The 144,179-nt window shown below is 42.7% G+C and overlaps 2 long non-coding RNA genes across 13 annotated transcripts; both read left to right on the top strand.

Moving 5' to 3' along the window:
- The first annotated feature begins 50,825 nt into the window (after nucleotides 1-50,825).
- LOC104695366 lies at nucleotides 50,826-88,780 on the top strand. The gene is made up of 7 exons (XR_005602471.1): nucleotides 50,826-52,092; nucleotides 54,710-55,051; nucleotides 56,443-56,621; nucleotides 61,917-62,299; nucleotides 67,002-67,275; nucleotides 70,263-70,461; nucleotides 80,435-88,780. It is a non-coding gene; the product is annotated as an uncharacterized LOC104695366 (long non-coding RNA).
- Nucleotides 88,781-93,704: 4,924 nt separating this feature from the next.
- On the top strand, nucleotides 93,705-139,178 carry LOC104695365. 12 transcript variants are annotated; one of them, XR_005602475.1, is made up of 6 exons: nucleotides 93,705-94,752; nucleotides 97,313-97,427; nucleotides 97,562-106,170; nucleotides 106,761-106,825; nucleotides 123,675-136,332; nucleotides 136,935-139,178. It is a non-coding gene; the product is annotated as an uncharacterized LOC104695365 (long non-coding RNA). The 12 variants fall into 12 exon arrangements; XR_005602477.1 differs by having other exon boundaries at nucleotides 93,717-94,752; nucleotides 97,562-97,875; XR_005602473.1 differs by having other exon boundaries at nucleotides 93,728-94,752; nucleotides 118,796-136,332.
- The last annotated feature ends 5,001 nt before the right edge of the window (nucleotides 139,179-144,179 follow it).

The following is a 144,179-nucleotide window of genomic DNA, read 5'->3' as shown; positions in this document are numbered from 1 at the left end:
TTAATGCAACTCAAAAGAAATTGAATCAGGTTCTGAAATTGAGACAACAAAATTTTTCAGCTTGACCAGCCTTGGCTTGCAAAGGTATTGAGTATCTTGAATCCCATGTTCAAATATTTTGCAAGCTGAAATGCTTTTTTATTGAAAGAAATTTGTGAGTAATTTAAAGCCAGGGATTATTTGGGGTGTTTTCTGAGTGATTTTTAGATAATTTAAAAACAAGAAACAAAGGATGAATAAATTATTTTGTTCCATATTGCTTCTTCATCTCTAATTTGAATAGTGAGAGAATCTGGCCCCAGTGCCTGGAAGTCATACTCAAGGATTGGATTTCCTGTGTAAAAGCTATGCAGTGTGATAACACAGTTGTACTGCATATTCAGTTTTGATATGTAACCTTTTAAATAAATTGGAATACTCTTTGTGCCTATACTGGCACACACGGAGAGATCATAAACAATAATTTTGTAAAGGTCACTTCCTCAATAAGCGCTTGAGCTCATGGCAAGAGCAGCATAGGGCTATTAAAGGACCTTTATGCTTCTATTTTTTGGTGTCTGTTAATATTTTTGCAGCTTTGAAGCTCTGTGTAATATAAAGGCTGTGTAGTGTCCCATGCCATGGGTCTGTCTGTGCAGCCCTGTGCTGTGAGACCCTGGGCTGCCTCCCTGTGCATTATAATAGGAAGTGCCTGCTGGCCATAGGATCTGGGGTTACTTGGCAGCATGGAGCAGCCTGCCCAAGGCTGGCAGCATCCTTCCTACTGTGAATGAGGGGCAGCACAGCAAGATCCAAATGGTGGAGGCTTTTGTGTCAGTAGCATCTCAAGGCAACCAGGTATCAGGAACCTGGGCAATACATGAGTGCCAGTAGTGGCAGAGGGATCTGTGCAAGGTGAGAGGTACCAGGTGCTTGCCAAGCTCAGTTCAGCTGCATAGCACATTCCTCAGATTTTCCTTGCTCCTGCCTTTCTAAGGTGCTAATGAAGTTGTTGGTTAAATAATTTTTTTTTTTGGTCCAGTGGAGAGCTTGTTCTCTTGGTCTTGCTTGTCTCCAGCAAAATAACTTTGTCTCAGAGGGAATGCTTGGAAGTTCATAGTGCATCCAACAAACATTAAAACCATGTATATCTGCTGGTCTTCAGAAAAAAAAGCACATTTTGTTACAAATTCCCTTTATGTTATACCTGTTGGACTGTTCTTTCTTGTGATTGAAAAGATGGCCTAAGTCAATATCCTTTTATTTTCAGATCTCTATTATTTTGAAGAAATCCACATCTGTCTTGGTGACAGTGTAGGGGGAAGTTATTCACCACTGTATTGGCATCAGAGGATACCCTCAGCAGGGTAAGTGGAGTCTATCTGGTGTCATTAAAATAGTCCCTAGTCTAGGTGTGTGTGGTGTTTGCAGGGGGGCAGTTGAGCAGGAGGCTGAGACGGTGTGTTTTAACTCTGAGAAGATGTTTTCTCTCCACTGCAGCTTGCTGGTGTAAAGCCACCATGGCTCACAGAAGGAACGGGATGTTTGTAGGATATTGCCCATACACAGAGGTGTTGCAACTAGAAAACACCACAGTGTGCCTGGAGAAAGGATGCTTGATAGTGCAGGCATTGCCTCTCTAGTGGGTAGAGGGTGGTGCTGCCTGCCACAGGAGGTGGCTCATCTGCCTGTGGGGACACTCCCATGCCTGCTCTGCCACAGCAGGAATTGCCCCGATCCCAGACACAGCACTATGCAAAGCCAGGGCCAGAGCTGGGGAACAGCCCAGGTACAGCCCAGCTTCTGCTGCCACCATCCATGCTGCTGTGGTGTTTATTCAATACCTAGAATTTTGTTTAAAATTATTTCACTTGTCTCTCAGTGAGAAGCCCTTGAATGTATGAGTCAAAGCTTTGATTTTCTCTTCTGTGGAAGACCTGTGCCTAGCACCTGTCTGTGATCTCAGGGAGGTTACATGCACTCGACAACAGAGATACGTCAGCCTGAAAGTTTAAATTACTCAGGTGTCTCTTATCCTGGAAAATCTCTTCACTCTTTCTGAGGGCAAGCTGATAAAAATCCATATTTCCCAGATTTAAAGTATCTATGCGAGTTTGTTGCTAGCTCCTTCTGCATTAATACATTGTCTATTTTATGGGATTCTTAATAACTCACCTGCATTTTAACACATTTGCAGGACAGAATTTTAAGGAAGGTCATAACATTATAAAAATATGTATTTGTACTTGTTCTACGTCACTCCGCAAACTGTAACTGTTTTTTGATCAAGCTGATAATTGTAGCTAGTAATTTTACTCCCTTGGCAGCATTTGTCTGACCTTCCCTACTTGCCCCTGTTCCCTGAAACAAAAAGAATTTTTGGTAAGGTACTACACAGTCTTACCAAAAAAGGGATATAACTTCAATCTCATAATAAGGAATAAAATATGTAATTTCCCTTGTGATTGATAAGCATAATTTGTAAATGAACCTGCTTTATGGAATGGCCAAAAATGGTTGGAGCAGTTAAAAAATGAATTGAATATGGAGAAAATAGATTCCCCATAAGAAAGAATATAAATTTGTAAATGCAGAATACAAAATTATTTATAGATGTTAAATGAACAAATTACTTTGGCTGACATTACCTTCAATTTACATAGAAACAGTCTTTCACATTTTCCGTGTAGACCATTTTCTATGTTCTGCTGTGACTGAGGGAAAAACAAAGCACATGAGTCCTTTAAGGCAAGAGGAAAATATCCCAAAAGTCATTTTAACTGATTCCAAGAGTTGTGCAGTGGGCAGAGATTCAGGGAATGACAGAGGCACATGCAGAGAGGGAGACAGTGATGCCAGGGAAACAGCTGGTGTCTGAAAAGCCCAGTTTGCTGTTCCTGTTATTGCTCTGCATGGAGGCTGGGGTGGAGCTGTTTGCTGATCAGGCCAGGCTCTAGTAAGGATACTGCTGGGGAGATGCTGGTCTGAAACTCATGGCTTGGGAGGCCCCAACCAGCTGGGATCAAGTACGGCAAAACCAGGTCCTAACTCGGCACTGCCATGGAGAGCTGTAAAACCAGCTTCTTGTTTGACCACATGGACTCAGTGGGAATGAGTCCATGTGGTCTCTTTCCACCCAAGGAAAGGTCTCTGGGGTGGGCTTGTTTCCATTCTCCTCGCACGGTGGACATTGCACCTAGACTACATGGACACACATGGGCCTGTCTGGGTACTTCTGGTTCTTCCATCACAAGACTCTGAAGCAAATTTTTAATCTGCGGGCCTTTATTTCTCTAATTCTTTCTGAGCACCCCAAAGCTGAACAGCTGGTGAGGGCCAAAGGTATGTGTTCGAGGCACCAGTGCTGCAAACAAACCACAGCATGGTTATGTTGTTATGTCACAACAGCATCCAGCACATTTCGTGTGCAGGAGGACCTAAGTGAACATCTCAGTAGATGCAGCTAAATTGCACAAGCAGAGTCCAGCTCCTGAGCCCTACTGAATGTCTGAGAACAGCCACAGGCTGGTTTAGAGGCCAGGGATGGTGACTAACTCCTCCTCTTCCCTTTGCATCCTTCCCCATTTTCTTGGTGAGGAGTGTAAGAAACACCCATTTATTCTTCCTAGATCAAACTGCAGCTAATCCATAACGAGACATGCTGGTATCTTTTCTTGCTACTCAGGCACATAAAACACTCAGCAGGTTTTTCCAGGCTTAAAAACTCATTGAGTTGAGCCTTGCATGGTGACACTATGTGACCAAAAGCAAAGTGCAAAAATGCCTAAAATTCAGGACCTCAATTTAACTCACAATTGTTGGGACATTTCAGAGAGAGGATAGAGATGGACGCATGAATCCAAAAGACAAATTTTGTATAAAAACTCTAATAAATGTTCCAGATTTCTTCCACAAGCATGTTTTAAAAAAAAAAAATTAACACTCTGTTGTCCTGCTCTGTTTCAACATTGAAACTCAGTAGCAAACTGTTTGAAATCAGCCATTCACATTAACTATGGCCAGGGGAAGGAAATGATGGTGTCAAGGTATTAGGAAGAGAGGAAGCAAAAAAATAGGTTGCCCATTCTCCTTTCTTTCATCTCTTGCACAGTTTGGCAGAGAGTTCGAGGAGGGGCTTTTCGCCTCTTCAGGGAGAGACATAAACTTGGACCACACATTCTCAAACACTGCCAGCTTGTCATTCAGCTCATGCATTCAAGATGTTGCATATTAATAGCACTCCCTGATGACTGGTGGATAGGGGTCTCTCCACCTATACAAAATAAGCCTCTTGGCACAACAAAGTACAGAAGAGGCCCATACAGGGAAAAAAATGCACTTGAGAACTGGTTTGGAGAAACTCTGCACAGATGCTCATGTGCAGATGCATATTTCAGATGTTTTTTTCCTGATTAGCATGCAGCAAACTCACCTGTTTTGCTGCCTAGAGGAGTCACGGCAGACATGGAGAAACACCTGCGTGAGTTCATTTCTGTCTCCCTGTGAATTACCTTATTCCATTGCTGTTCTGTGTAGCCACTGAGACCCTTTTCAATCCCCCTCTTGGACATGCCTCAGCCAGCAAATACAGAGAAGTACTTTGGGATGGAGACAAAGCATGAATAGTGCAGGGTGCTGCTGCATGTTGAGAAGGGAAGAAGGGAATGTGTGGGTGGATTGGTCACACAGGTGTGTTGGGGGTGCACGGGGGATGCTCAGGCCGGATGGATTCTGGCATGGCTGAGACAGGAGGATGAGCTCCCAGGACCTGTGCAAGAGCCTCGTGTTTGTCAGCTGCAAATGATTTGACACTCAGCACATACATAGCTTTACCTGAGGTGTGGTCATGGGATTCAAGAAAATGAACCAGGCTGTTTCCCTTCTCCCCTGCAGTGTGCCGGTTACACATGTCTGCTGTTAATTCTCACACTGAGCTCTGCAGGCAGATCCTACACGTGCATGGGGAATAAACTTCCTTTCTGCTTTACTCCATTGTAGTTTATTCCAATGGCAGAAAGCACAGCTTAGTTCTAACCATGTGTATTGTAAAAATGAGCCTCAGGAAGAGAAAGTGGGGAGAGAGTTGCTTATACATGTGTCGGTATCTGATGCAATCCTCAGTGTGAGCCACGTTTTTCTGGATATTTCAGCATACACTGAGAATGACACATGAGTAGTCCAAGCTATTTTCAGAACTGACGGTTTTCCTTTTCACTCCAACAATTGCTTCTTCAATACACTAGAGTATGCAAAGTGCTTCAAAAAACTTTCAATTGGGAGTAGGAATAACAGTGTAACAAAGGGAAAATTAGACAAAATGAGAGCTGACCTCAGCTCATACCTGTTTTGCCAGTTTGTTGTTAACTTTTTGAAAGAAGCTGGGCATCTTGGCATTTGTTGGTTTCTGGCAAGGCTTTTCAGAAGTCCTTTTCTGGTGTCCTATGAAAGATTGGTTTTAGGATGTTCTTGACCCAGGAAAGACCCAGCAAAAATCTGCTCTGATGGGAGCCATGGGCTAAAGCTGTCTGGATATATTTTTATCTAAGCTTTTAGGTATTTCTCTAAAATAAAATATTCAAAATGTTTGAGATTTTCAAAAAATCTTCTCAGATCCTTACAACAGAGAACAGATTACAAGCAAAACTCTCCAGATAAATGTGAGATGGATTTTGCTATAGTGGCTCTTCTATACTCTTTGCCTGAAGTTTACTGACTGACACCAAGAATGCAAATATGCCAGGGAAGGGGTCTCTATGTTTTCTTAAGATGTCCAAATCAATTAGAGATCAGAGGCGTGGTGCTGTATTTCCTAGGAACTTAATTTCTTTCTATTACCCTCCTGACAGAAGTAACCAATCTCTTTGGAGCTTGCAAAGTAAGGTGCATCCCACAGAGCTAATGCTGTGTGCACTACTTGTAGAAAGGTATGTTTAACAAAAGCTGCATTCTGGATGCACTCCAAATATCATTACTATTGTTTAATTTCAGCTGTGGTTCGGCATCTGTTTAAGATAGTTTCAAAGACAATAATCTCACCAGACAGATACAAAATACAAAACTGAAATTACACTGCTCAATTATTTTGTTTACTAGTGCTGTTAAACTACTGTTTTTGTCTGAATCATGCAGAAGAGCTGTGATTTTTTACCTTTAAGCTCCTCTGAAAATACAGCCATTTAGCATCAGTACATATTTCTTTCCAGATTACGTTATATGAATGAGTTTGATAGGAGTCACCATGGTGAGGAAAGGATAATGGAATTTCAGGTAAGAGTTCTCCATAATGAATTCATTCCTTACAGCATGTTAACACCCACCCATGGAATTAGGGACCTTTGTAACACAATGCAACAATTTACTAGACATCACAAAACACCAATTATAGAATTGGACTGGAATGAGCTGCCAAATCCTCTGTCCCTGATAAAAGAAGGATAGGTATAGTCATGCCAGCACATTTTAACTCCTTCCTAAAAATTCACTTGGGTCCATTGTGAATGTCCTCAGTGATACAGTAGATTGACTGCAGTGCTATGTGTATGACATGAAAGTAAAATAAAATAAAAATGAATAGGTCATGAACAGCAGTGAATATGAACTCATTTTGAATCATATTTATTTAAATAATTACAGCAGATTGTTAACTTTGAGACTCTCGTGATTTATGCAAGGGAAAATGAAAGAGAGTTGGCTTCTATATTGTATATTTAGCTTGATAAAAGGAAGCCAGTCTGCATGGAAGAAGTGTGCAATTGAAGTTCCTCAGCTGATATTTTATAAAAGCACAATTAAATGTCAGTACTTTACAAAGAACTCTTAAATCCTAAGACTGAATCTTGTCTGTTTTTACTGGTAGCAGAGTACCAAACTGTAAGCAGAATGGAGCAGGATCTGACTTTCCATCACAGACAGTTAATAATTAAATCAAACATTATATTCAACAATAGAACATATGCATCAGCTTCTTTCAAATTGCATTTCCTTCCTGTTAGATCCATTAGTGTAAACCAGACTGCCTTTAGAAAACCCCTTATTGCTGCTGTCTTTCAGCACAGTTCCTGAAATGGATAATGTGGTGCATATTATGGGCAATTACACAGAACTCCCTAGTGACAGGGTTTTAGAGTTTCAGAATAAAACAGCTGGAAATACAGGGCTGTAAACTAATCGGAAAAAAGAGACAATAGTAACACATTTAATGCACATTGTTAGAACATGGACAAAGACTAGATGTGAAATACTACATATCACTATACCTACTGTATTGCACAGCATCTTCACTGCAAAATCTTGTTTAACTCTTGAAAGACAAGGCAGTCAAAAGCCAAAGATTTTGTCATGAACAAATGCATGCACAGCTCTGTAACCTGAGCTAATTGGAAACATTAAGGAAAGAAGCCTTGATCCAGAGCCCTGGTTTTCTCTTAATGTCAGTGTAGTTTGAATCAAATCCAGAACTCTATTCATTTATTAGTGAATGCATAATGAATATATACCTACATACGCTAAAAACTATGTCTCCATCCCTCTTTTACTGTTTCAATACACTGAGAATTTAGCATTTGGGTGGCAAAAATTGCATTTGCTCTTGGATATATGTTGGATACTGCCACAATGCATAATGTTTGATCCTCCATCAGTTTAAATTGATGGCAAAGCTCCCATTAATTTTAGTAATACAGCAGTGAATTTTTAGAATAGCATATGCATCATTTAAAAGCACAATGACCGTGATTACATGTGTAATCACAGTAATTGTGCACACAATTACTGGTTGGGTATCTAACTGCCTTTCAAAAATCAGTTGCTCTACTTGCATGTATACTCACAGCAGTCACTTGTGCAAATGCAGTGCAGCCCAGAGCATCCCCACCTCCGTGCTTGCCCCTGAAATACTACTGGGGAGGGCTTGTCTGCTGTAATAGGGATGTAGGATAGAGAAGTATATGTTTACACTGCAATGGTTTGAACAATAAATAAGAAAGGAAGAGAAATGGTTGCAGTGTCTCTTTGGGAAAGTAAAAATGTGAAATTACTTCAACTAATTTTTCAAAAGGACAGAGACTGATTTGCACCAGCTCCTGTCTTGTGAGCCTCCTTATCAGCAGTGTCCAGCAGGCATGGGCACGTTAATGTTTTGTAATGGTGTGGCAAAATGATCAAATAATATATCAAATAACAGCACCATACTAGAATAAAACAAACAAAAAAAATTAAAACCAAACAAAACAACATTGAGTAAAATATTGCAGCTTAAAAAATTCAGAAAACAAAGTTTCAGCATAGGGCAGTGAGTTTCTTAGAATGCAGAACCCTAGAACCAACTGCTGTGGCTCACTCTAGTTTAAAAGGTGACTCCTTTTGCTCAGAAGGTTGATTTCTATAGTTGCAGAGGTGTAGAAAAGCACATCCTCCCTAGACAGGGATAAGACTTCTGGATCCATCCTTTTTCTCAGTAAAATGGTAGCTGGAGAAAATTTTACACAAACCATTTTCTTCAGTTGTCCCCCACAGTCCTGGCTTCCCTCGTCCCCTGGGGCATGGTGAGTGTGCTTTGCTTTCCCAGTAACAGCTTTATGACCCCACAGTCAAGGGGAGGGATGGAGGAGCTGGGCAGGCTGGGCCTGGCAGCCTGGCCTGTGCTTCTCCCAAGGGAAGGCTGGGCCATGAGTCCACATGAGGGAAAGCAGATGTCAGTTAACAGCCAGATAACACCCTCCTCCTGGGGAGAAATGGGCCCTATTCCAGGGGATGGGAGCGCTGGAGCTGTGTTAGAATGAGAAGTAGCACAGCCTCTCCAGGAGCCACCCTTGCTGTGCAGTGACAGCCAACAGTGCTCACTCCAAGGGACTGGGGCAGGACAGGATCCCACGGCTCGTGAGAACAGGCTCCCCAGCAGCCTTGACCCTATGGGAAATGCAGCTGTCTTTTCATATGGAAAAATCAGAAATTGGCAATGAATGAAAAATGAACTTTTTCCAAGGCTGCCTGTGGCTGGAGGAGGGTGGCTGGACTGGGAGGCCTTCAGCAGACTACATGTTTTATGTTTACCAAGGAGAAAACCTTTTAAAATGTGCTGGGGCAGATGTAATGGTTACAAATCACACATGCTGTCTAAATAAGGTCTGAATATCAAATGTTGTAATGTTTGACAATATCTGGGTCTCAACTTCCCTTGGTTTAGAGGTGGAAATTTTGATTTTCCCATATGCAGGATTTTAGTCCCATCAGGGAAGTTTGGTCCTGGGCTCTGGTGTGCTGGGAAGACAACAGTTGTACCATCTCTGTCAGGCAGAAGAGGGAACAGTGTTAGATGCTTAAAAAATGTTTGTTCCGCTACTGGAAAACTTCAGCACCTTTCCCTTCAACAGCACTAGCTTGTGGCTGAGCTCAGGGCCGGGCAGCACCGCACTGCATGCATGGCTATGCTCCCTGTTTTCTCAGAGCCCATGGCCACGGTGACTTGACATGTTTTCAAAATAGCTTTATGTAAGTTAATCCAGGTGTCATGTCCTGTTGCCTCTGTACAAAAATACTTTTTTAAAACTTTATTGTAGCACATGATTCCCTTCTTGATTCTCTACAGCCATCCTGCTGATCATTGTAGCAGATTCTGTTCTTAATTTCATTACAGTAAATGTGAAGTAACCTCATCGACATCCAATCAGAGGCAATTTCAGCTCTCTACATTGCCTTGGGTCTGCAATCTTGCACACAGGAACTGTTCATGTAGACTAAATTCAGTACAGAGCATTAAATGCTGTCACTTTTGTAATTAACATCAGAGAGCTGTATGAAGCCTTGAAGCTATGAAATCCCATAAGTCCTGTAGAAAATGTTTCTTTATACAGATCTGAAAGTGGTATTTGAAGGAATTCACCCTAAAAGATGGAGAATTGCTGAGACATGAAGAACATAAAGCTCTAAGACTGTATATTGGAGAAAAGTTCCCTCAGAAGTGTGCATTCAGTCACCTTTGGTGACACATGCTGCCTTGCCTGCCACCTCTGCAAGCGTGGCCTCACTTTCACTGTTATTGCAACATGTGTCAAACGAAATGAAAACAGAGATTTGGGAAAGGATATAATTAACCTACTTGTAAACATTAACCTTAAATATCTTGCTAATTATCTCACTAATTTAATCACTGCAAATCTCAAACTTGTTTGTTAAATATTTAATTCTGCAAATTGTTTTTGATACAGAGGTGTGGGGAGCTTTCTGTGAATGGAAGTTACTCTGTAAAACTCCATAAAACCATTGTTATGTTCACACTGCATTGAACAAACTCTGCTGTCAACAAGACTTTTAATGGAAATCACAAGAAACCGTGCCCTGAGGCTAAGAGATATAGTGGGCTATTATTTTAAAATCTAATGAACACATAGTGTAGAGTGTAGACCAGGGTAAATTTCTTCCTGCACATCTTCAGGTTTGATTCCATGGGAGTCTAGACTGGAAAGCTCTGGATTTCCTTGTTTCTTTGGTTGCAGTGAGGCAGTACAGTTATTTCTTAGCTATTCACCTCTTTGTTACTTGAGTAACTCAGCAAAATTATGTCCTTGATTTTCAACCCTTTTTATCAAGTCACTACCTTGTGCTACAAGGAACCTTAACGGTGTTTAGGTGCTCCAGTTACAATGCCACCCAAAGTGCCACTAATTATTCCTGAGAGGAAGCTCTTGAATAGTGTTTGTTGAGAAGTTGGAAGCTGTTTGTTCCTTTCTCCCTGCCATGCTCGTGCTACCTCCTGCAAACACCCACGGCATAGCCAAGCACTGCAAGGCAGGGCCATGAGGACACTTCCCACCCTGAGGCTGGGAGAGGAAACAGGCAGGTTGTGGGTGCTGGGGAACATCCTGGATGGAGCAGATGGCTCAGCCAGGACAAGCTCTGGAGGCTGGAGGCACCTGAACCCTCTGTTCCAGGAGAAGGTGAGGCCCTCAGCTGTGCAGTGCCTCTCCTCAGACAGGAGCTTCAGCCAGCCCCATGTTTCAGGCTGTGCCCCCATGGCAGTTCTTTGTTGGTGCTATTTTTTCCGTTTTTGTTATATTTGTCTTCTTACTTGAGGAAGAAGGTGAAAGATCAGGACTTTGAGTTTCTGCACCGTAATTCTTGCTTTCAGAGGAAGGTGCAAAGGTATGCTAAATCCAGGTGATGGCTCACAGCAGACCTGTGACAAGAGCTATTTGATTAGTTAGGTGTCCATATAAATACCTGTTTGGGACTATATTACTACCTTATCATATATTATTTAGAATTTCATCCTGATTGTCTGTGGTTATTTATTACACACTTACATACTGGTTAGTTCAATAAAAAACAAATTTCTGTGAATTTAGCCGAATAAAGCTCTGTTTGTTCTTGTTAGTTACATGAAGTCTCATTCTTTCTATGCATTATCTCAATTTCTGGGCATTTTTCCCCTTCATTTACTCCAAAAATTACTTCAATACTAATGAATACTGAAAGACAGCCAAGACAGGATGAACTTTTGGACAATTTATGCAAACACGACAGATGATAATAGATTTACTATAAACATGTCAGGCACAAAAGACTTGACTGCTTTTCAAATACAGTGATACTGGAAGAGATTTATGGATATTTTCAACTGTTCATTAAAGAGAAAAATATTTTGAAACTATAGGCACTATCCTTTTATCCATTTTTGCCTTCCAGGCTGAGTTGTAAACCTTTGATGTTTTCTTCACCAAAAAATAAAAGTAGTTAGGAATTTATTTCTTCCAAGTACTTTCATTTTTGTGTCAATTTACAGTTTTTGTTACATTCTTGGCAGTCCAAATTATGGTGTTTGGAGAGCACCTAGAGTCCACAGCTCTGAGTTTTCTGAAAATAAGGACTAAGTTCACTTAATGATGCTTTCTAGCTACTGTCTTTTCTTCTCCTTTAGTAATAAAAGGTTAATAAAATCTCTGAATACTTTAACTGCCTGTTAGACCAACCAACCAATTAAAGGTTGTTCTATTCTAAATGACTGGAAGCCACTTGAATTGATAAAAGTTAACAGGAAATAGCTACTACCTGTTGGATCGGGTTAATAAAAAGCAAAGTCTTAGACATGAAAATCATGTGTAAATATGGTTCCTGTAGTTGACCCAGGCATCAATTCTTACAGCCAGACAGGCATATTCTTAAGTGTTTGTTCTCAGTCTGCTTCTGTGCCCTTACAAATCAATAGGAAGCCTTGCTTTCAACTTCAGTGCAACTGATGTTGTTGGCAGTCAATGATTCTGCAATATCAGTTCAAGATACTGGAATAGTTTCATGGAATTATTGGATTCTTTCTTTCTAAAATAGTGTTAAACTCATAAGTAGGAATTTAAGGAATTTAAACGTGAAAATGTATGCTCAGTGTATCTTGCCAAATCTATCAAGTCAAAGCAGTGCACCAAAATGATAGCAGGAGGGATTGTGCAGTGCTTGAACATCTAATCCTGCATACTCACAGTGCTGTGCATGCCCTCATTTTTTGAAAAGATGGAGAAAGATGGAGAAAGAGCAGATTTGGGTGGAAAATAACAGTTTTCATTGCAATGTTAGAGGGATATTGGCAATTTTGTAACATAATGATTTGAGCATTCTGAGACCCTTCAAAATAAGGCAGGAAGCTTAATAAAGGCTTCATTTTGGAAAAACAGATAGCTGAAAGTAGCATTTTTCTAATTTTTATTGGAGTTCCTTTTCCAGCTTTTGAAAATTAATTTAAGTGCCACAAACCAACACACATTTATGAATAACATAATGCTGTTGGAGATAATGCAAATGCCTAATGCCTCTTTTTTTTTCCCTATATGAACAGGTCTGTGCTGGTCTGCATTAATTAAATGTAGGTAGGTTTGTAAGGCCAGATCATCATTACTTCTGTGTCCCTGATTTAAATCTGCAGTAAAACATTTCTCCATTTAGTTTGGTGCTTTTGTGTCATATTTCATACACTAGTTGTCTCAATTAAATCCATGATGGCCCACCAACACAGACTATTAAAATAACTATACTTTGCACTTGACATATTTATGAGACAGATTCATAAGAGTATAGACTGATACTTGAACTACTCACTGAGAAATGCTAATAAGATTATGATGAAGGTAAGATTAGAACATTCGTCTCCTTTTCGCTTCTCTCTTCTTCATAGAAATTTATTTTTATAACTGCAATTCACTATTTCTATTCCAGGCTCTTTGATGTTGTTGTATATACCAACAGTTCTTTCTGTGTAGATTTATTGTGGCAATGAAGAGTGGGAAACTGCTAATTTATATCACACCAGCAAAGTGCATAACTGTTGTGTTCCTTGAAGTATGAATGTTTGCAGTCTGTAAACCTTCGCATGGGATTGACATGTTCAAGATAATACCTTTGGAATTGGGTGATGAAAAATATGGATGATGGTGAAGTGCCACATTGTTTTACCTTTATTGCCTTACTCTTTCAGCCCTCCTGTTGGTGTAGAGCCGGCTGACTCTGCGCCTGGAGGAGGGAGGAGACAGTGGCGTTGTGCCTGTGACCCCACAGTGCATGTTTCTGTGCCTGTGACCCTGCAGTGCATGTTTCTGTGCCAGGCAGGCCATGGCCTTGCCCATCCCGCAGCTGTGGCACAGCACAGTGGAGTGTCCTGGGCTGTGCAGCTGCCCTGGGCAGTTTGACTGTCACTGCAGTGCTGAAAATGGCCTCAGCGGCTAAGGAAAACAGAAAAGCAAACAAATCCACAAGTCGTATTACTTGAAAGATTGTTAGACATACATGCTAAGGTTTGATCATTCACCTGTATGGGTATCTTGGAACTGCCTTCTTAGCATTATTTACTGAGAGAGTTGCTGATATAATTTGTTAGTTAATTTTCTTAGTAATTTGGATGTGGAAAGTTCAAGGAACTCCATGTTTGAGAAAAACGTTGCTAGAAGTGAAAGAGCTGCTCAATTAAAGTTATCAAGGATTTCTATCATTTTTCAGGACCACTATGTTCACAATTTAGGGACCTTTCCTCTCTCTCGGTTTTTTCCTCATTCACATTCTTTCGTGGAAGAGCTTCCATTGATCATTGTGTTGGGGTCCAGGTGTGGGTACAAATGGAAAGGGCTCTAAATACATGCAGCTTGAAAGGAATTTATTTTACAAGTGGATTCTATAGAAAGCCACATCTACATGATCAGATTTTCTGGAGGATAATACATTGCTGTGCTTCATCCTGGTATTCTCTGTGAACGCAACAAAAGCATCAAATGCTGGGATTTCATTTAGAAATAAATACAATATCAGAAAGTAAGAATAATAAAGATATATTAAATATTTCATTCTCTACAGAAATAAACCAGCTACAGTTCAGGGAGCTTCACTAAACACATTAAGTCTAATAAAATCGCCTACACGTACTCCTGACACTAGTAGTAATTAAAGTAACTTGTTTCAAAAAACTGGTCCTATACATGAATACTTATTGGCAATTATTTCTAAGTTCTTCAAACCAAAGATAAAGTAATTTGATTCACACACAATGTTCTTGTAAACGTGGTTCATACTGAGTTTTATATGCAGCTTAGGACTGTTAATTGCCATTTTGAGCCTCACAGTAAAATACAGTTCAATATGTCGCATTTTCTGAAGTATTGAGAAATGTTTGAGAAATGCTTGTCTTAGTCTAATCAACTGTGAATAATTTTTTCTGAGTCCTACTTTTCAGTATAAATGGATCTGACTTTTCTCAGAGCTTCTCAAGTCTAATAAACTTGTTACATTCATTTAATTAAGGAAATCTGTAACGAACGGTGAAGTGTATGTACCAACAGGCTTCTTTGTTGTGCAAAATTGGCGTATTTTCATTGTGAATGCAATTGTGATTGTTTATACTGACAGGTAGCCTCTACTAAAAAAATCAATTTTTTTTCTACACATACAGGTCAATATGAGTAGCATAGAAACTGTTTTCTGAACCTCCTCTCTCCTGGTGGACCCACCACTCAGCTTCCCAAATTCACACAGCTGTAGCTTTCAGGCAATTCTCATTTCTGGGAGGGTTATGAATGCAGAAGTGTTCTTCTATGCCTCAAAGGGGAGGAAGATATAGAGGTATAACATACAAGAGTGGGGATAAGAGACTGACATTTTAGTCACAGTTAGCCTGAAAAAGATCATCACAGGAGATTAAAACACTGGCATAAGCTTATGGTCAGGATCTGCATGCCACAGAGTTATCCAGAAAGGGGTGAGCTAAGGTGCTGATTCAAAGTCCTGTCTGTGTTTCCCAACCTTACATAATATGTTCTCATTTCTCTAAGAAATCAGCCTCCTAGGAAGGAAGTAGCTGGTACAATAAAGGGTTTTTACATCATATACGCATTTGTTTTAAAAAAGGCCCTATGTTTATTTGTTAAATGTTCAGAAGTCCATCATTCCTCTCATATTTATGTGATATGAGGAATATTTTTTATTAGTAATATAGAGACATGCTGTGGAGATTGACATATTATTTTTTTTCTCCTTATCCTCAGACAAACTCTTCAGACTCAGAGAAAAAGTCCTCAACCCTGGTCTAAAATACTGTCCAGTGCTTATGGGTTATAATATGAAAATCATCAAAACTGTCCTTGACAGGATGTTTCTTTCCATTAGTTGATTAAAATGGTTTATTGTTGCCTACAGCATCATTACTTTAAATGTGTTTTTTTACAAAGAGCAGATGTGGCCATGTCTTGCACTGTTTCTCTTTGTGTGGTTTCTGATACAGAAGTGAATCACTACCTTGGCAGATCCTCCTGTGGAGAGGGAGGGGGAAAGGTGAGGGGCTCAGCGATGGGCTGGGGTATCATCTGAGGGAGTGGGGGGGTGTGGGTTGTGCAACAGCACTGCAGAGAGTCAGAGGCAAAACATGCAAACCTGCAAGCAGCAAGCGTTCAGAGCAGAAAAAAACTACCAAAATCTGGAATTATCTGCTTGCCAGTGCTGTATGTTTGCTCTGACAAAGCAAGAAGTGGGTTTTGGCATTTTTTCAGACTGACAAGTCTGACGTTTCAGACAGAGCATGGAAGTGGAGAGTAGCTGATCCTAAAACATAAACAAGGTTGCACCCCCATGAAATCTCATTTATCCACTGCTGTTACAAAGAGAACTGAAAAAGTCCAAGTCTTTGAGATGTATGTTAAATTTCTTTGTTTCTTGTCCCATCTGTGTTTGATGGGGGAGCTGAAATCTCAATAGAAATCCTATTTCCAAATCTAGGGGTCATTTCAAGCAATGCTTATAAGAACAAGTACCCTTCCATTCCCTAGCACAATTTTTCTAAGGCATGTTGTCATCTAATGGTAATAGGGTCTTTCATTAGCAAATCTCAAATTATTGGCCATGTGATCTTATGTTCAATAAATATTTATTTCAGAATCATAGGTTAATTAATTTCCATTGTTTCTGTTTTAATTCTATACATGCTTATACCATACAATTAGAGAAAAACACAGACAGCCACAAGTAAATGTTGCTCATACAAAATGTTTCTATTACCCTTTACTTTTAAAACCATTAATAGATTATTAGGAGATATAAACATTGGAGACCATGGATCATATTTGCATGTTAATGAAATCCATGAATTATACATTATTTGCTATGGAGAGTACTAGAAACAATATTCCTCCTTTCTAATAGCTATAAAAGCTGGAGGTTTCCTGGAGCACACATCACATATCCTCTGCAATACCTTCTAACAGAAAGAAAGAAATCCAGCTTTTCAAAGCAATCTCTCACTAAATGAAATAGATTTGTTTGTGTTGCTTTGCAACACACAAGTGTGACAGTTCATTTTAAACAAAATAGTTTTAATAATGTCATTACTAATATCTATTTGGTCATCTCTCTGAAAAATGGTGTTTTAATAGGAATGTTTCATTTTAATAAATGGCAGAAGAGGCAAGCTGCCCTGAGTCAGCAGGAAGTGGATATACACCAGAGAACAGGCTGATTGTGTTAGATTCATCCAGAACATTGAACAGCACACAGACAGTCCAAGAAAAAGCAACTGGCTGTATTCAAATGATTAGTCTTACTGCTATGCTGTAGCACAGATTCACACATTCTTCTATTATTCCTTGACCTTCTGCCAAAAACTCCCACTTCAAGTAATAATTAGAATTAGTGTTTCCAGTGCATGCTTCCATCTTCCTAACAAACAGTAATGAAATGTGGCTTTTACAAAATATGCAGTTAATTAAACTTTTTTTTTGAACATTGTTTGATTAATACAGTTCCCCTGTGCTAGCCCCTCATTGTGCCTGACTATCTCTACCTGGGATTGGTGAATCGGAAGAAAAGCACTATCAATAGGATGAGTTAAATTTCAGAATTTTGCATTTTAAAATTGCTTGTGGTTTTTTTTCTTTTCTTTCTTTTTTTTTTTTTTTGTTTCTGTCTTGCAATAAACTGAAAAGACAGCCTTTATTTGTAATCCTGTTTTTTTAAGGCGAGGACAGTATGTGTATTATATAACAACTCTACAAATACCCTCAGCGTGAATTTGAAGAACACATCTATCAAGTGCTACAAGATAATAAGTGGATTTCTAGGCAAGCTTTTTGAAAAGGTGTCTCAGCACTGTATTTCTTAATAACACTGTGAAAATAGATATTCTGATTTCATTTTTTTAAATATTATTTCATGCTTTTTTACTGTCTGTCTTAATTATCCAAATGCTGAACAAGTATAGTCTTTTGATTGATGAGAGTTCCACCCCTTTACCCACACCCCTGCAGATATGAGTCTCCACAGTTTAGTACCATAAATCACTGTGATTGTATAACTTAACTACTGTATGATCAGAGATCACATGCAGTGGTAGCCTGGATATGCATTCATCCTTCGTTATGAATGTTTTAGGGCTAAATTTATTCTGGATATTTGGAGAAATATCAGTTTCTTCAGTTAAGAAAGCAATACATTTTAAATAAGCAGTTCTTTCAACAACTGGAAATAATCACGAAAGTCTTCTATTTGCAATCTTCATTAATGTGAGTTATTTCCTCACTTTAGGAGAAATCTTTTCAGAGGAAAACAACAATTAAACCCCTCCCCCCAGGCTCTGACAGCTAAGGATCTATGGATCAGCCATTTTAGTAATTAACCACAATTCCTCTGATTTGTGAATTTCCAGATGATGAGGCAGGAAGCAAGTTACATCTTGGAGAAATTGCCCTCAGGAGAGAGGAAAAACTATTGCAAGGTTGACAGCACAACCTTGTACCGGCACAGTTTCCCTTCCCCAGTGGTTCAAGGAGTTCCAAGCACCCTCCTGTAAATCATCAGCTCACATCTATTTATTATCTTCCAGCCCAGTGCACAACACTATCTGTTACACACGGATACCAGCAATATTGCAAGGTGGACTCAAGGGATAAAAGACAGCAAACCCTGCACACCTCCTATGCCTGAGTCACACCCACTATAAAGTCAGGCTCTGTTCATAAAGCGCGTGCTGTTGTCAGAAATGAAACAATATGAACTGTTGTGGTTCAGAGTTGGGTTTTTTTAGTGTTTCTCCAATATGCTTGATCTTATCATCTTGATATCTTCATGTTATTATACAGAGACAGAATTTATCTGCATAGTAATGGACAAAATGTCTATGAAAATATTGCTATTCATTCAATGATTGTTATATTTGGAGTAGGTGCCAGCCTCACTCTGTGATGCTTGTCCTGGAATATCAATAAATAAATCATAAAAGCCAATGCTTCAAATATTGAAAAATTCACACTTCAAACTGTGTTTTGAACTATACTGAGAGCAATGCCTCAGATTGTCCTTTTGCTTTATATGAACAGAGGAAATTCAAAGTAGGAGGAAGTCTCTCCCGGGATTTGGCATAGGGGAGTGCCACAAACCATCAGCCTTCCTGTCTCTGCTGTGCCAGCGAAGCCTCTCCTGGGATGTACCACGAGAAACAGACAGTGTGTCTGGGGAGTTAATGTGGCTTCAGATGAAATTATCTCCTGCAGAATCCATCTTGCCTGTTGTTTGTGTGCATGCAAAGGATCCAGGCAGTGGTGAGGAGCCACACCACAGGGCAGGTGAAGGTTCAGAGAAAAGTAGAAGCATCTTCCTATGACTCTGTTAAGTGAAGTTCCTTGCACCACAGACTTACGATGCTGTGAAAATGGGACATCACGCTTCTTTTTCTCCTTCTGTCTGGAGCCCAAATTTGGTAAGAACCACTCTCTGAAGTCCCCACCACTCTGTTGCCCATTTCACTCCTCACTAGTAACAGTATCTAAATTATATGGTGTGATTGACAGCATTAAAAGGAGAAATGAGGGCAAATGTCCTTCTGAAAAGTACACTCTAGATCAAGCACAAGTGTTTGGGCTGATGCCCAAGCTGCAGAATGACTTTCCATGGTTTGCATTGTATGGGGGACCACTAGGCAATTCTAATGGTTCTTTTGCTTTAAAAGCACAGAAGTTAGCTGAAAGCTAAAAGTAGGAATGGTGTTTTGTAGTAATTGAAAATGCAAAGCTAGACGAGCACTGGAAGTCACTCAGGTACATCCATTCAAAGGCCAGAAGAAAAAGCACTGCAGGTATTCAGTGCTTTATCTGATTAGAAAACAGCCTGGCACAGATGTGATTTCTGCTCCATATATCAAGCTATGGCAGGCTTTAGCTGCTTCATTATGAAAGCATCTGAAGTAAAATAGGTTTTGGAACATAAAAAATGACAAATTTGGAAAAATATCTATATGCCAGATGGGTGTAGGAAGAATCCTTGTGACAAATATATTATTAAGGGAATATGCATAACGAAAGAAACTGTGCCCAGTTCTTCCAGGGATGGACAGGCAGGAAGGTAGCGTCTCACTGTGTCTAATGTATTCTCATCTAATCTAAATCTAATTAATTATGTTGCATCGCTGACATAAAATCTGAGCGTTGCACACAACAATGGAAGGCTGCACCGGGGCTTCGGGAGGGCTGGCGATTGCTTCTCGCTCCCTGCTTTTGTTCGCTGTCCTCGGGGGCTGCAGGTCAGGGTGACGCCATCCCCGCCGAGGGAAGGCGAGCGCGGCCAGCCCGGGCAGGGTGAGCTCATCGCCGGCCCTGCGCTGCCCCTGCGCTGGCCTGCCCGAGGCTGCTCTCGGAGGGGTTAACGCAGACCGTGAGCGCGCCAGCACAGCTTCTCCTTGTGTTTCGTGAGCGTTTTCACAGTGGCTGTCTTGCTCCGCTCATGCTTCTGGAGCCGAGGTCCGTGTCTCCGAGCTGGGTCCTGCAGCGCCCGGGAAGGCGGCTCAGTGCACGGCTCCCGGCTCCCAGTGTAGGAAGGGTTGCTGTTATCTGGAGCTCGCCCACCTGAGCTCCCTGGCTCAGAACACATGGCACTGTGTGGGACAGCTCAGCACTGCAAGGGCTGGGGATACACGCTGCAGAGAAAAGAGCTGAGCTCTGGTGCCAGGAGGCTGCTGGACAGGCAGCAGCTCTGGGGCCATGCAACAACCCAGACACAGGGCAGGACTGATGATGGGGGAAACTGCAGCTTTGAAATGTGGGGCTAGTAGGATCCTTCAGCCCAGACTGGTGGGGCCAGGCACCATCCTGTAGACCCCTGAGGAAACATCACTGCCTCTTTCTCAGAAGTGGGCAAGTCAGTGTTTCAGCTTTAGTGTAAATAACCCAAAAGGACATGCACACTCGGCCATCTGGATGGCTGACCAGATCTGATGAGGTCTTAATAGCAGCCAGAGGAGCTGCAAGGAGATATTACACACACCTGAAATGGGTCTCAGCCTTTGGTTATTACCAAAGATGGGATAGCATACCTTGTTTGGGTTCAAGGTGCAAATGGTCTAGCCATGATTAATGTGTTCAGAACTGAAACAGAAATGAAGGTAGGGAGGGTAGTACGGCAATCGTATCATTTGGCTTCTCATAATTTGATTTTACTGATGCCTCATCCACTATCTGATTACTCTTTTCCTATTTAAACCCAGCCAAACCAGGAGGCTTTTGCTCACGGGCTTTTAGTACTATTTTATTTGGCAGTTATGGAATAAAAGAATTTTAGTATTGCCTTAGAATTTCTCCTGACATCTATCACAACCAATCCAGCTCATATGTGGGTGAACTGTGTTTTGATCCAATTATAAAATTCTATTGGAGTCTTGTTACATTCTTATCCCATGTGCATGTTGAAAAATTCAAGAGCAAAAGAAAATTCTACAAAATGTTTCTCATTTACTGTAGGCTTGGAGACACAAAACTGCATCACACAGTCATTTGTGGAAGCTAATAGCAAACTAGAAAAACAACATATTCTTCAGGAAAAAACCCACCCTGTTAATCAGCAGCAAGACTTAGAGGGAGAATAGTACAATCTGTGTATAGATATTACTGATGATCGTCTTTTGGAGACACAGCCTTACTTTTGTTAAATGTAGCAACGAGAACTTTGTTGATGTTCATCCCAGAAGTTACGATTGAAAAGGATCTGCCAGTCTGAAGACATTTTGGAGAGTGCATAAAAATGACAAATTTGAAAGAATCCAGACACAAAATGCCAAGGTAACACATAGCTAATGTCCCAATGGATTGCAATGACTATAATACTTAAAAATGAAGATACTTTACACACTCTTAGCATCTCTATATAGCAAAAATGCGTTATTAAATCAATAATCCATGGACTATTTGACTACCATGATGGAGAAGTTGATCTAGGATATTTCTGTCTCAACACTTCCACTGTCTTCAGGCTACAAAATATAATAAAAGGAATTAGGTGTTTTCCTTGCTCATCAGCTATAGAAAGCCATGCAGAGGCGTAGCTGCACAGACAGAGTGCTGCTCCCAGGAGAGGAAATACACTTGCTCCAAAGCTTTCTGGCTTCATCCTGGTGGAGTCTCTCATGCACCTACAATCAGAATACCCATCCTAGAGCTGTCTAACAAGGGAGGTTCCAGGATTAAGCCAGCAGCCAAGCAACAGTGGCAGGGCCAGGGCCAAGTCTGGAGCTCAGACTTCAGCTGGGAGCTGTTCAGCCACATGGGAAAGCCAACAGCTCTTTGACTTTCCCAAATACTGCTTACGATTCATCCCTTTCAGGTCTGTAGGGAGCCTGTGGCTGCCCCCAAGCACAGATTCTGGGTGGCACTGCTGGGGTGGACCTCTGTGCCTTGTCCAGCCGAGCTGTGCCCTCCGTGTGAACCCGAGGCCACTGAGCTCCAAGGCAGCAGCACGGCCGTGCTGGGGGTGGGCAGGACACCGGCAGCCCCACAGGGTGCTGGCCACAGGCACCCTGCACTTCTGGGCTGGCTCAGCCTGCCCATGGTGGTGCTGTGAAATGTGCGGGGAGAGAATGGGAGGGGAACACCCAGCAGTGGTCACCAAAGCTGAGCAACCCCACTACATGCAAGAATGAGAAGTGCATGTGTGCTCACAAACCATATTAGGTAGTTCCCAAGGCTGTCTGCTCTTGGTTACATCAGTTTTGCCTCTCTGTGATTCCAGTAGCTTGATAGTTAGTCCCGTTTTCCTTATTTCTAGGGTACAGACAGGTTGTTGGTCCCCAGTTCTGGAATGTTGTCTGTGTTTCCATGCCCCATGGGAGGCTGATAAACGTGGCACCTCTCCCCGTGGCTTCCCCTGGTCACTCTGAGCCCCATCATTAAGCTCTGACACAAAAATCTGTTTAGTCACAGAAGCAGATTGCTTCCATGAAGCGCAGAAATGTAATTTGCCAGTACTTAAGCTACAATATTAAATACTAACATGAAGCTCCTTCCCCTTTTCAGTTCTTTATAGCAAAAAATACTTGGTGTGAAATCTTGTTTCTGCAAGGGTCAATGATAAAATCTGCATCAGTGACAGAGCAGCTTCTGCCCTTCCTATGGTGAGTGGTTTTATTGGTTTTGCATTTAAAGCTGTTCCAATGCATCAGTGCTTTCATTGCCAGTCCAGAGCACTCCTACACTTGCAAAGCTGGTGAGGAGGTCATCTCCATGTTCCTCTTGCCACGGTCATGTCCCCCCCAGCAGGACAGCCCTGCTGGGGTTCATTCTCCGGTGGTAATGGCCAGTGTTTCAGCTCGGAGGCAGAGCACACTCCAAGAGCAGCCGTAAGCCAACACGCCTCACCCCAGGCTCCAGCCCACTGTAGTTAATCATTAAATAATTCTCCTGGTGATGTTATCCAGTGCTGATAAATTACAGATTTCATTGTTTTGCCTGGAGCAGGTTTAAATTGTGTTAATTTCATTGAAGATTGACATTGGCTTTTATTTCCTTTTGCTACTGTTTTGTCCTGTAAAGTGACACACACTACAGACTTAAGATTGCTCATATAATTGGTACAATAGATTTTTTTCTCATACTTGGAGAAAATTTAAATCAGAGCCTTTGAAATACCAAGAACTTTGAGATCAATAAAATACTAATGATAGCGTATTTGAAGAGGAATATTACCACAAATCAAATAGCTTTTAAAACAACCTTATTGTTGACCATGTTTGTTTTACATGTGATCTCAGAATGATTTCTAATTTTATACAGCAGTGAATTTATTCCACCTACAATACACGTTTCTGACACAGGGTTTTCTCAAAAACTGAAGATAAAATACATTATACATCTTCCTGATGAGCCAAACTCTCATCGGTCTTATTCTCTCCTTTGGCAAAGGAAAAAAATATCCCCAGGTAGTCCTACTCTCTTCAGGCAGGAGAAAAAGGCTGTTTTAAGTTAGTGGGATCTTGATTATGACAAATTCCACCTATTCTGGAACAATTAACAGGACAGTTCAATGTGTATTGAATAAAACATATGGAAAATTTTGGAGCTGTAATTTACAACTAAAAAAATGATATCAAATAATTTCTGTACCAGCAACAATGTGACACAATACAGTAGATTGTTGTGGTAAATAAGAGAAGGTTTTGATTGTGCGCTATTGTAGCTCCCCAAGCAGAATGTTGAGTTCAGCTAGGAAATATTGAATAAAACTTCATATCCCCTCTGAAGCTGCATATCACAGCTGGTATTTTTAATAGAGGTCTCTCTCAATATTTTCACTAGGGTAACTGGGGCTTGCTTTGGTGGGGTTTTGTTTTCTGTTTTTTTTTTTTTTTTTTTAAAGCACATGGTATAATGCAGTCTAAACCCCCACTTTGCTGTAAATGTGCACAGAAATTAATTGAACAATAAATGAGGTGTCAGGTGCCCTGAGGCAATGATAGGTATTAATGACCCTGACCAGCCTCACCTGGGGCATCCCACCCCCTCCAGGGACTCAGGATTTAAGCTTAGCCCTTTGCCCTTGTCTCTCTCTCAACAGTGCTGTAGGGCTGCTGGTCTCCAGCTCCTGCTCTGTGCACCCTGCTGATGTGCACTCTGGCCTGTGTGTGGGCCTCCAAGCTTGGTGTCAGAGCTGTCCTGTCAATATGGACCTGGCTGGCAGTCTGTAGATTGTATCTGGTTTTGACCCTGACCTTCAGCTTCTCCCCTAAGCTTGGCCCCAGGCCTGTGCCTTTGCTATGAATGTGCCTGATGTTGGGACTTGTGGCTGAAGCAGCCCTGCTCTCCCCACCAGCTGTTCTGTGACTGGTCCTGATCCTGCCTGCCTGTCCCGCTGGAGGAAGACATGGCTTAGTCAAGGTAAGTAAATACTTTACCAGAGTTTATTTAACCTGGAGGAACCTGCCCTGCCCCATGTTTCTGTAACCTCTTTCTTAGTAGAAAGGCAAGCTTTCTTAGAAGAATAAAAACATAGCTAGATTTAATATCTTGGAGCAATTGTTCTGCAATAATGTTGCAGATCTAGTGTTCCAGACTTTCCCTCAGGAACATGGGGATGGATAGGGGCTGCAGCTCCTCCAGGAATGTAGCTGGTGGCAGCTGAGCTCACACAGCTGCAGCTGAGGTTGTGCTCACCTGCCTGCTCTTGTGTCTGCCTATTCTGTGCATACCCAAGCTATTGGTCAAGAATTTCATAAATCAAAACACAAGCCTCCTGGCATCCATGTGTTTTGTGCAGGCCATGGTAAAAGATTTGGGGTGGTGACAGTTGGGAGCTGAGAAGAAGCTGGAGGGTTTGTCTCTGGTTTGCTTTTCTTGGCACAGAGTGTTAGACAATGAGTCGGTCCAATTTGCATGGATTGTTTCAAGAGAAGAACTACAATAATTTGTAGCAGAATGGATCAAATTAAAATTTTCCAAAATACCTCCTCAATAAACATCCAGCTCTTAAGAAAGCTGTGGCACAGTTTCATACATTTAGCAGAACAATTTACATGTATAGGCCATTTAAAGAAATGGGATAAATAAAGCACCTTATGTTGCATTTCTCCACCATTTAGAAAAAAATATGAAAAACAGTGTTACTTTAATGGTTTGCCTTTATTTTTGCCCAACTCCATACAAGGCTTGATCTAGCCTCCAGGAAGACAGAGGAAAACTACCTACTGGTTTCAAGGCTTACACTCAGTTAAGCTACTGCTGGGGCAGGTTTCCCAGTTTTCCTCAAAAATATGAAAAATCTCTATTTATTTTGCCAGATTCTGATAGGGCAAGTTTGAAGGTGAAGCAAGAGTCTGCTTGTCTGGGATAGGTGCAGGGTTCTCCTTCAGGATATCTACAAGTGTGTTTGGATGTGTGTCTGTTTAAGTGTAGTATTAGTGTGAAGGTAATAGAAGAATATGGGCTTCATCCCACAAAGTTGTAGACTGGAGCACCTGCCAAATTAGATCCTTTACATGTGGGGTTTGATTGGCCATAATCTCTGAATGTTTTTTGTTTCCAAGTGCTCTACATAGATTAGCCTAGAAGATTAAAAAAACCTGTGGGTCCCTCCAAGTACTTGGGATAATATATTCTCATTTTAAAAGTACAGTTGAATATACTGAGTAAGGGAAAGAAAGACATGAAATCAAGACTTTAGAAGCAAGGCAAAAAGTCACAATGTTTGTTTCATGATACATCTGGGATCTTACCGCCTGGATAGGTTTGAGAAGCAGACCTTCCAAATAAAAATAGCAGAATAATAAAACAATAATAGTAAAAAGCAGTGGTGAGATACTTCAAAAATCTACATTTTACAGAAGTGTAATCATGATTTAAAAATACAAAAACACTGTGACTCAAAAGAGGGAGAGCGTGGGTGTTTGCTGGGGATGAGTCAAAAGAGAAGAAATTTCAACTCCAGAAAGCAAATGCAAAAGATGAGGCTCTGTAAGTAGAGCCTGCAAAAAGGCAGACCAAATTTATGCATTTGTTCTGCATCCAGGGTTCACCTCCATGCTATGCAGAAGTCATTGATTAACTGACATTAGATTGAAATGGGGCAATTAGACAGAGTAAAATGTCTACAGCATAAATTATACAAGAAAAGTGTCTGAAGAGAGCCTCCCCTTTGTCTTTAAGACTTGCCAGCTGTTCCTTTTCTGCCTTGTGATTTTTACCTTTCCAGATAAGCATATTCCTTTCTCTAAATCAATCTGACGGAACAGAGCTAACTGTATATCACAGGCTACAGCTGTATGTCCAGATACATTTTTAATAGGTCAGCCAGTCCAGTGGCAAGATAGCACTGATTCATGTTAGCAGATGAGGAGGAAAATGATGCTGTGGAAGCACCTACAGCAGATACCACTGCACACTTCCTTGGCTCTGATTACTTGAAACAGTTTGTCACATGCTGAAACTGAAACATGTGCTTTGGTCGCCTTTGTAGTCAGTGAATCAGGTGCTCAGTCTTCTACAGTATTGAAAATTAATTACAGGAGTTGGAAATCCTGCTGTTTTCCAGTATAAATAAGGGAAGTAAATCACTGATTCATTGAAGAAAGAAAGCTGAGGCAGTTCTGTGGCTATGCTGGCTCAGTGCTCTTTGCTTGTAACAGTGCGAAGTGTGTTTAAATGCTTTTTTTGTAACAGGAACAATGAAAACTGGGTGGGGTTTTTTAGAAACAGATTACTTTAAGACTCCTCTTATGGTCGTGGCTAAGGTATTGTGATCCAAAAACACCTTAGTACTGAACTCAGCTTGTTTGTAAAGGAAACCTGCTCTTTGCCATGGTCCTGGGGTTGTGTGAGTCTCCATGCCTCTAGCATGCTTTTGCTCTTCCTCTCATCCCACTGCCTAAAGAGGTGTAGGCTGTTAATGGGGCTACCTAAGCAAACTCTTCTACAGAAGCACAGAGCAGTTTGAGATGTATCCAAGCTGCCATTTTCAGCTGCAGTTTTTACAGCCTGTATCCATTTACCGAGTCCAGACCTGACTGAATAGGAATGGTCACAGCTATGGCAGCAGAGCCACACTTGTAGCCTTTTCATATCAGCACTGAATGGGGTTTAGGAGTGGGAGATTTGCACTGGCCTATCTTGTTGAGGACGTTTGATTTGTTCTCAGGGTTGTATTTTGCCTCTTGTAAGGCTGCTCTGAGCCCCGACAGGAGCGGGAAAGGCAGCCTGCCCTGACACACGGGGGACTGAGCTGGGCATCCTTACAGTGCAGTGTGCACTGAAAGCCTCTGAAGGGCTACAGCAGGTTTGGCTTTTGTCTAGTAGAAGGACAGCAAGTCTTAGCACCCACCTGTTTGAGTAACACAAGGAAAGATCACATGGCTGGGCTATGCATTGACATGCCGTGGGCTGTTGTAAGCAAACTGGGCATTAGGCATTTCCTGATCCTCCCTTTACTCAGGATAAAAAGATTAATGCATGAGCTTTTCCACTGTAGAATAATGGGCTATTCGTAGTGTGGCCAGGTGAGATGAAGACTTGATCTTTTGTAAAGCCCAGGTTACTGTTTACAAAATGGGGAAGGGGGAAATGAGTGTTTAAAATTGCTGTTGGCCTGTGCAAAGCAAGTAGTCAGTCCTGTGCTGTATGCAAGATTTGACAGTGAATTGCCCTGAACTGGTGGTATCTGCTGGATGACCTCTTCAGCTTTGCATTTAACATTCAACATATTGTCCATGTAATTCAAGTGGTATTTTCATCCATTCCTTTTCAGGCCTTTGTACAGAAAGGCAGACTTGCTATTTCTGTGTGGTTCTAGAATGGCACTGGTTCAGAGCCACAAAAATCTGATGGTATCTCCCCGCTTACCTGCAGCAGTCAATACATGATTCCAACTTTGTCAGGACTGCCTCAAGCACAGGAATTCCACAAAAATCAGATGTTTATCCTATTTATTCAAGTTTAATGTGCCCAGCCAAGCAAAAAGGAAATCAGGTGAACATTTGGCTAAATGGTATTTATATTATTTTTATGCTGGGCTTTATCTGACATGTCAGACACCCACTTTATATTTTATAGACATGCCTCCCAGCCTTCAAAAATGCAGATTTATGATTTTTGAAAATATTTTACCTAAACTGAGGGCATTTAACTTCTCATAATTGGGTTGAAGGGTTGTACATATGTGTGTCTCCTCCCCCCTCCCCCCCGCCCAGTCCAACCTGAAGAAAAAGTGAAGTTTCAATTTTTCATGTATAGACCACGAAAAGGTGATGGTTGACTCTAATGATAATATATAAAACACGAGAGAAGTGTAAACCAAGCCAGTCTCGTGTGCTTGTTCGGTAATTTCTTGGTGGTAAGGAGTGTTTGTACAGCACTGAAGTTAAAATATCTGAATATCACAAAGACAGCATGATGATTTTGTACAGTGAACTTTTATAAGTCATTTGAAATGAACCTGTCAGTCATCATTAATGGTCTGTGAAACCCTATCCCAAGCTGGTGCCAAGTCTTTCCCACAGAAACCTTGTGATAAGCTCTGCTGTGTTCACAGTAAATCAGGGACTTTCACAATGAGTTACATGATAAGCTTTGCAGGATTGCACAGTAAATCATTGTGTTGAACAATTACACAGTAAGCCTCCTTAGTTTTTTCTTTATGGGAGCATCTGTCAGTAATGGATAAAAGTCAATATTCATATTTTTATGCCACTTCTACTACCTATCTCAAATACAATTTATGGACACTTCTTAAGGTTGGTGGTAAGACCACTGTGTTAGCCTTGTATGCCTGCACATAAGTGATGTAGTTAATAAAGTACTGGGGGACAGTGCACAAGGAGCCTAGAGAAGTCTAAAGGCATCTCTGAGGCTGACTCAGTGATGGGAGAGGTGTCCTTGCCTCTCAGTGGAGCTGTGCCACTTTACACTAGCTGAGCTGGCTTTTGTCTCAGTTTTCCAAGATATGTACTAGGACTTCCAATTTATGCAGGGATTCATATTTACTTTGCTCTACCTTGGTTTTCATTGTCTCATTCAAATTTTTTCAGTCAGCACTGGTATAAGCAGCATCTTTCCTCCTAAATTCTGTTTTATTGATTCTTGTGGTTTACAGGACCATTTCTCTCCCTGCCAGCTCCTCTTATGTGATTTAACCTCTGCACCTATTTGATAGCTCCTATCTCGATTTATTTTTTACCCCCAAATTTCAGCTTTTCAGCTGTCTCCAAGACATCTCCCATTGATGTTTCCTTGTCCTTCAACACTGCAGACTGGAACTTAGCTTCTTGCCTTTCCTCCCAGGCTAATGCCTGGTGCCCCTCCCTGCCTGTCTCCAGGGCTCAGACTTGTCTTGTTTGCTTTGGTTTCATCTCCTCCTCCCTCCCCATGTCTCGCTGCTTCCTAGAGACTTTCAGGGCCTATTGCCAAGTGCTCCAAACATGCATTCTTCTTCCTTGGCAGAGCCTCTTAAACTCCCACTACTCCACCCTTTGTGTGCCACTTCAAAAATGCACGCCTTCTAATCTTCCAATCTTGACAAGATGAAACAAAAATAAACAAATTTCCTGGTGCCCTTTCAGCATGGTGCCTTCAGGTGTATAAATTGCTGATGTCAGATTGTAGGACATGTCTGCCTTTCAGAGAGCAAGGAATTGTTTGCATTAATGCTGCCTCTATAAAGCACCACGTACTGAAAAGGGCTATCGTGTACGCCAGGGCTGCAGGAACCAAATCCCAATCTGCAGCACAGCAGAAAAGCTCCAGTGACATCAGGGGCTGTAGCTCAGGTTTGTGGTAGCTGAAGGGCTGGCCTTTAGTGGGGACTGTGGAGTACAAGCCAGGAGATAGTTACTGAGGCCCTTTTACCTCTTTTGGAACCCACTGCAGACACAGAAAAATAAAAGCCACAGGAGAGGCTCTCACTGAAAAAGAATACGAAATCTGGACACAGTGTTTTTTGGTTTTTTTTAGAATGGCCCTTCACATTTGTTTTATTGAGGAATATCTTGTTAGAAAAATAAAATATTTTGGTTCATGAGCTTAGAGCTGCTGCTGTCTTCTAAAATCCTGACATGAGGCATTACCCTGTAAGCGTATGAGAGATTTGCTAGTGGTAGTCTGTCCTGTGTGGTGGAGAAGTCAGGAAGAAGCTCAAGTCTCTGCCAGCCAAGGTTTGTTGCAATCATGGAGAGTAAAGTTTGTGATTTCTTTTGTCTGTTTGAAGTCACTTACGGTTTTCTATAGATGTTCAGTTGAGGTGGTTGTGAGGTTAGGAAGAGGGAAGGAGAGGTGAGAAATACGGAACGCTTTCTAGTCTGCATGCAAAGCAGATCACGTACAGTATACATTGCTAGTTTAAAAGCCCTCGAGAGGATGTTGCAGGGCTCTGATGTAGTAAGATATGTGCAATATCAACACTTGCTGCCCTTATTTGAAATGTCATAAAATAGGATGTGTACACTTCGTGCAGAAGAAGGCTGTGTAGCCTCAAAGAAGTATGTGTAGGTAGTATATTACAGCTTTTTCTGTCTGGCGTGCATCTGTCATGTGGCCAAAATAGAGATTAAATCCTGTCTTGTAGCTAGTGAAAATACAGATACATGCTGTTGTATGAGCAGCCTCCAAACATGGCACAGAACATGGATCTTCACCTTCTGTAGGGGAGCTGCCTTGTGTTGGGATGCAGGAAGCCTGCAGTTTAGGTTTGTGAATGGGGTGTGTGTGTTTGTAAAACATGGGAAAGCTGGAATGGGATGAGGTTGTCATGTCACGAGGACATATGTGACCCTCATATGTACAAGTGGAATGTATGTGTTGACACCAGCTTATTAAAGCAGATATTTAGGAGTCAAGAGATAAATTTAAAAAAGGGTTTTATACTTGGGAGCTGGGCCTTTGAAGCTGCTGTTCCTCTCTTTTATAAAAATCAGGAGACATGCTGAAATTGCAAACTGCCTTGTCATCCCTGGAATCAAATCTTCAAATGAAGAGGAAATCTTTTCTTTTTCCTAGAAAAGATGCACTCGCTGGGTCTTTTCAGATACCATTTCTATTTGTGACAGGAACTTTTTCAAGGAAATGAGCAGAAGGTAGAACAGCATGCTGCTTCTGATTGTACATTTCTTAATACGCTTTAGAAATATACACACTGGCAATACTTTTACAAGAAAATGCCTCATCTTTCATTAAAGAATGACTTATAAAAAAAGCCTTGACTTTTGTATGGCTGTGTATTTCATTAGGTATATTTCATACTTCTCTAACAACTAAATGGCAAATAGTTCTGAGTAGTACTGGGAAAGCAATTTGCTTTAAATGGTTCATTTAGGTGAATTTAGCAATTTTATTTTGTATATAAACTGAAAAGCTTTTCTTAGCTCAGCTTTTTCACTTGCCAGAATACAGGTGTTTAGTTATTGAGAGAGATAATGCAAAATCTCTGTAAGACAGTTTAAAAAAAACCAAAAATACTTTCTTTCCAAATATTATTTTCAATTGCTCCAGATACACAACTTGGACATTACCATGAGCAGGTAGAATTAGATTGTTTGATGCTAATGGGGAACACATCTGATTTCATCAGATTTCCTATAAGCTGTAGGAGCTGTGTGTGCCAAAAAGCAACTGAGTGAACACTAACTCCAGGATAGCACCAGAAGTCAAGTTCTGAGTGTTTTAGATAAATGTTTTTCCCAAAAGTCATCTTGTAACTTTGATCCTCTTAACATGCTACTTCTAGCACAAATTCCTTTGAAGCAGAACAAAAGCACAGAGTAAACAGAAAAGCCAAGCCCAAAAAGATTCACATCAGCAGGCTTTGCAGTGAAATCATAATGTACTCTCAAGCAATGATTTCTCTTACTTCCTCCTTATTACCCTTATTTACCCTTCCTTTACCCTGATGCTTGAATTAAACCAGTGTACAAGTGCTTCTCTTCTCTGAATGTCCTTTAATTTGACAGCCTCATGGCCTCAGTGCCCTTCTTTGCCAAATACTGCTTTTTTGTAGACACAAGTTAATTCCTGTCGTATTGTGAGACAGGGTTGTGCACGGTGAAAGCCCAGCTTACAAACTGCCTCGTTTCTTTCCAGCCCCTGAGGAATTCTGAATGTGTCAGTAAGAGCAGATAAAACTATCAGCATGTTCCTTCTGCTTTCTTCTCAGAATTTTTCTCAGCTGTATCCTAAAACATGGGGTGTTTGTTTTCTTTCTTTTTATTTTTCCCACTGCTTGCCCCATCCACTTTGTCCCTCTCCCCCCCTTTCTCAGCTCCCCTGTAGGAATGCAATATATCTTCACTTAGTGTCCTTGCTGCAATTAGTTTGCATGGCTGGAAGGAAACTGCACTGTCACTCATGAGCCTTTACACCTGCCAAAGCTAATGAGCTAAATTTGACCCTCATTCTGACAGATTATTTAGAACTTCACACTCCTAGGAGAGTTGTGGCGTCCCAAAGGAGCATCTGAGGGTTACTACAAATATTTCTATTAACAAAAGATTTAACATGCTTTATGTAATATAGATATTATTTAATAGATCCTATTTCAGATATAAAATGCATTTTTTTCATTGACTATCGTAATTCAAGTTGCAATAGCAGAAATAAAATAATGGTATTTTTATTGATAGCTGATACTTCAAAAGTTTCTTCCGACCAATAGACGTGATGCAGCAACAGCAGTTTTTACCAAAGGTCCTTCTGCCTGGCCTGACCTGGGGGCCTGTCCTTTTATTTTGGTCTATATCTGTCCTCCTTGTATCCCTGATGGCAGTGACTCTATTTCTGAGTGATGGTGACTGAGGTGGGATCAGAACTGCGTCCTAAAAATCATTGTTTTGGTGACATAACTCAAAATTATGACAAATAGGAAAAGGAGATGGGTAGTTGCTCTAAGGACATTAAGTGATTAGCGATGGGTGAACATGATGTTTGTGGTCTGATAAGAAAAGCACTCAGAAGACGAAACACACGTTTTCCAAAGCTCTTGTCTGGTGGGGAAGGGGGTGATGAAAGGCTGGTGGTGCACCCTTGGGACTTTCTCCATGTCCATCTGGATGTGTAGCAGAGGAGGGGAGTGCTGCCAGTGGCACTCTGCTGAGGTGGGGCAGGTGTCCCCAAACTAGAGAGCAAGCTGGTACGCATTGATTTGTCTGGTTTTTGGTTTTTTTAATCTCTGTGGACAGACTGTTATTTTATGAGGAATTTTCAGATTAAGGTCTAGACAACCTAGAGAGCCTTTCAAAAGATCCACAAACCCTCTGAGCCAGTGTGTTGTATTTATCTCTTAAGGAACCTTGTCATTAGGCTCAAATTAAAAATGAGCTGTCAGTTTCTATTAATAATTAATGCCGAAATGTTAGCACTTTGAGAGACTGTTTCAAGTGTAACACATTGCATTTAATGCTGAACAGTTTTATATTTACAGTAATTCCACCTTTCATCCCTTAATGTCAACCTCTAAATCTTTAATACTTTAATCACACTTCTTATTTTGATATCCCAAGTGAGCTGTTCTAACCTGTGTCCTCTCCCTTTTGATAAGGTGCACATTTTATACTGGAAGGTTAGTCAGCAGCACTTGTTAATTATTAAGGAAAACAAAATGCTATTGCTGGAAAATTATGTTTGTTCCCAGCTGTGTGTGTTACCTTTAATCTGTACTGACAAGAAGCAAGAGGAATCATAAAATAATCAGAGGAGCCAGGAGAGAGGATTGTTTGTGAAGAACATTACCCAGCAGAAATGTAGACAGCCTTGATTTGATTCCATAAATGAACCTAATTACTGGATAATGTATTGTTCTATGGAAATAACATATCTGTAAACGACGTAGTTAAAAGAAGGCTCTGTGAATTTGAAAGCAAATGATTTTTACTTTAGAGCTGTGATCCCTATAGCATATTCCTGGACAGCACTAACTCAGTGAGAGCTTTGGTCTTGTGCACAGGCTACACTAAAATTCCCCATCCTGCAGCATATGTCTGTGAGCCAAATTCTTTATTTGCAGCCTTCCAGTTGTGAATAGGGGAAAATTCTGCAGAGACACAGACCACCTAAATGTGTTGTGGAATTTTCTTTCTAAAGTGCTTCTTTGTCTCCTGTAAATATCCAAGATATAATAAAATAAATACTTGGAATTTTCTTAACTGCAAGGCTAATAATGAATATTCCAGAGAACTAGAAAAGGCACTGAAATGAATTCCAAAGAAAGGAGACTTTTTTGAACTTGTAGTTATAAAATATATTGCTTCAATTTGTTTGTGTTTCCTTTGCTGTTTCAGAATAACTCCTTGAAGTGAGATGTATCTATACAGTTAATATGGTATTTGTGATCAAGCTTACATAGTATTAATGGGTTATAGAACAATATTAAACTAATAACCTACTGCTTAATTACTGGAATCAGGAGAATGAGACTCTGCCTTGCACCTGGCAGATTCATGTGCCATACATAATGTATCTTGCTACCAATTTATGTTAGCAATTTGTTATTCAGGCACACGTTTTTTGAGATAGTTGCTTAAGACTATTATCCATATCTTTTTCCCTGAGTGCTATTGTACAGAGAAGGCAGAAAGGTGTTTCACTGTAGCAGAAACCTCAGCTTGCCTCTTCCTTTGCAGAGACTGGAAAGAAGGTCTGGTGCTGGGGAGGGACCTGCTCTGTCCTTTGGGAGCCCATATGGATGGGCCCCATAAGGCTGTCCTTGTATGGACTGTGTTTTAATCATGTGTATCTATCTGTGGGAAGACACCCAGCCTCTGAATTTGAATGCTAACCATTTTTCTTTAATAATGTGTTATTTCTCTTTTTCCCCTGCATCATGTGCTTTTTTTCCTCCATCTTGTTCATAGGCATGTTTCTCACATGCATACCTGAATATTTCTCCATTGCCTTTGCTTTGATAGCTGGAGTTCAAACATACTGTGCAACTCACAGCAAGTACTACCTCACTGCATGACTATCCATTTGAAATCAGGGGACTGTTAGACTGAGACTCCAAAAAATCCCCATCATGTCTGGCCTGGCCATTCCCACCCAGGCAGAGTGCTGTGCAATCAGGTGGTGCTTGGCACCCATTTCTCTTAGGTGCTAGTAAAAGCATGATGTGTAAAGTGAAGTTTCAATGCTGTATTATGATCAATTCTAGCAGCATTTCCACCACAGGTGCATGTATTTCAGTGAGACTAAACTGGAGTAAAAGAAGGTTGGATTTTTCTCAGCCTGTGAACTTATGCTTGTATTATCAGCTCTCAGCAATATTATCTGCTTCTTTTATCAGGCTCTCATTGTCTGGGCTTTTTTATAATTATATGAAGAGTGGATGAAGTCCTATTAAGTTGTCTGTGACTAGAAAAAGAATTACTGCACTGATACTTTCAATCCTCTCTGGCATGTAAAAAAGGCTTTCAGAGTTTACTGAACCTCCACCTCACACATCAAAAAAGAAATAGAAAAATTCCTGCTGGTACATTATCATGCAAGCATCCAACTCTGTCTTTTCTTGCTGTGGAGACATGCACAACATACAGGAAAGACTTAATATTTGTAAGATGCCCAACAGGACTAAACAAATGGACATGTGTAGAATATGTACGTTATTCATTACAAACATGATTAGTGTTTCTATATAATAGATGTGTTGTTAAAGCACAGTGGATTCTTCGAAGTTTACAAGTTTGTTATGAATTGATTTATTCATGAAATGCTTTGTTTCTATGACAACTTTATTGGTTTGCCTGTGGTCTAAATACATATAGGCATGGCAGGAATTCTACAGTACAAAACAAATTACATGCTCCCACCTAATGGCTTGATGCCTTTAGGGAATGTACAGAAAGAGTCCACAATGAGGGCTGGAATCGCCATAGACTGTGCCAGTATGAGAGGGCTTACTTAATAAAGAAAAATGCTTAAAGGTCCTCCACAGCTTCCAACTCTGCAATAAAAGCAAAAGATGGAAATGAAGAAAGGAATCTGGTAGGAAAACATAAAAGGGACCCAAAACCCAATTGCAGAGATGGTAGTGTATTCAAGAAAAAGCCACAGATCAAAGACCAGCACTCTCCCACAAATAGAGCTTGCAAGAAGCTATTAATATTCATAACAAATCTGGACCTACAAAAGAAACTGGAGAGCTATTGTTTAGTAAAAAATTAGTGTGAAAGTATAGGACATTAGTTGATAAAAGGATAGGAAGGCTTGCTAGGGCAACACAAAATGGGATCAGAGAAAAAAGTCAATAAGTGGATCAAATAACAGAAATGAAAATACAAGAGCAATAATTAAGACAGGGACTTGGAAGAGAGGTCAGAGACCTAAACAGAGTAGCAGTTTTCAAAGCATGCAAGACAAAAGTTACGTAGCAGTGCTTCTATGACTGACCCATGACACGTGCGTCTCTCCAAGACAGTATTGTAAACTATGGTAAAATGATGGTGCTTTGGCTGCTTCTGTCCTGTGTGATGCAAAGCCTTTTGGGAAATGATAAGAACAGGGGAAACTGAAACAGGCTCTCCCATTCCATCACCCATCATCTATCTGCTTTTCAAAGCAGAAGAAGCAGAGAGTGCACTTCCATGCAAAAGCAAGTTTTCCAGCAATGTTTTTTAATCTAAACAAAGCTGCATAGTATTCTGGATTATTTTTAGAAAATTGGTATGAGAATTTCAAAGGGAAGAAGGGGCACTGATAATCCTCTGCCTAGCCTGAAAGCCAGCATGAAAATGCCTTAAATTAGAGCAAACCAGGGCAAATGCAAATTCTGGATTGATAAATCTCAGACTGCCCTTCCAGCTCTTCTGCCTCTCTCAGGAGCCTGTGCAGTGGTTTAGGTGTTTCCATGCTCACTTGGCTCAGACCAGGTTTTTGCCTTGTCATTTGGCTATTGGGCTGTCATTCATCGAAGTATGTAAATGATTCTGCCTCTTATCATAGAATGTTCAGAGCATGGGCAGATTTTGCATGGACTTAAGGATGCACTGCCTCCCTTGCACTGCAGTGAAGCCAGACTGTAAAGCCGATGGGGTTCAGTAACTAAGATTTGGCTCAAGGAGTGTCAGATGGTGCTTTAGTCACATAACTGTTTTAGGTTTGTGAATCAGGTGATCTGCTTTGCAAGGTGGCCAGGCTGATGCAGAGAGTCACTGCACGAGAGGCAGAGTCCTGAGGCCAGAAAGCAGAGAAAAGGCACAGGTAGTGAGATGGGAAGGTGCACATGGCTTTGTGCTGGGCAGGCACACAGCATTCATAGCTCACCCACTTGCTAAGTGCCTGAGACATTTGACTAATTTGACATGGAAGCACTAATAAAATAAAAAGCTTCTCCAATTAGTGCATACTCTCTATTATTTCTGACTTGTCTTCTGACCCAGTCCCTTCCATATTCCTAATTGCCTGTGCTGCACTAAGTGAGATCGCCTTCCACACACTTTTATGAGCTGTGGTCTCCTGCAAGAGGAGAGATTTGGGAGTAGCAGCCTCCACGATTGACTTGAAATGACACTGTTACTTCAGCTGGCCAAACGGAGTATTTAAAAACTATGGAATGTCTACAGAGACAGACTTTAGAGGGAGGGAATGATCACCTACTGAGACAGTGGGCTTAATTTCTCAGCTGGTCATGCTTGTGTATCTATCATGCTTGCTTCAAAGCTCTTCACAATGGCAATGAATTTTGTTTGGGTTTTTTGTTTTGTTTTTTTTTCAGTCTGGGTATAAGCCTTGGGAGAGAAAGGAATGTTGACATCAGCCAAATAGCTCCTCCCTCATGCCTTTGGGACTGAAAAACTGCTGAAGTAAAACTACTGGGTGTGCTGAAACTAAATGCAGGGGGGGTTTTTGTTTCTTTAGTTCTCCATTTCTAGATACTGAGTCTTCTGTCTCTGGAAGGAGTAGTTGCCCTCTCAGGATTCATTCTGGAGATGAAATGTGTAGTGAAGATCTCTTTTCTTTCTCAAGGAAAAGAATAACCAAAAAATCTTTCTCCATTAGTATTCCTTTCTTCTGGTTTAACCCCTATATGGTGCAAATAATGCATTTTCAAGTCAGCTTTTCTTTTAAGGAAGCACATAGGCTGAGCAATGGAAATGGGCATCCCTCAATATGGCACGGAGCCAAAAGTAGTTCTAAATTTCCCTTAATGGACTGGTGGAGGTTCTGCTTAGCACTCCTGAAATATCTGCTGGCTTTTCAGCACTCTTGTTCCCAAGAGACCTAGCAAAGAAGGGCTTCTGGTGGAACACAGCAGGGCAAGGATGCACCAGATTTTTGATGGCCAGAACAACCCCAGAACCCAAGGTACCTGGTCAGAAGCCAGTGGTGCAGGCCCTGCAGAGATGGGCAGCCTGGATGTGCAGATACCACTCAGCTGTTTTGTTACAGTTCTTTGTGCATCATCTTCTCACTTTGAGAAACTGGATGATGTTTGGATCACAGGGAGTGCTGCATCTCCAGCATCCAAGTAAGGCTGTGGTACACACATGGCACCATCAAATAATGCTGCTTGTAACACATCAGCACAGCTCCTGCTATGTAGTGCATGTTTCAGTAAAGGGTGGCTTTTGACAGACCTGCTAGGCAGTGAATTTAAAAACTATTTTTAAAGTCTCATAAATGCTTTTATGGGCCCTTTTAAATGTCTGAGACATGTAGGAAAATGTCATAGTTTATCCCATAACTAACCACAATATTTAATTTAATGATGGCTATAAAACAAGTGCAACAAAGAGAAAACTGTTCTGAACTTTCTTGACACTGTATTTGGCAGATACTTGCTCTTTACCCGACATGTCATCATTTACTCCCTCAGCCCTCAGAGAACAGCAAGATAGCTGAACTATCGATACAGTAGGAGAAATAGACAAGGAAAGTAAACGGTGATATTTTGAAATTAATGATGTAGTTCATTTGATGCAGTGCATGCCTTATAACAAAAAATCTAGAGGGAAGAGCTTAATGGAATTTTGAAAATCCCTGCATTTCAGTCATAGACTGTGTGATGTCATTTGTGTATATTTAAGGATATGTCTTACATGATCTGATGTGGTAAGTTTATGCAAACAGTACTTTATACACACATCAAATGCTTAACTTAAAAGAAATGCCCCTTCTCACTCCTCTCTGGGTTTGGGTATGTTCATGTGTGTGCATATACATGCATACAGAGGGGCTAGGAACTGGTACCCTTTTTCATTAGGTAAGTGACATTTTCATGCTGGTACAGCATATATCTATCTTCTTTCTGGCAAAGCTGTGTGCCTTTCAGTCAGCATCTGACTAAAGATCAATGAGAGAAAGCTTTTTGAAGGTGCTTTCAGGTCCTGCGGCAAGGGAGATGATCAGAAAGCTGCCATAAGCTTCGGACCCACTTGACAAATGAGGAACTATTTTGGTGCTCTGTAAACTGCTGTCACATCAGTTAGAAACACTAATTAGAACTACTTTGCTGTTGAAAGTGTCCAGTGCATTAAATACCACTTCTGCTTATTGCAATTAGCTTATCCATTGACTTACACTTTATACCACAAGACTATCAAAGATGGAAATGCATAAGGGATTGTTTAATAATTTATGAGGGAAATTAGAACTGAATGGCAAATAGCTTTTGCCTGCTACCCTTTGACCTTTCATTCCTTGCAGAGCATGAAACTCACATGTGAAATGTGCTCATCCTTGGTTTTGTCTAGCTGGAGAAGAGTAAACAGACCAGGATGCACAAGTAAGCAAACTTCAGATTGTCTTTTTCTCAGTGATGTGGAGATAAAATGATGTGGGTAGCTTCTGAGAAGCAATAGGGCATCATGATACCACACAGTCTGTAAAGAGAGAATTTTATGCGCTTCCTGTACTGTTCTCCAAACTGGTTCTTGTTATTGACAAAGCAGGGAGATTTTGTTCAATAATTTATACCACGTGGAATTGGTGATAATTTTTAATGCCATTTTGTCTTTTTACAGACCAAATTTTCAAATGAAACAATCTAGTGTAGAAGTGAAGTTGTAAGGGCTGAGACAACTTCATATTTTTGTTTTAAAGTTAAGTTGTGAGTCCAGAATATTTCAACATGCCTTAGGAATAAGAACAAGGAAGCAAAATTTTCTCATACTGTAAAAGCCAGAAGTAGTCCAGCCATTAAGAATGCCGTGACTCTACATTGTACACAGAAGTTTTTAGTAGAGAGGGGAAAAGAAAATATCATTCCAAATAGCTAACTTGCAATCTAGCCCACAACATAAAATCATGAGGCTTTGTTCCTCATTCTGCTTTTGTTACCTTGGTCTAAGCACTTATTCTTTCTGCTTGGATTCCCACTGATGATATTAGTTCTTAGTTCTGCTGCCAGGGTGTTAAAGATCAGGATTTGTAATTCATTATTTTAAATATAAGATGGCAATCTTACCACCAGTCATACTTCTCAAGAGCTGGAATTATTTTCTCCTTAAGTGATTTTTGGGTTTTTGTTCTCAAATTATTTTTGTTCTCTGGGACCAGTCCAAAGAGTGTCTGTGTTCTGTTCCATAGAAATTAGTAAGGTATAACTGTAATGCACAATTTTTTTCCTAAAGTGCTCTTTTAAAGATGCAGACAGAAAACATAAAGCAGCAATAGGCAGTTCCATCTAAAAGCTCCTAACAAGAGTCACCTTCAATGTTCTGATTCCAAATATATGAAATTCTCCGTTTCTTCAAATTCCTTCATATGCCCATGCAACGATCAATGCAGAATATCTGCCTGAAGCCCTATATTTCATCAGGCTGCTCCATATAGAAATAGTTCTGAAAAAAGTAATTACTATTTCATTTTCAAAAACTTTAAATTATAGAAGATAAAATACTATTAACAAAGGAACTGGCATACATGCACTTACCAAAATGCAAGTATAAATTACAGTTTAAAATGGTTTGGTTCTTTGAAGCTATTTACAAGTTCATTTTTTTTTGTGTTTTAGGGAAGAAAAGTCTCTGGAAGAGCAGAATAGAATTGCGAGATCTCAAGCCCTAACTGAGCCTCCTCAGCCTGCTAACATCAGAGACCAAACCAGGGATCTCATTTGTGCCCTTCACTTTTGCTGCCTGTAACTGGGAGAAGGGAGAGAATTGGTTTGTTTTTTAAAATTAGATTAACTAGAAAACCAAACCCAAAGATGATGCAAAAGACCATATCTTAGTGTGACTTGCAGAGCTGTCTGAGGTTTGCTTTGGTTTGGAGCAGTTTAGCTCTTTGGTCCCTTGAGCAAGTTGCACTTCCTTCAAGTGGCTCTGCTCTTCTGGCTACCATAGCAGGGGCACAATGCAGACATCCATTGTTTAAATTTCTTTTCCAGAAATTCATTGTAATGTTGAGAGTTTCTGCCCATTAGGGAGGTCCAGATCCATATGGGAGTTATGGAAAACTTTTGAGGTTCAGCTGTGAAACCGCCTTTGCCACCGGCAAAGTTGCTATTGATGCCATTGGAGCCAAGAAATAATGCCTGGGCAGGAGGAGTGGAGTGTGTATGTACGTCCCAGCCTGAGGCTTTGCTTTCCTTCATTTCTAATTGTCTGCTGCCTTCTTTTAAGACTGGTAACCTTAGATCAGAGGGAAAAAGAGGATTATTTTTAAGCATGATGAAATTTAACTTGTAATTGCTGTTTCCACAGCAGCCAATTGAGAGGTAAGAGCGAAGCTTTACCAGGCAGCTCCTAATCTCTAGGATTTACAGATGCCGAAAATGAGCAGGAAATCAGGGCAGCAGTGACCTACCTGCAGTGCAAGTGCAACACTCACTCAGATATTCATGCTAAAGACACAACATTCTTAGCAAACTTTGTCTCTCCTGTGCAACTTCAAAAAAATCTCATGGTTTGATGTTTGTGTCAGGTTTCACATAGTATTTTTCAGACCCTGCATTGTATTTAATGTCAGTTTTGGTATCCCTCTGCTTGAGACAGGGTACCACTATATATTTCACTGCTGGAAAGCTTCAGCAGGGAAGCAGTAACTTATGCACTGACTGCTTCCCATGAGGTTTCATGTTCCTGTAAAATCAGATATTTAGAAAAAAGCACAGTATTAATTTAACTTGCTCTTTCCCATGAAACTGCTAAGACAATCCCTGTAAAAAGCAGCACTTCTTCAGATGTCCCGTGTCTATGGCATGTGCTGCAATGCTCATTTTCAGAGCCAGCACTGATTTGTGTTTGTCCTTCATTTAAAGCCCCTTTATGGTGGCTGGCTAAATATCTTCAATTCTAAGAAGCAATTTGGTTTTCCTACACCACACAAAGTAAGTAGAAAGTGTGCTGTCATGTGTATGGTACCCATTGAAAGCCTCCCCTCACAGGAGATGTGCCATGCTGGAGAGTTGATCCCCTGCACAGCCGTTTGCTCCTTGGAAGCAGTAGGTGCTCCCAGCCCCAAGCACGGATGCACATGCTGCTCTCCCCTGAACTTGTTTATCTGCCTGCTGTTTGCCAGCAATGCAGGTGCAGCACATGGGCTGCTCAAGGCCAAATGAGAAATGTGTATGTGTTGGCCAAGACTATTGATTCAGAGTTGCTCTGGCACGAGTGTAAGTGTTTTCTGTCCTAGGGCATTGGTAATGTTAATCAAATTCACATGTACTTCTCAGAGTGATCACTGAGCAAATCTTAAAAGGCTCACCACAAGTAGCATGTTCTGAAAAAAGTCTTTGTTATTGTCATTCTGTTCACCAACAGCTTTTCTGCGCTTGTGTAATCAACAAATATCTAGATGAAGTATTGGCAGTCTTTTTTTGTGTAATCCCAAAGAAAACATGAAAGAGGAGGTTATAAAAGTAGCTTTAGATAATGTCCATTTCATGATATCAGGGGATTTTTTTGTTCTGCTTTAGACTTTTTTTGTGATTTTTTTTTTTTTTTGTTTGTTTGTTGCTTGTTTTGCATAGAAGACTCCTAGCCCAGCAGGGAGAGTTTGGCCTTTTCCCTAGGAAAAAAAGGTTTATTTGTCAAATATCTTGGTTTGTGTTTCCTTCCCCACTTGCTACTAATTTTAACATACCCCTCACTTGAGCAGCAATAAAGCTTCAGGTGACTGTGGGTGTATGTAAGTGTGGCCATGTCCAAGAGCTGATGCAGGGGCAGGGAGCTTGGCCACTCAGGTTTGTGCCTGATGGGGGTGTCTGGGTGGTCTTTGCCCCTCTTCTCCTGCTAGAGGGCAGGATGTTTTGAGGGGGATCTCTCCAATGCAAGGTCCCCTCCTGACTGTTCCCAGGTGTTCTTCCATGGAGTGCTGCTGGGGCTCCCACTCCTGCTTGTGCCCCCCGTGGCCAGTCTTATCCAGCTGCTCTTGATGCTCAGGAGGTGTAATTACACAGTAAAGTTATTTTTCTAATCTGATAGAAAATAGTTAATATATTAATTTTGTTTCATTTAACTAGTGTATGTATTAAAACTCCCAGCAGAAGCATGCATGTCTAGGACAGCCCAGTTGAATGCAGTTGTCTTGGAAGGAAGAGGCTGTTTGTAAATTAGAACTGGACCAGAGGGAAGTCATTTTATGCTCTGAATTAGTGGGACAGCCAAACTCTTTGTATCAGCTTTCCTTGCCTGAGAAACGCTCTTGTGAACTTAGTCCCTTATAACTTCTGTAAATGGAAAAATTCCTGTGAGAATTTTAAAATGGTATTTGAAAATAAATATAGGGTATATAAAAATACTGAATAAGCAGCTGAGCAGGAGAAAACTCTAGGAAAAATTACTATTGTGTAAAGATATATAGTTGCAACAGTGGACTGATATCCAATAATTTACTACTAAGTTCTAAAAACCAGATGACTGCAAAGTGTTTGCTAAACCATTCTTTTTCATCTGACGTGTGGTTGGATTATGTGAACTGACTCACCATTTAAATGGGGCTACTGAGATTGGTGTGTTATTGATTCAAACAATCCTTGACCTCAGGGATAACACTTGCTGTAACAGAGGAAGCTGGCTTTTGGAATCCTACATCTCTCTGCACCTATGTTATTTGACAATACTGAAAAAAAAAATAATATTAGGGAAGCAAAGAATTAGTTAATACTGGCAAAGTCAAGCAGCTTGTTTGATGAAATAGTGCTGGTACTCTCCAGGAGAAAAATTGAGAGGCGCTGAGACTTTAGTCCTTTGGATTCAAACTCTTTTCAAGAAAAGCTATCAGTGGGCACTTGCCAGGATGCCTTCAGAACCTTTTCTTTTCAGGGAAACCTCAAAATAGCAAATAAGTAATGTAGCAGTGTGATAATCACAGTCTTAATTAACTGAAAACTTGCATTTTTTTATTTTAAGAATATCATCCCTAGGCATGTTTGTAGTCCAGGCACTATGTCTACCTTCTCAATCTGTCATTCATCAAATTCTGAACAGTTATCAATCTCCAGACATTAAGCAGGTAGCCTGGCACTTGCCCAATAGGTAGTGGATGATACTGCAGCTGTTGAACAAGTACTTCATCAGAAATTATTCTTTGGCTTTTTATCAGCTTTTTCAAATCCCAGGTTGCAAATCAGTTGCTTCCTTTTTAGTTACATGCAAGCAAAATGAGATGCACCTGAATACTTTTAAAAATAATTACTTCTAATACTATTTACCAAGGCAAACATTCATCCATCCTCATGTGTTCCTCTGTAGACTATAGCACTCACTCCTTTCTGACTCTTTCATATGCAAACACTGACTGTGTCAGAATCACTGAGCATAAGTCCGATAGAAGCAAAATCTGATGTATTAACAATGAAAATGTTCTTCTGAATAAAAGCATGGATTATCATGGAATTTTTGCTAGGATTATGCTAAGAGCCTCAGAATTTGTCTCTGAAAGACTTATTCTTCTAATCAAAGTGAACATCCCATTTTTTCTATGTCTTTTTCCTAAGCAGGTTGATGAATGATCTCTTTATATGTGCAGCTTTTCCTAGGCGCAAAAATTTCACTAAAATCATTTGGGGAAAGGGCAGTTGGCAATGTCTTATGGGTGATCTTGGTTTAGTCTCTCCAGTGCTATTGAAACAATATGCAGACTGGGTTGGTCTTTGGGAACCTGAAATCTCCCACTCTGAATGGTGTTGTGAAAACAAATCCCTTTTGGTGTGGGAGTATCTGCACAGAACAGCTGATGTGGGCTCTCCTTGCAGAGCACTGGCTGCCATGTTCACACTACGTGGCTACAGGTTCCATGGTGGGAGGGAGTCAAATGTGGATCCCGGTGGGATATGTGTGTGCTAGGTTTTGGAGATATTTCTCTTGGAGTTTGACAGCTCTGAGCCTTTATTTGCTGACCTTTTGAAGGATTCCTAAAGCTGTTAGTCAGAAAGCATTAGTGTTAGATGCTGGCAGTTCTGAATGGGTTACTTACAATATGTTTCATTTGCTTTTACATGCTTAGATGATGCTTTACTAGTGCCAAGTGGTGGCAGACCAAAAATTATCAAAAATGGGTATGAGATGGATTCAAGGAAATGCTGTGTGTGCTGAAATCTTGCTTTCCACTCTGGACACAGGACCACTGTTCAGTGTCACTGCAGTACTGATAACATGTCATACAACAGGCCTGCCCATGCCCACAAAATGCAATGGCATGTCCTACTGCCATCTGAGACTCAAGTCAAGGCACAGTCAGACAGCACAGTTCCAGTGCATTTTTCCTAGTGTGAACAAAATTCGGTAAAGTATTCACAATAATTCCTAGATGGATCAATGTAGCATAAAATAGTAGCACACAGATCAGATGAATCATATTGAAGCTGACTCCATGCTGACAGTGAAATGCTTTCACTTCAGCAAATTCTTGAAGCACCTCGTTTCCTGTGAGCTAGATTATTTTTTCATAAATTGTGGACATCAAATAAGATGAGTTTTAGCCCTTGCCTTTGTTGCTGATCTGTGAGTAATGGAGGCAAAAAGAGCAATCTGTTCCAGAGCCTCCACAAAGTTTTCCATTGTTTGGGGAACGAATCGGTCCATTCTCTACGTGAAAGGGAAAGTCACTCTTGGGAGCTTGATTTGTTGCAATGATCTTCAATGTATTGCACTGCTGGTGACATTCTTGCTGATACTGGGGTCCTTTGTGTATTTTGTATCAGTTTTATTTTCTTTCCAGGAAATTGACTTCCTTACATATGTAGGTGTTTCAATCTTGGATCCTTTTGAGCCCAGAAGTGTGCCTGCTAATATGCTTCAGACCCAACTGCATTCACAGTGGCACAGAACCAAGGTATGAAAAGCTTGTGTTAAGGATTTTACCCCATATTCCTATTGCAGAGTTAAGTTTCTTCTTAAAACTAGTTATATGGGGAATAAAGAGTCATTTGGGAGCTCAGAGTGGCATTTGGAAGGGCATGGCTTCTGCCATGCTCAGGTAGTTCCTAGACTGGAGCTGGTTCAATGTTTCTTCTATACTGAGACAGGACTAAGAGAAAAATGTAACTTGAGTTCATGTGATTTGCTAAGTACTAACCTGAATGCCCACTCCTCCCCAAGAAGAAAGATCTGGTTTTACAGGCAATTCCTACCTGGACTATCTAAATCTAAAATAAGTAGTAGGCATCAGCATTAAGAAACCTTTAACAAGAAGAAAGAAATGGAGACAGAATTGAGAAAGAAAGGGGAGGAATGTTGCAACCACTGGACTCTGCCTAGCGGCTGCAGCTCCCTGTGAGCACAGTAGGGGTTTCCTAGGGCTGTGCGATCAGTTGCATCCTAGAGTCCATTTTGGACAGCCCTGTGATCTGGCTCCAGCAGCGTTACAACACAGTGGTGATAAAGGAGGTAGAGAAAGGTCTCCCATGAGGGTGGTAAGATGGCTTTATTCACATCTTGTCCCTCAGAAGCAGACAAAGAGAGACCTCGTGGTCTGAGTGCGGGATGGTTTTGTCAGGGGCCCGGGGGCGGTCCCTGGGTGGGGTTGGGATACAGGAGCCAATAGGGAGAAACCGAGGGAGTGGCCAAGGCTGGGGCAGGGAACAGGGGGAACATGGCATCACAGAATGAGGGGTTAACCGGCTGCCACAGAGGAAGAGGGAAAGGGAGTGAAGAGGAGGTGAAGTTAACCCATAATGGCAGCTTTATCTGCAAAGATGGGGAAATGGAGAATGCTGGGATTTCCTTTTTCATGAAGATGAAGAGCAGGTTTACTTTTCCCTTAAAAGGATTATATTGCATATATATATAAAGTCATTCACCATTGTCAGGTGTTACTGTAGCTCCTGGATAGAGAGCAAGAGCTCATTCTTCCAAATACCTCAGGACCTTGAATAGGGTATGTAAAGAGTGATTAAGGAAAAGGTGGTAGCCACTATTCTTCATTGTCTAGCAAAGTGGATTGCTATAGGAACTGAGTTGAAGGCCCTTTTGGGTTCAGAGGTAGGCATTTTTGCCATCTTGTGTAGGACTATTGATGTATTAGTTGCTTCTCAGCCCAGAAAAAAAACCTAATTAAATAGCTTCTCATTCTGTGGCAGCACAGGCAAAGGCTAGGAGGACAAGGCTCATGCCATTATCCTAACCTCTCTCTGGAGTCAGCAGAGTTGCAGTCAGTGGTGCTCAGCTCAAAGCTTTCACTGTCTCCTCCAGGATCTTGCCGTTCTAGGGGTTTTCTTGCATGGTTAGACTAGCTGGGTGCAAGTAAATCCAAGAGGTCAAGGTTCCACACAGCATCTCTCCTGTGACTTGGGGAGGAAAGTCTGAAGTCTCAGCCTACTGGCTGAGAAATGGCAGTGTAAAGGAAAACTTACTTTCTTTAAGATGGCTTATAAATCTTAGCAGTTTTAGGGCAAACTCACCACAGACTGAGGCCACCCTCAGTAAGTTTGGGATCCTAGACATTTGCAGTGCAATGTCCCTACTGGCCCCTGTATCAAGCTATGCTGAGGTGGGGTGTCTCTGTTTCTGCTTGTCAGGACATCTGTGACTCTCCCAAGTCCTCCTGCTGCACCTTTTACACTTCATAGAGCATTTCTGTTTGCTGCATCCTACAGAAATGCCCTGGTCTTCCCGGGACCAGAGCCCAGCAGCTCCCTGCCCCTTGCCTGCTAATAACCCAGTATATGCCTCTTTCAGCAGGGGGAAAAAGGACTTACCCAAAGCTTCCCAGCATCTCAGGAACTGTGCAAAGTCGGTGCAGGGTCACTGGTGTAAATTCCAGATGTCCTCTGGAGGCTGGAAATGCCTTCCTGAGCCACTTCAGCTGAGATGCAGCTGAGTCTGATCCATCAGCTTAAGAGACTGAGAAAGGCTTGTGAGAAGCTGCTGCTGCTGAGGAAGGAGTTAATTTTTCTCCAATTTTTTTTTCTTGTTTTGTTTTGTTTTACTTTTCAGTTTTTCTGTTTGCTCCTCAGAGAGGAATGTGGGCTCAGTTTCCAATGAGTTAGGACTAGATCAGGCTCTTTTTAAAGAAAAGCCTGAGATTCCAGGGAAGGATTTTGTTCCTTTTGTCTGCTTTTCTGTAGAAGATGCTCATTAAAAGGAGAGTCTGAATTTGAAGAGCAGTTCTATTAGAGAGGTAGAAAGCAGCTCTAAAGCTTGACTTTGGATCCTGATTTCCTCCAAAGTCTGCTGAAATTGAGATTTAGGCCTGCCTAATGAGTGCTGCTCAGAACTATGCCATGCAGAATATTTCTTGGTTATCAGGCTCAGTTAACTCCTGGCAGCTTTTGGTGGTCGTTTTGAAGCACATTCTGTGGGGTGTTTTTTCAGGGGTCACTCAGCAGTGTCTCACTGCAGAGAAGAGCACTCTTGAACTCCTTGGAAAAGCTATGAAATTTCATACACTGGCTGTAACCCCAGGAGACTAATCCAGCCCCAAACACTATCACTCTTAGATTTGTGTTTCATTCAAGAAGTCATGAAGCAATCTATTTTTCTAGGGAAAAAAAAGAAATCATTATTTTATCGTCATTCTGAGTACTTTCCATAGGAACAAAATTTATCAAAAATGCCTGAGATCTTTGAGAAATATCTCAATTGTGCAGAAAAGCATTACATTGATTGTGAACTTAGTCTTTCTTTGGGTTTTTCTGCTTGTCATTTTTACTTAAATACTAATATTAATGAAGACCTAAATGTGCCCTTTTGCTATTGCCCTTTATTTTGCTTTTCTGTAAAGATCACTCATAATCCTACAGCTATCTTTTTGCACTTAAAAAGGTTCTTTTTTCTTATTACTGTCAGGATAATAATGCTGCATCATTCCACCTAACTACCAATAAATAGAAATGCAGAGCCATGGCATCTATTCAAAAGCATGCAGGCTCCTTTGTATGTTTTGGTATATATAAATACATCTTTCAACTTGCAGCTGTAGTACAACATCTGAATTAAATCATGACTTATTCTTTCTATTAAAGCTGTGTTGTCCTTGCCATTATCCCTTTTTCCAGTAAATGAGTACAATGAAAAATTGATTCTAGCTGTATTGGACTGCAGCAAAGTAACAAAAGATGATTGTTACATTATCAAAGTCCTCTCTGCATCCATAACATAAGAATTGAAAACACCTGTCTTTGTCTTCTCAATCAATATTGCACCTGAGTCACATTTGCCTGGAAAACACTTTAAAAGGTGTCCCACTGTATGTTATTTAGATTTAACAAATGCATTATTCAGGCTGTCTTCATTTATTTTGATTACCTGAGATTGCTCTGCCATCCCTGTGAGTTATAAAAAGCCTAATATTAAATGCCACACTAGACTAGTATGTCAGTAACAATATCAGATGACTTCTCTTATGTGAAGCAGTGTGACAGCTGAACAAGTACACTTTGTAAAATGTATGTGGAAAACTTGCATTCAAGGGGGACATTTCATGTCATGGCATGCCCTTCCTAAAAGGTAGAGTAGGGCAGAGGGCTTCAGTTAAGGGTATGCCTGACCAGTATGATCCAACTGGCAGTAGATTTGGGGAAGTGACAGTGGACATTAGTCTGCATTTCTAGAAAGGATAAGCCAGAGTTGGTTGCCTAAGGCTGTCAGTTGTGCTTTACAGACGTGCTTTCTAATACTTTTAACAGGCAATGCTTAAGAGCAGCTATTTTACTGCATGTCTCAATAGCAGTCTGAAACTGTTGAGCATCGAGTAAGAACAGAGAAATAAGTGAGCAGCTCTAGAGACACGGCCATCATTTCAACATGTGCATTTGCATATTCAATCTAATGCCTCAAGTCAGATGCCTAAAATTAGTAGATTTATTTGGATGTGTGGAAATAATTGTAATTTGTTTCACAGCAATCAATTTGTGATGCTTTGATTTCCCTTTCTACAGAATTAAATTATTAAGGGGCAAATATGATTTTCAAGATACTTTTTATCATTCTCTCTGCTTGAAGTTTTGGCAAGTTTGACACACTATAACCCACCATTCTGCCATGAGTAATAAATATTAAAAATACCCCCTATCAAAAAACAAATTAAGTATGAGAAGCTCAAAGAAATGAGGGACAGCGGGCTAGTACCTTGCCAGGAAATGTGACCATAATAGGGGTCCATTTTCCATATCCACTAATTATCTGCACCCATGTGAGACAGTAGCTGTGGTCTGAGTGAGGAGAGTGTGTCCCTTAGGTTCTGTTGGGAGTGCAGGGGGTTGGATGAAGGGTTGAGCTGTTCTTCAGAGGTGCCTTCATGCTCCTCCACACACAGACCTGCTCTCTGGCAAGTCCCATAAGGCACAGGCTAATGGGAATTGCAGCAACTCTATCCCAGCAGAGCCAGTTAGGGCTGCTGCAGTGGTGCTCAGAACAGGGCATTTGCTCCAGGATTTAAGGCTGCTAACAGGCCTGTCCTAGGCAATAGGAAGAGATGATGGTCATCTGAGTCCTGCTCCAGCTCCTCAGTTCCCTGACCAGACCAGGAGCAGAACTTGAGGCAGAAAGGATGTGCTTGCTATTCAGAAGAAGTCTTGAACTACACCTGAATTGTGTTTGTATTGCCCCCAAGATGCCTGGTGGTGACCCACAGTGACATGACACACACTTGGGAAGGAGGAGAAAGTTCATTCAAGTGTTCAAATTTTGGTCAGTACCTGAGGCTAACTCGTGCCAACCCCAGGGAAACCCCTGAGCTCCCCATGTCCTGAAAAGCAAGAGGCCACCCCTGTTCTAGCAGTGAAACTATCAAAGCCCCTGCCTACGCCTCTCTTGCTTTTGGTAGGAGTACCCGTATTTTTTTCCATCCTCTGCCCTCGTTTTGTTTCTCTGTTTAAAAACCTTGCTTTTTGTTTTAGCAGAGGAGTGAAAACATCTGCTTAAAAATTAACTCAAAGCCCTTAGTCATTGCACAGCTACAAGCACAGAAATATTCCCTCTCAATCTTTTTTAATCTTGGTTTTATTTTTTAATTTATTTTTTAGTTTGTTACAGCTGAGCACAGAAAGACTGGACTGATAAGTCCAAGCTTCACCATGCCTGCCCACAGCCAGCACTGCAAACTTGCCCTGCTGCTGCAGCCTGCCCTGGCACCACTCCATTCATGCCCCACTGACCCATCAGTCTATCCATGATCCAGGAAAGCTGTGAGATTTCCTCACTAGTTTATGCCAGCTCCTCAAGTCCCAGAGGGGTCAGACCATGCTGTGGGTGTGTACATGGGGACACCAAAATGAGAGGGGAGCAGAAGAGCCCATGCAAGTGCAAAGCCTTGTCTTCAGCTGTCCTGGATATTTAAGGGGATAATTCAACAACATCTGAAGTTTGCCTTGGTTTAGAGAAGACCCTGAGTCCCAGGATGCCTCTGTCAAACGTTTTTAACCTTTAACTGGCAATATCACATTGATACCTTGATGGGAGCAGGCTTTCTCAGGAGCTGTGTACATATCTACTGCCAGCACAGCTTTGCTGGTGGCATTTTGGAGCTTCTACTTCTGATCCCAGCCAGACCAAAGGTAAGGAGGAGAGCAAGAAATAAAAAATTACATGGAAAAAGTGTATCTAGATCTGGTTAAAGGCTACTCCTATTGGAAGTTGGCCTCTGTGCATCTATCTGGCCCTCCCTCCACGTGCCTGTACCCTGCACAGAGGTGTACACAGAGGATATCTCAGCTGCATTTCTTCCTCTGCTCAGGCCATGAGTGTTCAGGAGGCTCTGCCTGCACCATTGTGGGGTGGTAGGAGGGGGCTGCATACCTGGATCCATGGGAACCTGCAGTCCTGCTGTCTGCAGAAATGAGCTGCAAAGCTGCTGCTTAGCTCTAACCCTTAATATATTCATGTTTCCTCATCAATGCAACTAGAGGGTGAGCTAAAAACTGAGTTTATGATGGGATTCTGGCTTTCATTAAGGAATTTTGTACCTATTTAAAAAATATATGCAGGAGCATGTTGCTGATTATTTTGAAACCTATGCAAATTTATTGATTTGCAGTAGGAAAGGCTTGCTGTGAAGTGTAAATTAAGCCATTTAAATCATCTTGCATGGTAACTGGAGCACCGGCTCTGTTTATTCAATGAGTTAATACCCTATTACCTGCCACAGTTTTACAGTTGCACTTGTAATCCTTGCTGGCCCAAAAGAGCTAGCTGCTGTCCTCCTGCTTATCTTTGCCAGCAGATAACACTCCTGCTCTCTGGGCTGGGTTTTGTTTGTTGCTGTTTGATGGTGTCCCAAAGTGTCCTAGCTAGGCAGGACTGGCTCCACTCAGCAGAACAGGACATGGGGACCTCAAGAAGGGGGCATTCTGCAGAGCCCGGACATCAGTGGTTGTGTCCAGTTCTGCTTCTGATTGCTACAGATCACTTAACAAATATCTCTCTATGGGCAGAGTTTCCACCTAAATACTTCTGCCAAGTGTGATCAGGGCTATATTTGGTTTCATTCCCATCCCAAGTCACAGTGGGTCAGATGTAATTGAAGATTAGACAGACCCTAAATTTTTTTCATGTCCCTGCATATGAACATATGGAGGCAGTTTCAAAGATAGACCCAGGGATATATTAACACATAAATCCTGTAGATAGCCATATTGGTTCTCAGGCAAACATATACATGAGCATGTTTTCAGAAACATGGACTGAAGTCTGAGGTAGTGAAAGATGTTCTCTGGAATCCCTAACTGAAGTTCTGCTCTCAAAGTGGGGGATAGCACAAAGTAACATGCCAGATAAATGAGGGCTCCTTTAGCAGGCGCTCTTCACTAATTGAAAAGTTGAGGTGAAAATTTTCTGTGGTGAAATAACTTTTCCCTTCACCTATGTTTTATGCTAACATCGTAGTTTAGGCTTTTAATGAGTTGCTCTCAAATCTGCTTTTTCCTAACAATAGAACTAGAGTCATTCAGTAATTGAGGGGTTATTTGATACACGAATAATGCACATATCCATCAAGGCAAAACCACCCTGACTTTTGAAGGCCTTGCACATGATGCATGTAGCATTTGCCTGTTTAGAAAACTACAGGCTTTTAGGATAACAGACCATGGGCTGAGTCAAGTGATATGAGTGGCTCAAAACTGTAACTGAGTCCTGGTAGGCAGTGCTGCATCCATTCAGGGAAAACACAATGTTCTAAAACTTCCAGATGAAACAGAGAAAAAAAAATTAAATGCAAATGTTAAAATGCATGTTTTAGTTCTCACATTTTACAAATTTAAGAGGTGCTGAATTTTACTGACAGTTTTCTTGGCAGCAAGCGAATTCCAAAGATGCACATGCAAATATTTGTCAAAACTGAATTTTCAATTTAGCATGCATAAGGATTACTCCAGAAGTGCTGGCATACTCACTTGCTTACAGAAGAAAAGTAATGTCATGTGGCATGTCTGGCCAATCACAGGAAAACTCTGTATTTTTAATTTTAAATATTCTGATTAATCCATAGAGTAAAAAAATATAGTGAAAATAAAGTCACTGAATATATTTGAATAATAAATTCAAGATGGTGTGATTGGCTTATATATATTCCCCAAGCAAGGAGAGACAAAATTAATCAAATAAATTATTCATTTTGAATTATTTGTTCAGATCTGTTTTTACAAGTAATGCCTAATAGTGGTATCTGAATTTTGCAGTTTGCTACAAAAGCTCTTGTATCATGTGTCCTGTTGTCCTGATACTCACTGCTTTGTTTGGGTCTGACTTTTTCACACATGTGCTCTGCATTTGCTGTCATGGTGTATTTTTTGTGAAAGAGTTGCTAAAAGCAATTAGGCCCTTAGTGGCAGTCACTGAAAGTCCAAGGTGCTTGTTGACCAAAAGTTATTAGAAATGTAATGGTGCCTATTTCCACAAAATCATTACAACACAAATAGCATTCCTCTGCCTTGGCCTTTGAGCAGAATTAGATTCAGGTTAGAGTGCATCCGTACACTTACCCCGAGAAGCACTCAGTGCTGCTGTCCTAATTGCACCCCAGATATCTAGACCATATTTAGAGAGAGGATTTAATGGCTCTGCTACCAAAAGTCTGTTAGTCTTTCATTGCATTTGTTTTCATCAGAAAAACTAATCACTGTGTTCTCTGAGATAAATACACTGATTAAAATATAATTCTTCTTTCTTTGATAGTGGTGTATGGTACTTGTCTACAGTCCTGTTCCAAGCTCGTATAGGAGGGAAAGCACGAAGTTGAACTACTTAAGCATATATCAGTATTCTGCTGTTAATAAAGCCCTGCACTGAGAAGGGGACAGCGAGTTGCTAAGCAGAACTGTGCCTCCTTGGCAGCACAGTGCTGGGCCAGGAACAGCAAACCACCCCTCGTGGTGGATGGGGAGCTAAGTGTATGCAGGCGGACTGTGGGGCCTGCGAAGGGCAGCATCTGCAGCTTGCCTGAAGCCCCAGGTCTCACTGCTTTTGTGAAGCAAGACAACAAGGTGCTAGAGAATCATTTTCCTCCGTCTGCTAAAGGTGAGTGGTGGAATGACAATTGATGCTGCAGCACAGTCTTGCTGAGGGGAATTTAAAGTGATAAACAATGTGTCTCTGCTCCAAAACCCACATGTGAAGCTGGGGGCTTTGAGCAAGAGCCTGCCAGCCACATCCTGCTGCCCAGGCAGCAGCCAGAGCTGGTGCAGAGGGGGACTGTGACAAGACTGGCAAAACTTGGAGCAGTATGGTCAGCTTTTTTCATAAAAACTGCCAGATGATTGTGAATTTCGTTGCCAAACATGACTGTATTTGAAACACGAAAGTGCACGAATGTAAGTGGCACTGTCATCTCCCTAAAAATCACATTTTTGGAAGTCTGTAATACTTGTTCTGTTCCATATGTGGAGGGATTTTTATGAAATGTTCCAGGCAGAAAGTGAAAAACTCTGTGGTATACTGGCACGATAAAGCTATCTTGCATGAATGCAGTGCTTTCCACTTAAAGTGACTTGCATAAGTGGAAATATTATCCCCATTTTGCTGATGAAGAAACTGAAGCCCAGCATTTCCTTTGAGTCACATCCAGTGAGCAAGGATAAAGCCAAGAATGAATGTGCTGACATGCAGGATTTCCCATTGCCACCAGACAGGTTGTCACCACTGAAAATATTTCATTCTGACTTTATAGTTGTCTTCTCCCTGATTAAAGCACCATCTTACTAACCACTTTATTTCAACATGATAGAAAAAACGAATTGTCTGTATTTGTGCCAATCTGTTCTCCAAGACATCTCTTAATGTGGAGAGAGAGTTTGCAAGCTCCACTTGCAGTGACCGGGCACAGCAGAGAAGAGGCCATGTCCTAAATTAGCTGATGCAACTGGTGCCTGCACTAAATCTGTATCTGTGCAGGTCTATGATACATGGAAGGCAGCAAAATGTGGCTCCTGGAAGACTTATGTTGTCTGTAAGGAATCATTATAGCTTTGGTTAGAATTGTTAACAATTCAGCAAAATGATACGAGACGTAATTATGTGAGCTATTGATCAATGCATATTAAGAAAGACCTCAATTTATAGGTCATTATGAAGCATTATTGGGGCCTTCGAGTGCATCAATAAAATCATTTATTTCTTCACATGGATACTAAAGAAGACTTAGAAAGATGCCATGTGCAGAAAGCTGCTTGTGCCAGTAAATTATATTTACATCTGCTGCATATGGATAGGCGGGATACAGGCCAAGTATGTGATGGTGGGAAGCAGCTTGCTGCTTCTGTTTTGGGAAAGTTCATCACGGTTGAAATTTTGGACAAATTAGATTCTGAATCAAACTAGAGAGACAGCAGCAGATGAGCTCAAAACTTTAGTTGCTCCAGAAACTCCATTCAGAATAATATACTATCTCACGTGTCTTGTCTTTCCATCAGAGTTTTGAGGACATTTTCTGGTTGCCGATGGGAGCAGGGAAAAAGAGAGGATCTTGCACTGAAAGGGAGAAAAACACACATAATCTGCTTCGCTCTGAGTTTTGTGTTTGGAAAATGAGGACATGGAAGAGGTCCATCTTTGCTGCCATTTGGATACAACAGCAAGAAAAATTAAAAAGGTAGGAAAGTCAAACTACGCTAGAGGTGAATCTGGTCTTCTGCACTGGTTTGTGACCAAACACAATATAGATGATAGATAAATTCAACTATAGTTTTTGGGTAAAATGTAAGGCGTGGAGATGAGGGATGCGGATACAAGCATTTTGTACTCAGAGGCAAATGAGTGCAGTAATTTCCCTGGTACAAAGCCAGAGCTGAACAGACATCTTCCTCAAGATCTTCTGGCCTGGTTTTCCACCTTTTTAGGCTCTTGTCCTGCTGCCACCTCGCTCCACTAGGCAGCAGCTGGGGGCTGGTGGGGAATAACCTGGGGTGTTACGATTAGGATCCAAGGTTAGACCTCCACCCCAGGACTTCCCCTCGGGGAGGAGCTTCCCCTGTATCAGGAGGATTCCAGGCAGGAGCTGCTGAGGCGTGGGCAGAGAGCAGCTTTTTCCTTTCCTGGTTGTGCGTTTTGTTCCTCTGGATGAGCAAGAAGCTGGATCTGCCTCCCAGTGCTGTGCCCAAGACAGGATGAAAGCACCCTGACCAAAGGATCCCTGCAGCGATGCAGCCTGAATGTTGCTGTTGCGAATCAGGAACACAGTGCAGACCCTGATGTGGTTTTGCAGTGCAGAAAAAGCAGCCTTTTTTTTTTTAAGAGAACGTGATAAAAATGGGCTGTGGCTTAATCTCCGCACCTGAGGTTGGATTAGTGACTTAAGCAAGCAGAGCTACTGCTCTGTAACCCAAATAATGTCTGAAATGCAGCTCGGTCGAAATGGCTGCACTGCATGCTTGGGGAAACGTAAACACAGAAGGAAAGGGGAAAATGAAGGACTTTTCAATCACTGTGCTGATAGTTTGTTGGCTTGTAGCTGTTCCATACGGAGAGCTGGCTGAAAGGTCACCAGGTGCTTTCAGGGTTGGCTGCTGACAGGTGAGAGGTGTGTTAAAGCAAGCAGGCTGTACGCAGCTGTCCCTCACTTGCTGGGCATGAAAGCCCCACGTGGTGGCAGAGGGGCTCAGGGGCTTCTCAGCATTGCTGCTGCTGGTGGAGTGCACAACAGGGCCCTTTTGCAGCACTTGGCCCCTTGCCTGTGTGCAGCAGCACCTGCCCAGCTACCAGCAGCCATGGCTTTGTACAAAATCATGGACACCAATTGATCCCTGTGCTGCCCTGGTCAGGGAGCCTCTGATATCAGCATGGAGCATCCTGCAAGGATGTCACTGCCAGCCTTTGCTGCCCAGGGCATGCCTGTGGATTGTCTCACAGCACCTACCTCTATTTCTCCTGCAGTTATTTCACTTTAATCCATTTTCTGAGTCAGACCCAGACAGTGACAGCTCACCATAGTAGATCACAAATGGTGAATATTTTGCAAATCTAAAATAAAATTTGCCGGCCATAGATACAGGGTGGAGACCAAAGGAGAATGAAGACCGTTTCCCAAGCCCTTGCAGGACATGTGCTGCTGAGGCTGGAGGAAACCTGACTCTACAGGCAGACTTCTGCCTTAAACTCAGTGGCTCCTGGCAAGTAAAATTACCACAAGCAAGTACCACAGTGATTTGCAGAGGTAAATGTTTACTTCACCAGTAAAATGCCAGTGTCTGGTGTAGTCCCCCAAAGTGCATACTCCTGCTGATGTCACTTGTTTGTGGCTATCCAGTTTTGAATTATGTTTGCCTCTCAAATTTAATAATTTTGACAAGTTAATTTCAGCGTGTTCTTGACAAGGAAAGTAGCTACAAGGAATAAATAAAAAAAAAATTAGAAAGGGGAAGAGTGAAATGCTCAGGCAAGGTTAATAGAAAGATACTGCATGGCGAGTTACTTACATTTCGAGACTATTGAGAATGTTAACATTCAAGCGGATCTGTTCTGCCCAGAGAAAGGAACATAGTGGCAACTTAGCAGGGACTGAAGGTCCTGCAGCAGCCAGTTTGTGTGCTCTTGGAAGGTGGCACATTTAGGTTAAACCAAAGGGCCTCAAAAGAGATAAAACAATAATAAAAATTCTTAGAATAGCAACTGAAGAATATCCTAGGTATTTTCTTTCCGTGCCATCAGTACAATGGCTACAGCTCTTCAGGTCAGCCTGGTGCAGGTAAAGCAGCCATAAAAGCCTCTGAAGTGCTGATCCTGCAGTCTTAGGCTGGCAGCTGCTGGCTCTGCTCCATCCTTGGGCTGTTTGCTCTGCCCACCTGCCCTTTGGCCTCTCTGGCGATGCTGTTCCCACCAAACCCTGGGAACAATTGCAATTTGTTTTAATGTGTGTCAGTGCCAGCCCTGGGCTCTGGAGCTTGCCTCCAAGGCTGTTTCTTTCGGTAAGGGGCACACCCCTCTCCCTCATGGGCTGCTGTGACCAGTACTTTCTCCTTAGCTGGAGGGAATAGTTGAGCCTGGGACTAAAATCCACCACGCCAGAGACCGGGCAGCTCCCAGCAGGTCTCAGAGGAGCCGGAATGTGGCTGCCAGGCTCTGCTCTGGTTCCAGGGCTCCCTGGCAAGCCCCTCGCCCAGTGCCCAGCTCCCCTATGGCCAGGACCCCAGGCACAGGCTGCCCACCTCTGCCTTGAGCATCTCTGGCTGCACTTACCCCATCCAACCCCCTCCTCTACAGGTGATGAATACTTGGGTGTGTAAATTAAGAGAAAATTTAAGAAAAATTGGCTAGAGAAATTAAAACTGCCTCAGGCAGCTTAACTTGTACAGCAACACATACAGTACTTAGCACCCTAGATTTCATTATTCTTAACAGCATAACTGGAGTCCTATTTTCACACATTAAATATTCTTGGATTTTTTTCCCCAATGAGCAGACATATGATTTTTTTTCTCTGCCATCAACATGCATGTTTAGTCCTTTCAGAGACTTTTTTCGAATTGGAATACAGATTAGTTTTACCTACGATTTAAAGAACTCCAGTGCTTGGTAAGGCCTTGATTCCTGTTTTTTTTTTATGGAAATGCATGGCTGTGGGGCTATGGGGAGCTGCTCACTGCTTAGCACTTCTGAGAGCAGAGCCATGCAAGAATACACTATTTTCACATCTAGGCTTTCACAGACAATGTGAAATTTGACTGTTTGCCGTGAAAAAACAATCTTCTTAAGTAGGAATCAGCATGCTCTTGTACTCTCCCAGGCCAGATGTGCAAAAACCTGAGAGCATGAAGGGAGAGGAAGTGTCAAAGCCTGCAAGAGGCAGGGACCAAACAACCAAGGCCCACTGTGTCTGAGGTAGAGGCTGAGGGTGTATAATGAGGAGACTGGCAATATCTGAGATTTCCACTTGCCACTGGAAAGAGTGAGGGAAAAGACCTCCCTAGCAAGCCCTGTGGCAGGCAGTCTCCCAGGTAAGGTACCCACAGTGTGGGTGGGAACACATCAGAAGGCATTTGCCATTAGACTGGGGGGAAATTCGGGGTGGCCAGCCTGAGGGGAGGTTGGGTGAGTCCTGTCATGGACTTTGGGAGGGCTGCTAGCACTGGTGTCAGTATTGTCTTTGCATTTCCCCTTCTTGGGTTAAGACAGTGTGTGCAATGAAAACTTGTGTGTCAGGGTTTCAGTCCAAGGCAGTTTTTGTGTGCACGTACCCCTGCCTAGATCTTGCTGGGCTATTTCCTCACATCGTTCTGAAGCCCTAGAGCCTTTCAGGGTGAGATTTGGGCAACAGAAAGCTATTCATCCGTGAATAGAACACAGGGAATCTGCCAGCTCCCCAAACATGGGTGTCTTCATTTGGGGGTGCTGAGCAGCTTGCTGGGCTCCTCTGCTGTCTAGTGTAAAGCCCCACGGACTGGAAAAAAGCCTGGGGCTGCTTGTGGAACTGAATCCCATCCTTGGGACTCTATGCTGTGAAACAGAAGGTCCGCTGGCCCTTGTCTCTGCCTCACATATCTCACCCTCTCCTGGCACTCCTGGGGCTGTGGGTCGGTGCTGGTGCAGTGCTGTCCTGCTTTCAGGCATACCAGGCTACCCCATGAGAAGTGTCAAGTGGCACTAGACATTCATGATTAGGAACTCAAATCCCTGGGACCAGAGTGAGTGAGTGCTCTGGTGCAGAGTACCATCTCTCCTAAGATGATCTTCAGGTGTCTCCGTCCTACTGCTCATTAAACTTAAGCCTCACCTGCTGGGATGATCTGGGCACATCTCATCTAAATAATTCTTTGCTATTCCAGGGGGCTTAGATATTCCTGGCAGATTTGTCTGTCTTGTTCTCAACCAGTGAAGCACAATTTAATCTTAGGACTTGAAATGTTTTACTCTAATGAAGTCTCTGAGTTTAGACCACGGGTGAAATGTAGTAATCTATATGGTACAAGAGGTCAAACTAAATGAACTAAGAGTCCATTTTGGCCCTAAATTTTGAAATTCACAGGATGATTTCTAATAATGAATGTGTTTGTAAAACTTGGATGCCTTCTCAGGAGTAATCTGCAAACAGAAAAGCAACTTATTTTGTTAAGCAGACTGTGACAAACAGTTCTTCCAACTTTATGCTGTGCAGACGTGTATTTTTGGATATTCTTTGGGGGAAAAATCTACTGCAGTCAAATCTACATAACCTGCAAGAAAAGAATCTCAAACAAAACAAAAGATATACGTAGATTATGAAAGGTAGAGAATCAGGTTGGAATTCTAATGTAAATGTATGTCATTATCAGTAGAGATCACTTGTAAAGCACTATTTTAACTTGAAAAGCCAAGAACTAGAATATTAAAGTGAAAGTCTTTTTACATGTGCATTTAGAACAAAAGGTACCGTGTCATTAGAAATGATATATAACAGGCAGATGAGGGTTGTTGTTTTCAGTGTTTGGTTTAAATGCAATAAAGATGAACAAAATTAAAATATGTTCATTGATGCATGAGGATGAAGTCAAGATCAGAAGTACAATTTCCTAATTCTTAGATTTATTCAAAGACTCTTCCTTTGTATTAACTGCTACAGATGTTTAATGAATACTTAAAACCAAACACTGCTTCCCCTCCCCCACCCCCCCCCCACTGTGTTCAATGTGTTTTGTACAGGCAACCTGATAAAAAGAATATCTAGGAGGAGGGGAAGGCAAAATCAAAGTTGATGTATCAGAACATCTACTGCATGTCTAAATACAATGAAATTTGAACTGTGTGGGTGTATTCACTGATTTTAAAGAATGTTCATTGATTTTAGTTTTATTATGTTTGGAATTGTGGTATGTTACACAAAGACCATTTCACTGATCTTTATGATTCCATAAAAGCCTATAACATTTTGGATCAAACTGGCTGCTCTGTATTTTTTCTTTGTTTCTGCTGTCAGACTTTATGCTTAGCTCCAGGTATAAGGACCACATGGAGCTTTCCCCTCATCTCACTGAAAATTATAGGAACATTGCTGCAGACTCCGGGGCATCCAGACGCAGGATACATCCTGGACCCTTCAACAAAGACACCTGGTTTGGCCATGTGTGGAGTTGGGACAGCATGAAGCTGACGTGAACTGAACCTGTGGTAATGACAAATGCAGAGTGTTGGAAAGGTATTGGTATCTGGAAGATTTAAGTTGGTAAAGATCTGTGACCAAATTTCCGTGAGATTTCAGAGATGCAATGCCCTGTTCTGATGAGATTCTCTCCTCCAGCCACCTGTCTGAAAGTTCATTCCTGATGTGAACACAGAAAGAAGGATAAGCTTGATGAAAAGGTGAGTCAGTGTCCAAGCAAAACTATGAATTTTTCCTTACAAACAGGAGGAGTGAATTGTAGTCAGAGGGAAAAGTAAGACACAATATCCAAGAGTGTCATATATAGCCAGGGAATGGTAAGAGGACTTAGAGCAGGGGAGTGGGAGTCCTGAGAGTTGGGATATATTTATAACTCTGTAGAGATCCCACTGTGTGGACTTGGACAAAGTGCTCCAGATTGATGTGAATATCAGTAGTGATACATAAGACCCCTGTTGGCTTCCAAAAGCTTTGAAGTATGTTTGAACCAGACTTCAGTGGCTCAGTACGCACTGCACTACCTGCTCCCGTTCTCCCAGGCTGAAGCACAGACCTCCTGTGTGGAGCTGCCAGGCCAAAGCTTTTTTTCTCCAAGACCCAGAGGAGGCAGAACATGGATGCAAGGTATTGGAAAGAAAGGCTTTTGTGTTGAGAGACTGGACAGCGAAGGACTGGAAAGCATCACTTTTATGGAAACAGACCCCACCTGGTAGGGCACTCCTTGCCTTGGGTGCCCAGGGCAGTTTTCTCTGGGCACAGCAGGGTCTGTTGGACACACTAAGACATGGAAATTAACCCTTCTGTGCCATTAGCCAGTACTTGCAAGGAAGTCTGATAGGAGAGAGTTCCTATGCAGCTGGAAGCCAAGGGGGACAAAAGGCCAGTTGCTGCCAGGCACAGGGGAACCAGGAACAGTTTAACCTCCACCTTCCGACTTGTGTTTGGCAGCTGTAAAGCTGCAACTGTTTTTCTGTTCCATGAGTGAGGTTTTGCACTAAGCTTTCATTCATCTGCTGGGTGAGACATGTTTCCTATAGTTAAGTTGAACAGGCAGAGCATCATTCTGGCTACATTTTTCAAGGGTGCTTTTAAGTTTGTGCACACAGGTTTTCCACAAGGACCCACTTTTCACTCACACTCCCATTTTGCTAAGTGGTAGCAACCAAGCCATGATACATCCAAACTCCTAAGCTTTGAGATAAAAAAGATTTTCTGAGGAAGGGAGCTTACAGTCTAATTAGTTGATGGTGTTTCTCCTCACACAGTTTGTACTTCTGGATCGAAGGTTGATGCAATTTAAGCGCTGGCTTTCACCACAACGAGCACCCAGAGCTCAGCTAAATTCAGGCAAAGCCCAGGCTTCCCAGGCACAGATTGTATTCCCAGTAACACCAACCACTATAAAGATGGAGACCTTAAAACTGATGCTGTTATTGCTGATCCCAGCTGGAGAAATTTTGGTGTCAGAAATAAGCTCATGTTTAAAGAGATTTTTCTCTAATCCTGGCATGTTTCAAAATCCTGGGTGAGATTTAGTTAAATCCATGAAGGGAAAAGAGATGAAATTCTAACCTCAGTATCCACAAAATTCCTGAACCAAAATGGACACCACACAGTCATTAATCATCTTATCTCCATCTCACAGGCAGGCCAACACCCACACACACTGTCACAGGGAGGTGTCGCACACCGGGAAGCCGGGTGACATGTCAGTGTGCCAGGGATGCCCGTGGCAGGACAGCAGTAAACCCATGCCAGTACAGTGAGTGCCACTGCTGCCCAACCTGTCTTCCTCTTCTTTAATTATTAGCTAAACACAAGTATTTGTTCATCTCCCATGCCAAGACCATTGGGGTTGGGAGTAGAGGGGGGATGCAAGACTGCTGTGTGGGAGTTGGGGCTGCATGGAGCAGTATGGGTTCCTTGCCTCCTTACTGGCAACCATGCACAAATTCATGATTAATTACCACCCAGAACTCTACTATCAACAGTCTCAACTGAATTACTGTGCGAGGAGAAGAGGCCCAAAAAGGAAGGTTACTGGTTTTGTGACACAAACGTCCTTCAGGAAACTCTGGTTCAAAGGGCACTGTTGGCACTATGAGCGTGGGGGGGAGGAAGCCACATGCTGAGGTGCTCCTGGTGCTTTGACATGTTATTTATCTTTCCCAATTAACTTCTGGAGTGCTCTTGCTACAGCAGCACCAGTTCAATATCTGTGAGCGGAAAGTCAGCAGCCCTGATGCAACAGCACAGCAGCATACTGCCATTAGATTTTTCCAGAAGAGACTCTTCAGGCTTCTGCCAGAACATATTCATGACTTCTTGTTGTAAACTGGTCTCTTTCAAGACACTGAGTTGTGTTCTTAAAAAATGTCCTATTTAACCCAACAGCAGTGAAGCTGAGGGCTATGGGTTTGCTTTAACTAACTGGTTAATGAATTCTTCACCACCACTTTGTTTCACACATTGTCAAAACAAGAAGCTCGTGCTTCAGAGGGAGGCTGGGTCATCTTATCTAGACTCTTTCAATGCTAATTTTAAAATTTATTGAGGATATCTGTAAGTTTTTCTGTTTTGAAAGTAACCAATTGTGCTTATTTTTTAAATTTTTTTGTTTGTTTTTCAGAATTCTGCCTATTAGACTCCACTTTTCGAAACAGTTTCATTTCTGTATGGATTTAATGTGTGGTGTGTCTGCTTTATGTGCTTGCTGTTTTGCAGGACACGCACCACAGACCCTACATAATTTTGCTTGGTTTTAGGACAGAGAATCCTGGTTTGCGTGAGAAATATTAATTTATCTTACATGATGTCTATCTCAATGGCCAGTAGAATAGTCTGTAAAAATGTCAGACCTGTGGCATGTGTGATTTCTGTTCTCAGACTGGCCTTGGTCTGCAGGTACAGTCAGAACCTGCACTTGAGTAACGTACAAACAGAAACTCCTCTTCATGTAGACAGCTTCCCTGGCTGAAAACATCCATTTCTTTCCCCCTTGCCAGGAATATTGCAGTAGTCTTGCCGAGAAGCCAAGGACAGGAAAGTTCTGGTGCAAATTCTACGACGCAGTTTTCCAGGGCAGTATTTTTGGACAGCATTATCTCTTGCATCCGTCGTGCTCTCCCAAAGACATGACACTATGGAGAGCATTAGAAAGTAATATTTGTGTTAACAGCATTCAAATACACTCTGGTTTTTAGTCTGATTTGCACCCACATTTAATTGTTGCAAGATTTTTGTGCCTGACTATAATTTACTGCTGGTGCGAATGTCAAGATGTAGCCATTTAGCTCACTGATTTGTGGGAGCAATGAGGTAATTTTATGCCTAGGTCCTCTCATTTGTACCTGCCAGTAATGCAGAGGCAGTCTTTCCTAATCAAGCATTAAAAGTTCTTCTTGATTAATCTCTGACTTTGTTGGAGACATTCCAGATTTAAGCCAGTGTAATTCATTTCAGGATCAGACCCATTAAGCGTTTTCCAATGAGTAATATACTGTGTCACTCTTCTGCTCCTAAAGATTTTCAAAATCACAGAGGGATTGGTGTATATCTGGGAGATACATGTATCTTCTGACTCCACTGGCATATTTTCTCCCATTTCCTGACTTTGGAGATTTTTCTCTAGGTGAAATTTCTTTATTTCACTTTCTTTCTGCATTCAGCTGGAAGAATTAGCAAATGGTGAAGTGTGATACTGTCGATCCAGTGCTCTGTGTGGCCAGGCAATCAGGACAGAAATAATTAACACAGAAAGTGGCCTGCCAGTATCCTACTGAATGAAATTGGAAGGAGTTCAAATACAAAAAGATTTTTTAGCTTACCACTTCTGGGCTACACATAGCAATAGCCATTTGGAAGGACAACTGCCAGCTTCCATTTCAGATTGCTTGACAGCACTAACTAGAGCACTAAGAGCATCACTCCATTTCAGCAGGAGCCGTTAGCCAGATTTGGGATGTGAAGCATTATTTCCAGACAGGGGAAGAGATCAAAGAGGGAATCAGGTGCTGCTCTGATGTGTTGTAAGAAGGTGAATTCCTCTGAACATGGAAGGAAAGGTGGTGTGGGGAGTGCCTCTGTTTTCTGGCCTGCCAGGCAGCTATGCAGGACGCATGGAGACCCCCTGCTCCCCTGGGTCCCTGCTACTTGTTGCTGCTGCCTCCTGCCACCTCCCTGTCCCTGTCTGTTGCAGTATGCCACAACGCAGGGACGATGGCTGGGCGTGGGCATGGCCACACAGTGCCCAGCTCTGTTGTAGTGTCTGTGCCTGTGGGGCAATACAGGGGAGGGGAGGAACTCCTGCATCTCTGGAGACCACTCTCCCCTTCCTCTTTCTGTTGGTTTCAAAGATGGCTGATGCAGCATGAAAAAGAACAAATGGTGGCTGTAAAAGTTAAGAAATCTTCCTTAGGAGCAGGGATTTCTCCTGCTGGAGATGTCAAGATTCCCTCTTCTACCATGGTGTAGCATGGTGTACTGAGCATCCAAATAAAAGATGTGTTTGTAGACACTGCTGTGCTTTAGCTCATTTCTCTGGCTTTGCCTCCCGTAATGCTTGCAGAGCCATCCTGCTATAGGAGATTCCCATGCAGAGAGTAAGAAAATAGTGCTTTACTTGCTGTAAACTGGTTATCTGCACTGATAAAAACTACAGCTGTACAGACAAAAATTAGTTCTGTCCTGGCAAGCAAAAGAGCTGCTGCATACCTTTTGTGCCCTACAATTAGCAATGTGTTGCTCTGTCTTACATCTGCCTACATATTTCTATCAGGAATATGCTTGGTGCTTTCAGTGTTTGCAGAAATAGCAAAGGAGCAGACAAATAGGAAAAACAAGGGAAGAGAAAAAATTAGGAGTAGCAAGCCTCTAAATGGTTTTCCTCTGGAAATTTTTCAGACTGGCGAGCTGCCTGCGGCAAGACTGCATTGCTCTGTGGTGCCTGCCAGTTTGCATGTACAATGAACTGCACGGCATTTCTTCCAGGATTCCTGGTTCTGCCTTCTCCAGCTTAGTGGTCCTGAGATGGGCCACTTGTATCTCTGCCACTGGTATCCATTACAGACAAACCATTACCCCAAGATCTGACAGACCATGGCCTTGCTCTTAGAGCCACTGGACACCCAAAGAGAAAAAGTGCCATGCAGAAGCTATGCATTGTTCGTATTTACAGGTAAGCCTTGCCCTTCCTTTGCTCGAGTTCTGTGGCTCTTCTTGTTGAGCATGAAAATGATCGTCAGTCTCCTCTGTCTGTTGCACAGAGATCTCATGATGGACAGCTGAGGCGAGAGGAAGAAGCACTGGGATCTAGTTGAGTATTAAGTTCAGAAAATGGCTTCGTTAGTTCCTTGTGAGAGTAGCATTTCTCACTGACATTATGTCACTTGCTTCCTATCAGACGAGCTCTGTTGTCTTGGCCTGCAGGTCTGGGAAGCTGTACTTCTTCTTACAACCAGGCCTGGACTGAGATGCTTTATTAAAATAGCACCTCAATTACTATGAAGAATTTGACTTCAGGTTTATCCATGACTTCCATCACATCTTTTTTTTTTTTTTCCTCAATTTGTACTGAATGCATGTATTTGCTTCTTCTCATGCATCCTGAATTCAAGTTTTAAAATGGACCTTGCTTAATTTGACCTTATCTAGCTAATTTATCTTGTGCCTGCGTTTCTAAACAATGTTAAATGGAGTACGTTTCCTTGTATCTTCCCAAGTAACTAAGTCTCCTGCAAAATTCAAACCATTAAAAGTGAGTGTGATAGGAGAAGCTCCAAGAAATGAGTGAACTTAATATAAAAATTTATAATCATGTCAATTCCACTTTTTAAACCATTTCTGAAATGTTAGTTTGCTTGAACGGCTGGTCAGAAGCACAAAGGTTAGGTTAAGCTTCCTTCGTTAATGGTTTGGCTCAATGCACCCAGCAGTATAATGTATTTTATCAGTGAGGGAAATGATATTGGTTTAAGAGGTTTCATGTAACAGTCATATCCTGGCCAAATGTAATTTTGAAAACAATCAAGGCCATTATGGCTCACACAGAAAGAAAGATAAAGACAGATAGCTGTATATGGGTTTTTAATAAGTAATTCACCCTGGGTCTTGAAACATCAGATTGCCAAGTAATATTATTAATGTATAAGCATGTTGCTAAAATCATGTATTCTTTCCCATTGGTTGACTATAGATATGTTTCTGATGCAAATGTCATGTAAGTGTATTGAATCCACGCTATGTAAATAGACTATATAGTACATCCATCAAGCAGTTGACTTGATTATTCCACACACTAAAGAGCATTTTCTGACATCAATCTACATTCTGCCTAAATAGAACATTTTTCACCAATGATATTATGCATCATTTACTGTATATTTGATACTAATTGTTCAGCATATCGATCACCTGTCACTCTGAGAGTTTAGTGATCTTTGCAACTTGTCCTGGCAGCTTGGAAGTTACAGGCAGTTGGTTGCCCATTGTCTGTGGTAGCAGACTGAGCTTTCCTGGACAGCGCTGAAATCTTGCCCTGGGCAGGCAGCGTGGAGAGGAGTTAAGTGGGGGTAAGGGCCTGCCAAATTGGTACTTGAAAAAATTACACCCTTTTGATTTTCACAGAGATTAGGCTATGGCAGCAGACAAACACACTGCAAAGGTTAACAGATGTCACTTACTCTGCGCCTTTCTGTTTGAAAGCAATATTTCGTTGAAGGGTCAGGATGAGGGCTGACCAGCACCCTTTACGTGGATGAACTGTGCCATTTTGTTCTGTGTGCTCAGGACACAGAAGGTCTGTGATCTGTTTCTCTTTCACAAGTGGTTAAAAGGGGGGATATCCAGGGTCTGGAGAGTCTTTTTTGCATGCAGAGTCTGCATAGAAGACAGTTACTCATTGAAGGACAAACATATTGATAGCTAAAGGACATGGCTCTAACTATCAGAAAATCTCCAACCACCTGATAAAAAAGGATCTGTTTTAATATAAATATGTTAAACTCTGATCAATTTTAAACATCTACTTCATATATGAAAATGTGGAGATTATTTTGAAATAAGTTTAACTGCAGCTGGAGGGGGGCTGTTAATATTGACTGTTCTGTATTTCTCACAGCACATACGTTATCGAACTCAAAAACTACTGGAAGCAAAGGCTTTATAAATAGGAGAAGAATATATTGATTTAATAATTTCATTCATTCACCAGTTCTTTTACAACATTTTTTACAGCACAGAGTGGGGACTGTCTACTTCCCATACGCTTTATTCACCAAGCAGGTCATTTCTTTACTGTATTTTGCTTTATAACCCCTCTGTGTTCCGGGCCTTTCCCTTTTCAGGCTGTCATAGCTCCTACCCCCTCCATCTAATTTCTCTGGCTTTACTCCTCTCCAAATCTTTGCTTTAGTTCCAGGAGTGCTGGAATGCCTGCAGGGAGCCTTAGGGGTACTAGGGGCAGTTGTGCATGGAAGGACTGAACTGAGCAGCCCACAGGAAGAGGAGAGGAAGGGGTAGATAGACAGTTTTTTTAGTGGTGAACTTTAAATTTTCTGGAAAACAGCATTTCAGGGAAATTAAAATAGGTTAGGATGAGACTCAACACATTCTCAGCCAGGGAAAACATACCTGGAAAGTAGCAGGTGGCAAGAAATTTTGAAAACCTTGAGACAATTCACTCTGACATTTGAAAAACCCAAGCCTGTTGACTCTTTGCTTTGAAATGCATTTCTCAATTCCAAACTGAACTGAAAAAGGGGAAAAGATTATAGAAAGGATTAAAATAATCCCAAACTTGAAGGAAAACTTTGTCTGGAGTTGAGTTGAATGACAACAAGTGAGTGATCTGATTTGAAAAAAACCTGTGGTTTTTTTTCAGTTGCAGAACTCAAGTTTGTGTTACGTTCCCAGCTTCACCCATTGAGCCCCTGGTGACATATACAAACTGTACTGAATGTACATACTGGCTGTTTCTTTCTCAGTCTGACCCCCAAACTGTAGTCATCTGTTTCCACTCCTTTCCCACATTTTGCCTTTTTTTTAGAAGATGAAAGGACTGTATATTAACTCAAAAACTGGGCCAAAATCACTGATATTAAAAATATATATATATATGCAAGAAGTAATATTAACACTGTCTCAGTGGCTTTCCTTTTCTCAAAGGCATGATCCTACACTGCTTCTATGGGGATGTGGTCTTCCTCCTGCTCTGGGAATCTGCAACCTCACAGGTGGAGGTTGTCCATGTTTCTCATGAATTCCTGACTCTCAGGTTCCAGACTTCTGCAGAAGGCTTCTCTGAGTCATTCTGGAGTCATCTATAACCCATCATCAAGCAAGTAAAGGAAATTCTCATATTCAGGTACAGGATTGCCTTTGCCATGTATGTTTTGCTTTGAATCTTTTCAGTTGTCATTGCGGAGACCTTCTTCCCAGGGGTTATTTATAAAAGATGCTTTGATTCAGGCAGCATGTGGGTTGTATGTGTGTCAGGTAGTGCACACAGTGCGCTCCCCACCGAGGCTCCTTCTTCCTCTCTGCTCTTCCTTCCCATTCTCTGCACAGTGCCTTGGCTTTCCCCTTCATCTCTGCCTCCTGTCTCCCTCCCTCCTACCCACTGCTTCTGTCCTCCAACACTGAAGAAATTTGCTAGATCCACAGCTGTTTTTGGAGGGAGAAAATTGTGTAGCAGCAGCTGTAGCAGCAGGCATAGCAGCGAATTACATGAGGATACAGATTATCTGAGCACTTGTTTCAGAGAGGTACAGCTTATCTCAGATGTAGACTCTGCATAAGCAGTATGGAAATGCCAGCAGCCCAGAATGACGCTGCTGCCTCTGTTCACTTAGGCTCTTCTCTGCTGGTGTAGGCATGGCCCGTGTGGGGAGGTGGGCACAGCGGGGTTGGGGGCTGCAAACGGACAGCTGTCCTGCCTGCACCTCTGCTTGGCCCCATGCATGGTCATGGCACCTGGAGCAGCCAGTGTAAGCTCCTCAGGGCAGGAAATGTTTCCCTTACTTACCCATGAAGCATCATGCAGAGCAGCAGTGCTTTATAAATAATAGATGTTTAGAAACACTCAGGAAAAAGCCTTCTGTAGAATATACACAGTGAAGCCTTACCGAGGCATCCCTGAGACTGCCGGAGCCACAGGCATGGTGAGCGAAGCCGTAATGTCCCCCTGTTCATCTCTCTAGCACTCATCACTCTCTACTTCACATAGCTGTTTACTTTGCCAGGCATCTTATGCCACAGCATTAAGACACAACAGGGTGTGCTTTACTGGGACATTAATAATACATCGGGTGCATTGTGAGCCATGACTGCAAAGGCTGAGTGACTTCAGTAGCCCAAGAAATGTATTAATGCTCCAGTAAACCACATCCGAGAGTAGTAATTCAAGTTTTATTTTGTCGTTTTATTAATGACGCAACTGACACGATATTATATGTGACTCTGTCTAATGGCAGTGAGGGGGCAGCAAGCCACAGGCAGTGCCAGGCACATCAGCTTCTGTCCCCTGCATGCAGGGAGGGCAGCTCTAGTCAGGGAATTCTAACCAGCTGCATATGCTTTGGAGAAATAGCACAGCAGTAGTAGAACTAGCCCATGCAAACCTGTCTAACACATACAGCGAGGCTGGTAATGTTATGAAGGGCACATATACTACCTGAAATGGGAAGATGGATCTTTTGCACATGCCTAATGCTGTAACTAATCATATCCTTTAGTAGAAAAGCTGGGATACTTGTTAGTCAGAGAAATGATGAAAGATAGGAAGAAAAAAGAAGAAAATGATATCCTAAAGAATGTGAGCAATAAGGAAAGACAGACACCAGTTTATAGAAGCATCTCACCTCATTAAGCGTCTTAATTCCCTTTTATTGTCCATACTGCATTGAAGCCTACAAGATGTATGCATGATTTATAAGTAGTGCTGTGCATCAGCTGAGCAGTTTTATATAGGGCTCTGAAAGGCTGAGGCACATGTGACGTTTGGGTTTGGGTGGGTTTTTCTGCAGTGTAAGAATCTTGCCTGATTTCATTCATGGTGTCACTTGGCTCTGCCATGCTTGCATGCTATTATTCTGATAAATAAAATAACCTCTATACCAAATGAAGCCAGGTAAGTATGAGCCCACTTTACTCTTATATGATTTTAAAATTAATTCATACCTGGATAGACCTGCATTTCACTAAAGTCCACTAAATAAGTCATTGATATTTATTTGGAGCCAAGAAAGCTTTATAGATAATTTTATAGTGGTTGAATATATTTGTTCTCTTTAGCGTATTTTAGGTTTTCTTATACTCTTGACTGTTTAGCTGTACAGTCATAAAGAAAATGTAAAACAACAATGAAAAATGCTGGTGTTCCGATCCCAAGATAAATCCAATAACTGCTGTGACAGGATTGATTACAACAGAATCAGCAAAACCTCTAGACCCTTTTTAATGTGGTTTGAGACATAAAGATGATCATGAAAGATGTTACTTGGCAGTAGTAGGATCTATGTTTAGAGCTAAAAGCAAACTGCTCTGAATTTTTGGGGCTTTTTGTTGTTGAAAGGTTTTCCTCTGCAAAATAAGGTTTTGGTCAAAATTGACATATTCATGAAATTACATTAATTTTGATGACATTTCTTCCAAAAAATGACTACTTTTCAAATGACCCTTTGGAAAATTCTATTTGGGAAAATTAGATAAAACTAAAAGCACTTTTGGAATTAAATTATTCATGTGTATTTATTGTTTCAGTGTCATTTTATGCTATGTCACTAGTGTTATTATTTTTTGTGCTCATTTTACAGAACTTAGTCCTCTTTACCTTCTCTTTCTTCACCTTTCTGCATCTTCGGGTAATTTCATCTGCAAGCACACGATCAGCTGCTGTCCCTGCACAGCTAACTTGCAGATCTACCTGTGTGCTCCTGACCTGTCTTCTCTGTCCAGCCTCATCTCTGGGCTTGTTTCCCTGTCATTTCATGTAGAAGACAGTCTGTCAACTCAAGCCCAATGTGGAAGAGACAGAACTTTTAATCTTCCCCAGTTCATGTCTTCCCTGCTAGTCCCCTGTTTGATCACAGCGGACAACCTCACCGCCCTGCTTGTCACTCAGGCCCGTAATTTGTGTGTCATCTTTGACTCAGACCCTTTCTCAGGTCCTCACATCCAGGATACAGCATAATCCCGCTGACTGCTCCTTCTTAGCATCACTAAGATGTTGCCTTTCCTGTCCATCCCCGTGGCTGAGGCCCTTGTCTAGCATCTTCTATGTCTCAATTAGTGCAACATATATTTTTTATCCAGCCTTGACAAATGCAACATGGGCCTTTTGGTGCCCACTTAAAGTGACACTGTAAGTACTATTTTCTTAAGCCATCAATCTCCCATTTTTATATCCATCCCTCTTCCCTCTCCTCTTTCAGCATTGCACCAAAAGTTACCTATTTGTCCTCATTTTCATGCTCTATCACAGTTTGGTTCCAGTTATCTACAGCTGCTTAGTACTGCCAGCTGGGGTAACCCTGATGCCAGCTCCATTTGCCCTTGTGCTGGGGGCCCAGACTTGCATCCCCAGCTCCTCCCACTTTTGAGGGGACCATCCTGCAAGCAGCCACCTTTCATCCTCCTCCCCATCCCACAGTGAAAGGCTCTGTGCCCGCTTTTCCTAACTAGGGCTGAGCTCTTCATTTCCTGCCTGTCCTGTTGCTCACTATCATCCTACCTTCCCTTGTGTACGACACCATTTATTTTCTGTGCCCCATGTCTGTCTCTTGCCTTATGTTGTAGCATGTACCATCTTTCTATTTTGCCTAATAGTTTGAGGCTCAGCCCACAATCGGGTCTCATGGGGTAGAAGTCCATTATACTCATACACACACACATACACATTATGGTAATATAAGCCGTTATTCTTCATTAATATTATTAGTGTGAGAATATGGCAAGGTATTTATCAACCCAGGCCCTTTTATTACTTATTTAATATTCTACTATTATCCTCAACTTTTATATTATTATTTTTATTTGAATAATTAGCTTTGATAGCTATTAAGCAAATATTTGAAGCCTCTTATTCTCTAGATCAAAGCATCTCCCACTTCTGTTATAATGAAACACTTGGATTCTTGGACAGTCTGAACAGAAAACTTAGGTAAGAGTCAAAGTGTTTCATTACAAACAATGAAGAGATGCTTTGATCTAGAGAATAGGATTTTAACTATTAATTTTTCATCTTTAAGATAAGATCTAGCACAATAAAATACATTGTAAATATAAAGTGAAATCACAGGAAAGTTCAGCTATTACATTGCATAATTTGTAGAATATGTTGGGGGAACTTATTCATCACATGAGGTGTGTCAGAAGCCTCCCTGTCCCCCACCTCAGATGCTGTGAGTTTCACTATTCAGTACCAAACTCTCTAACAAAACTTGAATTTAAAGCTGAGGGGACATTGCTGGGAGCTTCCTATGATGGAAAGGTCCAGCCAGGCCAATGCTACAGTTGGTGGTGGTCCTGCTGTGCAAAGGGTGATTACAGGGGGTTTCTGTGGATCCAGCTAGTGCAATCCATAGCTGCTGCTAGCATGACACTAGAGCCTCTTTGGGAAATCTCAGGTTTGCACTGTTATAGTTGGGTTTTTTTTAATTCTTTCTATTCTGGCACATTTTGATACCTGACGATGCTCTCATTTACAGTGGGTGTGAAATAGCTGCCTTTCCCATGAACCGTTGTTCAGGTTCTGGGTTTGGACCAACTCTTGCAAGTATATCATTTACACTTCCACCTAAAATACACCATTTTGCCATTTTACTTTGCTAACAGAATGCACTTTAGTGTGGATATTTTGCAATGTCACCAGAAAGTGGGAGGAGAAAAATGTTGAGGACTGCCAACAAAAAAAAAAGGAAAAAAAAATACTGTGAAAGATATATTCACTGTACACACATGGAAGAGCTATCTTCCCGCAGAGATTTCCCCTAAGCCATGGCAAAGGTGACCACTTCTTAGAGAGTCCTCTCTGTTCATGCTGAGAAATCCATAGCTATTGCCTCTTTCAGGGAGTGTGAGGTCCATGGAGGTGCTAAAAAACTCCCAAAGATCCTTTTGGGAACCAAGAGATGATGGATTAATATATTTCATAACAATCTCCATGGAGACCAAAACCAGGCTGGCATCCTCCAGACTGATGGTGATAGCAAACCCTGTTGGCATTGTGGATTAGTGGGTGCTCCTCTCGGAGTCAGAGGCTACCCTGGATGATGTTGTTTATCTCAAGTGTAAATCAGATGTGACTCAGCGGCAGACGCTGCGCAGCCAAACATGCAGAAAAGTCGCGTCAGTGTTGAATCAAAGCCTGAAACACAGATCATTATTCAAAGAGAGTTATGAGAATGCCATGGGTTTCGAGAAGATGATCAGCACTGCTGAAGAAGCAAAAGCCAAGAATTAGAGATATACTGATAGGAAGCTCTTTGGATTTATTAACTGTTTTGTTTGGACTTATTAAAAAGGAATGACACCCATTAAAGTATATCACAGGAATGAGCTATCTACCAGCCCCAGGGCTGTGGCTGAAGGGGAGCTCCATGATAAGGTGAGGGCTCTCTATTGCTCTCCAATGACAAGGCACTCCTTTTAAAAAAAGACGATTTTGCTTTATAGATTGCTTATTCAATTCAAGAGTTTTCTCAAGCAAATGGCCCAATTCTCATGAAATACATATATTTGGGCATCGGTCTGAGACATTTCTGGTGTTTTTATGACAATTCAAAGCACTCCCATAGCTGTGTTATTTAAGGATGATGTGCACTGACACATCAGCTGGCCACTGGCCCAGTGTGACTGGGGGGGGCAGGAGCCAGCCCTGCCAGGGCAGCAGGTCTCCCTGCCTCCTGAAGGGCATTTACTGTGGAGAACTTGGCAGCCCCCAAAACATTGGCATTGCTGTGGATGGACACATTGTATCGCGGAGAAGTGATAGTACTTTGATCATTCCTTTTTGCTGTCTTTTCACAGTGGTATTTCAGGTTGCTGAACTGCAGGCTGTGCCCTGTGTCTGTATTTACTGAAGCATTTCTGTATTTACCGGTGCACTTCAGGTGCTGTAGGGAACAGACACACTCCCTCCTCCCCATCTTTCTACTAGCCTCCTCATGCACATCTTGCAAGCTTTGCATAAGCAAGAGCCACAGCTGAAGCAGCTTGGGGCTGCCCCCACCAGCAGGAGTGTCCCATCCCTTTCTGTTCCCTCTTGCTGTCTCTCATCTCTTTCAGTGTTTAGTCACTTTTTGGTGTCAGCAGCTTTCTCTCAGTGCAGAAGTGAGCTGGGTACTTGGAGGTTTGATTCACTCACTGTACATACACACCCCGGGGTCCTTTCAGAGAGGTGTTTCTAATCCCCTTTCCATGAGGGTGTGTTTGCCCCACTGCTGCCCACCGTGCCCCCTGGCACCTCGCTGCCTCTGGGGTTTTCTGCTGTGTGTCTTAATAAGCAAGTACAAGTCACAAGGTAAGATAAATCTCTTCATCTTCTTTTGTTACATCTGTAATAGCCTTTGAGTCGTGTCAAAACAACTCTGGGCTCACTTATCTGCATTCAGGAAATTCTTCTTTACCAATGTACGCTTTAGAATGTGTAAAAATGAGGCGATTTCTTTTAAATAGTAACTGTCAGTGAGAACTTTGAGACACAAAAGATGCAATCCTGCTTACGTGGAGGGTCAAAGAGCATAGCTTGATAGGTTCTGAAATACTTTTGCAGCTGGAGTTCCAAAATATACCTGAGCTATTTACCGTGCCCCTTCAACTAATTGTTTCTATTCAGATCATTTTCCTTTTCAGTTTAAAAGTAGTGATATGTTGAACCTCACCAGGATAACTGAGATTCAGCTGGCTACCTTTCTTTTTTGAAAATAGTCATTCACTCTGCCTATGATATGGCAATGGGAGAATGTCAGATCAGACATGCTGTTTCACACTGTTTTCCACCACTGCCCCATGGGGATGCTTGGTCCTTTGTGCATATACTCCTTTTTTTTTTTTCATTTAGGTAAGCTTCATTGCGTCTTATTATTATTGAAAGTTAGAGAAGAGATTAAAGACTGATTACAAGGATATGGTGTGCCATGGGAAAAGCCTAGTTATAAAAAAAGCTTTGTTTAGAGTCAACTGCTCCATGTTCTGAAAAAGCTACTGCAGACAGCCCTGTTGTTTTTATTGATCTTATAGATTCAGTACTAGGGCATTTAAATTTTGGCTTTGCTTTGGATACTGGCATATTTTATTTGAATTTGCTCAAAATTCAACAGATTAAAGTGATCTGACAGCTTTTTGAATGTTGGCCTAGAAAAAGAAATAGCAGTTTCTCATATAAGGTGAGACAGCTGTCTCCAGGAGAAGAGTTATCACTCCACATTGTCACCAGATTTCCCAATGCCCAGAAACTCTGGTCAGGTAGAAAGTCTCTGCCAGGGCAGCCTGGCAGGTGGCATTGGGTCCAGCATCCTGCTCTGCAGGCACTTCTCTTCCTGCTGGCACGGTGCTTCCCTCTGGGGCTTGGATCATTTCAGATCAAGCACATCCTGAAGATCAGCTGGGAATCCAATCCCCAACTCCCTACGCCATGTACCTCACTTTCCAAATCTTTACTGCAGTGGCATTTTCTGTATTTTAAACTGAAATGTTTCAAAACTGTGATATTCCCAAGGATATAGAATAGTGCTGTAGCTGCTATTATGTATTAAAAGGTTAAGAAGCCCATGAAAACATATAGCTATGTGGAAATTAATGATGCTTATCTCTTGTAAACTACTGCTGTGTATGTACCTATCCACTCATAATGTTTTAAAATATACATAGCAGAGTGCAGATAGTGATAACACATTTGATTTTATCTGCTACAAATATATATATATTTGTGTGTCAGACAAATAACTTCTCCTTCTACCCTCTGTATTGATAGAATCCATAGAGGATTTAATCCATCCGAGTGTGCTTCTCCATGTTATTCATCTCAACTGTGCACTCAGAAAATTCAAATATTTAAATTGGTTGAAAGTCAGAATATTAATGGCTGTTCTTAGAAATTCAGTAACAGTTACATTTTCCCAGTTGATGGATACTGTCACAAATGGCTACCGCAGGAGTGTAGGTAGTCAATTACTCTGTAACATTTAGGGTTTTAGCCCAAATATATGAAGACTTTTCCTAGTGTGTGTGAAGAGAAACACTGGAGCACTCTCAGATCCTGATTGCTGTAGGAGTGTTACCAATCCTAGCTGATAAACCTTGGAGCAGCTGTTGACAAGCAGTGTTGTGTATGACCTAGGTGCTAGGTCTGGGAGAGTTCAGGTTACCCCCTCCGGAGGACACAGGATTTGGGGTAGATGAACGTTGTTTAGTCTTAAAATATCAGTCCTGATATTTTAAGAATGAGAGGACTGCCAAGGAGAAATACAGTTTCTCTCCAAAGGTGCAGGTTTTTAATTAGAAAGACAGAAAAATAAGCATAAAATTTGCAAAGAGAATTCAGCAGGCAAGGAAATAAGCCCTGTTACACTGCAACTAGCCAGCTCCTCTTAGTGCAAAGACAGAACACGTGCTTCATTTAAAACCTGTTTTTAAATACACCCCTAATTATGAAATCATTACCCAAGACCTGCATGATAAGGAAAGAAGAATTATTATATTAACCTGGGGTCCTCAGTGCACTCAGAGGCATCACAAAGCAGCTCTCCTGCAGTCAAAGCCTGCGCACTCCCTCTTCTCTCTTATCCAGTGAGTCACTTCTTCCTTTTAATCTCCTATTAAAATCCTTTCTATCCTCTTCAGTTTATGACTCTGTTGCTGCAAGGTGGTTTGTGGCACTCGGTATGGCTAATCCTTGGGATCGCATCGTATTGAGAACAGAATAATTGAAAACAGCTTGAAGCAGTTGTAGTTAGGCACACAAATCAATGACAGATAATCATTTAAGCACAAACTGAAACAGACATTTACATGGAAAATAATCATGGCCTTGGAGTTACACCCTGTTCTTGCCATGCAAAATCTTTCATGGATTTGGCAGAGTACCCATTGGACACTAAATCCCTTTGCCAGTGTGCCCATTCCCTTGAGACAGCCCTGGCAAATCCCTGCTGGAAACCTGAGCTCAGCTGTAAAGAGGTTTGTGTGAAAGGCTATCCACCTTTGGGTGAAATAAAACTGACCTGCCCCCCAGGCAGTGTGAGAGTCATGGTCTGAGATGAGCAGTCTGGAGCACTATAAAGCCACAAAGCCAGAGGAGTGCATGGGCTTGCATCTCCCCTTTTGGAGTTCTGCTCCCATCCCAAGGCCCCACCAAGGGAGGGAGGGGTCATGCTCAGGTGCGCTGTTCTGTGTATGGAAGTGCAATGATAATGAAGAAAAACTCCTACAGTGGAATGTTTCCTGGCTTGGTAGTGCAGATGGAAGCACATATTTCCCTGTCATTTTCCAGTGACAATCATATTCGTACCAGCTGGTTAAAATGTTTTAATAAATGATTACCTGATGAGAACACTTTCTCATGGCTATGGTGCTGGAGTTTGCTCATTTTTGCCGCATCCAAATAACTATTCAAATTAAAAAGCAGGAAAAAAACACCACCATTTAAGTTCTTAGAATCTTTAGAAAGGCACTTGGAAACTTAAGTCCCAGCTCACCTAAAGAGCTCTAATTTGAAGAAAATATGTTGGGGATGTCCTATGCTGTCTGTTGTTTGTCCTGGGGGGCTGGAAGAGCTGGGCCTCCATCCCTGTCTGGGGGTCCATTCTATAGCCAGATGAATGAGTGAGCACTGTTATGTGTGTGGCTCCCATAGCTCTGAATTTCTCTGGGTGAATTTCTCTACAGAGATATGAAGTAAATCCAGAGTGAATTTTCCCCTCTGCTTCTGTGTGAGGCTGGGAGTTCCAGCTGGCCCAGCAGCCCCCAGCTCCTTCACTGCTCTCCTGGCTGCAGTGCCTCTGCCAGGAGCTGGCCACTCTGCTGCTGATATGATGCACGCACAGAAACCAGCCCAAAAGGGCTCGTCTAGGAAGTTCTGGTTATTCACATCTGCTTATAAGTAGGCAAGTGGGAGTTTTATCCTATTATTTAACCTTTTGCTTTGCAAACATCAACACCTGCACCAGAGAAGTTTCAAAAGTTTAGTTGTCAATTTTTCTTCCACTTTACAGGACTCTGGTGAAAGGGTATTATTTATCAAACTAAGCATATATTACAATCTTTGCAAAATGGTAAAGATCAAAGACTACCTTGCATCAAGCAGAATTACAGTGCCATAACATTTTTTCTTGTTACAGCTGATATCAATCACGGCATGACAGCAAGCCACAGAGAAGGTTTTTCAGTCGGTATCGCTGACACTCTACAACATCTGAAATACGGCAGCCAGCAAGCATGTGCTCTGAGTGTGAAAGGGAGAGACCAACAGCATAAGTGAGTGCCTTCGGTATCGGTGCCATTAAGTATGGCCATTTGACAGCAAAATGCATGCACACGACTTTAATTCTGCCTGCGGCTGGTGCATCCTCATAAGGGAAGAGATAAAAGCCTCCATGAGAGGAGAGGGCTTGATTTCAAGTGACAGTGGTGACATTTTCAGCAATGACCCCCGAGTGTGGCAGAGTCTGCTGTATGATACTCCTGCCCCAAAGGCATGTGCAATATCCTCCTCTCTCTGGGAAGAGGTGGGAATTTGGATGAGTGGCCAGGGCTGCCCAGCACTGGGTGGTGAGGCACCGACCCAGCGGAGCCCTGAGCAGTGTCTGGCTCTGCGCATGGTGCCACTGCCAGCATGAGTGCCTACAGCTTTCCGCACTAGCCGTGAGCCAGTTACTTTCTTCCCACAATCATATCTCATTCCTCGCAATCATATCTTTGTTTAGTTTAGGCTTGAGAGTCTTTTCACTGTGGCCAAAGACAGCCCAAGGAAAGGAATGAGATTTCTCTTGCTCCTCCCCAGGAACCCTGTCAGGCTGGCAAGTTTTACAGTTCCAGCATTTGAAGGACTGTATGCATTGTGTCCCCCAGGCTTATCTCCCAGAGCATCTGGTGGAGAACAGAAAGAAGAGGGGAATTATATGAGATCTGTTTGCATACATATCCCTTCCATCTCTCCTCTTCACAACAAGAGCCAGCCCCATGTATTTCTCCTTGCAATACACACGAGTCCACAGCAGCATCTTTCCATGCTGTGCTCACAGGCTGTGCTTCTGCCAAGTGCCACCTGAGCTCCCAGCCCATGGAGGCCCCCCCAGGCCCTGCAGCAGAAGCCTGCAGCAGTGGGACACACTGAGGTGCATCCTGCTGTGAGCCAGCACCAGCAGGAGCAGCAGGGACCAGCCTGTGGAGCCGGCACACCGCTGCACGCAGGTGGGAGCCGGGAGCTCCAGGCAGAGGGAGGCTGTAGTTGTATCGAGCAGTATTGATTCTGGCAGTGACTGGAGCACTTTGGTATCTGTATCAGGGTTATATTAACATTATGATTTCATAAAATGTAACTTCTCTTCAAATGGTCTTGCAACTGTTTCTCAGGCACTTCAATCTCTTTGCAATTTCAACATTGCAAAGAGAAGAAGAAACAAAGCAAATTCTGTTGGGAAAGTACAAGGTTCAACAAATTTAAACCTCTTGCATTTTCAGGATTCTTCTGCTATTTGAATAGAAAACTGCATGGTTTTAGACAAAGTGCTCATCTTCAATTTTTCAGTCTCTCCTTTTCCTTCATTGCTGAGAACCACACAATGTACTTCCCTGCCTGTTACTAAAATGCTTCTAAAAATTTGAAGAATTATTTGAAAAAGGGCATTCCTATTCCTTATGCATAAAACATGCATGCATATTCATATAAAACATTTAGAAAAATTTGTACCAGTTATAATTAGCATGTTTTGTGCATCTATTTTCTTTGCTATTAAATAACAAATTTGTGGTAACCATAGTAACTGGAACATCACATGATACTGGTGCTATTTTGGGGATAACATAAGTACCTTTCTTAAAGAAGCATTCTCACCTCTAAGCTATGAATTTTAATAATTTTCATGATAAAGTATTTGTTGAGTAGATTGTATTCATCCCTCACTCTAATGTTGATTTAACGTGGAATGCACCACCTTGTATTGCAGTGCCTATGACCACTTAAAAGCTGTGATGAGTCCTCTTGTTTTGCAAAAAGGCGAGCGACTTAAGAAAGGCAATAGAGAAGCTATGTGCATTGAGGGGAAAAGTACAATAAAATGAAGGATTTCTCTTATTGTTTCTGGAGAAGGAGCTCACGTTGGTCATGTGCCTCTTCATGCTTGAATGGAGGAAAGCAGAAGGTGCTTTAATCCTGGACTGGTATAGCTCCTACTGGAATAAGCCAGAGGTGTTGCATAAGCTGTACTGGACGATGGGAGAGGTCCTAGGGAAGTTCACTCGGGAAGAGACCATTTGGGCCACCAAAGCCAGTTCCCTCCTGCTGCAGTCAAGTGTGTTTTTCTACTGAATATGTGCCGTACACCACATCTCAGAGCCTTACAGCTAATGAGATAAAGACCAAGAGATCAAATGCCACAACAGTAACGAGCCATTAAAAGAGATTAGATGGCAACAAGGTCCGTATCCACATGCTAGGGTAGGGATTCTCTTAAATGAAATTTGCTGAAGTGTCATATTACAGATAAGAGCAAAATGCCTGAAGAATCCCTGCCAATGTTGTGATGAATTGAAAAATGGAAAAACATGGAAGAAATTCCCTTCAGTCTCTGAAATTGGTAATTCAGTTAATTGTGAGAATGCAGGTAAGATGAACCAAACAGGCACCGATGAGAAATGAATACTATTAAAAATATGCTGCCCACACTGATGTTCTAATGAAAAATGCTGGTTGACATGATTAATTGCTTTATCACGAAAGTGTCTGTAGAGATGAAACCCACCCTGAGCTGTCAGGATGGTGTTATCCATCTCCCAGAGCAGAGGTAATGAGGGGTCATTCACCCTGGGTGGCTCAGGCCGGTGATTTGGGTTAATACACACACCAAAGAGGCCATTAGGCTGGGGAATTACTTTGCCTGAGTCTGCCTGCCAGGGTGGAGTTTGGAGCAAAGGAATTTTACCAGAAGGTGAAGAAAGGTGCTGGGGTTGAAGAGTGGAGCCACGAATTGGAACTGTAAGGAGATGCAGGAGTACATACAAAAAATAGGGCATTGCAGGGCCTGCCAGGGCTGTGATGGAACAGGGCCCCAGTGCCCAGGAGAGCATCTGGGGCTGCAGGGTGGAGCCTCTGGTGTAGCTCACCAAACTGCAGGCTAGCGTGGGGCAAGTTGCAAGTCGTAAAAGTTAATGAGAATTTAGGGTTTATAAGCTCACGTGGGCCAAATCTTGCAAATCTGAGCCAGACTGGAGGTATTAGCCTGTGTAAAGATTCACAAAGTAATGCTTTACTTCTGACTCCACTCTGTTCTGCCTGCCTTCAGTTTTTCTCCATTCAGGTATATCATTGGAAATTTTTTTTTAATTTCATCCTTAATTACTACTGACTACTGTTTTATCGAAAGCTTTGTAAAAGAAAGTTTGAGTCTTCTTTATTTTAAAAAATAGGGATTTTTTTTTCATTGATAATTACAAATGGTCCACTTCAGCCTTTTGGAAATTACGGATTTTGTTTCAAAAAGTGCTACAGCAAACAGATTGAAAAAGAAATGAAAGCAAACATTTAGATATCTCAAAAAATGGAGAGTTTTGATTACCCTCAACTAACCCTTAATTGTTTTCTATCTTAGCTTGTCCCCCAAGATAAATAATGCAAGATGGAGAGATACTTTTTCACCCCTCTCTTGCTAAGTATCTGGGGACCTGCAGTGCTTTTTTGAGCAGGTTGTGCAGTGTAGTGGCTGTCTCAGAGAAGAGGCTCCCTGCTCCTCTCCATGCTCATTCCATGTGTCGTGTTATTGACCCTTTGGGACTGGACCTGCTTCGTTCTCTCTCGCTGTAGCTCTTGCTGTGCCATGCTATTCTCTGCCCACTGCCTGTCCTCTCCACCAGTGTCTGGGGCATCTCCTCCCTTTGCCTGTGCTCTGGATAGGGACTGGTCCTTGGCTTGGCTAGGGAACTCAGTCTCCCCTCATTCCAGCATCTTCCATTCTTGTTTGCTTCCAAATGCCTACTTCTTAAGAAAAAGTCTTGGGAAAAGGTCTAACAAGGCAGCAGTGTGGGGTTTCAGCTGAACACATATGCTTGCAGGAGCCCTGAGGGGTGAAGCAAAAGTAAACCCATTAGAGGCAAAAAGGGAAAGTTGCACAATATGCTTTTTTTCCTTTTCTTGATCCATTCTGTAAAACGGGAACTTCCCATTCTACTTTCTGTTTGGAGGGGCAGCAACACAAAGAAAAAGATTTGGAAGATGCTGGCAAGTGATAAAATACAAAGACATTCTTTTTCTTATATAGTAAATGAATGGCTTTCTGCCTTGCCTTTTGTTAAAGCTCTTAATCCAGCTTGTAAATAGGCACTTTCCCTTTGGACTGACTGTTTAGATATGAGACTTAGGGCTGATCTGAAGTACTAGGATCAGAAAATAGGAGAGATATATCAAAGAGAATGATACATAGGCTCACACTGCTGAACTTTCTCTTGCAGCACTTCTCGTATACTGTATGTAAATGTTCACAAGTACAAAGTGTGCTTCATTTTACTGCAGACCTAAGCTAAGACATGGGCTCTGAGAAGCCTGGCTGTTTGATCCCCGGGGGGCAGCCCACCTGCCTCAGGGCAAAGCACAGATTCTCTGCCATAAAGCAGAACACGAGAGGTAATTTTGTTGCGTGGCCTGATTTAGGCTTACAAAATGCTGGAAGAGCTCTGCATTTAAGGATGCTGGAAGTGGAGATTCATGCTCTCGGATCTCAGAAATGGCAACAGGAAGCCTGACCAAGCAAAAAAGCCAGCAAAACAGGGACTTGGGACCAAGAGAACTCTTAATCAAAAACCAGATTATCTTCAAAGAAAAGCTGTATTTCACATTCATGAAAAAACTTTTTACCCTACTTTTTAAGCTACACAAACTTTTGCAATGAAGCGATAGTGTTTCTGGCTGTTTCTTTGGGGCTGTTCCATGGCTTTCTGTGAGTAAGGCTGTGGCAAGGCATTGTTCTTCTTGGATTTGGAAGCCTTCCAATTCATATTCAGCTGCTGTGGAAAAGATCCTAAAAAATTCGCAGACTTGTCGTGTTTCCAAAGACACTTCTGACCCAGGCAATGTATTCTAAAATCCTTAATAATTTTCTGCTTACTGAAAATCTTCACTGACTGAATAGGAATTTTTCCCAAGTCAGATATTAAAGTAGAGAAGGGATTTCTAGTGTGGTTCTTAAAGATTAACATATATATATGTATATAAGCACAGTGAGAGTATAAATATCAAACATGATGCATATATTTTTTTTCTAAATTTAGAATTAATAAATTAATCACTTGCTTTCCATTTTGCATTTAGGAGCATTTAGATGCTGTTTGATGCTATTTATATTTTCCAGGAAACCTCTTTGTAAGAACAATTATTTTAATAGGTGCTACTAGGACTGTATTTTGGATGACACTTAAAGCCATATAAAGAGGTAAACCCCCAACCAGCACCACCAAGGGAATTTGAAATAGATGCTCAGACTAGAGAGCTGCAAAAACAAACTTATTTTGTTCCATTTCTTTTATTAAACTTTTGAAAACTTTGTGAAACTTTGCAGACCAATAATTAGACCCAAGGAAAAAAAAAAGTACATAAACAAAATCTCTGCTGTGCTGCTTATATCTGCTTTATACATTAGCAGAAGTAAAGATCAATATTTGTGAAAGTAGTGTCCTGAGCAGATTTTCTTCCCCATTGAAAATACTGTGTGAGTAAATGGGAAACCTTTAGAAGAGGCAGTGCAGGATCTGCCCTGTGTCCCCAGTCTGAGGCTGTCAGGACAGAGCTGGTTGCTTGTAACACTGCCAGCTCTTCCAGTGAACAGTATGAACAATAGACTGACATCCATGACCGTGCTCTCTTTTGCTTTAAAATAGTCTTTATCCCCATTGTATACTCTTCTAAACTGTATGGGTAAGTTCTTCTGATCTGCTACTGGCTTTTGTTTTCTTTTCAATGTAAACCTGTTATCTGTCAAAACCACAAGTTACATTAAGAGCATTTTAAATGGTTTGCAGTATTTTGTATATAATAAATTACAGCTGAAAGCTGTAAAAAGTTTGCTTTGAATTCTTCCCTAAGATATCTTTTTAAATACCAGTAGAAGGGAAGTTTTAATTCTGTGCTTTAAGCAGTATAACCACTTGAATATCCCCTGTTTCAAATACAAAGCCATAGTATTTAAAACATTAAAATAAATCCTTTCTTTGACTTCAGGATCAGTATGACTGTTAATAAAAGGTGTGTCCTTCATTGCCTGTTTTAACATGACACTGAAAAGCTTTCATTTCAATTGAATTAAATCTCAACTAAGTTAACTAATAAACAGGAATATCAGGTGATGGCACGGCACCACCCAAGTTGCTAATGCAAAATGATGAGTGAGCACTGAAAGGTCAGTCCTGGAACTGGGGCCTGCAGATGCAACCTGATTTTCATATTGATTGTGTTTTCCAGTGGGCTTCAGGTCAGGTGCTGAGACCTTGGGGCTTGCTCTGTCTGCAGCTGTCTCACTGTTTTCTTTGCTTACCTTGAACAAGTTCTGCAATATTTCTGTACTGCTTCTCTAAGGATAAAATAGGTCTAAGGTTTATCAGTGTTGCAAAGGCATCAATGTCTCGGAAAAGGTCTTAGGTGTTCCCTATGAGGAAGATGTTACGCACAATAAAAGATTTACTCTGTGTGTGTATGTACATATATATATATATATATACATATATATAATCTCAAGAGTTAATGTTTCTCTGCAGGATATTTATTTTTACCTGTTATTCAATCCATTGTGAATTAATGTGCTTTTTTTTTTTTTTTATTACAAAATGGGTTTACAACCAGGAAAAGAGAAGATACAGGTACCTGTTCAGAGAGAGGAGCAACACAGAACTGTATATGTTATACCAAGAGCATTTGTTGATACATAACGGATCAATATGCAACTGCATAATAAGGTTGAGAGATGAGATTAAATGTTCAAATAGATATACTAATTAGAAGGGACATGTACATCCATGTATAGAGAACCTGACGGTGAGAAAATGACAGAGATTCAGCACTACAGTGAATTATAAATGTCAAATTACAAGGATGCATGTAAAAAAAGCTTGTAACTGTTAGGAACTAGACTCTGTATTCATGTGAAAGCTGTTGCCTTTATCGTCTTCTTAGATCCCTCTAAGGTGTTCTGTCATTCACTGTCAAATTTTCTACGTAAGATAGGAAGACGTATGTCACACAAGTGTCCAAAACTGCTCCTCTGCCTTTGTCAGGACACACCAATATATTTTGAGGGGTTTGTAAGCAGAAAGAATATTAAGCAGGAGATCTGCTTAAGTATTAGCAGTCAGTTACAGAATTTTTTCCCCTTGGATGTGACACATGATCTAACACATGATGCCCAAAATGTATAGGGGAAAAGGGAAGCAGCAATGTGTGTTCGGATGGCTGTGGACTCAATAGGCTGTTATAGAGCCATAGTATGCACAATAAAAAGGGATGCTGACTAAATTTTGATGTGCAGGAGCATGTCTTTAATTTGCAAGGTATTTTTTTTAATTAAAAGGTAAATAGCATTTATAATTCTTCTCACAGACCGAGAGCAGAAATAACACCTACAGAGCTCTCAAGACACCTGAAGAACTTCTTTGATGCGTCTGATCAATGGGCTAGGTACATTTAAATGAAAACTGTTGACTACTTTGTTAGGTGATATTTTTGTTTTTACACAAGATTGGTTATTGCTTCTAAAAATTCCTAAACATCATTTGCAAGACATTAGTTGCATGAAATGTAAAATACTCAGCCATGAAAGTGTGGTGAAAATCCCTCCCCAAGTATAATTGACTTGGCAAGACAACATTTACCATGGTGCAAATGACTTGCATTAAGCCAGGACTTCACATGAATATGAAGGCACAAAAGCTGTCTGCACAAGCTGTGTTCAGACCCTTCTGCATACAGGGCACACAGAAGTGCTGCAGAGCAATAGCAACTTCTGAAGGTTCCTTTTCTTCACTACATCCTCTTCTTCAGCACAAGCCTCCAAGCTTGCAGAGCATATAGTTCATTGCCTCTAAGGTCTTTGAGACTCCACCCCCTGTTACAGGTTTTGGGCAGTTGTAGTTCCTTCAGCAGAGCCCATCCTCCACCCAGGGTGCTCCTCACTCCCCTCATGCTGAGGTGAGTCCATGGCTGTGCCCACGGCAGAAGCTCTCCAAAGGTTTCATGTATTTTTGAAACAGTGCAGCTGAAGCCCAGACAGGAATCAAATGGGAAGGCAGGACCAGCTCAGTAGTGAGTGTTGTGCATGGCCATGTCACCCTACTCACCTACACGGCCGCACCCTGAAACCTGAGTGTCTTCTGCCGGCTGCTCAGCAGCACTCACCAGACAGAGCTGCTGTGGAAGGAATCTGTCCAGCTCTGAGAGACAGCTGCCTCTCTTGGCAGTGGTCTTTAGGGACAGCATCTCCAGGTCAGCTTTTCCAGTGGGGAGCCCAGAAGCTCACATTTTGTTAGGTTGTTTTGAAGTGAGTAGAATGGCTGGGAATAGATGCAGGCTGCTGACACCAATCTCTCTAATATGCTAAAGCTGGATCATGTTCTGCTCAGAGGGTCTGATGGTATCAGCCTCCAGAGAATCAGTGTCTGACACTCCCAGTCTGTTGTTCATATTGGTTTGGTCTCAGCTGAGCTGTTTCTAACAACAAAGAACATATCTGAGAGAGTTACAATTTGCTGTAATCATATTTTTCCAGTTTTTCTCTGTGATAATTACTCCCATAAATATCATCACTTCACCTCAGCTCAAGAGAGTGCTCTCTGTTTCTGTGTTCAGTCTCAACCTTCCACACTTGGATTGCTGGGGAAGAACAATGATAGCATTTGTTATTAGCAGAACCACTCCAGCTATGGGGCTGTTGGGGCTTCCAGGGCTGGTTCTGTTTCTGTGCAGTATTAGTTGATCAAAAATAGCCTTCTGAATTGAAAACCAGTGAAGAAAATGTGTTAAATTGCACCTATGTTTAAATTATTATTACTACTACTACTACTAATAATAGTATAAAAGTTTGACTTGATTTTCAACCAGGCAAAGACTTGAAAACCAGAGCCAGGATGCAGATTTGCAGTTAAATGTCTCTGGTTTTACTGCTGGTCCCTGGGCTTAGTTTAATGACAGAAGATGTTTTTAATGTAATCAAGGGGCTGAAGATCTCAGGAATTCCAGTTGCTAGCATGGTTACTGACTAAGAGCTTTTATGATAGACCCTTAAAGTAGACTTTATAAGTATGGTCTATTTTTAACTGCAGGTTAAAAGTCACAGACACACTTGAGCTTCAGAGTGCCAGGCACCAGGAGTACCCAGAAAGGAGGTGCTTGGTCTGAGACCATACAATGCAAGTGAGTATATGGGAAAGAAAAAAAAAGCAACAAGAGGAAGATTGCTGTCCCCATTTTAAAAGTGGTGAAATGTGGCAAAAGACTAAAGGACTAGCCAAAGATACCTCTGTTGCCTGTGGCAGACCTGGCATTCAAAGCCACATCTCTAGATTTCTAATGTACCCTCTTAACTACAAGGCCATTCTTCCCCTCCAGAAAGTGATATATAGGTATATAAATGTGCATTGATGTAATGCCAAGTTATAAACCACAAGCCTTTCAGAACTCATGTCCCTGATAGATTACAAAAGAACTTGAAGTCAGGAGAATTGTGGTTTGTCTGACCTTATGCTAATCATTCTCCCTACTTGTGTCTTGGTCAAACTGAAAATGGATAGAATAATGAACCCTTTTGAAAACCGTAATTTCTGGGTGTTGGTCGTGACCCAGTTTTTATAAGTTGCTAGGATATGGGTATAATCAGGGAAATGAAGATTCTATCTTATGAGACAGGACGGAAAAGCTTGATTTAAACAAAAGAAATTATGAGAAGGAATATTAGTACACTGTGAGGGGAGTAAATACCAGAACTAATTAAGCTCAAGGACAAAATTGGCATCTGAACAAATGGAACAAATAAACGGGCCCCTAATAAACATAGCCTGGAAAACTTAAGCCAAGTTATGAGATTCTGGAACAGTTTTCCAAGGGGAATAGTAGGTCCAGAGAAAGTAAGGGCTTCTAAATGGATCTCAATCAGCTTGTGAACTGTCTATCATGCCTGAGACAACCAGAGAACTAGGCTATCAGTCCAGGCAAATCCAGTGTCCCCAGGTAACAGCCAGGACATCACCAAGATGTAACATCAGGTGATATTCTGGAAAACATTGTGACTGGCTACTTCTATCTCAAATTCCATCATGTGTGTTTTGGTTTTTTTTAGGCTCCTCTGTTCAGAGTCTCTTCAATTCCCTGATTATCTCACCAGCCTCGCACTTGAAGTGTTATTCAACATTTCCAGGTAATTATTCCCTGCTCTCAAGAGCCAATGCGGGAGCAGACCTGGAACAGGTCAAGGTAACGTTGAACGAGGAACTCCTCGTGTTGGCTGCTGAGGATGGGAGACGGGGTGGGTGCGAGCAGGGGCAGGTGGCAGGGCAGCACACAGAGCGTTCTTCTAGAGGCTGGATCCTACCCCCACCGAGCAGCCCCCTGGAGGGGACACCCTGCCGAGAGCCAGCTGGCGGTGTCTTCAGTGCCTTCATTCCCGAGGGCAGGCGACCGCTCCTGCTGCTAGAATAGGAGAGTGCAGATGCTGGCGCAGCCCCGCATCCCTCTCGCCCTGTCTCGGGAAGGGGATAGGCGACCCGGCTCGCCTCCTTTCCCAGCCCTGCCCTGTGCCCACCCCTTCGTCCCTGGCGTCATCCCGGGTGGGGGCACCTCCTCGCAGCGGCCAGGGGCCGCCCGCGCTGCGCTGCTCCCGGGGCGGGGCGGGGCCGGGCGGGGGCCGGGCGGGGCCGGGCGGGGCCGGGCGGGGCCGGGCGGGGCCGGGCGGGGCCCGGCGCCTCCTCGGGCGGGCCTGGCCCCGCCTGCCCGCCCGGCTGCTGCCCCTTGCGCGCCAGCAGGGGTCTCCGCCGCTCCGCCCCGCGCCCGCGCAGGCGGCTGGGGCCCGGGGGCCGGCCCGGCCCCGGCTCCCCTCCGCGGGCACCGGCAGCCCCCCCGGCAGCGCCGCCGTGCCCCCGCCCGGCCCCGCCCGGCCCCGCCCGGCCCCGGGAGCAGCGCAGCCCCGCAGCCCCGCCGCGGCGGCGCTGCCGGGCTCCCGCGGGTGCGGAACGGGCCGGCCGGGGCCCGGAACGCCCCCGCGCAGCTTCCGCCCGGTGCGGCTCGGGGCCGGGGAAGCGGGACCGGCGGAGCGGCAGCCCCCGGCCGGGATGGGCGGCGGCTGCCGGGAGACAAAAGGCCGGCGCGTGTCCGCCTCTGCGGCAGCGCGGGGTGCGCGGCCGCTCCCCCTCCCCGGGCCGCCTGCGGCAGGGACAGGGTCCGCCGCCTGCCCGCAGCCCAGCCGCCCTCCCCGCCTCGCTGCGGCTCCGGGAAAAGACCGTCATATGCCAGCGGTGATAGGCGGCCGTGCGCGCCGGGCAGCGCGGCGCAGGCAGCCCGCGGGAGCAGGCGGCTTCGGTGCCGGGCTCCCGAGCTGATGCCGAAGCCCGTGTGCACAGTGTTAACCCCGGGTAGGAAGCGGAGAGAGGGTATTAGAGCGGGTCCTTACGAACCCGTGTGTAGGTGGGATGGGAAAAAGACAGGGAGCGGCCCCCTTTTATTGGGCACTGAATCTCCTGAATTATAAGTAACAAAACCGTAACTAGATCGCCGTAACACTGGGTTGGTTGAGCTTTTTTTTCTCTGGTACAGCATTTTGTTCGTTACCGTGTGAGCGGTGCCGATGCGTACGGAGGCACGGCAGAGCGTGACTGCCGGAGCGGCACCGGGCGGGCCCAAAGTTCCCGCTGTCTCCGCAGGAGCAGGAAGCATCCCTTTGGGCTGGGGGGCGAGAGGCTGGGGCGGAGGGAGGGGCTGCTGCCGGGCTGCCCCTCGCAGCCGCCGCCGCAGCCCGCCTGGCTTCCCGTGAGGTCGCCCTGGGATCGGGAGTGAGAGAAGCAAACTCTCAAGTTGTGCCCGAAGAAAAGTTGCCCGACTGGGGAAGTCGAGGGGGATCCTGAGTGTCGCCACCGGCTCAATCCTGTCTGGTGCTGGGTTCTTCCTGCTTTTTCTGCAAACGCAGGGGAAGGGCAGGCTTTGCCTAGGAAGCTTGCCGTAGTCATACGGAGACAAGGGGAGAAAGAAAACAACACGTCTTCAGAGTGGCACCTCGCCTTGTTCTGTCTTCTCTCCTGGCTAGGGTTGAAATGGAGGCTGAGGACGGCCTGAGCAGTGTTGGTGCCGGCTCTCCCCACTCGTAGCCCCTCCTAAAGAAAACACGTCTGAGCCCTCGTGGTGAAGAACCAAACCCAACAAAAGTTGGATCTTTGTCGAAGAGGGGGCCGGGGGCGCCGAGCCCGGCGGCTCCTGTCCGTGGAGCTCTCGACAGCGGCGGAGCGCTCGCCGCGGCTGGGACTTGACCTGCAGAGGGCAATAGTTTGACGCAAATGCCAACAAAGGCAGCGGGGCTCGCTGGCTCGGCGCCGCGGCCGGGACCCGAAAATGCTGTGTAGGTAGGCAGCAGTGCTTAATTAATGTATATTGAAACAAAAGATCGTGTAAAGTGTTTGATTTGTCTTTAGGCTACGTTTTCAAGGCTAATCTAGTTCATAACTGTTAGATTTATTTTAAAGAGATTAACACAAACTTCCAGGAGAATCATGCGGTTGACTCCAGAATTACCCTAAACGATAATTGTTTACCGGAACGCTTACATTCAGCTGCTTGGATTCGTATTATTGGCGTTATTATTCTTTGCGACTCAGACAGGAGATATGGAAACGAAGGAGAACTTTCCTAATTGTTGTAGCGATTGTCAGGGCGACCGCGCAGACTTTGTAGGAGGAGGCGGCAGCCCGCCCGGCGCCCTGCGCGGCGGAGAGGGGCCATTGTGTGCGGGGCCGGGCCGCCGTTCAGCACCGGGCGGGCGGACAGCTCCGGCCCGGCCCCGCGCCCGCCGCCCGAGCCGCGCGGCCCTGCCCGGAGCCTCCGCCCGGGCTTGGGGCGGGGCGGATGAGAACTCGTCTTCGCTTGTCCTAGCAGTCCTTCTCCCCCCTGGCAATGGATTCATCAGGGAGTGGAAAAGAGCATCCCGACGGGCGCACTTTGTCTCCCGGTCGGTGTGTGTAGACGCGGCTGCCGTAGGCGTCTGTGGTTTGTGTACATACATGGCTTTAATAATTACATATAAGGCTCATATAACCTCATAATTCAGGAAAGACTAGGAAACGCGACCAAATTGGAGTGTTGGCAGCAGGGCTGATTGCAGGTCTGGATGCATACTCCGTCTCTTCCCAACTCGCCGCCCCCTTCCTCTCCCCCCACCCCCCAAATCATATTTATCTGAGATTATGTCAAATTTCAGTGATCGGAAATGTCTTGCCCAAGAGCCATTCCTGCTGGAAAAAGTCAAAAGGGTTCCTGGCATTAAAACGACCTTGCGTCATTCCTGATGAAATTAGCAGAGCTGCTTGTTTTAGAGCTTTGCTAAGGATGCACTTTGGTCACAGTAAGAAGTAAGAGATTTGGGGTTTTACCCCACGTCTGAGCAGGATCCGTCTGCTTTCACTAGCTTAAAGCCTGAGACCAGCACTTGAAAGCGCCTTAGACCCGCAGTCCATTTTTCACTTGTCTTTAAGCGCAAGCGATGGGAATTGCTAACCTCGGCTAAGAAAATTTCATTTTCCCCATCCTGCTAAACGGTTCTGGTCGACATATGTTTGTTATCAGAGAGAGGTGCTATGAACACAGAGCCATTTTCTTAGCAGCTCTTTGACTCTGTGTTACCATAGTCCCACACGGCATTGGTCCTTTCCCGTTGGGAAGTCATGAATAAGAGACTATGAAGCTTGCACGTCAGATCTTCCTCAATTAATCCACCATTAGCATGTTCGGGATCCTCTACTGGATGGTTAACAGCAGCTTTGGTAACTGTATGCTGTCCATACCCAATTATGCTCTGCTAAAAATGAACTCTGCAGAACAACCTTCCTGAGCTGTCAGTGTCTCCCGTTTTCCTATTTTAACGCTTGTGTGTAGTGGCAGGCGACAGATGGTGTAGATCAGATCGATTTGATTGCATTAGGCGATTTTTTTTCCTCCTCTCCCCCCCGACTCCTTTTCTGGAAGCCCACATTCATCTGAGAGGCGATCGCCGGGGACATGGGAAGCAAGAGCAGCCGCCGATGTGTGAAAGCAACGAGACATGGCCAGCCAGAGGCGCCGGGGTCCCTTCACGGGGTTTGTTAACATGGTAATCCGGCACCAGGAGAGAAAGCTGCTTTCTGCTGCCCAGAGCCCATTCCCCATCACACATCAGATGACTCCCTGGCTTTACACACAGTTGGAGTTCTGCTCGAAACCTGGATTTAAAGGGTAAGCGCTTCAATAGAGGTGGATTTCTGGTGGTTACTTGGGTAGTGGCAAAAAGAGCGAGCTTCCAGCGATTTTAAAAAGAGGCTCCCTTTGAGCGGGTATGAATATTTTCTTCTTTCCTCCTTTCTTCTTCTTTTTTTTTTTTTTCTTGTGCCCCCACCCCTTTCATCAGCGAGCCCCCTAATTCAAAACAATTTTTTACACGGAAAGACATCGTGCCCTTCTATTGACGGATGGGATCAATATTCCCCCTTCTGAAATTTGCTTTTCATGGAGAGCCCTAGCTCTGCTCGGAGCTCCGCTCCTGATAGCTTAATTGTTTAATTCCCTCCATCCGATCCCCTCCCTTCTGCGTGTGTGTGTGTGTTGTGTGCGTCCCCCTCCGCGGGCACGGCGGAGGAGGCGGAGGTGGCGGAGGTGCCCCCGGGGCCCTTCCCCGACCCCGCCGGGCTAGCGCTCCGGCACCCGGGCTCTTTCGGCGCGGAGCGGGGCGGCAGCGCCGATAAACATGGCTTTCCGGAGCCGGTGAACCAAAGGTATTTTAGTGCCGCGGCGCGCCGCCAACGGGCACCTCCCGCACGCCGCGGAGAAGGTGCGAGGGGGCAGCGCGCCCGGGGCTCGCTCCCCCGGTGCCCGAGGGCGTGCGGCCGGCCGGGAGCGCAGGGGCCGGGGCGGGCAGGGGCAGGGGCACGGGGCTGGCAGGCCCCGCCGGCGGCAGCGGCGGCCCGGGAGCGGCGCCGGCGGTCGGCACTCGGCGCTGTCCGTCGCCGCGGGTGCTGAGGGGCCCGCGGGCGGGGGGTGCGACGGGCGGCCGGTGCGGGGCGGCGGCGGCGGCGGGGCTGGGCACGGGAAGTTTCGGCAGGCGCTGTATTGGCGGGGAGTAGGGGGGCTGCTGTTCGGGGAGGGGAAGGGCAGTGTCAGATGGACACAGCGAGAACAGCGCTGGCGCCGCGCAGGGCTGCTTTTCCCCGAGAATCGCATTATTTAATATTTTAAAAAAACCCAAAAAACAAAACCAACAAAAAACCCCCAGAAAAACCAACCAACAAAAAAAGCCCCACGCAAAGTTTGGATTTCTGCCTAATTCCCGATGCATTTGTGGAGCGCCTCCCAATTTCGGAGAATATCGGTCTAGGGTATCACCGTAGAGTGTTTTCGCCACGACTCGGTGCATTTCACTTTTTCAAACGGCTTTTGTTCAAGTTGAAGGAAACCCACTGCATCAGTTATTTGAGTTCCAACGCCAGCTAATGGGGTTACAGCCTTCAGTTTCACAGCGGGGAAAAATTACAGTGTTTGTTATTTACTTTCCAGCTGCCATTTAGAATACGACTTGAAAGCTTGCTGTGCTAGTGGATACAGGAAATTACACCTAAAATGAGATTAAAATAGAGGAGAGTGTGTTGGAAATATTTTTTTAATTATTTAAGGTAATGTAGCTATCAAAGTATTTTTTCTCTTTCTCTCTTTTTCTCTTTTCTTTTAAATTCAAACAAGATTCAGTGATACAAAACAAATGCTGTCTTCTCGTATGTTTTCGTAGGAAGCATAGTGGTAATACGTCAGCGGAGGCAAGGGCTCATGTTAAGGAAGAAATCTGTAGCAAAAGCAAGCATCTTGTATTAATTTCAATTGGAATCTAATCAACAAGCTGGTCAGTCACCGAGTGCAGTGGATAATGAGAGCTCTGTGTGCTGCGTAATTACTCATGGCTGAAGAAGTGCGGAGTACCCCTGCCCTGCGCGGGTTCGGACCGTGCGGTGCTAATTTCATTGCCCCCTCCCCATCACTCGCACGGAAGCTGTTCTTAGCATCAGGAGCCGGGGTGAAATAGCACGGAGAAGTTTCTTTAGCGCTAGGCAAAGTGTGCTGTGCCATGACGTTGCAGAGATCCTTTCTATTTAGTTGGCGAACAATAAACGTTTATTATCACCGCGGCAGATCATCAGACAAAGCTTCCCCCTCCCGCCTCCCCCAGGCACGAGCGCTGCTGATAAGGGAACTGCTCCGGGTGACAGGCAGAGCCGCAGGCACCATTCGGAAATAACTTCTTTTATTATTGTTATTTTTCCCCCCCGGTTCGCCTTTTGCAAACCTTGGCAGGGCGGCGGCAGGTGTCAGGGCGGAGGTGCGCTGCCGCCGCCCCCGCCCGTCGCCGCGGAGCCGCCTGCCCGGCTCGGCGCCTCGCAGCCGCCGGGCTCCGCCGTTCGGGCACACGCGGGGAGAGGAGCGCGCTGAATTTGTACTTTGAAGCCTTTTTCGCCTTAGATTTTTATGGCGCTAGGAGGCCTGACAAGAGGAGTGCCTCTGCTGAGATCGGAGCCTTTGCTATTTTTTTCTTTGATTTTTTTTTTTTTTCCTCTCCATCGCCTTCCTTTCCGCCCTCCCTCCTCTTGGTAGCACATCGAGTCAGTGTGAGTCAGGACTTGTAAAATGCATTTCCAAAGCCCAGATGAAAAGTCTCTCAGGCGTGTCTGCTGCTTTATCGGAGCTTTCCCAAGCCCACCTATGCAAACAGATTTGTAATATTTGTGTGCTTAACCGTGCATCTCTTTTACAGGAATCTGTTGCTGCGTATGACATCTCTTGCAAGCTCCCAGAGAGAATTGATGGAGCATACAGCTAGGGAATAGGATACCAGAGAAGCACAGAGGAAGAAACCAGGCAATCACCAGGTAAACTCAGCCTTACTTTGATTTATTTCCTTTCACGTCGCCTGCAAGCCCTCGCCCGCTCCAGTAAGGGAGCAGGAGAGCAGAGAGACTACGTGTGTGTATTAAATGCCTACTCCTCTCGTTCGCTTCCTCAGGATGGGAAGGTTCAGCGTCCACTGGATATGGGACAAGATCACTCGGCAACCCTTGTGGATTCTCCTTCTTCTAGAGGCGAATTATAGTTATGGATTTATTGTCCCGGTGCAGCACTTCCACCAGCAGCAGCAGCAACAGCAGCAGCTTTCTGACTCTCTTCGGTGACGGGTATTCTTGGGTGGATAATACGGATTACGTTGTTATTGCTTAAGAATACGCGTAGTCGAGGAGAGTACCGGCGGCGGGCAGGCAGGCAGGCAGCGCGACCGCCCCCAGCCCACCAGCTGGCTCCTCACCTCCTCTAGTTGCCAAGGTAGCACCTTTTCCATCTTTTCCTACGCTTTGCAATGTTTCATTCTGTGTCTCTGCCCGGGCGGGGGGAGCTCGAACGCCCTGTCTCTTGTGGAGGGGGGTGCCCGGTGTGTGTGTGTGCGTGGGAGCAAGCCCAGAGCTGGGGAGGGCCGCGGTAAGGCTGGCCAAGCCCCTCGGCAGAGGGTGGCCGGGGGAGCCACGGCCGCTGCGGGCTGCGCCTTCGGGGGCAGCGCTCTTTAGACTGCGCCGGGGCCGGGGCAAGGCTCTCGCCCCGTCCGGGCAGCCCCGGTACCCCGGCACTCGGTCGGCAGCCCCCAGCCCGCTCCGTCCGCGGCCCCTCGCCCCTCTCCGGCGTGGAGCGCGGATGGGGGAACCGAGGCGGCCGGCGTCGCCTGCCAGGGGTCCCTCCCACCGGGACACGGAATGCCGGCGGGGCCGGGGCGGCCCCGGCTCCGTCCGCACCCGCCGGTAGAGCCCGGGCTGCCGCCCCCTGGCCGTCATGGCCCCCGCGCCCGCAGCAGCCGAGTCGTGCGGGGCTGGGGGTGCCCGCGGGCGGGGAGATGCCGAGCACCTCGTGCTAGCGAGGCCGGGGACGCCCCGCACGGGCGCAGAACGCCCGACGCCCGGGGAAGCCCGTCTTCCCAGGCTGCGGAGGGGTTCGGCCATCCAGCGGGGCCGCTCCTGGGGAGCAGCTTGAGGCCGGTTGCTTTCAATGAGAGTGATGCCCCTCTTGCTCTCTTATCCTCACCCTGCAACCTGGTGAGGGCAGGATTAAGAATCCACCTTCACACCAGCTCCCGCCCAGAAGAGCTTGTCAGCATCTGAGGCCCCAGGTTGAGACACGTGTTCAGGGCCAGAGCTGAGGGGATTTTTCCCTTCTGCAGCTCAGGTGGTGGCTTATTTGTGCCCTTTCTAAGAGCTCAGGACTCCCCAAATGTTACTTGCAGCTGAAAGGGTGGGAGACACAACTAAGGGAGCGTTGATTCCCATAACTGGCCAAGACATGCCCCATTGCTTTAACATAGATGAGGTGCATCTGTCCCACTCTCCAATCTCAGCAGCAGGGCACAGGCTTTGGTTAAAAGCCTGATCAGTCTGTCAGATGTTGTGCTTAGGAAAGTCCAGGCATAGCATTCGTAGTTCCAGTCTTTTTTCCCCTACTCATCTGCCCACAAGCCTGGCAGAGAAAAGGAGCAGGGTGTGATCATCCCTGTGTTTTGCCATTCAAGACCTCTCCACATGCCCATATGATCCCAGGTCTTGTTGCTACGTAGTCACAATTGTGAGACCAGATTTCAGCCTTAAGTGAATTAGATCAGAAGCCATTTTAAAGCAAGATCTGGAGTCCTGTGATAAGACAGCCTTTTTGAATGGATCCTTCCCCAACCTCAGCTATGATGGGGCTAGGAATTATTTTTAATGTGGACAAGCCAGGCGTGGGGTGATCGTTGAGAGTGCGAGGTGGGATGATGGAGAATGTCTTTCTCTCTCTCTCTTGCTTAGAGATTGAAAGGCTGTCTGTGTTCTACTTAATAATTTCCAACAACTGCCAAAGGAATCTTAGTCTGTTGCCTTTAGTAGTGAGTGGAGTGCTCGTTGTAACAGACGTGCAGATCTGTTATTCTTTAGACACATCTTTGATGCTAGCACTCTGATCCTTGTGTTTCTCTAATACCACTTGAAAGCAGATTTTTTTTCTTGTAGTTTAGTATGTTCAACAGCCTCAGAAATAATGTTAAATTATGCTTTAAAAAGACACGATCAGCTGCTAAATCATAGTCAGTTCAGCACCATAACACAACCACATTCACAAGTGCTGCAGGAACAGCGATGGAAACACTATTTTAAACATCCAGGTTTGTATTACAAACCTTCCTCTGGTCAGAGCTTTTAGTTGACATCTTCCCTTGAGTCATGACTTAGACTATTATTAGGAGTTCCCATTTCATCACATAATGGATGTGGATTTGTTTGCTCTTTGCTTGGTTGAGTACCTTGTGTAGTATGCATTGGACTAGTACCCATAAATACAAGCTTAGCAAATGGTTCTTTATACTTGGTTTCTTCTAGTTGCTTTCTGTAAAGCATGATGAGATGGTTTTGCTGAATAATGCCTTAATGACAGGGCTGATGCATTTTTAATGCATGTATTCTTTGTCATTGTCAAAATTAACATTTTGATGATTATAGATTTCTCTTCCCTAAAATCTTTTGGGAATTGCTATGCTATGTGGGTTAAAAGAGTGAAAGATCCGATCGGAGAAATACTGGGAATGCTCACCAAAATGATTCTAGAATATTGTGTAAATGCTCAATAGAATAAGGGCTCTTGGAATGATGTTTCCCAATAGCATGATCTCAGAGAGACTCCCCCCATTCATTAGCAGTTCCAGGGGTCTGTGTGTATTGAGGGACAGAAGTGGTCCTTTCTGAACAACAGACCTCTAGGTAGTGACTACTCGTACTGTGGGTCTGATCCTGGGAATGCACATAGCTTCCCCAGGACTGGTCAGGAAAGCAAGCTTGCTCATGTTAAATCCAAAATATTTAGGGCCAAATTCTACTATCCAATGCAATAGCAAAGTCCCAATTGATTTCACTGTGGGAAAGATTAGACCCCTAGTGAACGGGATTTTTTACAATGCTACACTTCCTACTTTTTTTTTCCTTTAGAAATTGTGAATCCCATGTGCTAAAAAAATAACTCTAAAACCTCCCTGCCTCTAGTAGTCTAATGATATTTCATTAATGGTAAAAATTACACTAAAAGTTTATAGCGGAACATAATAAGAAATTACTTTATAAATAAGGGGGTTTAATTGTACCAGTATGAGCATTTCCTAGGACATTATAGAATGAGGTTTGTGGTAGCACCAGCTGTGCATTAACAGCTATTTTGGTGAGGGCATATTTAATTAATTCAGAATGCTAAATTTGTGTTTTAAAATGGTTTTTGTAGTCTGCATCCTGGTAGAAAATTAAATTAAAAAATTAGCCCAGAAATAATTACTTGAACTTAGCCTTGTCTTTAAAGGCCATAATCCTATGAAGATTTATATCTCTGGTAATTTTCTCCACTGGAGTAGCCTCGAAGGCTGCTGCCATAGGTAAGTCTTTGTCACGCCAGGGCCCCCAGAGCAGCACAGGCATTAATGGCAGAGCAGACACTGGTGTGGCAGCGGCCCTGGTGCAGCGCAGGTGACGCTGTGATACTGGCTGTCCCCCGCCCTGCCCGGGCCTTCCCAGAGTGGGGAGCTACCCCAAGGGCTGTGTCCCCGAGCACAATGGGCACATCATGCCCCATAGCGGGAGAGAGAGAACCAAGAGTAGTTCTGCTCCCTACTGTCCTGTGCAGGCAGGGTCACGGGCCCTGCCTGGGTCTGCCCATAACGTGAAGCGTTTCTCTGCTTAGCAGTACCCTAAATCAAGTGATAAGGACTGCCATTGGATTTCAGGTGCTCTTTCCAGAAATACTTAAATCTGTAGCCCTTATATATGCATATATCCCTGAATGGAATATATACACACACATGCCGCCCTCTCTGAGGAGAGGCTAGAGCATAGTAGAAAAGCCCCATTCTCTCAGACCTGACAGAGGCACAACACCCACTCACCTCAGCAGGGACCATGCTGTTGCAGTGCGTATTTATGACCTGTGTTCCTCTTGCTGCGGCAAATTTGCCTAAAATAAATGCCCACAGTGTTGCATGTAGATATGTACGGTTATGCAGATGTTTTTCCTTGGGCTCAATTCTGCTTGCTTTCTGCTTTTAAGACTACATATGATTTTGAGGGGAGTGTAGACTTTCTTCCCATGACAAGTTATTGTCTTTCGTGTTAATTTAGGTGGCTTCTAGTGTTCATAGGGTTTTCTTTAGGAAACTGAAAACAGTAATATCCACACAGCTCTACACATACTTTGCAGCTGTAAGAATAAGCTAACTAGCCTTTTTCTCTGCCTTTCTACATCACATTAGCAGTAATGTACACAACTGGATTTTTATGCATTTTTTTAAAATAAATAATGTCTTTATGTACACAAAAGGCTTTTTCTTCTCTTCCTTTTAATAGATTACTATTTTTCTGAAAAGTATCGCCCCCAGGTATTACCCGTAGCTGTTATGACACCTCACCATTTAGTGTTGTAAAGGTAAATCATAACACTCATTATTAAGAACCATAAATTTTTACCAGAATCATCATCTACCTCCTGAAAGCTTTAATGGTAGAAACATTTCCTGGGCTAACGCCCATGATGATTACATGCTTTTTATTGCTATCATTTAGTAACTGAATTGCTCAAAAATCAAAGGACTTGATTATCACATACCTGCAATGCATAGAGCTATTTATAAATGTTGGCTCGATAATAACAATGACTCAAAAGAAATTTAAATGACAGGCCAAAAATAAGTAGTCTAAAAGTGAAAAAACAAGCCAGAATTCATAGAGGTGATGGAAAGAGTCTGACTTCAAAGGACAGAGAGGATTTTGAGGAAGGTAAAGAGAAGAGTTCAGGAAGTAATGGTAGAAGGGAGATGTGACCCAGCTTTTCAGAGTCAGAGGGCAGAGGAGAGGTGAGGCACCAGGGACTGTAGGTGAGGAGATATCGCAGTGTGGCGCTGGAAGTATGCACCAGAAATGTTGAAACCAGGGCTGGAACATCACACACGTTTGGTAGTTTGCTTCCTGGAAAAACAGTATCTAGTTATAAGCAGCCAACAAAAAACTGGGTGAAATGTTCCAGAAACTAGAGGCGGTTGATTGATGGGAAAAATAAGAGCCCTGAATATATAGCTGAAAGGCAGTTTATTAATATACATACCTAGCCAAAATTACATAATAATGCCCATATAGATAAATGAAATGAGTATCCTGCTTTTGAAATTGTTCTTCTGCAAAAACCAGTGGGAATTTTCCATTGATTTCAGGGGGTTCAGAATTTCTCCTGTCTGCAGGAAAGCAGTGTAGCCTGGTGTGTGCAAATAGACCTAGAAATTATGCACGGATGCAGTGTGGCTATCAAGAAACATTTCCTTTCAGTGAACCCAATACCCCTCTAGCCAGTGGGGATGATATAAAGCAACAGAGAAATCTTCAGGCAGGAAAGCTCTTGCCTGGGAGATGTAAAATTAACTTGGCCAAGACACAGCAGGCAGTATTCACCCCACCAGGGATGGAAAGCCATCTGGGGAGGCCTCCTTGCCTCTGACTGTTGCAACTCAGCTCCACAGAGCTGAAATGGCTCCGATAATTTTTCAACACGTTATACCACTAGAAAGAAAGAGCTAGGCCCACAAGAGGTAACTTACACTTTCCAAACTACTCAAGAGTATTTCAGATTAAGTAGATCTTTTATCTGCTTTGGGGTCAATTGTCACCACCGTATTGTTCTGTATCAGCTCATCTGAGTTGCACGCAGTGTACCCCCCTTTCACATTATTGCATGAGGCATGAAATGTTGGAAAAACATAGCTGACTTTAATATTAACAATTGCTGATTCATAACCTTGTTTGGAATATTAGCGGTTCCCTTACTAAATCAGGACAATATCACAACGTTTATTTATGATCACAGGTCAAACCAATCTTTTAAATCACTGGAAATCAAAGATAAAGTGATCAACATGGGACTGGTCTTCTCTAATTGGAGAAAGAGGAACATTCTGAACCAGAACAGTACAGCATGCAATTGTGCAGCCTGTTACCAAAAAAAGAACCATCTCACTGCATCTTACAGAGGCATTTACATAGATAATGTAGATTTCATAAGATAATGTAGATTTCATATGACTACTTTTAGATTATCTGATAGTAATAGCTGTGCAAGTATTCACATTCTCCTAACAAGACGCTGATAAAAATTGAAATAAAAAGGCATCACTAGTTACTGCATTATTAAGGATTTATTTTATTTCTTTAATTTAGGTGGCAAATAGTAAGAGCAGGGAGGGTTGATGCACTAATGCTTCCCACCATCTGGAAACTCTTCCTTTAACAATCATTCTTCAGGAGATAACTTACCTGGTTACTCCAAGAAAAATGCATTTTGTATTACCTCTTCATCAAGTTTCCATGAAACATTCTTCTGTTACACAGTTTATTGCTTTCTGTTTTACTGGAGCAACTGTTATTACAGTCTTGATGCTCTGGTTGTTCAAAATGACCGCTATGGTAAAAACTGTTTCTTGTTCCCCTACTTTCCTCCGCTGCCTCACTGTCCTCCTTCCTGTTTACAACACATGCAAAAGATTTGAGGGGATTGAAGGGATTTTCTTTCTCAATGTGTTTTATTTTAGAAATGTCAGGATGATTTAATCTCCTAATTTCTTCTTCTCAATATCTTGAACTATAGAGGAGAGCAGTGGAAACTTTCTCAGACCTCAGTTTAAGAGGTGGTGATTTTTCCATTTTTAAGAAAAAGACCTTTTTCCCTGCATGTTTGCGAGGGTATGAGTTATGCAGAACACAATAACATAATTACTTTCAAGGTTTCAGTACAATCCTTTTCTTTTTGACTGCTCATTGTCCTTTTTTGTGTTGTGACATCATGTGGCTGTCGCACATGTGATAACATAAATCCATTTGCCTTTGGTTGTTCAAAGAGCCCCTTGATGAAAACTGGATCTGCAAGTCCTGCTCTATGAAGCAAGAGCCAAACCCACTCCCTTTTGCTCCTCTTGTTTAGATGCTTGTCATTTCTGTCTGTGTAAATTCTTACCAGCAAAGCAGACAGGGCCAGTCCAGACCCTTGGTTAGAGATGAACACAGACATGTTTAATTTTCTTTTGCTGGAGCTGCAGTGAGGCGGTGCTGCTCACTCTGCTCCAGCCTCTCTGGTACCGGGGGATGAAAAACTCCAGCGAGGGAAAGGATGCTGAAATGGGCATGATGAGAAATGCAAGGGAAACAAATCAAATAAAGAAATCCACACACACAATACCTATCCGGAGTTTTCAGGTTTTATTTTTTACCAAATGCAACTCTATTTTAAGTATTCCATGTTTCTTGGATGCAAAACTTAAATGTGTGCCCCATAGAGAGGCTCAGAAGAGTAGCTCTGCTTTCTCTAATAAAATCTCTCTTCTGAGATTAACACTGGAGCTAGCAGTGAGGTCAGTGTTTCATTTCATATAAGTCAGCTCATGCTGACAAGGGTCTGGCCTTCTTAGTGATGGGCCGTTTGCTGCCCAGAAGTGTGAGGAATGGCTTTCTGAAATATCGATAGCTCACCTTCACTGGATTTCATGATCAAATTTAGCTGGCAAGTATCAATGGGCTACAGCCAGACTGCAGGGCTGAGAGGCTCAGGCTTGGGCCAGCCACTAAGGTCTGCTTCCTAAATCAGAGGCTAACTCTTCCATTAGTGCAAATCAGTGGTTTATAACGATGTCAAATGAGATTTGTGTCAGAGTAGCCCAGACTACAGCCTGATCTTGGGATTTGAAAAGGAATAGAAAAATTAGGCTGCAACCATTAGAATTCCTTTTTCATTTGGTTTTGTTGTGCATATTTTTAAATGTGCCTATACACAGATGCACACACGTGCAAAGCTGCATTTTGTTCCCAAGGACTTTTCTTGTGGCCGCATGGCTGCCATTTAACATGGACCTAAGAGCACAGAGTCTTCCTCCTGGTGTGGTTTGATTGACATGTGCAGAGATCTCACATAAAGGCTATGGGATCCCGCTTTTCATCCATAAAAGGAAAGCAGGCAAGCTTCATCCCTGGCTAAACCCTTTGCACAAGATACATCAATAATGAGGCAGCATCTATTTATACATTGCTCACTGGAAATGACTGAATTCAGACAGAAGTTGGTGAGGCAGCCTGAGCTCCACCAGCCTCCATGGAGTCTATTGTTAGTACCCAGGATGACTCCTCAGGCAAATGGGGAAGAGAGGCACGATTTGGAGCCTACCATGCCATGGGAGGAATACCAGCTTCCACACTTGGCAGGTGGTGTCTCCTCTCAGAGAATGCCTTTGCTGGCTCTGCCAGAACCCAGCAGTCATGGAGGAGGAATGCAGGAGAAATGGTCACAAGAGTGCAGCCCCGTTGCTGCTTCCTGGGAAGCTGAATGCTGACTTCGGTTTACCCACAGCGTGAGAGCTCCCTGCCTTTCTTCATGAGAAAAGGAGATGTCCAAGAGGGAACGGGAGGAAGGCAGTTCTACTTTGATACACTCTGGTGCCGTCTTGCCATACGGTTGCAGAAGATTTTCAACAATATTTCTTTACCTAGAAAAAGAAAGATGCAGTAAAAAAGCCCGCTCCAGCGTTATGGCGTTGGTTAGGTAGGTCTGTGTGCTGATTGTCCACCAACGCGTGTCTGTGATGATGAAAACTTGTTTGTCTGTGAGATATTTGTCATAAATAAGGCACTTAGAAGCCCTTAGCAAAGCATAATCCAGACAGTGCTTTTGCTCCATATCCTTCTCCACTCCTGCTTTCCTCTGTGGCTCTTGTGTACTTTGCCCATATGCTCTAAAGCTATTTTGTTTTCAGTTTTATGTATGTTTTATGTAAATTAGAAGAATCAAGCTCCTCTGGTTGCTAAATTATAAATTGAGTGGAAATTGGCCGACTCTCTTTAGACTATGTAAGTTACACAAGATGTAAGTAATCAAGCTGAGCAGGCTGGGTTGGGAAGGGAAAACACGTCAATAGCGTGGGCCACGTGAGCTGTGTCCACGTGTCTCCGTGTACTGCTGCTTGCCTTTGCAGCCTCAAATATTTCTTTGCTCTAAAGTGCCAATCTAACTCCTTTTAGACCATTCTCCAAGATGCAGGTTTATTGCCTCCTTTGGTAGTTTGCTCAGTATATTCAGTATGCCTTGTATAAATGAACTGCTCTTAAATGCTTGTTTCCACTCTCTTGCTTTAGGATCTGAGTAGATTCAGACTGCCTCCTCTGGGAGCACTGATTCATTTTCCTTCCCTTCTTCCCCTGTAAGTTAAAATGCCTGTTGATTTTAATGTCTGTCTCCTTGGCTTACTCCCTGCTTTGGCTCTATTTCCCCTACCCCACACTGCTTTTCATACACCTGAGTCTTGCCCTGGGTTATCTTTTCCTTAGTAGCCCACTGGAATCTCACAGATTAGGATTGTGGTGCAAGAGCAGGAGCCTGGCAGTGGCTGGCAGCCTGTGAAACACTGTCAGGAGAGCAGGGAAGTTGGTTGGTGTCTTGGGTTTTGGTAAGATGGTGGAGAATCTGCTGCAGGGCAGAAAAGACAGTCTCACTCTGGCCTGTTACAGCACCAGTTAGACCAAGTTTTCAGAAAAAGGGGCCTAAAATCAGACCCCGAGGCCTCTCTTTACAGGGAGGACCAGTGTTATTATAAGCAGATATGGGCATGGTGCTGCTCTAGTCTGAATGCAGGGTCCTCTTAAAACTGTCCATGTTCAGATGCTTGTGACACACCAAACTGCCCCTAAGAGATGAGACTGACTGCAGCCTCAGCACAGCCAGGCGTTGGCTGCAGCAGCGTCCACATGCTGCCAGAGTGTTGGGCAGCACTGACCAAGAGCAGCCTTGTGCTGCAGCCAGCAGCCCATCCACCCCAGGAGCACCAAGTTACATCGGGGCAGAGCTCAGGCTAGCCCTGCTCTCAGTCTTTTAGCTTCACACCAGCCAGAGAACAGAGGAAAACATCTTCAGAGAGCCGATGTAGTGCAGTTCTCAGCAACTGATTGTTTTAAAGGCCCCATCATGGAGACTGAATCCCATTGCCATGGAAAATCCAGGTTAGAAATGTATTGCTGTGAGAGGGAGTTGTGGGCATTGGGTGGGCTCTGCAGGCATGGCCGTGGGCACAGACCTTTAGCAGGCAGCCAGTTCCCAGGTACTGCTCAGCCCTGTGGGCTCTGCTGACTCCAGCGGGGTTGAAGCATGTGCTCAACAAAAAGGGATCCCAACTGAGTAGTCAGATGGCCTTCAGGAGTCTCAGGCTAGGACTCACAGGGCACAAATGGGATCCTCTCTGCTCAGGCTCTGCCCTGCAGCTATTTGAGTTTGGGCTCTCTTTCACTGAATTCATAAAATACATGCTTTTTCTTTTAATTTATTAAATACTTTGATTCAGTGATATACCATCAGAATGTAGTTTATTCTGTGCAGTCAAATGTTTACTGAGGATGATAAAATATATCCAACCTGCCTTTTAAGAGCTGCTTCTTTTACTTCAAAGGGAAGGCATAACCTTTCGTTTCCTGGTGCAATTTTTATTAAACCTCTGCCTACCTTATTTATCAGGCCACATATAAATTTACTACCACTTGTGTTTCCAAATCAAAGACTCGTAGGTTGGTAAGTAGTCTTTAAGTTGAGCTGCTATTCCTTGAAACTCGTAAAAGGATGATTTTGATCCATGGAATTGCTAATTAAAGCTGCTTTTCAATACGCAAAAATTAAGTTAACAGTAATTAATGTAGCCAGCCTGGAACCTTAGGAAACTACTGCCAGGAAGTGTCTTTTGGTGCACTCAAGAGGATGCAGTTTGACTGTTGGCACCAACAGACAGGTTGGGAATTGTAAACATGGTAATTAGCAGTAAGTTTCTGGATCTCAACTTGCCAGACTGCCAGTCTGATTCTTGGAGTAGTTGTCGCATGGGAGGAGGGAAAAACAAAGTAAGGGAATTAGAGCAACCTTGCATTGCTCCGCCAACATATGCCACTGGACCAATGTTTTTCTTGGCAAAGATCTCTGACAAGGCGCTTAAAACCAGCATTGCAGCCCTACTGCAAACTGTGAACCTCACTGCAGGCATCAACCAAGCAACTGTCTCTGGCTGTTCTGTTTAAACTATGAGTGTTGCTCCATGGTAAGGAATTTCAGAGTCTGAGATCCTTCCACTCCACCTCTGTGGTGGAGCACAGTGTTGATAAGGTTATCAACAATAATGGGATTAAAAGAGTTAAAATCCAGCTTTTGCGGTAATCCCGGAGTATTCTATTGTTGAGCTATCAAAGATTAAGGTTATAGTAGCCTTATTAATCCTTGGTGTAGTGTAAATAAAAAGGAAATGTCAACCTTAATTCCACCATGAAATTAAATCTTCACTTCTCTAAATGATGATTCAAACACAGCTTACTGCAGCAATGTGGTTTATGAAAATGTGTAACCCATGTGAATTGAAGAAATCCAATCTGAGAGACAAAGGGGTGATAAAAGATGACACTTGTTTTGTTTAATATGATTAAAAAAATAGCATTCATTCAGCTTGTATGTCTGCAGAAAATATACCTAGAGCCAAAAAAGTATGCAAAGAATAAGGTAGGGACTGAATGCTCATGGTGTACATCCCTGTGAGGCAGAGAACGCAGCCGGCAGACCACAGCAGAACAGCCGTCCCTGTGCCAGACAGCAGCCACAGCACTGCTGGTGGTGACCCCATCCCTGTCCCCTGCTTGCAGGACACTCTGTGGCCTTGTTAGGGCTGCCCCAGTACCAGGGACAGGGTGCCCTGACACAAGAGCTTAACCGAGCATTGATCCACTTATGCTTTCAGGGCCAGAGACAATGTGTTGAAACCCAAAAAATGTCAGAAATGAAATGGTTGCTGAACCTTCTGCAAACAGTGAGCCTCCACAGGTGCTGGTGTGAAGGGCACAGTTTTCCTGGCTAAGCTGATTTCCAGGGAGGTGGGAGCTGCCTCTTTTGGCCATGGATGGTTTCCTCCTCACCTGTGCTGGGCACAGCCCCTGCTTACCCTGCCCACAGAGGTTGAATATATAAGTAGGTCTGAGGCTGCCCTCTGGGATGAACTATCTGAAGAGAGGGAAGGACAGACAGACTGAGCTTTGCTTAGAAGTCAGTGGGATCTAGTCTAGGTAAATCTGTTTCTTTGTGGGGAGTGGGTGGGGAATTACAGTAAGCAGAAGTGGGCTGAGTACCCCTTGTTAATGCATTTTTGACTTGGAGGAGAAATAAAGTACTGGTAAAATGGGGTGATTCAGAATGATTCTGCTTATTAAATATCTCAATCACTCACTCCAAATCTAGCAGTGTGGTAGTTAAATATCAAGGAGCTGCCTATAGCAGGAATTGAGCTCTCTGGAGGGCAGGAGGCATTGCCAGAGATAAAGTGAGGGTTTTAGTGGAGCTGTTCCCAGAGAAAGGGGGTTCGTCACTTCAGCAAACCCATCTGGCCCATGGTCTCTGCATGTCCTGGAAATTAATGGGTTTGTGGACTGATAGAGCTGGAGAGTGGGCATGTTCTGCGTCTTCATATTGCTTACTCTGGTCCTCATAAACTCTGATAAAGTTGCATAATGAAACTCAGGCTCATAAAAGAGCTCATTTTAAGATGTTTTTTTTTTTTCTTCTTCACTCACGGAATCATGCTCTTCTCTGGTGTGAATTGTCACAGCTCCAGAGCGTGCACCAGTTCAGATGTGCCCGCTGGGTCCTGGGCTGTCTCCATCCCCTCTACTGCTGCAATTGCTACCACAAACACAAATTGGCTCACTCTTGCTCTTCTTGTCTTTCCGCAGTGTAGGAACAGATAATGGGCCCATGGGGTTGTTCAGAAATATTGCTGGTTTCTAGTGCTAGCATAATGGTCCCTTCTAGGTAGTATCCCTTTCCTGGACAATTTCCCAGTAAAATAGTAAATGGCAACTGCAGAGCAGTAAAGGCAATGGCGTATTTGTTTGACTGACATTTCAGAGCCTGCAGAGCAAATGCAATTAGGATCCACAGTGCGCTGCAGTTTCCTTTCTTCATTTCCCTACCTTGGAAGAACTACTGTTAGGATCAGCTTAAGTCTGGTCCCTGCTACCTTAGAGTGGTGGTGATGCTGCAGGGCTGGAGGGCAGCATGTGCCCAAGCCTGTGTGAGCACCCTTTGCTCTGGGAGCAGTCAGCACCCCAGAGGGCTCAGCTGGGACAGGAGCTGCTGCCACTTGCCTGCTGGCCCTGCAACCCCAGGCAACAGTGATTTTGTTAGTAGGTGTGCACTTGCCCTGGACTTAGCAGGGCTCACACCAGGGTGGCCCTGTGGCACTCAGACCTGCGCTTCTCACTGGGGAGAAATCTCTGTCCGTGCCCATGGATCTGTGCCAGGCAAAGCAACACAGGGTTTGGGCTACCCTGGTTTCCACCGGGGGCAACCGATGCTTTCTTTGGAATATTGCGGGATCAACAGTTGATGCGTTTTGAACACTTCGATGCAGACTTTGCAGCAGAAAGAAATTTGAAAAAACTGGTGGTAATCATTCAGATTTGCCTGAAGGAGGTAATTGAAAACAAATTGCTACTAAAAGCTGCGGCCATGGTTAATTGTGGTGAAGCACTGTGGGTCACTCACCTGTAGGAAAAGAGTGCTAGAGGACAAATGGGATCAAAATTGTTTCTGCCCTGGTGGGGAAAGGGGGTCTCAGCCATATAATTTGGTTTGTAGGGTTATTCTGTAGCTCCTAGATTCTGACATGAAAATCTGTGCCTGCAGAGCAATGCTTTAATGGCTGGAAATAATGCAGTCAGTGAAGGCAGGGGCAGCTGTAGCTTGCCTTGGTGGCAGGGGGGAGGGCCAGGCTGTGTGGCATCCCTTCTGCCACGGGCAGGTCTGAGCTGACCCCCACAGGAGAGGCACAGGCAGCTGCCAAGTCCCCTCTCAGCAGGATGGAGTCTGCAATGTGCACAGAGCCACCACCCTTCAGCCTGCTCCAGCTGTGAGTTTTACCTTTCAGTTGGAACATTGCTGCCATGCATTGTTTTATTTGTTAGCACATTTAAACATTGCAATGTCTGCTGTTCCTGGTGCTTCTTGGATGTCTGGGCTCAGGCAGATGCCGATGCCTGTGTGAACTGCTGAAGTGTTTTATAGCGGGTCCTCTGGACGCAGGGTCAGGGGAAGCCAGGATGTGGGGTGGCATGGATCTGCTGCCTGGAGGTGACAGAAGGAGATCTACCCTTGCTGGGCAGTGGCTCCTCAGGACAAAACCTCTTTGCCTCTCAGTGAAGCTCTTTCCAAAATGCTAAAGCTATTGCAAGGATTCAGGAGATGAAAACAATGATGAAAAGGATGATCTAATTTTTACTGAATTGCACTTTTTCTAGATATTTTGATTCAGAGCTCCTGCAGGGTACAAAAAACCCCAAACTCTGCAGCTTCCTCTATCTGGTGACAAATTCCATATCAATCTCTTTCAGGACAGATCCTTGCTCCGGGCTCTTGCATCTTTGCTTTGTGCTCAGGGAATTAAGTATAGGAGCACACTACAGCCTGTGCTGCTCTGTTTGCTCCCTGTGCCAAGGTGCAAGTGGGGAAAGACAGGACAGCACGAAAAATGGGAACCAAAGTTTCTTAAAGCAGTCTAAATGCAGGACAACCCTGCTGAGTTTGTGATGTTACGTGAGCACGGACTGAAACAGCACAGAGGGTTTGGCCACCCCAATTAGAGCTTCAATTGCACCATTTCAAAAAGGACATTAAAGCATACATACGTAGCACAAGTATTAGGATATGAATAACCCTATATAACGTGAGATATGGGAAGAGTCATCACCTGTCTCTCTTTGGAAGAGAGAACACTATCGTCCTTTGATAGTTCAGCATGCCCTTATATAGAAAACCAAAACAAGTTGATTTATTTGAGTTATTATTATTATTGTTATTATTATTATTATTATTGACAGCTTTTGGGAAGACTGATATTTTAGCCATTTCTCTTCTTTTACAACAAAAAACCCCAAATGCTGTCCATGCAGAAAATCCTGTCCCCAAATAATGAGACTGGTGTGACAGTATTAGGGACATGCAATTGTGCTCCCTTGCCTGCACAGGGGCTGCAGGCTGTCAGGCTGTCCCCAGTGGGGTGGCAGCTCTGCTGCACAGGGTACATGAGCAATTGCTCTTGTTTTTAACAAGTCGGATCATGAATTGCTTCTCTACTTGGTGTTGGGGTTGAAAAATACTGTCAAAATGAAAACACAGGAGCTGACTGAGACATCAGTGAGTATGCTACCTGGATGCTCCAAATTTAGATATCATGATTGATAAGGGATATAAAATAGGTGGCTCTTTCTTCAAGCCAAAAGATACTCTGTTAATATGACGCAATTTGAACATGTTTGTTTTAAGAATACAGCTGTGTTTTACACTCAGCGTGTGCACCTGCCTGTGCAGGCACACGTGAACGGAATAACTGCAGTGTTGCAGCACTGCCCGGAGTTAGGTGCTGTAGTAAGCTGGCAGTACAAAATGTACTATCAGCTCCCCACAGGGTCAAGCATAGTACCTTTAAAACAGCGTGGAAGTGTGAGTGGTGCTGGGTGAGAATATTTTCCCCCACACAAATGTGCAGGTGATAAATGTGTAATTTCACAATCCCCTTATTTTCCTTTATTTCCTTTTATTTCTTTAAGCTGAATGGATAAAGGGGTGGGGGGAAATGGGTCTCCTTTGGAAGGAAAAGGTCTTGGCAGGACAACAGTTCTATGCATGTTGCTAAAGGCTGATGGTACATGGAGCTGCTGAACACAAGGTGTGTGTGGTGGATGGAAGGGGTTCACAGAGGGCCAGGTGGGGTCACCTGGGGCCAGGACATTTGGGAGCTCAGGGAGCTTCAGTGGTCAGGGTGGTAGATTACCGTAATGAGCAGATACAACCTAATCCCCCAGAAAAATCGCAGATAACCACCTGCTCAAAGGCCAAGGCCATGGCCCCCTAGGTTTGTCCCGTGCCGCTGCTCCTCATCTCAGGGCGTGGTGCTGAGTGTCGGCGCTGCTGGGCCGTGGCTCTGCCCGGAGGCCCAGGGGCTGCCCGGGGACAGCCAGTGCTGCAGCACTCCCTCCCGCTCGGTGCTGGGGAGGGGTCTGTGCCGGGCTGCCACCCACGAGCAGTGCGGCAGCAGCCGGCCTTGCCGGGAGGCTGTGCAGAGCTCCCGGGGCAGCACGGCTCCTCCCTGCCCGGCTCAAAGGATGGCGCCCAGGGCATCAGCACGGCCCGGGGCTTTTCGCCTTGGATTTCCTCTTGCGTATGCATAAAGCACAGTGTGGTGTAAGAGGGTGTCCATGGAAGGAAACTGAGGAAGCCAGTAAATTATTTTCTATGGTAAATATTTATGCTAATATAATCTTAAAAGTTTAGTGATTTTTTTTTTTTTTTTCCCTCCAGAAATTTAGTATTACCTTTGGAATATGAGAGCAGGAACTCACTGGAAATCATAAGAGAGAGGAGTCTTGGTTAAAGAAACAGCAGCTAAGGACCTCTCTCTTTAGGAACTTCCAATCTTTCTACTGATGGATTCCAAATAGCTACTTTAAAGCTCTGGAAGTCTGAGTATGATTTCCAGAGGATCTATCCATACAATGACTTAAACTTGATAGTCACAAGACAAAAGCTTTTGTTGCATTAAATAAATCCCTGCAGTTCTCTGGGTTAACTTGCTGCTCAGTGAAAAGCTGGGGACATCAGATTACCAAGTGAGTGAAGAAAGGTAGAGGGAATTGGTCTGATGAGCTGAGGAGTCACAGTCCAGTACTGTAACCCATGCAGCACCCTCTCTGCCCAGCGCTGTTCTTCCAGGAAGGATTCAAGCCCCTGATACCTCCGTTTTCCTGCCCAATTACATGAAATGAGATCAGGAAAAAAACCTGTTTACTACAGCATGTTCTAGTTTTTGGATCCAAACAGATTGCTGTACATTGGGTGTGAAACTCGCTAATGTTTTAGAAATTATGCTGGAACTTCTCTGACTGACAGCTCTGAGTAAAGCACTTTCTGAGGTTATGTAAATGCCTAAAAAGAAATTTAACCCCAAATCTTAATTGTGTAGCAGATTTGAGGCCTGTGAAGTCTAGGCACTGCCAGATTTTAAAGCCCTGCTGCTACCTTACATAAATACTCATAAATACTTACAGCAAGTGTCCTAAAAAGATCTTTGGTTCCCCAAGTGAGCTAGAAGGCAGCATTGCAGGGCTGCCCCATCTCTACTAGTCGCAAGGGACATGCAGTTCTGTCCACGGCTGCTCCAGCAAGAGCTGGGAACCTGCCCCCTTCACGTCCAGCTAGAACTGTGCATATCAGAGATCACATCCCAGGCAGAGGGAGGAAGTTATTTTCATTTATGATGCCAAGTAACAGGGCAAAGAGACCTTTCCTTCTGTGTCTGTGCTCTAGCATGATGCAGAAACAATTTTAAGACATGTTTATAAATTCCACCCAGGTGTTGCAGCCCTTGCTATGAATCTCAAAAGTGTGTTCAAGATTTATTAGTATTGGGCTGCTTCTGACACAAGGGATGTGGGGGACAAAGAGCAGCAGCTTCTGTGCTATAAGGAAGCACAGAAAAACCTGTCAGTACACTTGTAATTTCATGCTTCTAGATGTCATTATCCAAAAGCCATTGTACTTGCAACTATTCTGTGTGCATTAAATCTGAGGTGCAGAACCCTATCTCATATTAAAAATGTGATAGTAGCATTATCATCTCTCTAGTGTTCTTGTGAGAACTCTTGTTAGCTCTTATTGTCTCGTCCTTTGTGTGACTTAAGGCAAAAAACCAAGAGTTTACTGCATTTTAAAGATGTTTAGAAAGATGTGCTTAAGTAAATAGAAGTCTTTATTTTCACGGTTTGAATAGGTATGTAAGAACAAGGGGATTGAATAATGGCAAAGTTGATGTGACAGAGCTCACTAAATAATGGTTGTGATTAATTTTGTAGAATTGTTCATGAATAACTGGCAAAATGTTTTCCAAATGCGGCAACTTCTAGAATGAGCTGACTCATTATTGCATTTAAGGAATGGTACCTTGAGTTGTGATCTGATGCCTATTAAAAATTGCAGTTGATTAATTTTTTTGGAGGGATTGAATCGGGGCCCTAAAGGACCTGTGACATTTTTCAAACAAAATAGCTGTTGTTTCCTTACATTTTGGCTGCTTACCCCAGGCTAGGTAAGAAATCAACACCAAATTACAGCAGTACCCCCTTCTCCTCTCCTGAAGGGAGCAGAGGAGAGGGACAGAACACCTGAGCAAAGGGAAAAGATAGAATAGGAACAGGGCAGACAGGAATGACTGGAAATAGCAGACAAAGAGAAGAAATGGGGGGGAAAAAGCAGAAAGAAAACAGAAGCAAAAGGAGACAAGGGAATGAAAAGTAAGAGAATGCAGAGGCTCATGTGCCCCATGGCCACCCTAATGAGCTGCTGCTGCTGGTCAGAGGCACTGTCTGATGTTCATCCATGTTCAGACAGCCCGAGCTCTACAAGGAACATGAGTAAGCAGCAGTTCCCAGCTAAATCTCATAAGGCTTACTGTTTACCAAACTGGCAAAAGATGAAGTAATGTCCTGTCTGGCCACACACTGGGCTGTAGGTCCTCTTCTTATTTTTTTTTTTTTTCTAAGAGGAGAGCTAGCTGATGTTTCTTGCTACTGTCAAAAACAAAAAAAAAATCAGTGATTGTGATTTAGAGGAGCTAAGTGTTTAAAATAAAACATACATTCAGTGCTTTCACATAAAGTTTTGGTGATAACCAGATGACTGAAATCAATGCATCCTTATCCAAGCCCAAAGATTATTTTTGTAAGGTGTTTATACACTATCTCTGCTCTCATTGTACCCTCTTAAAATTACAGATGGGGACAATGAAAACACGTGTTCCATGCAATTACTTGCTGCTGCCTTATAAAAAGCCAAAGCCTAATAAACTTCAATATGGAGTAAACTAATAGCGTCCTTGTGAAAGAGCAACCTGAGGAGTTTTGCCCTACTACTGATAGTAAAAGCAGACCTGTCAATGAGATTCAGCCTTCATAAAAAGCTAGGTTAAGAAAAGATTTCAAAGAGTTTGGCTTGGCATTTCCAACCTGTCGAGAATGAATTCTAGACTCAGGCTGGCAAAAGTAAAGAGCGTATCTTCTGTAAATCTTCATTTTGTGTTTTGGAGAGACCAGTACACTTGTTCTCTGGTAATCAGAAACATTGTCTACCGTCACACAAAGAGTAGAGATCTGATAAATGCTCTGATCAGAATTTGTGCTTTGCTCTCCTCATCATCAACACAGTTTTAAAATCATGTTCAAGAGGAAGTCCATGCGTTCTTCACAGGGCAGGAATAACCCATCGGGTCTGAGCAGGCAGAGTTAAGGTCCTAGACACAGTGCTTTGTACAAACCAGAGAATAAAAAGAATATTCCAGGAAAGCCATAAAGAGAGATGATGCAGTAACTGTTTCTGGGATGTTAAAAATACTGTTGTGCTTCCAAGCTGCTGCGTGAGCCTGACTGCAGTGTCTGGCTCGGGGTGACTCCGTGGATGGCACTGTCACAGACATCAGCAGTGCAGAGTAGTCCCAAGCAGGTCCTGAGATTTCAACATGTAATGAGGGCAGAAGGTAGTTTGGTGCAGTGATAATGATTTATTTAATGCAACTAATGTATGTAAAGATGCATCTGAGACAGTGTGGGATCTGCCAAGAGCACTTTCTTGGACACCACAGTGATCAGTCCAGGCTGGAGGTTGATGGCTTGAGTACAGATCTGTGGGATCAAGCTGCTAATTTTTAATGGGTTTGAGCTGTTCTTAAATAAACTTTCATTAGTTAGGGTGGCACCACTAAGTCTACTTCCTACTGAGCAACAGGAAGAGCGAAAGAGCATCTAGAACAGTAATAGTTTAACACAAATTGATTTAAAATCATATGGAATAATAGGAAGCTTACAGAGCTTGGATGAGGGATGAAGGAGGTGGGCAGAAAGAGGTGGAAACAGAAGAAGAAAGATCAGCTGACTGCAGACAAAGGAGAAACTCGTCTTCTCTGTTTTCTTCTGTCAGCTGAAGCACCCCACGTTGCACACAGGAGCATGGAATGCTTGTGGCACATTTATGAAGCCATTCTTGACTTTGTGACCTGTGTACAGTAACAGGTGAACAGCCCCTGGGCGAAGTGGGTGTGCTGCCTTTTACACCCTTTCAATGTCTCACTCAACTGGGACCCACCACAGGGTCCTTCAGGCTGTGGTTTACTGAATGGTCTGCAAAGGGGCTTAATTACGGTCTCAAATTCCCAAAGGTTTTTCTAGTCTGTCTAAAATATTTATGCCTGCAACAATTCAGACCTGTTTATGTCTCTTTTTTTGCCTGCTGGGTAAAAAGTAGTTTGGCTTTTACAATGTGTCTGTATACAGGATTTTAGTAGCTTGGATTGCTTTTATATGTTTATAATGAAAGTAACAGCCCCTTAAAAATTGGATTATTGATCATGGGAAGACAGTAGATATTTTTAATCTTAGAAGCAAGACTACAAATAAATCAAATTATATGAAGTATTTTATTTAAAGGCATTTGATTTTGTTAAAACCACTACATCTGGTGTTTGCATAAATGGAATAATTCTGTTTCCTCATATGAGGGTTCAGAGGAAACCATGGTAGGAGATAGTCCTCACTGAGTAAAGTGCACTGATGTCAATAAGTCAAAATTAGACTTCCCAAATTGCAAAAAAAACCCGCTGAAAGATTCAAAAGTAAGGATTTGGACGGCTGTAAAATTCCCATTTCAGCTGATAAATTATCTGCAGGAGTTGTGATCTTTTTGCACAGATGCATATGATGCCCTGGAAAATGCACTGAAAATGTAGGGCTACCATCATGTGTGCCTGTACGTACACATACGTACGATGTGTAGCTGAGCATGTGTGTAAGTGTGTGTGTATATATATTTCTAAACCTGAATACCTGCGTACACATTGCACTGTCATGAAGCACCAAAGGCTGCTTTTGGCCCTGCAGTCTGTGCCATTTCTGAGTATGCCCTGTCCCACCAGTGCCTGTAGCAGTCTCTCCGACTGTCCTGCTTAGAATGTGACTCTTCCCACCCTAGCAATGATGAACTGCAGCAGAAAACACCCTCCCTGTCCTTGTTATGACCAGGTGTCTGAATTTGGGGGTTTGTTTGCATGTTCCAGATGTTTGCTCTGCCAGATTTGACCACAGGAATGTGAGGCCAGCGGGCTGAGCCTCGTGAAGCAGAGAAGAACAGCATTTAGCCTGAAGTTTGCACCTTCCATCATTTCCAGGAGTAAGGCAGAAAAATGGTTTCTCCCTGGGAGCAGTCAACCAAAGAGGAACTATGCATTCAAGGAGGTGGGACTGCATGAATGCCAATGGTCTTTGTCATTAATCAGCTCTCTTCAAGCTGGCTGAGGAGCTGACAGGATCTGTCGATTAAATCTCATCTCTTCAAAAGACAGGAACAAAATCACCATTGTAACATTTTGGCAAAGCAAAACGTTTTTGTTTGCTGGCAAGAGTTTAACTCACGTGCAGCCATGCTGCCCTCTTAGGATGTCAAAGAAAGAGGCTTTGCAAGTCAAATGCTGCCTCCCTCACCAGCCCATCTTACCCCAGTGATGAAGTGCTCCAGCACCAGAAGTCACCTTCTGTGCTCAACTGGAATCGTGCTCTCTGTCTGTGCTGTTAAGTGGCTCTGAAGATGTTACAGGCACAGAGCTGTGCTGCTGTATTTCAAGTGATCATAAAAAATCACTGGATAAGTTGAAAAAATGGGGCTTTTCACTGTAGGAAGTTTGGACTGTATAAGCAACTCCATCATTGTGCTAAGGCAGCAGATGCAGTCAGTGTTTGGAGAAATGGTTCATGACCCAATGATGCTTTCCAAGAGATGCAACCAGGAAACAAAGATGCTGGGGGCTCCTTGTGTGGGAGTAACACTGGTGGGACAGGAAAGGGAAGCAGAAGGATCAGACAGTGGGAGAGAGTGAACAGAAAGGTGCAATGCAAGCAGAAAACCCCGTTGCCATGCTTCAGGCTTACTCTTGCGTTCAAAGCTGGGGAACAAAAAGCAATAGCTGCAGAAAAAGCAGCTGAAGACCAGCAGAGAATGCCAGGAGGGTGCTGCAGCCACTGTCTCTGCAGCCAAAGAGAGGAGCAAAGTCACAATCTGATGGGGTTGGGCTGCAGGAGTCAGATTCAAGATCTGCATCACCCTGAGAGTTGGGTCCAATGGGTCTCCATATCCAGAGAAGACCCTCAGGCCCTCTCCCCACATGGGGAGTCAGTACCAGCTGGGATAGGGTATTGCTGCAGGCTGGGATGGACGCTCACCACGCAAGAACCACATCAAAGCTGATCCTTATCCAGGCAAATGTGGATGGGCTGTTACTAGAGTGTTTCAGTCCCTGAGCAATTAGCCCTGGGAATATGTGGGCACTGGTGCCCTGAGTGTGAGCTGTGACCTGTGCAGGGTGCAGGGCCAGGATGCTCCCCCTAGACCCTGAGGAAGGGCAGCTGTGAGTCTTGGCAAAAGCCAAGCTGGTCTTGCACAAATTTTCTGGTTTAGGCTGGCCAAGCTGAGCATGTCCCTTACCTTGGCTTCATCACAACTTTCACAGAGGTCCCAGGTGTGCGTCAGAGCTGGCTCCTGGCTGCCCCTGTACAGGGCCCTTGCTGGGGCAGGAAGAGCATGCAGACATGGAGCATATTACTGTCAGGGCTTGGCCATCATGCTCCCACATGGGTGACTCACTGAGGAGCTCCTTGGGCAGTGCATGGACACAGCCTCTGTTCCCTGCTGACCCATTCAATGCAGAGGGCTGTGCTGGACAGCCACGCTGGGGCCATGGCTGCTCCCTGGAAGGAGGAGAGATCAGAGGAGGTACCAAAGGGAGGGGAGAGTGTGGATTAGGAGAAGGGAGCAGGTGATAAACCAGCTCCTCGAGGCAGGGGCTGAGGTTGATATACTGCTGTGGTGAGCTGCAGTGCCTGACAGGACTTTTCCCATGCCAAGGGTAGGTCAGCTTTCCTTTGACTCAAGAGGGTGTTGGGAGATGCGTTTGCTAGACCCAGTAACCAGTCGCTGCTGCACTGGGTCTTTTCATGGACAGTCATGGTATCTTCTGCTGCCCTGTGATCTGCAATTTCTATTTTATTATTTACATGAACTCAGGCTCTTGCTGTCTTCGGGGAATTCCACCTAAGTAAACGCTGGGCAACTTTCGTTCAAATCATAAGCACCAACACCTTTGACAGAGTTTTTCTGCTACTGGGGTCGCTGTATTACTTTGTATAGGTCCTTTTTAAAGAAGTTAATAAACCTGGCAGTGCAAGTCCATTGACTCTCAGCAGAACACTTCTCTCATTTGTGAGGTCCCTTTCATTACCAGTTTGTAAATTAGCACTATTAGTTAGCATCCAGCCAGCTTTTCTCTCTAGTATTACCACACAATGTGCTTTCTTTTGTAGTACCTACAGCTTGTGAGATAACTCAGTGTGCCTCCCAATGGGGGAGAAGGTATCTGTAATCTGTGTTTCGTTTCTTGAGTCTCTTGAAAGGACTAGAAATCCCAAACGCAGTAACTTGTGGGTTTTCTGTCTTAGAGAATTAGGATGTCTTTGCATTACTGAGCAGGCAAACACTGAGCAGTGCTTGATCAATAAGAGGCATTGCCAGAGGTCTGGTATAGTCTACCACAGCTGCTGGTAAGTGTTGCTATAGGCTATGGAACTAGGAATATAAAATGTCAAATGACAGTAATAATTCATGCATCCTGGGACATATAAAACCAACAGCATGTCAATAGCTGTGGCATGCTCTGCAGAAAATATGCAGGATTTAGACGTTGCAGGAGTCTGTTTTATTTTAAACCACACTTTCCTTGGTGAAATACAGACTTTCCCTGTTTGTTAAAAGCATTTATTTTCGGTTTCATGTTGCTACTTCTCTATTAACATTCTAAGAGCCACACAGCTCAAAAGGTGCCCTGAGATTCAAAAAGCAAAATATATGTATTTACTGAAGAAAAACACATAAAATATTTATAAAACAGAGGGTGCAATACTATTTGAGATTCATGGGCCATTTCAGCATTCATAAAAGCAAATATGGTTCTCATGTTGGCTTCACCTGGAAGCAGACTTTACTAGAGGGGTTACCCAGGAGGGACCTGCCTTAAAATGAAACTTATTACATTCATTAATTTTACATGGAAAATCATTACATTTTACATGGAAAGTAGAATGTCTTGTGAAATAAGTAAGAACTTCTCCAATATTCATCTTCTTTAAAAATACTTCAGGATAATTAATATAGCTTGTCTCTTATGAAAAGATACAGAAGAGGGTGAATTACTGCACCTGGGAGGGTACAGCAGGCATAAGAAGAAAGATTGTGTGTATCTGACACTTGTTCTCCCCTGTGCCACTGCTGCTTGGGAACTTAAAACTGACGGGTGCTGTTTTACTGGCTAACGCTCCCACAAAAATTCTTCAGATGAAACTTTAATGAGAAAAGGGAAAAAATATGTTCAAGCAGCCCCATCCTTATGCTTTCAGCTGTTTGCTCCTGTGCACCTCGGCTGTGGGTTGTCAGGCCTCAATTTCTCTAAATCTGCCTGAAAGTAGAGGGCAAGACACAAAAGTTGCATGTCACTCATGATTATATGAATATAGGCCTTAATGTACAGGTAATACTTCCAAAAGATTGTAAAATATTAACTGAAAAAAGAGAGAAGGAAAAGCATCACAAAGAAGCCCACTATGCATTATTTGAATCTCCCCCTGTGAGAGGCTGAGGATTCAAACACATACGAGCCGTCTGCTCTTCCATGTGACAGCAATCCCTCTGCATCAGAGTTGCACAGTCCTGGCTCTCAGTTGTCTACTTGAGAATGTTTTCTTAAGTTATATATTCAAAAAAAGTCTTAAATATAATTTCACTTATTTGAAGACCATAAAGTGATTTTGGTGCAGTGGACTGCACCTGTGTAGACAGGCACTAATAGATATTTTGGCACATCTTGCTGGAGCTAACAGGAGACAGAGATGATGATTTAAATAAATAAAAAGCAAAATTAATCCTGCTAACTGTCTGAGACCTAAGAAAAGGGATGTCTTTGTTCTGACGAGAACATCTTGGCTCGTTCTGCTCCTTTGGCTTGGTTTGGGGAGGATGTATTTTACAGTTCTCCCATGATACTTGGCAAATATAAAGCTGTCACATTGGATCCTGCTTCTCTTTGTATTAAAAGAATGTCTATGGTGTTTATGTTATGGGAAAAAAGCACTATTTCTACTTATTGTATTTTCATTGTCTCTTTTCTTATGACTGTACTGTTTGCCAGCAGCCGAGGGGCCACTTTGATGCTTGCTTTGATGCCATGGTTTATTGTGTTGCACAGTCGAACCTATGGTGTTCCTTTCAAATCAGAGCTGGCATACTGGGTGAAAAAAAACCAAACCAAAAATAAAGCTTTTCTCTAATTATGGTTATCTCATAAAGTCTACATTTGTTACAGTTGCTGGGGTGGTGGAAATCGGTGTTTGTAAATACCTATATATTCTGATTTGTTTTCAGTCTCAGAGGTGTTTTTGTCTGTCTGCATTCCTCACCCCTGGCCACTCGTGCAAGCAGCCTGCCTGCCTGCATGCTGAGCTGCACTGCCTCGGGAAGATAGCAGCCTGTTACCCAGGTTATCTGCATGGTACAACCTCACCTTGTTCCCTCTTCGCAATCTGAGGGATTAGCATCCAAAGAAAACCAAATTAGTCTTGTATCAATTCACCCAGGAAAGTGAGTTGCCAAACCAGTCAGAACACTCCTGCTGGCAGAACTGAGTGCAGAAGGAGCCTGGCAGGGTGTGTTCTGTGTGTGCTGCATGCTGCCCAGCTCTGCCACACTGCTCTCAGAGGTACACAGGTCTGCTGTGGGGAACCACACTCTCCTGTGCCCACAGGAAGCCTCACTTGCTGGCTCCGTGCTCCATGTGGCAGTGCCAGTTAGGATGTCTCTAATACCCACTTGGATGTATCTGTTACTTTTCTCCATAGGTCTTGTGGCCATCTGTGAACTGATGAGGAACCATTCTGTTTCCATTTTGCCGATGGAAAAGGAGAGGCTTTGAGAGGCTGAGTGATTTGTCCGGGATTACGCAGCAAATCAATGGGAGAAAAGGGGATCAGGCCATTCCACAGAGGAGTGCCTTTAACTGTCCCATGGGCTTCCTAGGGAAAGGCATGCAGGTCCCCAAAGAGGCTGCTTCCTGGAGTGTTCCTCCATTATTTCTGTCAGATTATTGCTGTGAACAGTGGAGAAATGCAAAATGTATTATTCATCTCTCCTACTCCTAAAATCAATACCTATCAAAATACAAATACAATTTAAATCAAAGGGCACTTATTGAGTGCAGATCCTACTAATTAGGTATGATTTCCCAACAATTTCTTAAATTATTTATCCAAGGGATGGGTAGAAGGCACTTTATATGTCCCAGAGTGAATATTATAAACCTCTTGTCATGATACAGAAAATGTGAAATGTAGTGCAATGCAGTGTGATTTGTAACCTTGATGAACTAATGTAATATCAATAGACATCAATCTGTGCAAAGAAAAAAAATCTGTCTCATCATAACATCTAACAAGATATGTCAAAATTCAATAACCGTGTGAAATGGACACATATCAGTGAATGTTACAGATTTTGCTGCTAGGAATCAATTAAAAATGTAATACCCTCTTGCAATGGAAATTACTACACCATCACCAAAAAGGAGGTTTACATCATGCATGGACATTTGTCATAAGAGCAGCTCCCTTCAGGCTGGCTGTTGGCTCTGTAAGCAATTCCACGGGAATATATGGGCTTTTTTTTTCTTATGCTGGTATTGCTTAGTCTAGCCCCATAATCAACATGCAAACAATATTTATGCCATATCCAGTTAAATATATTTTTAAAACCTGTACAGAAAGTAGCCAATGGTTTTGAAGACTTTTGTGTGCAAATTAGGAAGCAGCTCTCCTGTAAAATGAAAGATTTACAATTGTCAGTCAATAATGTAGATCAATGTTCTTCAATTTTTAATCATAAGGATTTTTCTCATGCAGCTTCTTTGGATCTTAATTTTCAAACTTTATACTCCCATCCATACAGCAGATCTTAAGATTCCATCACACCAACCATGTATCAACTGAAAATTCTCGGTCCCATCATATAGATGCGATACCCTCTCACCAAATCCTTTCAAACCAGTGATTTAAAGGAACAGTATGAAATGGTAGATATGTTTTCTCTTCAAGTTTTGAAGCTGATTGATAAAATATTCACTTTTAGGCATTTTACTTTGCCCTTGTGAGCTGATAATAATTTAAGGGCAAGTGTAACTTTGAGGCCAAAACTAAATATTTGAACAGGGAGGGAGTTCCTATGGCTTCAAAGACAGTGGTATGTGAGGGGCTGAAGTAAAACTATCAGAGAAATCCAGAGCTTAAACTTTTAGCTTAGTGCTTTCTTCTGTAGCCTTAATGGTGATCATCTCCCAGGAAAGCCATCAGGAGCCTGAGCAAAAAGCTGTAGTGGTCCAAAGTGCCTGTGTGGCTCAGCTGCTGCAGGCAGCCTGCGATCGCACGGCAGCGTCGGCAGTACTTCAGAGCGATTGTGCAACCGGGGATGCAAGGCAGAGCCGTAATTCTGAATTTCATGACATTTTAAAGCATAAGTCAGAATGTTAATGGTATTTCAACCTTCCTTATTAGTTGCACAATAAGTGTCTTTCAGCCAGTCTTCTGCAAATTCCTGCCTGGTGGTCTGCAAAAGATACGGTTTGAAAGTCAGAGCATTGGAGGTGAATGCTGGGTGTGTGGAAATGGATCAGTGTGCTTGAATTGATGGCAGAAATAAGGGATTCTGAAAAAAGCACTGCATTAAGATAACATGGGATAAAAAGTATAAAAAGTATAGAAAAGCATGCCATGAGTAAATCGGATAGATAGGATAAATTTACCTTCAATTATTCAGCTCTCCTGCTTTTATTTTTGTTTTAATTAACAAAAGTTTGTCCGGCAGGTATGAAAACAAGGTTGAATCCCAGAGTGTTTGAATTAGACTCCTAGCTGTATCAAGTGAAAATAGGCAATACTACATTTAATGTTTTGCCTTTTGTCATTCCATTTAAATGTGAATGAGCTATCTGGAAGGAATATCAAACATTGTAGTGGTATATTCTTTTTATCTTCATTCTTTTCTTCTATCTAATTCCTTTCATCCATGCTTAAAAAGTGTGTGATTGTATATGTGATCATGATTAGTGACTGCAAAGGTTACCTAAATTAAGACCATCGACTAATTTTATTTTAAATGGAGGGTAGGAGCACATCTGTTTCAAACAGGTTTGTGATATGCCTTTTGTGAGTTCAAATCACAAATGACCACTTAAGTGAGCTCCTACACACACAACTGCTTATTTGCAGCAGTACTACCAAATGCATCTATAAAATGTCACTAGCCTTTCGGTGTTCTGAAATAGGTTTGTTCTCTCCATTCCCCTGGAAAATTCAGCCCTCTGTTATTGTGTAAAGGATACTGAAGGAAAGCATGTGTTCTTCCTCACAGAGGATGTGTTATCTACTGTATAACTGTACTCAACAGATATTTTGTATTTTGCTTGGGTCTCCCTCTGAGAGAGGCGTAACATTTTTTTGGAGTTGTAACTAACACTGTTTTCTAGCCATGAATTCTTATATAAGATTATGAATATAATTGAGGTAATAAAAGCAAAGCAAACAGTCTAGATTATATCTCTGGATTGTATTCATAGGTTAGAAGTGTGTGGTTTTGCTGTATATCACATCGATTTTGGAAGGGTCTAGTTTGGAAATGGTCACATGTGGAAGACACCAGCTGAGGGGCTGTACCTCACACATGAGCCTACATCAAATAGCTCACGTAGCCTTTTTCCACTGATGTCCTTTCCAAAGATAAAGGTGTGTACAGCCTGCAGGTATCTGCAGTGGGCAAAATGAAAGTAAACAAATAGAAATATGTTCATTTGACAAATTTCTACTGTAAATGATTTTGCCTTAAACTGTGGAAGGATCTAAGAAAAGCTTTGCAGAGCAACTTCTCCATCATGGAGCTGGGGTGGCAGAGGATTGCAGCAGTGCTGCCTGGCCTCTGCTGAGGTACAATCTGTACTGCACCTGTCCTGTGAAACAGGAAAATGCTATTATATTTAATTTTCAAAGAGAGATCTAAGACATGGACAGAAACCACAGGACTTGTCTGCATGCCTAAGGGAACTCTGCAAAAGCTGAGGGGTTGAAGAAAACTGTGTAGAGGCCATGGGTAATAACATCAACCATTAGACCATCCTCACAAAATCTGTGTTGCCAAGTCTGTTGCCACTGAAATCTGAAATCAAACATTAGCAGCCAAGAACATCATGATAATTAGTTGTCTCAGGAGGACACAATTTCCAAGATCTAATGAAAGACGGAATCCAGCTCCCATACGTCCCATTTTATAGCCCAAGAAAACATGCACACATTTTTCAAAGAAACAGTGACAAATGCCCAAGTACTTGTCTCTCAGCTGAATAAAACTAATCACCAGGCCCAGGGATAGAAAAATGGCTGCTCATCAGCACCCAGCCTGAAAGGCCAGCCCAGGATCTGTCGCTGACGAACCGTTTTCACTCAGAATGTTGAAGGCAGCTTCAGAAGGTGACAGCTGAGCACCAGAGCACCTCTGTTCTGCCCACAGAACAGCATTACTCCTACCTTGCATGCAGCTACCCTGTCACAGTGCTGGTTTATTTAAAAAAAAATAATTAGAAACAAAAAAAGTTAGCACGCCACATTCTTGACAAAATACCGGGGAGAAGACAGAGGTATCAGTGTAGTCACAGGTGTGTGCCAGGGCTGCCTTGCTGTTCTGTAGGCTTGTCCTCACTTGAACTTGACATTCCTGTAGATGGGACGTTTGTGCCAGAATGATAGTGGTGCACAGCCCCAGGGAAACAGTGAGGGCTGGAGAGCCTCAGCATTCCCAGGAGAGGCAGGCCTGTGTGTCTGTGGAAGCAGAGCCCCATTGTGAATGGGAATGTCCTGTCTCTGTGTGGCTAAATGGCATACGGAATTGTTCAGCTGGCTTAAAGACATAATGTTTCTTTTTAACATTCATTGTTTGAAGGATCCTTACATGCATGAGAACATCTGGTACTATGTAAAGACTGCATGCTGTTGTGGCTGTACTCACAGCCTGCCATGTTCAGGGGGATGCAGGTGTCATCTCCATGCACGGGAAGCTCCTGCTTCCACTCCTGCTTTGCTGGTGTGGGGTGTTTCACGCAATTCCCAGGTTTGTTTGGATAGAGTTGAACCATCAGCTTGTTGTAGCAGACCCGATCCTGCAGCATGAACATCTTTTGCTTGCCACAGCACCAGCCCCAGCCTGACTCCCATGCTCAGAGGTTGGTAGGGAACGCCTTGGTGCCCCCTGAGCAGACTGGAAGGCTCAGTGCAAACAGGGGAGGAACACAGTTACAGACCAGGACTGTGACAGACCTTGGTGTCTAATCCAGGACTTCTGAGCGACCCCTTATCCACCCAAACATCATTAGAATTTGCTAAGTGATCAGTCCTTGGAAACATACAAAATTTTCACTTTCCTCGTCCACCTTTTACAAACGATTCATGTGAAACTGCTAATCTAAAAAAGAAATACCTTGACACCCTGTTTAGTAAAAATGGGCACGAGGAAAGCAAGTACAAATGGCACAGCAAAGTTTCACCCTAAATATTGAAGAAAATATATTTTATTCTGTCTATCCTGAGGAGATTAAAGAGCAAAAAAAAAAAAGGAAGGTCAAGGTAAGTAATTGTAGAACACCATCTCTTGTGTATTTCCTCAAGATCGCTCCACTTGTACAGAATAATGGCATTTCTGAACTTCAATACCTTCCACCACAGAAAGGCACAGCATTTTGACAGGACTCAGTAAATCATTTAAAATCATAAGGGCCATTATGCAGACTGTGTGATAAAGTTAGAGACAGGGTATTTTTCTGCAACTGGTCTTCAATTTCGCTCTAGATTTTAGGTGACATAAAGCTCAAAAGGAGCTCCTAGTGCTACTCTCCCACAGATGAGATCAACACTTATGAGTCCATGTTTTGATGACACAGCTCAGAAAATTGAAGGGATTATTATTATGGAAGGACCAAGGTGATAAGTACTGTGTTATATATGAATAACTGTCAGTCAGACAAGCCAAGAAAGGTCATAATCCATTATATTAATGTCATAAATGTTATCATAAACCAACATCAGGATGGTAAACTGGGATTCTTACACTTTAAAAAGTGCTGCTGTTCTTAAATGATACTGTGTCCTGGAAAGAGAAGTTTATATTAATTTGTCTCTCAAAATAAAAGACTTTAAAGATTTTTGGCAAAACAGAAGTAGTATTCCAAATATTTGTTTGGGTTTTTAAAAATTTTATTTTAAAGAAACTTGCTGAATTGTCACAACAGAATCCAAGATACCATGAACAAATGAGAGGAGAAACACAATAATTTCTGACTGTTTACTGTCCCCCCTTGTTTTATTTGAACTGTAACTTTCACACACACTTTCAGACACACTCTGGGAGCCACTCCAACTGAAGATAAGAGAAGCAGGAAGGCAGAGGTGGAAGTTCCTGGCTTGGCTGCTGACCACCCCAAGTCAGGACTGCACCCTTCTGCAATTCACTCCCTTGACATTAATATTTTCCCCAGTATCGAATATGAATCAGGGTGATACTCAGGAATGTATGATAGTGGAAAAAGACAGTGAAAATCATATTTTATGTCTTTTGTGTTGCTGAGCATTTTCACGCCCACAAGAGCAAGCAGCTCAATGGATGTTACCAGTGCATGGCTCCTCTGAATTCACCCCGGGCTCCCAGAGGAGGCTCACCAGGGATTGAAATGAGACTTTCTTTTTGGCAGCACCACAGAGTGCTCCATCCATTGCTGACCAGTTAGGAGCCAGGAGTAAATTACTATCGTCTCATGTAAATCCATTCTCAACACAGGCTCCCAAGTGAGAGTAAGGGAGGTGAACTCTGAGCCCATGCAAAACCAAAGCCTTGTGTCCACACTCACTAACATTACAAATTCTACAAAAAAATGGTATAACCCTGAAATGTGGGTGCATCAGAGGTGAAACAACTATTCAGTTAGCACTGGACCACTTTGTTTACAGCTTTGGGGGGAATGGTATGATAAACTCCAGAAATGCAAGAGGAATTTAAGGTGAGTTTTCACATCCCACACAGAGGCCAAAAAAGAAAAGCAGGGTAAGTACTTCTGGAAAGTGGCCTGCTGTATTTACTGACCACATCAGATCAGAGCTATGGTTTTATATCAGAACTTAAAATTCAACATCTCCAGCAGACTCATGCTGATGTATGGTTGTGATAACACTGATGTGGGCAGGAGACAGCCGCCTGTGAGTCACTGCACCACTTCCTGCAGGAGCTGGCTGTCTACAGTAGGCACCCATTGCACTGCTGATTGAGTGTGGCTTGCAAAAATCACCCATCTAATCTAGCTTGTACAACTACAAATAAGCCATGTTTGTACCATGCAGGTAAATGTTCAGGGTGAAACCAGTGTGGGCTAACTTGAATTGTATAAATAACTGCAAATCATTACTTCAAATGAGAGCATAATGTCTGGAACCACAGGCAGGAAAATACATTTACAGACGATCAAATTATCTTGGGATAATAGAGTAATGCTTTTCACTGCTGTACTTTGTGTTCTTATAGCTGAGCAAAGAATACTACAGCTGGAAAAGGCTCAGCATTTCAAAGAGAAGAGATTTTATAAGTAGAGCACTTCCATGGGAGAGACTGCCTTTTCTGTGTTGTTTTAGGGGAACATTAAAAAACCCCCAGCAAACCAAAAAAGTTATTTTTTATGACTTGGAAATACACAGAATAACATCTGATGATAAACAAAACCTTTAGACAATTTGTCTATTTTATAATATAACCTGAAAAGTGCTTCCTTGTTCATATGAGGTTACTTACCTCTATGATTGCAACAAAATGCTTTTGATCAAACGTGTTTTTGGAACTGGCACAACCAAATCAAGGAGCTGAGCTGCTATAGCAGTTTGCATGCACAAGTGCTGTTTAAGTGTAGAATTTTTTGAGCACATTTTTAGAGAAAACAGAGTGCCCTTTGAAATTTTGGAACTAAAGCTATATAAATGCCATAATGCTGTTTATGATATCTGTAGAAGTATATGACACTCAAAGTGCTTTTAGGATGCTCCAAGGTATATCAAAGAGCATTAACTTCAGCACAGCTGGGAATGTCCCCAGATTCACTTATGAATGCATGTTTCTTATATCCTGTATATTAACTATAGCTACATACAGGGCAACACTTAATATAGCCTTGCTCATTGAGAATAATCCACAGAGTAAGCCTATTAGGTAAGGTTTAGCATCTACATTTTTCTGCTCACATCTGCTTGCCTGACATATATAATCTGCCAGGATGTCACAGTTTACATCCTATTTTCATTGGATGGTAATGAAACTTGATCAGTGTCTTCATCTCCTTCTCTGTCTCTCCAAGAAATATTTCTGCTTGTCAGCTCCCCCTTACCAGGAGTCTCTGGTGTGATCCCTAGCCAGGTCCTTTATTAAAGGGTAGTGCATGCAGGGCTTGAAGGCAACCATACAATTTATCATTGTGCAAAATGGAAGTGCTACTTCCAAGACAGTAAGGAAATAAAAAGTGATATAGCAATTCCCTAATCTGAATTTTCTGTACTTCCTTTTCTCTCAGGTCTGGCATACCACTATTTTAGCAGCAGTAAGTCAGTAGTTGCTTTCTGAAGACTTATGTTTCTGCTGAAGTCTTATGAAACTGAACTGTAGGCACCTCAGTAATTTTAGAACAGCTTAGTTTGAGAGGTAAATTAAAATTAGGGAAAATTAGACCATTTCTAATGAGATGGTTATTACACTGAATAATGATGATTATTGCTTCTGCTTAATAAAACTGTCAGCCAATGCAAAATATATATTAAGTGAAATTACATTACATTATATTTCTATCAACTCAGAAATTCAGTGTGTTGCTTTCCCAAAAACCATGGAAATAATGAAATGCTAGACAGGGCTTCCTTTTCCAAATAGGATCAAACATGGAGCTTTCAGAAACAGCCCTTTAAAGCCCTGATTTAAAGCCCATTAAATCTAATGTCGTGAAGATTTCTGCTGACTTCTGTGCCATGTAGATCAGGACTTCACTAAAATGAGCAGTGTTCCCCCCAGTTGTCTCTACTAAATACCTAGACAACACAACACAGTAAATGCACGTTCATAGCCCCCTTGCCTCACTGAGCTCAATGCTTGCTGGCACACCTGCTTTTCTGTTCTGATTTACCTGGCAAATTAGGAGATGGACTCCATGGGGTGAGACACACTGTTATTTCCAAGGTTTGAAAACAAAGAGGAATATTACCTATTATCTATCTATTATCTATCTAAAAATTAAATCCTGCTGTAGAAACCTCGATGCAGAAGCCCCAGACACTTAGAGGTGAGGCAGCTCTCCAGAAGCCTGTCCAGAGACATGACCGACCGGGAAATTCCAGTGCTCAGCATTTTTTTGTTTAAAAGCAGGCATAATATCAAACCCTGCCTCCAGCAAGAACTGCTGTGCTGAGGGATGAGAGCTGTCCCTCTGGGGGGTGGCTCTCTCCTCTGTGCTGGGAGTCTATATGGCAGGAAGCTGCCAAATGGGCCAAGAAGAAGGGAGGTGGGAAGTGAAGAGTGCATTCCTACTATCACACCTTCTCCGTGTAGGGTTCAATATAAAAGGATATGTTTTTGTGGAATAACTTTATATAAACTAAACCACATTTTTCTTACAGAAAGGTGTTTATCACAGCTGCAGTAGCAGTAAATTTTATAGATTCTGAGAGAGATTAAATAAGCAACAAAAACTGCATGACTCAATACACACCTATGCCAACTGATCCAGTGAACCAGGGCAGAGAGGTGAGCAGGTCTTTCTGTGGTGCATGTTAAAACCTGGAGAAACACAGATTTTCTCATATAATTTTATTTTTTGAGAGCATTATTGCTCACACAAAGAGCAATGTATTATCTTAAATGATGATGATAACATGGTTAGTATGTCTCAGCACATGTGGTTCTCAGGTTTTCATCATGCTTTGAAACATTTACTAATCAACAAGATTTCTCCTTTTATGAAGCCCATTTTGTAGAGTTCCATAAAACAGGTTCAACAGTCACAATTTCATTAGCATTATATTGTTGCCATGGTAATGTGGTACCAATTCAATTGATGGGCTTTTCATCCTGGGCTTATAGAATTGCTCTTCCTGTCAAAAATACATCTATACGGAGACAACAAACAGACCTTACCACTGGAGTATGAGCACAAAATATCACATGCTAATTTGGCTAGGAATGTATCATGTTATTGGCAGCAGACCCAGAAATCATCAGAGACATGGTAGAAGTTACTAAACACCATACATGGCAAAGTCAGAAATTAGGAAAGTTACTTGCATTGTTTGCTGCAGTATGTGAATGTGTTATTGCAAAAGCACTTGGCTCTACTGTGATCATTCTCTGAAATGCTGTTGGGAGGGCACAGCACAACTGGGAATATTGGAGGAAACAAAAGCAGCAACACACTAAAGAATAAAATGTGAGCTGAAGTTGTGTTTTGTCCTTTTCCCATTCTGCAGCATGTTCTGGGCTAATTGCTGCCAAATGCAACACCTAGTTTCTCTGGTCTGTAGAATTGGGATAATGACCCCTCTGCCCCTGTGCAGAGAACCTGGTGTATACCAAATAGTGAGTGATAGCTGCTACTGCTAAACACTGTCATTAAGTAAAGTAGCAATGCTTTTAACAGCTCCAGGAAAATGCACTGCACAGATCTACAATTTGAGAAATGTCACTGGGAGGAACTGGACTCACCCAGGGATACACAGAAGAGGTGACAGACTGAGCAGGTAACAGTATATATAAACTCATAGAGGAAGGATATTCACATCATTAAAAAATCATGACAGTTTGTAGTTTTTTAAAAATAAATATTGTAGGCTACGGGAGAAGTATCTGCAGGAATCTGAGCAAGGAAAGCAAAATCAATATAAGGCAACAGCGAGGTGGCTTGTTTATAATATGTTCAAACATTTTCTTGTGTATTTGCACTGTTTTTTGATGATTGTTTCCTATTTAGATAGGAAAAATCTTTTACCATCCTGACACATAATGTTCGGTCTATCATTTCTTAGCTTAACCATGTTGTGTCCTTTGCAGCAGCAAGGGTAAATTACAGACAGGATAGTATTCAGCATAATCAAAGATGTGTTCCACTTTACATAAGTTTTATCTGATTTACAAAAGCAGTATCTTCTCCAGCTGAGTGAGGAAAGAGAGACCTTTACTTGCAGATAAAAAAAGTTAGAGAAGAGGCTTCTCCATTAGGAACCTATTGTTCACACACAAAAAGATAACTGTTGTTACCACTATTATCTATTTATTTACTTTTACCATGATATAGCCACAGGACCTACTTGTGCTAAGCACCGCAAAAACACAGAGAGTGCTGCAGTCTCTCCTTCAGACAATTTATAAGCCATAAGAGAGGCCAGAGAGGAAAGAAAAATAGAGAGAGGGAGAGGCAGCTTACATAACCAACTCTCTAGGTCAGAGAAGTAGTCAGTGGCAGAAGCATCACAGGTCTCCAGTCCCTGTACCCTCGATTTCGATGCCTGTCCTGGTGGGGGAAGGATATGTTTGGAGATACCCTCCACCAGATACTGAGGATTCACGCTCTAACTCGCACACAGAGCCAAGCTTTATCCCCTAATTCCAATGGCTGCATCTGTGTTGTTGAGCAGGGGCAGCCCGAGGCGAAACTTGAAGTTGGCTGTGAAGCCCACCCCTATTACCTATTAAAGCACCTTCAGGCTGGCTCCAGGGCAACCCTGTTAATCCTCTCAGGGACAAAGGCTCAGGAATACCCTATGTTTTTTTGAGCATGTTCAAGGGCACCAGGGTCAGGGTACCTGCCAGAGAAATATTAATGGGTTTCAACTCCACAGCTGAAGCAATAGGGATCAGGCTTTCTTCCTTTGCAGTAGGGACTTCCCAACCCAAGCCTGAACAGATGGAGGGAGGGGGGAAAAGAGAGGAGATTTTGGTCACAAGAGCAAGAAGTCAGTTTACACCAGAATTTGAAAGCTTTGATCAGGAAGCAATATGATGTCTTAGATTAGGAGAGCATTGACTTGGAGTTTTTCTTGCTTTCTCCTTCTCTCCCTGTCTCTCAAAATCCATATAAAGTAAACCCGTCAGACTCTGGGTGAAGAGGCATTCATCTTCTGGTCGGTAAATACTTCCATTCACTGTGTGGTGCCTGCTGACTTTACTGCTGTTGCAGCCTTTTAAAATGCTTCCAGGAAATCTCATTAGATTTTAACTTTCATTTTCTTTTATTAAGGAACCTGAAGAGAGTTTATAATAATCCCAATTTAACTTTTTAATAAAAACTGCAAATAATAGGCTAGCATAGATTTGATCTCATATACATATCTGATAAAAATTCTGATCTGTAGTAAAATTCGTTAGCCAGGAATCTGTTGTCATCATATTAATGAATATAAAAGCTGGCAGCTTCAAAATGGCAATATTACAGTAAGCCTACTTTTTTTTTTATAATGGTTTTGCGTTGTGCATTCAGTATTGATGAAGATTAAGATTTAGCATGCAGAAATAATATCCATTATGATGGGATTGTCCACAGTGAATTGAGTAGGACATTTGCTTAATTAAAAGTATTTCTCTTAGATGATTTAAGAAGTGTGTCCTACTACTGAACTGATGATGTATATTAGTTTCTTATAATCAGTTCACCACTGATGACTCCTTATACTAAATAGAAGAAGAAAAAGGTAAGAGAAGAGTCAGAGGAAAATAATGGATGCCACTGTCTGAGAATTTAAAAGAACTTTAGAAATAATGATTAATTAACACTGTGCCTTGAGCAGAAAATATACATGATCACACCCCTAATGCAGAGACTGAATAGAGCCCTAAATGGCTTCACTTCAAGCAGAAAGTTTGGAGATGAAAACATGAACACATACCCGGATTCCCGCTCCTACCCTCTGTACCTGTGCCTCAGAGGCCACTGGCATTTGGAGGGCAGAGCTTGGGGATAAGAGGTGGCACAGAGCCCATGGTGGTGAAGCCCTGTGACATGGTGTGGGGTGTCCTGCAGAGCTCGGCACGGCATTTCCCCAGCTTGGAGCAGGAGGCCGGGAGCTTGAACTGCTGTGGCTGGGAAATTGGAGCAGAGTGGAGAGCAAAGCCAGAACACCAGGGAGGGCAGGAACTGGTGTGATCTGCTCCTCAGGGTGCTTTTAAATGTGTTTGTAAAGACATACTGGGTGGTTTAATATCTCATACAAATATACTTTCAAGGGAGAACCCCAAAGGGTGGAATGTTTCAACCTCTCTCAATTTTACAGCCCTACAGCCTAAGTTTCCTGGACTAGTCCACCTTCCTTCCTCGCCAAATGACTCATGGAAAGCTGTAGATCTTCAGTCTGTGGAGACAATCTAACATCAGCAACTTTCTGGGGGTGCTGCTACAAGGTAGGGCCACATCTAACTCCTTCAAACCATCCCATCAACTGAGGTGTGCTACTGACATGAAAAGCTCGTGACTCCCACTGCTGAGACCTACTTGTCTGCTTCCTGGAAACCCTGCAAGGCTGCCCCTGAGACAACTGGACCTTCCATCAGCCAGACACACAAATCACTCACTAAATAGTTTTGGCTGAGGTTGTTGGACAAAATCTTCATAGATAGAGCCAAGAGGACAGGCAAGAAATATTTATCTTCTTCATGCCACAAGTTGTTTTTTCATTATTTCTTTTCTCTTTTTTACACTCAAGGCATTTTTTTCTTTCTACATAGGCTAATAGGACGAAATGCTGTGGTTTACTCCAGTCATTTAATTTACGTAATTTGTCTTGATTCTAGTTATGAGCATTCAAGTAGCAAGTGACATTTGTTGATATATGTTACACTTCCGAAACACTATAAAAAATATCTGACCTATTCTCTGTTAATGCCTAGATGACATTTTAGGAACGGGAACCACCCTGGGAAGGGCTGGGCATGTGCAGGAGGGGAGCTGTCAGTGACGTGCGTGGCCATGAATCTGGTTTTGATCTGTCCATGTAATTTTCCAGGTGAGCCTTGGACTCTGCCTACTGTCTGTGCTTCCAGATGACAGCCCCACGATGGCAGATGGAGGGACATCCACTCCTCCCATGCACTGCACTGCGTGTTTGCTGCTCTCAGAGCTGCCATACACCACGGGACCTCCAGCTGCCGGATGCCTGACCCAGCTCGACTGCTGCTGGAGACGTGTTGGGGCTGGCTCGTCCCTGCTTGCTGCTGCCTGCCTGCCTTATTCTTCTGAGTTATGCCCCAGCCCACTTCTGTCCTGTTGTGCTAGTGCCTCCAGGCTGTATTGAGTTTTCAATTACCACAATATACAGTGCAGATGCTATGTAAAACAGCCAGCGTGGCTGAGCACGCTGAACTCAGTAGAAACACAGTTAAATAAAAGTACTGCTATAATACCAGGAGGCTGATTGGAACCACAAGATACCAGTGTCATATCCTGTGGCTTTTATGTTGGTAGATGTAGATTTCAGCCATTGGAGTCTAGCTATCCAACAGACACCCAGATCCATTTCCTTTAGTTGTTATCTTCAGTTGTGAGTAACTGATACACATTTGCCAATAAATGCAGAACCTGGTAAACTGCAGAAGAAAAAAAAAATAACATCTGAGATACCTACAAATATATCCAGGCATGTACTATGGGGTAGCATCTAACAGTGTGCAACTTAAAGAAACTCTCTGGTACACACAATATGTTTAAAGTGGTACATCAAGAGATCTCTGACTCCAGAGAACCAATGTGTGTTTACATTGTCAACTCCAAATTCAGGCAAGGAAATAAACAGCAAGTGTAGGTCTCCACTTCTGTATTTGTACAAGCAGTAACAAGCTCCCAGACGATAACGATATCATGATATCTATGTGGGGATAAAATACTATGACAAAAGAGGAAGAAATAAGCAATAAATGCAATAATGTCAAATTTTTCTGTTATTAACTTCTAGAAAAGCTTAACGGCTAGAATTTTAAAATGTTTTATGTAGAAAAATATAAAGAGAACAACACATTAAGTGTGTTTTTCCCAAAGAAAAATGAAATTGGCATACAGAGAAAATGATTATATTTAGTACTCTCAGGGCAAATTCTAGTTAAGGACTGTGAAATAATTTGAAAATATTAATGATTTAGCCTCATAGCTAGCTTTCAGGTAGATAATAATGCTAATTATTACTATAAATAAATACTATTATTATCATTCTTGCTCAGAAGAATATTGATGCATAGAGAATTATGTATTTGTCCAAAGTCTGTTTTACTACTGTAACCATCCTTCTCAAGAACTGTTATATATTAAGATCATCCTTTTCCAAGTACTCTTTGATATACTATTCAGTTTATCAGCTCTAAAAACCAACCAACCAAGCTGCCTTGTGAAACAGTGCCAGTGAACGTCTCCATTTGCATGTGAATTCTCAAGCAGCAACAATCCTGCTTCAAAAAAAAAAAAAAAAGAAGAGAAAAGGAATCACGAAAATCAGTACAAAATCTGTCAAGGCCCCATCTGTGACTGGGTATCAGAATATCATTAAGAAGCTCTAAGGAACAAAGTTCATTCCAAGTCTAACACATAGTGCTTTTTGGTCGATGAAATTAATTCAAGCAGGGAGAAATGAGAGCGCATACAATGAAAACCTCTGTTCCTCCACTGAGGATCGAAGGGAAGAAGCATCACTGCTGTGTGTGTGGTCTTGGTTTTGGTGCACATAGCCATGCATAAGCACTAAAATAATCAGTGTGCTTGTGTCTCCTTTTGATAGCCAGGTATGCCTGCTGCTCCTCTGAGGAGTGCCAGGGAATGAGTGACCTCTGGTCCTGACAAGGTGAGGACTTTGATTACGTACAATTGTTGCAAAAAGCAAGATTTACAGCCAGCTACCTGAAGCAGTATGGAGACAAAATGATAGACTCCACCCTGGCCTTGGAAAATCCCTCTACAAACATGTTTATTTCCTTCTGAATGGGAATATATAAAGGCTGGGGACACTTATTTGTAGGCTATTTATATATCTCCTCATCAGGATCTGAATCTTGCATATTAATGAAACAGGAAACAGGGAAACCAAACATTAACACCATTCTAATGCAGCATACTATTTTTCTTTCCCTTTTTTTAACTGTTAGAGTATGCAAATGTTCAGTTAACTGGTCCTCATGTTTTCTCTTTATTGAATTGCTTTCACTATGGCAAATAAATATTCATAAAGAAATGTGGACAATAAATCATTTCAAATAGTTCAAAGCCATTTTCTTTCTAGACTGCATATATTTTCAGCTGTAACTCGCCTTTAATATTTCATTCAAAAGACAGACTTGTAGAAGGACAATAGAGATAATGTGTCAAGTAGTAATTAAAACAGGGGGTAATGATTAAAACCATTTTAATCTACATTGTGCTCTGCCAGATTCATAATCTTCTGTGTTTGTTAGGATGACTTTCTACTTGCTTTATACAGAAACTCAAAATAAACTTCTGTTTGAAGACACTGCAGAAAACAAAAGATTTCAACCTTGAGCTTGTGGGGTCCAGAGCCCTTCCCAGCTCTGGAGTTTAGGTGTATCTTCTGTACCATCCTAGCAAGATAAACTCAAGCAGGCACTGTCGTTCCTGCTAATATTGTGACTTCTCCGGGAAGCAGATCCAGATGCAGAGCAGAAGACAAGGAAGGGCCACCCCAGCATGTACAGGTAAATGTAACCTGTCTCACCATTTAGATTTAAGCTAAGAGCTTCAAAAGAAATGAAAGTTAAAGATCTGGCTAACTTATACATTTAGGGATCTTAGTTCAAATCCAAGTAATAATTATGTTCCTTGTCTCATTGTATGTTTTGGCTGTTAATACACATATTTGGCCCAAATTCATTATCTTTCCTGATATGTTGCTGACTTTAGGCTCTGATTCAACAGAGCACTTACATACAGACTTAAATAAATTGATTTAGGAAAGCACTGGTCTTTGTGTTTAATCTTGGGCAGACATTCAACTTTCAAATCAATGGGACCTATGAACAGCCCTGACCTTTGGGTCTAAATATTTGCCAAATCAGTGCACTGATAGAAATATTGGAAAAGATAATATCCATGTCTAATCAGAATTTTAGTCTCTACTTTCATGGGGAAATACCCATAGATAACACATCATTCTGCTCAAGAAATCCATTTTATAGAATTTATCAGAAAGCCTTAAGTCACATTTGCTGTTTATTCCAAAAATACGAGATGAACAGTGTCATTTGTTGACAGTGTGTCTGTAATATTATTTAAATTAAAAAAACCAAAACAAACAAACAAACAAAACCAAAAAAAAACCCCACAAACAAACCAGGAAAATGCTGGCACAAAAGGGCATTCATAATTATTTACCGATACCTTCTCAATTGCCCAGCACGTGGCAATCCTTTCGAGAGCAGGAAGATGGAAGGTGAGGCAGAGAGGTTCTGGTATCCCATGGACTTGAAGACAACTGCACAAGAATATCATGGGAAACTCCTTCCTAAAACCAGCATTTATAAGGCCATTTAGATACACAGCGAATTTTGAGTGATCACATCTTTTTATTACACAATGAAGGCAGCTAGGGTAAAAACATAGATGTTTGTGGTGTAGAGGTTAAACAAGTGCACCTATAGCCAAATCTACAGGATTAGAAGAAGCAATTGGTAAAATAATAGATGTTATGATTCTATGAAATAAAATAGTCTTCTTACTGTTCTTAAAAACATTTCACACTTAAGTTTTCTTTATTATGTTATTAAGAAGGCAAAGAGAGGCTCTCAAATATTGTTTTTAGAGTAGAAACACAGACATAAAAGAGGAAGCAGATTACAGCAGATCCCATCATATCATGTAATTTGAAGAGTGATGAGTATGAAGATCATAAGAAGATGCAGGAGGAATCAATGGGTGCTACATCTCTGTACAGCCATAGAGCAATGCTGTGATCCACATTGTCCCACTGGGTTCTGTGGGCAGAGTTTGGGAATAATGCACAAAAAGCAGCTGTTCAGCATTCACCTGGCTCACACAATCACATGGATCTATCCAAATGCCACCTACATTCACTTTGGAGGTGGTGAGTCAGGAATATGGAGCTGCTGTATTGTACATTCACTGCATGCAAGCTCTGGAGCAAGGCCCCTTCGAGCAAAAAGCAGACTGTAAGGGGAAAGCACAATGCTCTTATCCTCCTGTATGACTCTCGTATTACAAAAAAAAACCCCCAAAAAACAAAAGCTGAATCTCCCTTTTCCATCTACTGTGCCCCAGGGTAGGGGGAGATTACAGCAAAAATAAAACAGTCACTTCCTCTGTTAGGTATTTCCATATTTAGTCATGAATTGGAGCTAAATTTGCTAATTTAGATCACCTGCTCTCAATGAAATCAATTAGTGCCTAGCAGGTGCAAAAAGCTTATAAAGCTCAAGGTGAGCAGGAACAGGTCCTTGTTGGATGAAAGGCTTTTTCCAGTGTGAGGAGAGGATCTTTTTAATCAGTTCTTTAGTTTCTGCTGAAGTCTTACTGCTTTAGAGAACTTTATTCTTGAGGTATGTTTTGCAATTGATTTAAAGAGTTTGTGATTTCAATTTTTTTCATCTTTCCTGATACCTTTGGTTAGAGTGTAGTAATGGTTTTTCTAGGGTGCATCTAACATAGAGGTCAGAGAAACAAATGTTCCCCCCGCTCACTTCACTAGTATTTACACTGTTACATCTTTTGAGGAACTAGGAAAAAAGTCACCAGCTCTGCTACCAAGCATTATCCATTCATGCCTATTCCTGTTGTCACAGTTTTTTTCCTTTATAACTGATAAAGATTATGATTTGTATATGAAAGTCCCTTTGATGAATCTGCCTTTTGGCTTTATTTCCTTGGTTTTGCCTACCAATATTGGGTCAAATTCTGAAATATAATTGATTTCTATTGAGTTTGTCAGAGACAGGCAGACTTCTGAAATGCTGGATGCTTAGCTTCACATCCTAAGCAATTTAGCTTTTTTCATTACCCTTTTTACTAAAGAAAAGACTAGTTTACTCTTTCTCAAATGTGTAATAAAAAAAACACGTCAAGGCATGCTAATCATAAGGAAGAAAGTCCTACAGATGCTCAAATTTATATGCTTTTAGCAACAGTTTAGCACATATTATCGTAGTTCCCTATAGAGCAAAAGAAGTTCATTGCATGTTATACTACATGAATTCAGGCCCTGATGCTGCAGTCAAGCTAATGGGAGGTGAAATGTAACATGGATTAGAGTAACTTGATAGGGAAGAAATACTTCTAATGGTCACCCACAGAAGTGGGGAAAGAAAAAACATTTCCCACTACTAACATATTTTTTTTTTCCATGTTTACCTGGAAATTGGAAAAATACCTGAAATAAGTGGGGTGTAAAGAACCCATGTGTATCTTGCATTGTGTTTGAATAATTTCATTATGTCCAAAGCATTTTTATCAGAATGGTGCTTGGTTATGAGTTATGACTTTCTTTCGTTCTTTCTTTTTTTTTTTTTAATTTCCCAGTCCTTTGGCTTTTCTCCAAGCAGGAGAATAATTCTAACTTACAGCAGATGTAGTCCATCCCTTAAGACTCAGGATCAATCAGACAGACGGTGATTGTTCTCTTTAACATCCTAAGATTTACTTTGGTGTAAAAGTCAGCTTTGTGTCCTGCAGGTCCATTATTTACTAAAATAAATACTGCAAAAAGCAGCCATAGTCTGCTTGAAAATTAACAAAAACCAGATTGACTTTCTATTCAAAGATAAACTGTTCATCACAAAGGAATAAGAAAACAAAAGGCTCCTGATGCTATGACAGAGTTAAAAGCAAAAGTTCTACATGGAACATGGGCAAGTGAGAAAAGAGGATGAAGAACAGGTGGTAGAATGGAGAGAAGGGGAGGGGATAACAAAACAGGGGAAAAGTGTATTAAGGGCAAAAGCTTAGACCAAAGAGTCACATACAGCCCCAGGGGTATGTCTGCAGCACTTCAAAAAAGTTATGAATAAAAGACCCCCAAACACTACTGTGATGTGTATATTGATAACAGAAGTGTTATCTGTATTTTAGAAACTTCAGATGCTCATTTACTCAAGTAGGAATTGAGGTGTTATGTACTAAAGCTTGGCCCAAACAGGCTCATATTTTGAGTACTTTTCTTTACTCTTTATATTTGGTATGGTAGAATAGCAACCATTAGCTTAGCTGGCAGCCTCTAGGCTGCTGTGGAGTAGAAAAACAGCCCTGACAGAGTTGAGGATCTGGACCTAGATGTTCCCTTAAAATGGGACATGAAAGGTCTAGTTTACCTTTTAAGTTGGCAATAGTTAATTGAGAAATACTTTAATCAATGCTTCATGTGATTTAAACCTGATGCAACCAAGTAGCCTGCCTCTGAGAAACTTTCCAACAGAGGTTTGCAATCTTCCTAGGACTCAATGGTTTCGATGAATAACATTTCTAGCAGGCTAATTTTCTTGCTAATTATCATCAAACACCTAGACAGACTTTCTGCTATAGTAGATATGCTTTGAAAAAAACTAAAGTCCCTTCAATCATGGGCAAAAGGAAATTACAAATTCAGTGATATAAAGATTTTTAAATCTTAGTGTTTCATTACAATATCTTGGTGCTAAGATAGAACATCTTATAGCTGATAGATAAAAAACCCCCCATAATTGATTTTGAAATTAAAAGTCACAATCCATGGAAAAGAGTCCTATTTTTTTTATTAAAAAATAAATTAGGTTATTGCAATTCTAAATGGCAAACTGTTTTCCTCCAACCAAATGTGTTCTGACCAAAGGGATTCTATGCATTTTTGGCTTTGTTGAGTGCTTTACTTCAACTTTAAAAGGAAAAATAAACCCTACAATACAGCTTACCAAAATTCATGGATCTATACCCCGTATACTTTGGGCATGTAAGTCCCAAGTGTATTCTTCCTATTCCAAAATACTTTGAGGTTACACTTAGTCATAAATGTTTCTAGCTGACTTCTCTTCATTTCATTCTGTGCAACTAGTATGAGATGGAGGAACAGACTTAAAAGGAGAAAAATTCTTACTGGAAGAAACAAAGGCAGGTATGTCTCTCTCTGCCATAGTCTGCATCCTTTCAAATTCATTCTGCTGATGCCAAGGCTGGTCCCTCACAAGATCACAGCTACATCTGTAGTGAGTAGTATTTGCTTGGTGTCACAGTACTCAGGCAGTGCGAAATCAGATCCAAGGAAAATTGTGTTACC

Source organism: Corvus cornix, chromosome 8, assembly GCF_000738735.6.
Source record: "Corvus cornix cornix isolate S_Up_H32 chromosome 8, ASM73873v5, whole genome shotgun sequence".
Lineage (NCBI taxonomy): Eukaryota > Metazoa > Chordata > Aves > Passeriformes > Corvidae > Corvus > Corvus cornix.
Note: the sequence above shows the minus strand (reverse complement) of the source record. Positions and strands in the feature narration are given on the sequence as shown.